Consider the following 144179-nt stretch of genomic DNA (forward strand, 5'->3'; position numbering starts at 1 on the left):
CAGCCTGGTAGGCCCAGCGAGTATCGCTAACAGCGAGTCACAGTATGGCTCCAGTTTACCAGACTGACTCGGTGACCCCTTGTTTTTTTTTGCTTGGAAGTACACAGATGTAACAAGTTTGAATGCCCAGTTTGAAATTGTGTTCATAACTAAGTGCATGTCTCATATACACATGTGGGCATATAAAGTTCTCTTTTTTTTTTTTAGGACTCAAGCATTTGTACCAACATCGATTTACAACCCTTCATATCCATGCTTCCGATTTGGTGAGCCTATGAATACAAATGTAGCTTACAAGTAGGCATGCATATGCTCATATATGCAAATTTATATACTTAGGATCATACCAATAATTTTAATGGAGGGCATGAATAACCAAATCCTTTCAACTATATGAGATGCACGCATAGATTCACAGCATGAGCATGCATCTATTAAAGACAAATACATGCTGAAAACAGAAATATATTGCATGCATCCCATGATTCTATATGAATATTAAGCCATCATGAACAAGCACTTCATATACTCTTTATATCATGATAAGAAATATGTTTAAACATAAAAACATGTACAAAAATTTTACGTGAGAAAAGATTGAAAGAAATCATAAGTACATCCATGGAAAATGATATCCATCAAAAGAAACCTCTAAATAAGCACATCTACTACCAATAAAAATTCTGTTTTAGCATATACATAATTTTTATTGCACGAAAGAATGAAAATAATTAAGAACATAACCATGGAGGAAGATATACACATCCTCCTCCATGTGTTTTTACAAAAACATAGATTTAAACACTCTTTCCATAGATTTTCATCAAACTATTGCATGAAAATCCAATCGATATCAATTTCTCACTTGATTCAAGAGAGAAAACCCATACCATGAATGAAAACTTGAAGAAAAAAGATGATGAAAGTTGAAAAACGTGAGTAAATGGTTGGAGATGGCCCAAACTCTTCGTCTTCTTCCTCCATTTTCCTCATTTTATCTCTCATTCTCTTTTTTTTTTTCCTTCTCTTTCTCTTTTCTCTCTCTTTTTTGGGGTCTTTTTATAGGCTCCATAGGGGAGATCTCACCTACCTTTCTCTCAAGCCCTCTCGAAGAGAGTTTCCAAATGATGAAACTCTCTCTCTCTCTTCCTTTGTTTCCTGTTTTTTTTTTTTGAAACTCTTCCAAATGTTAACTTTTTCTAGTTTTATATTTTTAGAAGTCTTTCTTAAAAACACTAAGCCTAGACATAACTCTATAAAGAGTCCTAATCAACTATCAAAAATAGAATTTCGGAATTAAATTTAATTATTTAATATTAAATTATAAATAAATTCTTAAAAAATTTCAAAAATTATCAAATTAATATTGGAGGCTTCTTAACCTAAATAAGCCCCAAATCAAAGGTTTTGTATTGAATTTAAAGCTGGGATAACGTTGGGCTTGAATTTGAATCTGAATCTAGATCCAAGATCCAAACCCATACCCAAAACAAAATGGACCACGATCTTGATTAAATCCAAATTAGAGAATTAGAGTAGGACCTAAATAGAACCCAAATCCATAAAGATTCAGACCCTAGGTCTTGGATCCAGTCTGATCCAACTCCGAATCTATTTTGATAAACTGCTTCTTTTTTGAAAAATTATGATTTTCGGGCAAACCGTAGCCTGAATTTAGAAAAGTATAATAGCGTTGCGTTCAAAATTCTGAGATGCATCAAACGACATATTACACAAATATCAAATTATGAATTTCACCTCAAAATAACCTGAATTTTGCTTGAATTTAAATGTCAAAAATAAAACTTTTTTTCACGTTTAGATTGGCTCGTTTAGACCTAGTTGATGAGACCTGGGTCAAACCCAGACTCAAAAACATCAATCTAAAACCGAGGTTCAAATGATTTTTCTCTCAAACTTAGCTAAATTTTCGAAAATCTCAAATTAACTAAGTGTGAAAATACGTGACATTACACTCTTTGGATTGGTTTATAAAAGCCGGTTAGCGGTGGAACCTGATTTGCCTATCTGGGACAAGATTGTTAATTCGATTTCACGGGTCCGTTGCCTCATGATTGAGGCATCAAGTAAAGACCAAGTTGAAAGGGAGAATAACATAATGGAAGGTAGGGGTTCTTCTCTAGTGGCTTTGGACAATATGGTGGCCCATCTATTTTGTTTCCATAGAGTTATTATTCGCTCAGTTTGTAACTTGTATAATGGACTAGCTCGATCTCCTGATTGGGTCCCCCCATGAAATTGATGTTTAAATTTCAAACAGGTAAGGGTCTGCCTAATCCCAGCTTTCTCGGTCGAACAGTTATTTTTTGGAGATGTAGAATACACTGACAAGGATTTTTTGAATGGTCAATAATGTACATACTTGTCAAAAACATGTTACTGTCGTGTCACTCATGTTGTGAAGTGGCGTGTCACTGTAACATACTAGATTCCGGTAAAAAAAAAAAAGATTTTGGTTGAGATCCAAACTAGGTCCGACCAAAAATACCGATCCAAATTCTCATTCAAATCTTACTGTAGGGATCTGAGTCAAAAAACAATGTGTAAAAATCGGATCAAATATCCAATGTCCGATCCATTTTCAGCCCTACTTACAAAACTCAAGGAGCCAACAGCCAAGACAAAGACAGATGGTCAATTGTCTTTTTGATTTTTAAGGAAAACGTGGAGCAGTGTCCAATCGCTTTAGTGGCTGAAATCCCACCGCCGGCGTTCCCGCCACTTCCTCCTCTCCGGCCGCCCACGATCGCCCCCCCGACTCCTCTGTTATTTAAAGAAAGCCAAACAGGGAATTTCAGAAAACCCTTCTCATCGGCTTCCCTCTCTCTTTCTCTCTGATCCATCGAGATTCTGTCCGCCCACTCTCTCCAAGAGTTCCCCCCATCCCCATGGAATCGTTGGTCGTGAACTGGGACGCCCTGGACGCCCTCGTCATCGACTATGCGGAGTCCGAGAACCTCCTCTTCCATGGACCCTCCTCCCTCCCTCCTCCTTCCTGCTCCCCTTCCTCGTCCTCGTCTTCGTCTTCGTCCTTGTCTTCTATCTCGTCTTCTTACGGTTCGCGGCTGGTAATACACCGGGTCCGCAGGGCGATCGAGATCGGAGACATCGACGGGGCGCTCGATCTCTTGCGGATCCACGCCCCCGCCGTTCTCGACGATCACCGGATCCTCTTCCGTTTGCAGAAGCAGGTTTCATGATTTAATTCGTTCCTGTTTTTTTCTTCTTTTCTAGGGTTTTGATTTGATCAGGCTCTGGGTTTGTTTTATTTTGTTTATGAATGTTTGATTTTGAGCAGAAATTCATCGAGCTTCTGAGGAAGGGATCGGCAGAGGAGCGAGATTCGGCGATCAAATGCCTGCGGACGGCTCTGGCTCCCTGCGCACTCGATGCGTATCCGGTATTTCAACTGTTCCAAACATCGTTTTTTTTTTCTTTGTTCTGGGGTTGATTATGGTTTGACTGGGTTTTAGGGTTAGGAATCGTCATCTTTTCTTGGGATGAATGTGATGCCATTTTGATTGGGAACTTTTATGTTTGAGATTTTTGTATAGTTCTTATTTGGTCCATGAAATGAAGCAAGGGAGGAATGTGATTGTGATTGCGTGGGACTTGCATGGGACAAGATCCTGACTTTAGTGAAGGAGAAATTTTGGAGTGTACCTTTGAGGATTGATGCAACTTTTCGTGACAATTGGTTCCTAATAAATTATAGAAAACATATTAGAACAATTACTTTAAAAAATGCAATTTGGTTACGTGGTGTTTTGCTGCCTCGTATCCACTATTTTTTCTTGTGATTATGGTTGCACCTCATTTGGGGTGAGAGGCAAGGTGTACTCACTATGGTAGAATCTCAAATTTCATAGAGTTTGCACCACTCCTTAAGAGGCAATGTTAAAACTTTGTGCCTTGCCTCGAGGTATGGACATTTTTAAACAGTGACTATTGGTACCTTATTGTTAATGATGGATGCACCGTTTTAACGGTGTGAACTAGGGTTCTCAATAGGCTGGATTAGGGTTGATCCTAATCCACCTACTTAATCAATAACCAAGTCCAGGTTGAGTACAAATAGTTTTGGCTTAGTCATGAAAGAAACTAATATCTGGCCAGACATTCTTTTCAAAATTCTCAAATCCAAACTCGGGTTGCATATTAACGGGTTGGAAATTCGAGCTTAGAAAGTGTAGATATGTAATTTTTTTACACGTTAAACAAAATACATCTTGGTGCAATGACTTTCTATATGCCTCTTATGCAAGAGGGTGGGGGTTCAAGTCCCATCATCATCATTTATTTATTTTTTTAATGTATCACACCTACCTACATAATATTCGGGTCGGATCTTAATAGTCAAAATCTCGCTTAGGCTATCTTGGTACGTACCAACTAAGAACCTAAGTGCCTAGGCAAGTACTTAGGTGGGGGGCACCACGGCTGGTATTTTGTTTGTTTTTTTGTAATGTTTAAAACATTATAATCTTGTTTTGGCTATGTATTTTGAAGATTTAAGTTTTTTACAGGCTTCTATTTGTCAGACAGGAAGGCAAACCCGTGGAACCTTCCAGCCTCGTTATATTTTTATTTTTATTTTAAGTAATTATGTTTTTTGTGGTCTCTAGGCAATGTAGATAAACAAATATTTTTTTAGATGGATTTGAATGTTAGAAATGTAATTGTTTAGCTTCGTTCATGGATTATGTGTGTGCATTTTTTTTTTTAATTTTAGTTGTTTAGCTTCTTCATAAATTGGGTTAAATATGATTTTCTATGAATTTTAAAAATTATTATAAAATTTAATGTTTTGTTTTTTCTGTTTTTTGGTCCCAACAGGGCCAATTAGTCTTGCTTAGGCATTGACTAAGCCTTTTAGGAGACTCGTGCCTAGGTGCCGACTAAAACTTTTTGACTATTGAGGATCAGATATATGATTGGGTTATTCTTTAAATGGATCATGTATTAGACCCAATGATTTATGAACTCATATCCAAACTTGAGTTTAAATGTGCAGTCCCAAATCCATATATTATTCATTCAGGTATTTACATTTTGTGCCAAACCTAACATTTCGGATTTGGGTCACCTGAAACTGCATCCGACCTGTTACAACCCTAACATAAGTATTGTTTACATTTGAGTAGTGTTTTATTAGGGACTGCATACTATAATGCAAGGTTGTAAGTATCATATCATTACCCATATCCGTCGGGTCCAAAATAAGATACATATCATATCATAAAAAACATAATTTTTTAATAAAAAATTTCTAAATTTTTTAGAAAAATCATGAAAAATTAGCAAAAATTCTAAAAAAAATCATAAAGAACACATGAAGCAATGATTAATTGCAAAAAATACGACCATAAAATCACATATGAAGCATTTATGTATCTATGAGCTGCATAAGACATCATAACTAAGTTTTTTAAAAATAAAACATGAAACAATACACAGTTTTTTAAAAATATACCATTTCTGCCTCATTTATCTCTTTTTCTTGTCGTTTTTCTCTTAAACTAGTAAGTAATTGTTGGCATTGCCATTTCACGACATCTTGCAAATTCCTTGATGTGTAGGCTGTAACATTTAGATGTGTCCCGGCTAAATGATGCTTCAATCGAGAGATATCACTCGAAAAAATAGTATGACAATGGTCACACTCGATTTTCAATCGGTTTTTACTCATTATTCGAGTGCCCCATTGCCATGTTGGATGATTTGATGCCATCTCCCCTTAGAAATGCTCAATAAGAAGCAACAAATATGTGTTTTTACCTTATAACCTATTTCCTTGAGTGGAAAAATGGTGGAAATGTACTCTTACTTGAACAAAGCGCAAAAGCCCTCTCCCTTGTGCACAGATCGGCCTCCAAATCGCTCTCACAAGTCCTAGGGTGCATTTTTACCTCTCTAATGACTTCTACACAAATGATGGAGTCGACCCTTAAGAGGTTTTTAAAACCCAAAACTAAAAAATTACGATTCGGCCATTTTTTAAGTGCGTCGACCCCGTATCGTACGACACAATACAATATGTGTATGTATTGTACGACACATACAATACACACTCGTATTGCAATACGAGTCCGTCGTATCATTTTCTTCAGAGTAACAATAGGCATCGTACAATACTATACAATATGTACAACCTTGCTATAATGAGTTAGAAAAGTCAAAGTCTTCCCTTCCCAAAGTGAAGAATGCTTTGAAAAGGTTGATTAAGGGTTCTATTAATTATTATTAGAGAAAATAGTCCTAGCATAAATTGAATTCCTTTGCTTTTGCTGTATGCTACTTTGTATCCATTGGAAAGTGCTGTTAGGCCAAGGTTATCGAAAGCGCCATAGGACATAGGGAAGCGCTTTCCCAAAACGTGTTTCGGAAGCTTGAAACATGGTGTTTTTGAAACGTGTTGGGAAGCGCCAAAAAAAAACTGGGAAGCACACTTCCTATTTAGGGGAAGCTCGCTTTCCCTTCTTTTTTCATTTTTTTGTATTTTCATTTATGTTTTTCTTTCTTTTTTCTCTTTTTTCGCTTCCTATGTCGCTTCCTAGGTTTCTTCCGGTTCACTTCTCTTCTTTCTTCTGAGATGATTCTTGGTTCGCTTTTAAGTCGTCCAGCGCTTCTCGCTTCCTAAAATTTTGAAAGTGCCTCGCTTCCCGCTTCCGCTTCCCCGACTGACAACTCTGTGTTAGGCTACTTTTCACACTTTCTGGTTTCTTCTTTGAACCATCTAGATAGCCTCCGTAACCAAGTCCCTTCACAATTGTTCTTACATACTCAACTCAATATGCATAGTTAGTTCCATCCAGCATAATAAGAATAATATTAGTTGCCTCCTCCATACTACTACAATCCCCCAAACTACAAATAAGCTTGCATACAACTCAAATTCACAAGAGACAAAAACAAGTTATCTACAACAATATATACTATCAAGAATCACACTAGACACCCAAATATTACTTCTGTAGTATATAACCAACCAGCTGATACAAGCAATTACCACAAAAGGTCCACATAATGACCTCGAATCAATACTCCACACACCCAAAAGAGTATAACAACACTATTACTATGCTGTAACACAAATTCAACTGTCAAATATGCTCAGACTATTCAACACAATACAAGAACCATAAGAAATCAGGTTACCGCCCCTTACCACCTGTCACAATTCTTGATAAAACTTCACCAAAATCAAATGACAACCCCAAGAAAACTATACCAGCATGTGATGGGACCCCCTTAGGATCTGTGGGCAACATCTTGCCTTCGAGGGCTAGGGCCTCCCGAGAACGACTTCTCAACCAGGACAAGTCCAAAGCGCTGTAGGACTTCTCTACCTTCGTGTTTTCTTCTTGGTGCACAAGGTGCCCTCTCCAAGAAGTCCAACTTGCTCAAGCGCTCACAAACCACTGGTGCAAAACAAAGAACAAGGCCAAGCAAGTGGGTGCATCTAGCTCTAAAGCTAGGTTACAAGGCTACCTCAAATTTTCAGGCGTGCAAGCCCTACTTACACAAATCCACTCAAAGACAAATCTGGACACATAGGTCCTCAATATATCAACATACACCTCTCAAAAAATTAGTTCAAACACACGTGTGAACTGCCTTGGGCACGCTCGGCAAGTCTGCCAACTCGAAGCTGTTCACAGTCTGTCGATGCACAGGGGTGTTGTTGTTGTGACTGCACACGCAGGTGACGCACGACACTGCTTGTTGTTGCTCTTTGCAGTGTGCAAGGTTGCATACAATCCTCCAATCCGCGAGTCATTTCCCTTTATTGTGAGAAATCAGATGTGGGAGTCACCTTACTATCGTAGCAAGAGATAGAGAGAGAGGTAAGAGGGAAGAGAGAAAAAAAATGTTGGCGTAATGTCTTCTCCCCTTTCCATTGATATTTATATGTTGTACGAGTGGTACAATACAGTACAATAGTATAATACAGTACAGTATGCTGTACAATACAGTACAATACAGTACAATACAGTACAATAGTACAATACAGTACAGTATGCTGTATAATACAGTACAGTAGTACAATACAGTACAGTATGCTGTACAATACAGTACAGTAGTACAATACAATACAGTATGCTGTACAAGTGGTACAATACAGTACAGAAATATATTCATTTACATATACATATTTAACAGCCTTCCTCAAGTTGAGGATGATCTTCAATCATGCTCAACTTGCCCTTAAGTAACCAAAATTGATGACTAACCAATCCTTTGGTGAAGATGTCTGCTACTTGGTCTTCTGTTCTGACATACGAAGCCTCAATTTCTTCTGTTTCAATCTTTTGTCTAACAAAATGCTGATCAATCTCAATGTGCTTCGTGCGACAATGATGAATAGGGTTAAAAGAAATATTAATGGCACTTTGATTATCACATAAAAGCAGAGAGGAAGAGATAGGTTCATTCAACTCTTGAAGAAGATGCCGTACCCAAGTGACATCAGCTGTCCCTGCTGCCATTGCCCTGTACTCTGCCTCAGTGCTGGATTTAGCAATGGCCTTTTGTTTCTTACTACTCCAAGTGACAATATTTGGGCCAATAAAAACACAATATCCTGAAACCGACCTACGCTCATCAGGGTCCCCACCCCAATCTGCATCACAATATGTAAGTAAACGGTGTCCTGTAGTGAAGCTTTCATCTTTGTGATAGAGCAATCCATCTCCAATAGTCCCTTTCAGATATCTAAGAATACGCTTAATACATTCCATATGACAATCAGTGGGAGCATGCATAAACTGAGATGCTTGATTTACAGCATAAGCAATGTTAGGTCTTGTAAATGTAAGATATTGCAACATACCAACAATGCGGCGATATAAAGTGGAATCATGATATAATTGGCCTTCTTTTGCACTAAACTTATGATTTAAGACAGATGGGGTGCTGAGAGGTTTACAATTAATCATACCAGTGGTGTGAAGAATGTCAAGAGTATACTTGTGTTGACTTAGAGTGAGTCGATCATCTTGTCTATCGACTTCAACTCCCAAGAAGTATCGCAATGGGCCTAAGTCCTTCATCTTGAATTTGGCCATGAGTAAAGACTTGACCAAGGCAATATGTGCATAATCACTCCCAGTGATAATGATGTCATCAACATATATAAGAACCCAAGTAGTAACATGATCATTCTTATACATAAATAAAGAATGATCAAGTATACTCTTAGAAAAGCCATGCTGCTGAATTTCCATGGAGAAACTCTCAAACCAAGACCGAGATGCCTGTTTTAAACCATAAAGAGACCTTCTCAATTTACAAACCCATGTAGCCGCATCATGTTCACTATATCCAGGAGGTTGCTCCATATACACCTCTTCCTTCAAGTCCCCATGTAGGAACGCATTCTTGACATCCAACTGGCTAAGAGATCAACCATGCTGAAGTGCCAAAGTGAGGATCACACGAATGGTGCCAATTTTGACAACAGGGCTAAAAGTTTCCTCATAATCTTGCCCATATTGTTGTGTGAATCCGCGTGCAACAAGGTGAGCTTTATATCTTTCAATGCTACCATCTGGTTTACGCTTGATCTTGTAAACCCATTTGGAACCAACAACATTTCTATCAACAGGTCGAGGAACAATATCCCATGTATGACATTCATGAAGTGCTGCCATTTCTTCGTTCATAGCTTCAACCTAAGCTCGAGAATGGGCTGCCTGATGGAAAGTAGACGGCTCTTTCTCTTTGGCCACATTGGTTAGAAACAACTGAAAGTCAAGAGAAAAATTGTTGTAACTAACCCAACGATGGATAGGATGCCTTTCACGTGTGGATCGTCGAAGAGGGGGAGCCTCGTGAGATGGAGTTGAAGGGGCTCCTCGACGGGCATAAACCAAACCTGAAAACCGTGAAGGTGCATCCTGGATGATGGAGTTGTCTGCTTCAAACTGAATTGGTTCATCAACAACAGGATCTCTAATAGAGTCATATAGCAAAGTATCACAAAGCCATGGATCATAAGTAGTTTGCTCATATACCTGAGAAGTATCACAAGTGCTGAAATGGTCATCATCAAAAACAACATTTCTAGACACCTTAATCTTACCCAAAATAGGATCATAACATCTATATCCTTTATACCCATCGGCATATCCCAGAAATCTGCACTGAACTGCTCTGTCCTGAAACTTGTTACGTAAAGAATGATCCACATGGACATAACAAATGCATCCGAAAGCATGCAAATCATCATAAGAAGGGTGAGAACCGTGAAGCAAATAATAAGGAGACTGATCTCCTAATAATTCCATAGGCAACCTGTTAATGATATGCACTGCAGTGTGAAAGGCCTCAGTCCAAAGAGAGAAAGAAATATCAATATTGTGCATCATACTTAACGCGGTTTCAACAATATGCCGATGCTTACGTTCTGCTACTCCATTCTGTTGTGGAGTGTAAGGACAAGAGGAGTTACGTGTGATGCCATGGTCCTTTAAATATTCACTAAAATCATGAGATATGTATTCTCCACCACCATCACACTGGAAATAAGTGATATTTGAATTGAAAAGGTTCTGAACAAGAGCATGGAATTGTTTGAAAAGTTTGAACACTTCAGATTTAGATTTCATAAAGTAAATCCAAGTGTAACGAGTGAAAGAGTCAAGAAATAACACATAATAACGAGAGCCAGATAGAGATGAAACAGGAGCTGGGCCCCAAACATCAGAGTGAATAATTTCAAATGGCTTGGAAGCTCTTTTATTGATACTTTGAAAGGGAAGTACATGACTCTTGCAGGCATTACAACTAGGACACTTATGATCTAATTTGACTTTGGGAATAAAACCCTGAGAAGACAATTTGTCAAGGAACCCTTGACTACAATGACCTAACCGACGATGCCAAGAAACTGGCTTATTACATTGCATAACAGAAGAAGACTGACTCAAATAAGCAGGAAAAGATGGAGACACGGTAGATGACGTCTTCAAAGTCCCGGGGGCTGCTTCGAAGACGTACATGTTTCCGCGTCGTTCACCCTTAGTGAGCATCTTCTTGGTTCGAAGGTCCTTAAGACAAACAGAAGACGGAGTAAATTCCATGGATGAATTTGTTTCATCAACCAATTTAGAAACAAATAAAATGTTTTTCTCAATGGCAGGAGTGAGTAAGACATTTTTCAATGGTAGTGTAGATTGTGACAAAGAGAGAGATGCATTTCCAGTATGAGAAATAGGGTGGTGGGAACCATCTCCCGTGACAATAGTGCCAGTGCCAATATAAGGAACCATGTTGGAAAGTTTACCTGCATCAGAAGTAACATGTGCGGCTGCTCCAGAATCAATATACCAAACTCCATCATCATTCTGACGCAAATTCATGTTGTTAAATGCAGTCATCAGAATTTGTTGCACATCATGTGGCAACCCTGCACTCTGTCCCTGATCAGTACCCTGATGTGCTCGAAAATTTCCCTGCGGCTGCCCCTGAAACTGTCTAACATTCATCTGTCCAGCTCTTGGTCCTGGCCTCCCTGCCTTGTTGCGATTCTGTGGGTTGTGCCAACAATCTGCTTTCACATGGCCACGCTTGTTGCAATGGAAGCAAGTAGGGACACGGGTACCTCTAGTGGCAGGTGGAGCAGTAGGAGTAGGAAGGAGTCCTCCACGGCCCATATGAGCAGCAGGTGGACGAAATGAGGTAGACCCAGATGTAAACATGACAGGATGAGGATCATCAATAAGATGATCTTGAGTCAAACTAACTTCATACTGTAGGAGTTTGGCCTGTAAATCCTCAAAGCATGGAAGTGTAGAGGCAACCTGTAATGCAGTGCAAAACATACGATATTGGGGCCCAAGGCTTCCCAATACCTGCTGAACAACATCTCTGTCAGAAACAGGATATCCAATAGCGGCCAACTGATCAATGATAATTTTGATATCCCCTAGAAATTCAGTAATGGTCTTAGTTCCCTTTCGCATAGATTGGAACTGCCATTTCAGTTGAAGTGCACGTGATTCAGAAACCTGTGAATAAGAGTGAGCAAGATGTCTCCATAGTTCTGCAACAGTAAAATGGTCAGAGATAGTTTGTAATATACGATCAGATAACGTGGCAGTCAAATAGGCAACCACAGATTGGTCCTTCTGAAACCAAACATCATACGCAGGATTTGGAATAGCAATGCAACTCACCTTCCCATCATTACCAGTTACCTCTTGCGTAATAGTCATAGGTGGGGCGGGTGATCCCCCATCCAGATGCCCGGAAAGACCATGACTTCGGATAAACGGCAGAATTTGGCGTTTCCAAAGTAAGTAGTTATCATGAGTTAATTTGTGAGAAACAAGTTGAGAAAGAAATCCGGGGCTGATTTTAGAATCCATAAGGAAGAAGATCAAAGATGAATCAAACAGCACGACAGAAATTCGTAGGTTGTACGGACAGAACCGTACGGACAGAAATTTTTGAGTTTTGGAAATCACGATTTTTTTTTTAGTTAATCGTGCAGAATGTACGATTTATCAACTATATTGCAAGAAATAGATAAGAAATCACAAGAAGTTTGAGAAAAGAGGCACTTTTGAGAAATGAGGGTTCCCAAATTTGGGGAAAACAGAAATTAGGGTTGATAAAATTGGGGATAACAGAATATGTAAGAAGGAAAAGATGCACGATATGAGGAAATGAAGAAACGACGTCGAAATATAGTGATTCAACGGAGAAACAACAGAGAAAAGATGAAAAAAAAAAACACTTTCCTTGAGAACGCCCAAAAACGCACGTCAAGGTCCTTAGGGGCCTTCCAGATGATCGTGATTACCACGCCCTTGGCTTTGATACCATGTGAGAAATCAGATGTGGGAGTCACCTTACTATCGTAGCAAGAGATAGAGAGAGAGGTAAGAGGGAAGAGAGAAAAAAAAATGTTGGGCGTAATGTCTTCTCCCCTTTCCATTGATATTTATATGTTGTACGAGTGGTACAATACAGTACAATAGTACAATACAGTACAGTATGCTGTACAATACAGTACAATACAGTATAATAGTACAATACAGTACAGTATGCTGTACAATACAATACAGTAGTACAATACAGTACAGTATGCTGTACAATACAATACAATACAATACAGTACAGTAGTACAATACAGTACAGTATGCTGTACAAGTGGTACAATACAGTACAGAAATATATTCATTTACATATACATATTTAACATTTATTTGCCATTTTCGTCCTTAAAACAAAAAAATAATTTTTTTATTAAAATAAAATTCATAGATAAAAACTAGCCGAACTTAGAACTCGACCCAAGCTTGGCTTTAACTTTGGTGAACCCATGCATGGGTTCACTATAGCTGAACCCAGTCAGCCTGTGTTCAGTTCTGGTGAAACCAAGCCTGGGTTCACCAGAGCCGAACCCAACAGGCTTGATTCACCAGAGCCGAACCCAACAAGCATGGGTTCTGCCCTTGTGCCAACAAGGGGAGGAGGAGGAATGAGAAGGAAGAAGAAAGATAGGAGAAGAAGGAAAAAGAGAGGAGGGGAGGCGGAGGGAGGAAAAGGAAGAAGAAGAAAAATAGGAGAGAGAGAGAAGTACTTATGGCACCCACCTTCATCTACGCCAGAAGAGAGAGAGAGAGAGAGAGAGAGAGAGAGAGAGAGAGAGAGAGAGAGAGAGAGAGAGACCTGCAACACTCGCCTTCGTCGTTGTCATCGCCGTCGTCGGAAGAGGAGGGGTCAGGCGTGGGTGGGTGTGGCATGATTGTGCCCTAACAACCCCCACCCCATTTGAGCCCCTATTCGGGCGTGGGTGGGTAGGGAAAAGAGAGAGAGGAAAGAGAGGAAGGAAGGAGGAAGAAGAAGAGGAAGAGGGTTCCTCTTCTCCAATAGCCCTTGCTCCACCATCATTCTTCTCTATTTTTCGATTGTTATCAAACGTACGGGTGTCCTCTTTTGAAAATAAGTGAGAAATCGAACGCTGGTTTGATTTCATGTAATATCTTGGATACAATCTATGGGAAAAACATGTATGTGCATGTTTTCCTTTGAACGCATTGGAGGATGATCCATGGATCGTCCTCCATGGCTGAATTTTTGCGTATTTTTACCTCTTTTCATGAAGTAAAAAAATTCTGTCCATGTATAATAGAATTTTTATTCATGAAATGACTGGTCCTATGTTGGACCCCTATGCTAAATATCGATTTCCAATGGTGGATTTTGATATGGGCCGTGTATATGCATACATATAGCTGTGGAAATAATTTTATATGCATATATTTTTCAGAAAACATATATGTAATGGCATGCTTATTGAAAACATGCATTGTTGAATAGGTATGTACAAATAGGTTTAAGGTTCACGTTAGATTTTTGATCATGCACATATAGCTTGATTGGTTGACAGTCATACGTAAATATAAACATATGTTTAAACCTGCATATTTGAGCCCCTAATCTGTAACTACATGTACGCGTAATCCTGGAAATATTTACTATATGTTTCTTTAATGGAGGCTTGCCTAGTCATGTGATTATTTTTCAGAATTTTTACTAAGTATGGTGGACTTAATCTGATGAATGAAGTTCGTCTTATGCTTTAGTTTGAATTTAGCATGTTGGATATGAATGCATGTCTCTTAACGTGTTATTGCAAAGTTTGTTTTGGTACAGGTGCATATGATATGAATGTGTGCAACCCTGAAATCCAATTTCTAGATCCGGGTTATGTTCATGTGTGTGGATGTTAATACATGTTATGAATGAAAAGTTTCATATGCCTATATTTATGGGACATGTTTAATTATCGTGCATTTATGGATTGGTTTCAAGTGCATGTGTATACATGAAATCGATGTGTGTTTAGCATGTACAATCCTGCATAAATGTTCTTATGTACTTATGAATCATGAATGAATGTATGTATGCTAAGTGATTACAAGAAAGCAATTGCATATAGATGGTGAACACATGCATATGACTGTGGTAGATCATGCACATTGTTAAATTGGTATGAATGAATGTGCATTTGAAATCATGTTGGTATCATTGCATAAATTGCATATTGTTATGATTTTTGCATACGATGCATCGATGTTTGAAATGAATCATCGTGAGCCTGGTGGGGCTCGAGCTTTGGTTTGCTCTTCCTTTATGTATTTTAAATGCATCACACAAATCATATTTATTTTTATTGCACTATATTGCACTGTTCTATGTGTTTTCACGGGCGGAAGTCCCGTGATGGTTCTCGCAAGAGTAGATGCGAGTTTTTGCCTTTGCTTTTGCATGTTGATTTGCAAAACTCAATAATTGGCTTTTAATAAAAAGATAATGAATAAGAACAGTGTAATATACGTTCTGAGATCTGTTATCGGAAAAATGAGAATCTTAAACATTCGGTTTTGGGGGACCACGAGGATACAAAAACTCTGTGTGCTTTATTTTAACCACTGAACCCGATATTGAGGTTTTTTCTCCTGGCCACGGTTTTAAGGAGAGTCCGCCACTTTACCTGGGGGTGGTGTGTTCGACACAATTGTTGTTTTGGTATACCAAGAAAGTGACATTTGTGGGCGTGTAGGGTCCCTCGTGTCCCCGACATTAGATGTGGAGGTCTAATGTTTCGAAGGTGATTCGGTCGAAGACTAAGTTTGAAACTCAGTAATAAAATACAACTTGTGCGTTAAGCAGTGGCGGAGCCAAGGGTGGGCGGTCGCCCACCCCAGAATTAAAAACCGAGGCAAGGGGGGTGGGCATGGGTGAGCCAAGCATTTCTTCAATTCCTTGTTTACCACGACATCCTAGACTTGATTCTCGTCCTTATTATAATTTGCCTAATTTACAATGACAATCTTCTCATTTGCATAAACCAACATTGAGAAAGGTCAATATCTTAAGAAAGACTTTGTGTGTGTGCTCGCACGTGTTCTAAATTGTCAGACACCATTCACCAATATTGCTTTCAGCAACATTAAAAACCACACACAAAATAGATACATTATACAAACTAATAAATATGCAATTTTGGGTAAAAACTGGATATTTCCTATACTACTTTCACAAATCTGACCGCACATATGTGTTCCACATAGCACATTTGCTAGGAACCAACACATTCCAGACGAAAAAATATAACTTGAATATTAATGAAAGTTCTAGGCCATTGATTTTCAAATGGTAAAAAAACTTGCTCGCATGTTGTAATTATACGATCCAAGTGCTGATTTCTAAAAAATCAAACATGGGTGCCCCCCCCCCCCCCCCGAATTAGAAACCTTGGCATGGGTGCCTGCCCCCCTTGCCTCTGCGAGCCCTTCTCGACTGGGGTCTTTGCCCCCCTGTCCCTCGATTGTCGGCAGGAGCTCTGCTTCCCCTGACTCCTCTGATTGCCGGCCTTGTCCCTCAAATAAATGGATCGTCCTTCAAGACCATAACATTGTCCTCGAGACCTGAAGTCTGCCCACCCAACGAAAAACTTCTGGCTCCGTCACTGGTGTTAAGCTACCCTAGGAACCTAACTTGACCTTGGGAAAATTGTACCCGCTTGGTGTATCCGCGTGCAACGGTAATTAAAAAGAGGAACTTAAATTGTATGCATCAAATAGGGCATGCATTGGAAAGGAAAACTTTAAGTAAAGATAATAAAATGTTTATGCATTATACATAAATCATGCATATTCCTGCTATACATTAGAACATGCATATTCTACCTGTTTTCTTAATTGTTACATATTGGTGGATGCATGATGTTTAATTTCTAATGCATGTTAAATGTCTTGCCTACTTAAATGGTGATTTCTGATGTTGATTAATGTTCTTTCATGCTTAATAAATGTTTCATGTTGCATGAATGCTTAAATTGAATTATGAAATTGTCAACTGCTTTTCTCTAAATTATTGCATAAAATCTTATCTGTATTTTTTATACTCGGTTATTTCATTAGAGGGATTCGTACGCAATTTTTTTTGGATTTCTAACACCCTTTATCTGTGTTTTTTCGTAGCCGTAGGAGACCAGTGAAGCGACTAGCTTCTGAGAGAGCTACGGGTGTCATGTTTTTGCTGGGCAGTTCACAGAAGGACAACGTGACTCAGTCTTTTTTTCTTTATTTACCTTTATGCCATTAAAATAACTCTGATATGTCTTTTGTAATTATTGTTAGATACTCTTTCTTTCATGATTAATAAGTAATGAGTTGCTATGGTTTGGGATGATAAGTGTAGCTCTATTGTGATTGGTTGTTTTATCTAATTGGGAGTGAAATTGTAAAGGCTTCGGGTTTCTGGAAAGATTTTTGCAATGGTTTAAAAAAAAAAATTCTGCATTTTCAAGGGGTATGAGTTGGGGTCGTTACAATACTTGTCAAGTCTGATGAGTCCTTTTTTATCCATTTAGAGGAGGTGGGGTGGGGGGTGCGGGATTAGGCAGCTTGCATGTTTGGTTTTTTTATTTCGAGACACGCCCAGTCGGGACAATAGTCTAGTTGGCCTGTCCAAATTGCAGGCTAGGCTGGCCGCTTGCTGACCTCTATTATTATATAAACTGGACAACAGGCCGCAGCCTGCTTTGTTGCCGACCCCTAGTTAGGGATTAGGGCACCGCTTGATGCCCTTCCTCCGTCACCCACTTACCTTTTGGCTATACAACCTCTTCTGGCAACAATCAACCTATCTTCAGCAATCTGTCTCTAGCAACCTATCTGCCGACCCATCTTTGTGCGGTACACATTCTCTCTCACCTATCTTTTTATCTCTCTTGCTAACACCTGGTCCTGACCAGGTGTTAGCAATCAGATGATTCGGACCTGGGTTTGTTGGACCCAGCACTGAATGCTTGACCAAATCACCCAGAACTGGTTCCATTTCCAATCAGATTGACAAAGAACTGATTTCAGTTCTGGATCTGAACATGTAAATCCAGAATTGAATCTCAGTTTTGGCTCCAATACGACCAGGTTTGATCAGACCAAGTTTGCTAATTCTGGCTCTGTTCAGAGTCCAGACCTGGTTCTAATTGGATCTAGAGCATGCTTTTTTCTTTTAGCGTTTTTTGGGTCCAATTATACCATGTCTGATCAGACCCAGCTCTGCAACAAGTTATGGATCTGTTCAGACCTGATCCTGTTTTTTCTTTGAGACTTGTATCCAAAAAAATTGGACCCATGTTTGAAACATGTGCACAAACCAACATAGGTATGAACTGACCATTTCGGCAATTCTTTCAATGATTTTTTGAAATCTGACCCTGCAAATGTGATGTACATGATTGGTTTTATAGGAACCAGCTGTTGGGTTGTCCGATTACAACACATGAGCAAGTTTTTACGAGGCTTAAAAAATCAATGGCCTAGAATTTTTATGAATTTTAACCCTGAAAAAAATCATATTTTTCATCTAAAAGACATGATCCAAGTGTCACTTCCTAGCATATGGACAATGTCGAAGACATCTACATGGTCGGATTTGTGAAAGAAGTGCCATGTTTGTATTCAGTTTTTACTTATATTGTTCTTTACCTACCAATTTCCTATATATATATATATATACATGTATTAGTTTTTGGAATTGCTGTATCGTTCTCACCGCACCTTCACCTGCAACCATGTGACATATGTCTCAACCAGTGTTATGAAAAGCGTTGAGGCGTAGTGAGGCGCTCCACCAAAATCTGAGGCGAGGCGTAAGCCTCGAGGCGCAAAGCGTAAGCCTCAAACGGAAAAAATATGAGATTAACATGTAAAATTAACATTAATGCAACAACTTGATCTATGTAAGTATCTAAGAAATAAAGTATGAGCATTCTTTCAATAAAAAATTAACATTAACAACAAAATGCATATTAACACTAAAAATATCATGTCATTAATTAGAAAATACATGTTAACATTAACAACCAAATGTTAATATATTTGTCCAAAACTCTTCAAAATGAGAGTGTTAGCATTCATAATTACAACTCAAAGACCCCAAAAACATATAAATGGCCATAGCTCTGTGATATGAATTACGACCTAGGCTCTTCTTGTGTCTCGTCATCATCAATATCTAAGTCTTCAATGTCATCATCTGAGGAATCCATATAAATAAGTTCTCCTTCATCTTCGTTCTCTGACTTTTCATCATTTGCACTTTCTTCCTTCATGTTCTCGGTAACTTCTTTTGCTTTTTTTTTTCTTTCAATAAAAAGTCATGTATTAAATACTTATGTTATGTAATTAAAAAAATACATTTATATTCATAGCAAGGTAAAAGGAATATAGCTTTACCTCGATCTCTTGAAGATCTGACTTGCCTAGAACCATTTTGTGAATCATGCGGTGAAGTGACTTTTTCAATAGGCACATGCTCAATGACATTTATGTCAAAGTTCGGATCCAACCATGAATCCTCCAACCAATTGGGATCACTAGGCAACACTGGATTTTCCTGCTCCGCAATCCACTCATCGTCTGAGTCTATATGATCTAGAAATATAGGGTCTTTGGTAGCCCTCTTCCTCATATTTCTCTCTTAATTTCATATTGTACATTACAAAAACCAATGTATTCATCTTCTCTTGTTCAAGTCTATTCCTTCGTTTTGTATATACCTATAATTTCAAATCATTGATAATCAATTATAAGATAATTAAACTTATAAAAATATATTTCAAAAATAAAATACAAAGTCACAGACCAATGAGAAAATACTCCAATTCCTCTCACAACCCGATGCACTGCACGTCCAACTTATAATTCGAATTGCAAAATTCATCAACTCAGGATTTTCGTGCCCGAATGAACTCCAATAATCAGCTACATTCAAATAAAACAATAAAAAATTGATAAAACCATTAAGAATGTTATAATTAACAAAAACATAAAAAAATATTGACAAATAACAACATAATTGCAAACTTACCAGGACTTTTTAATTTTCTTGTTATAACAACTGCCTCTCTACCAAACAACCCCTTTGCCTTTTTAAATGCATCGATTTGTGTTATAATTTTCAACCAAATATTTGCATCAGAAACCAATTTTTCAACACAATCATAAAAGCCACTCATCACTTCTCCGTCCGGGTTGAAGTTGTCAGCATAATAAAAATGTGGATTTAAATAATAGGCAGCTGCATGCAAAAGCTTATGAAGTTGCAAGTCCCATCGTCTATCAATGATATCCCAAATAGGTTTATATTTTCTTTCAACCTTGTCAAGGTTTGAAGCAATTTCTTCCTTTGCTCTATCCATTAGCTCATACAAAAATCCCATAGCAGGTTCATCTGCATCAACTAATCGTAACACTTTCACGAGAGACAGTGTAGCTTTAATTGCATATGATATGGCAGCCCAAAACTTATGATCATTAAGAACAATATAAGAAATGTTTTTAGCATCAGATTTCTTATAGTAATTAGATGATCGAAAATTTGAAGATAAGAACATCGACTTTAACTCTTTCTTATAACATCCAATATTATGAAGTGTGAGATATATTATAGCAAAACGAGTGATGGCTGGACGTAGAAGTTCTTTCTTCTTTGTGAACTTTCTCATTAAATTTAATACCCATGCATGACTATAAATGTATCTTGTAATTTTGTTTGCCTTTTCCACTGTATTTTTAAAAATTGATATCTTTCTAATATCTTCTAACATAAGATTCAAGCAATGCGCTGCACATGGTGTCCAAAAACATGTTTTTTCTGCTGTTATCATATTATCAGCTGCCACATAATTTGATGCATTATATGTAATGAATTGCAACACATTACTTTCACCAACTTCTTTAACAACTTCTTCAAACAACTTACACAAATTTGCACAAGTTTTTTCCATGTCGCTGATGTCAACGGACTTCAAAAATACTGTCTCAGATGAACTGTTCACAAGAAAATTAATTTTCTTTCTTTTCCATCTGTCCAACCATCTACCATAATACTGCAACCAACCTTTGGCCATTCTTTTTTGAACTCTTTCAAAATTTCATGAGTACAATCTACCTCGTCCTTTAAAATCCACATTCTGATGTCATGATAAGAAGGCTGTTTGAACCTTCGCCCATAATTTGCAATAGCTTCTACCATTGCACCAAAATATGGACTGTTGCAAAGATTAAATAATAAGGCATTTACATAAAAAAATCTACCAATGGCACGACATACATTTTTTCTTTCATCCTTTTTGAAAGCAGTGTTTATTGTGGTTTGTCGTGCTTCTTTGTTCACAAAAAGGTTCATAGGACCACCTGTACTTGTTTTTGCATGATCCATTAGTTTCTTTATTCACATTATCGCCTGTTGATGATCCAAAATAGACACTTCTCCCGATATCCAACTTGTTTTGTTCTAACTCTTCTTTCTTTTGCTTCTGATCCTTTAGATGATTCTGAAAAAATCTTTTCACATCGGGTGGAACCGCTTCGCACATGCTTACACCATGCTTTGTGCCATCTAAGTGATGTTTTAGCCTATAGATGCCTCCTGTAGTTTGTTTATGGCAGTAATTGTAAATTACATGTCCTACGAGTTTGAGATCTTTAGTGAGATTTGAAACTTTAACTCCATGATCTCATCCTACATTTTTTCTATTGTTCAACTGCAAAAATACATATAACAAAATGTATATTGACACAAAACATTAGATTTATATTCAATAAGAATCAATATATATAAATTGAAAACTAATGAAAACACAAACACATGAAGTCAGTGAGAACTAGAAAATTTTTAGTTTATTTATTTTTATTTAGGAACCAATTTGAATTACTTGCCACTAAAGGGAGAGTATAAAAAAAACTAACAATGTATTCAATGTGAATGATAACAGATCATGGGCGAAGCTAAGTAAATGGGAAAAGATTCAATGTGAATGATAACCGATCATGGGTTGACTTGCAAAGATTCAATGTGAATGATACAGATCATGTGCAAAGCTAAGTAAACCCTACCAGATTACACATGTAGTAAGCATTGAAGTTGCAACTCCGACCTCAATGAATGTGAATACATAAGGTCAATTCAAATATAAACAAATTTTATGAAATAAAAGACATAGTTACAATGCAAAAATATGTAGATCTTATGATTACACCGCCCAACCACAATGGGCATTCACAGAAGTTGACAACCTGCTTAAAACACTGCAGGGGCCAAGGGCCCTGCCTGCGGGAATAAATCGCACGGCAGGGGTCGTGCCCCTGCCTGCTGGAGAGATTGAAGAGAGGGAGGCAGGTGATGAGTTGTGGAGCCTGATTCAGAGTTTTTCCCCTTGCAGTAAGGGGGTCCGGGGGCTCCCCCTGGCGCGTGTCCCGCTGCGCGGTCAACGGGCTGGGGTCCAGGGGGGCCACCCTTGGCAGGGGGTCGTAGGGGGCTAGTGCCCCTCGAAAGAAATTTTTTTTGGGGCTGCCGACGTTGTGTTGGGACATTGCAAGTTCGAACCCCAAATGGTTTCATTAATTTATAGAACGATCAGGTCATACTTATAAGATCCATTACAATAGTTAAAAACAGAATAAGATAAAAAAAGACCATGACCATATGCAACGGTAAGTAAGTACATTACAAAAGACAAACAAACTCTCTTAAAAGAATGTAATTACAATAAAAATAAAAAGAATAATACCTATGATAAGAAAAAAATGGCTAAAATACCTCTATACGACTGCAATATGTAAAATAAATATAATTTAATTTGTAAAGAAATCTACAAGTTGGCATTTTCAGAAAGTGTACACTATACAATAAAGAGATAATACCTTGTGTGAGAGACAAGAGGGAGGTAGGGCAGGGGTCGTGCCCTTGCCTGCTGGAGAGATTGAAGAGAGGGAGGCAGGGGGTCGGGGTTACCTGGGATCTGGCAAAGGCTTCCGGCGTCGCGGCTGCTTCCGGCGAGGAGGAGGTTGAGAGGGGAGAGACTATGGGAGACGAGAGAGAGAGGAGCTGCGAGAGACGAGAGAGCGAGGGAGAGACTGTGAGAGAGAGGGAGAGATGAGAGAGGGAGAGATAAGAGAGTGAGAGGGAGAGAGAGGCGATAGATAAATTAGGGCCCCCGACCTTCATTAGGGTCGGGGGTAACATTTTTATTTTGGTCAAATGAGGGCTTTGACCCTCACATGAGGCGTGCGCGCCTCACCCTGAGGCGCGCCTCAGAGCATAGGAGGCGCACGCCTCGATGGTTTTACATTTTATGCTTGCGCCTCAAGGCACAAAAGCACTCGCCTTGAGGCGATGCACACTTTTTGCGCCTTGAGGTGCGTTTTTAATAACACTGGTCTCGACTAAGTCCTCCTTATTAAGTGTCGTGTAGTGCTGGACCCAGTTTGGGTCTGACCCAGACCCAAACTGGGAAATCCTATTGACATGTTTACTGGGGCACAAATGTAATATTGTAACTTGTTAAGTTGTAACCTAATACCTAATGCTTAAATACATTAAACCTGACCACGATAATTGTATGGAAAAGTCGTGAGCTTGTGTGCAGTAAAAACGACTCAGCGTCTCCTATTTCTTCTATCTTTTTCTTCTCACTTTTCCCTCTTTTGCAGATCAGCCCAGGTGGAAACTGATGTTCTAACATGGTATCAGAGCGTGGTTGGACCTAGGGCTCGATATTGATTCCAAAAGGTATGACCTTAGAGATCATCTGATTTCTGCCAGGAAACTTTCCCTCTTCTACAATCTGTGTTATCGTATTTTCTCTCAAACCAACGATCTCTTCTTCTCATCCAGATTTTCTTTTCTTGAAAGAACTTTCGTGTTTTCATCTGAAACCATTTCTTGAAACTCGTGATTTCCTCTTTCTTTCTTTATCTGAAAACACGATTTCTTCTTTCTTACTTCTCTAAAATTTGTTTTCTCATTCCTTTATTGCTGATTAATCTGAAAATACGATTAATCAACATCTCTTGAATCGTCGCTCGTGCTTTCTTTTCTTTTCTTTCTGTTGGATCTGTTCTCTCATTCCTTTATCTGAATATTCATCGTTGATTAATCTGAAAACTCGGTTAATCAACGTGATCTGACACTTGTTCACGTGATCCGATAACTTGAATATTCACAACGTTGATTAATTGTGCTTTGGCTTGATTCATAAATATTGAATTGATAATTTGAGTACTCTCGTGATCTGATATCCAAAAAAAAAGAAAAGAAAAGGCAGATCCGAGTTTTGTTATAGCGAGTTATCTTCTGGACTGATTTTAAACAGTCACACTATCTTGAGTTTTAAGTAGTCATTTGATTGTTTTTTTCTTAGAGTGCTTTCCATTTTATATTCTCGTGTCTCGTAACCATGGATTCTTTTCCAACCCAGTCCGGTTTGTCATCAAACTTCCTTAGTCAACTCGTTTCTGAAAAATTAACTCCAATTTTCTGGCTTGGAAGAGACAAATAGTTCCTTTTATCACAAGCCAAGATCTCTTTGGTCATCTGGATGGATCAATTCCAGTCCCAGCAGAGTTCATTGCAAAGGAGGAAACAGACACTCATGAGGCTGCATCTACTCACCTTGTTCGCAACCCGGATTATGTCTCTTGAATGAGAAAAGATCAGGCATTAATTGCCTACATCACGTCTACCTTGTCTCAGGAAGTACTAGTTGCTATCCCCGACGACTGCACAACGATGAAATTGTGGAACAGGTTGACATAAACATACTCTCAGATATCTGAAGCAAGAGTTTTATTCCTCAAGTGAGAATTCCAGCTTCTTAAGAAAGGTGGTCTATCTATCATGGATTACTTGAATAAGATGGAGACTATTACAGATCAACTAGCCATTATTGGATGTGAAGTGCCGGACAAGGATAAAGTGCAACAGACATTGAATGGTTTAGGCCCAGATTATCATGTATTGGTGACATCATTATTGTGCTTGCCCGTGCTTCCCGCATTTAAAGACCTCTGAGCAAAACTTCTACAATACGAAATGTCATTGAAAGGCATCGCTGAAGATTCTGGTGCTCAATCTGACTCCCAAGATGTCTTAGCCACTGGGTTCTCCTTTGGTCGTGGTCGTGGAGGAAATGACTTCAGAGGAGGAAGAGGTCATGGTAGATTTGCAGGTCCAGGTTTGCTTCCCACACCCAATATGTCGTTCAACTCTAATGTGAAGAACCAAACTCAAAGAGTTGTCTCGACATGTTACCTGTGCAATAAAAAGGGACATATTAAGGCAAATTGTTGGTTTAATCCTCAAAATAAAGGCAAATTGCAAAACACTAAGAGCAAGAAGGAAGATAATGTTACCAAGTCTGATGGGGAGGTGAAACAACTTTTGCTGGCAACACTGTCTGGGTTACACTTGAAACAGAATGATCAAGGATCATGGTATGTTGATTCAGGAGCAGCGACCCATGTTACAGGCGATGTTGGTAAGCTCTCGAACTCGGTTTCTTACTTTGGTAAAAATAGTATTGTTACTGGAGATGGATCTCACCATCACATTTCTCACATTGATAATGCAATCATTCCTCTGTCAAAATCATCTCTCAATTTGTCAAATGGTGTTCATGCTCCTAACATAAAAAAAAACATCATCTCTGTGTCTAAACTTGTTGATGATACACATTCTTATGTTGAATTCACTCCCTCTTCTGTGTATGTTAAGGATCTTCAAACGAGGGAGACATTCGCTGAAGAGGAGCGAAAAGGAAATATGTACATCTTTAAGGAAGATCCATTTGCGCGTACCAGTCCCGTCTTGAAGCCCTTATTGAAGTCTAGGTCTTTTCAGTCTGAGTTATCTAAGTCAGGTCTTGAGTCTGTTTTTAGTCTTTCCAAATGTAATAAGCCAAGTCTTTGGCATGATCGTCTTGGTCATTGCATTTATTCTTTTCTTGAGAAACTTGTATCAAGCAAATTAATTCCTAAATCAAGCTTAGCTCTTGCGATCAGTAATAAAAAGTGTCCCAGTTATCAGATGTGTAAGAGTCATGTACTTCTTTTTGATTCTATAAATAAAAGAGCTTCAAAAATCCTTTGAAATTGTTTATTCAGATGTTTGGAGTCCTGCGCCTTTATGCTCTTCTTCTGGCAGCAGATATTATCTCATCTTTATTGACAACTACTCTCGTTATACTTGGATATTCTTTATGAAGCATAAGTCTGAAACCTTTTCCATATTTCGCAACTTTCATGCCTTTGTTCGAAACCATTTCTCTACCAATATTTTGCATTTTCATTGTGATGGAGGTGGTGAGTATACATCGAAGGATTTTACTGATTTTCTCCAAAGTAATGGAATAAAGCGCAGAGTGTCTTGTCCACATACGCCACAACAAAATGGGGTCGCAGAGAGAAAACATAGGCATATTGTTGAAACGGCTATGAGCATGATGCACGACAGTAATCTTCCCATTAGTCTGTGGACAGAAGCATTCCATTCAGCTGTCTATATTATAAATCGTCTGTCTATGACAATTTTGCAAAATAGTTCACCATTCTGTTATCTTTTCGGCATTCAACCCGATTATAATGCTATGCGTGTGTTTGAATGCATTTGTTATGTTCATATTGATGATTCTCTCAGGAACAAATTCCAACCAAAGGCTTCCAAGTGTAGATTTGTGAGATATGCTGATGATTATAAAGGTTATCAGTGCTATGACCCCATGACTAAGCGTATTAAGATTTCCAGGAATGTTGTGTTTGACGAGAATAATTTTGGAGATGTATAATTTAATACTTGTTAAAGGATTCCCAGAGAAGAAGTTTATCATCCGTGGATGAATGCAGAATTATTTGCAGATGCTTATGGTGATTGCTCACTTCAGTGTACTCAAGAAACAAACTCGGCTGACCAAAGTAATATTGACTCAGGCCAAGCATGCTTACCTCAATCTGGTGATCAGGTCGGTGGAGCTTCACACACTGAAGAAGGGGCATACCCACAATCACATCCTATTGACAAATTTAAAGGGTATGTGTATGTGCGAAGAGAAAAAGGTACTCCCCCTGCTCCTCACATTGGATCAGATACTTATATGCCTGTTGGAAACCTGAGGAGTTCGAATAGAATCATACATCCTATTGACAGATGGGTTAACTACAATAAATTTTCTATGGATCTTCAACTTTTTCTGTCTTAGGTTGATAAGCATGATGAACCTATAGGGTTTCATCATGCTGTGAAATCAAACAAATGGATTGAGGCCATGAATGAAGAAGTGGAGGCGCTTCATGAATGTCAGACATGGGAAATTGTTGCCAGACCTCCTAACAGAAATGTTGTTAATTTCAAGTGGGTTTATAAAATCAAATACAAACCCGATGGCACTATAGAACGATTCAAAGCAAGACTTGTTGCAAAGGGGTTTACACAGGAATATGGTCAGGATTATGATGAGACTTTCAGTTCCGTGGTCAAAATGGGACAATAAGAATTATACTGTCTTTAGCCGTCAAACATGGATGGACATTGAGTCAGTTAGATGTCAAAAATGCGTTTCTTCGTGGAGACTTGAAGGAAGAAGTTTACATGGAACAACCTCAAGGATATGCCGAGGGAGACCCGAGCACATATGTATGCAGACTAAAAAGAGCCATATATGGTTTGAAGCAGGCCTCACGCTCGTGGTTTGAGAGTTTCTCCTTAGAAATACAGAGGCATGGGTTCTGTAGATCTCTCTTAGACCACTCCTTATTCATCTTTAAGGATAAAGGCATAACCACCTTGTTGTTGATATATGTTGATGATATTATAGTTACAGGGAATTCCATGAATCACATTGAAGAAATAAAAGGACTATTAAGTCAAAGGTTTAAGATGAAAGATTTGGGAGATTTGCGTAATTTCCTTGGGGTCGAGGTAGACAGGAAGGATGGTTACCTGACCTTGACACAACATAAATACACACTAGATTTATTGAAGAAATTTGGTATGCAAGACTGCAAGCCTTTGTCTACACCAAGTGTCTTACATCAAAAGCTCAATTCACAGGATGGAGATTTGTACCCGGATCCTACAAGATATCGAAGTGTAGTTGGCATGCTTCAATATCTTACCTTTACTCGCTCTGACATTGTTTATTATGTCAATCAGGTGTCGCAGTTCATGCATGAGCCACGAACAGGGCATATGGATGCAGTCAAGAGGGTGTTGAGATACTTAAAAGGTACTATTAGAGATGAGTTGGTGTATCAGAAAAGTTGGAAAAGTGGAAGCATGCATGATGTCATGGTCTATAGTGATGCGGACTGGGCAGGAGATCCTGATGAAAGGAGGTCGGTTTCCGGATATTGCATCTTTTTTGGGGAAAACCTAGTATCCTGGAGCAGTAGAAAACAAAAAGCAGTAGCTAGATCAAGTACTGAGGCTGAATATCGATCAATGGCTGCTGCAACTGCTGAAGCTACTTGGACAAGGCATTTGTTGAATGAATTGGAGGAACAAATTTCCAAGTCTATTTTATTGTGTGACAATCAAAGTGCCATTAACATATCCTTTAATCCTATTTACCACAGTAAGACAAAATACATTGTGATAGATCAGTATTTCATTCGACAGAAGGTTGAAGACAAAGAGATTGAGCCTCATTTCATTCCTACAAAAGACCAGGTGGCGGATTTGTTTACAAAGGGTTTGACGAAAAACAGATTTTGGTTCCTGAAGAACAAGTTGTCCATGGTTCAAGATCATGCACAACTTGAGGGAGAGTATTAAGTGTCGTGTAGTGCTGGACCCAGTTTGGGTTTGGACCCATCCTATTGACGTGTTTATTGGGGCACGGATGTAATATTGCAACTTGTTAAGTTGTAACCTAATACCTAATGCTTAAATACATTAAACCAGGCCACGATAATTGTATGGAAAAGTTGTGAGCCCGTGTGCAGTAAAAACGACTCAGCGTCTCCTCTTTCTTCTATCTTTTTCTTCTCACTTTTCCCTCTTTTGCATATCAGCCCAGTGGAAACTGATGTTCTAACACTCCTATCTAGTATAGTGCCAACAATCTTGGTGTGCTTTTTTGCTCATAAAATTTTACATTCTTGATCAATAATGCTTGCATTGTTGCAATTCATGGGAGTTGCAAATGAAAAAAGATTTAGTTGCTTTTGATAGGTCTCATGAAGTCTTGCTGATCTTTTTCTTTGCGGCCTAGCTCTGCTCCAAAGGAAATGATTCAAGATTTGGCTATGGTCTGCCCTTTATTTTGTGGCTACAACAAAACTAGCAAATCATTCATTATCATGCCCCTTTTCTATTGTGCTTGCTCTTTCGTCTTTGTTTTTTCTGTGTTTTCTTTTTCTAGCTTTGGGGAAAAAGGGACAATTTTAGATGTATTTGTTGCTTGTAATGGTTTGCTTCTTACATATTCCGTCCTTTGATTCTTTGACCTTTTAACATTCAACAAGTGATATAACAATCTTTTCTTTTTCCTCATGGCTATGATAACACAAACAAATAATGGTGCTTCATGTTGCTGAAAGATTGGTTATTTATTGCATATCATAGAAGGCACTTTAGTGGAGTGATGCCATCATATTGCTGAAATATTTGGTTATTCTTATTTCATAGTATAAAAAGCATTTTTGTGGACTGATGTTCCTTTTAACGTGTTTCAGCAGTATTTTTCCCTATTTTTTCCAGTGCAGATAATTTATCTATGCTTTTGCTTTTGGGCTTGAATCTCTTAGATTTGCAGTTATTTCTAGTTTTCCTGTTTTTCTTATGATTGGTGCCTATATATGCTTATTTTTAGGAAGCATATGAGGAGTTCAAGCATGTCCTTCTTGCCTTTATATATGATAAAGATGACCGTAACTCTCCTGTTGCAAATGAGGTGGGTCATCATTACTGCTACCTGTGATTTATCATATTTTAGTTGTTATATCCAATTGTTTTTCAAGTGTTTGATGCAGGCCTACACTTGTTTCAGAACTCAGAAGTACATTTTGTGCTTATGTAATTGTGCTAGTTCTTGGTGCTTCAGGAAATGTGCTGATCATTTAGTATAATTTCCAACATTTTTTAGATGTGTTTATTGTTCATGAATGGACAAAGTCCCAACTGTCATGGTGGTATATCTATCTTTTATCTTTGCAATGCAAATATACATATGCACATGCGTGCATGAATCATGACTATCACTGTTTCATTATTGTTGGTTGGAAGCTAGGTTATCCAGCTGGACAGTGAAGTAATCTTGCTTTTGATGAATTTGTAAATAAATGATGTAGCATTTTGTTTACATTTCTGTTTTTTTTTTTCAAGTAAAGATCACTTGTCTCTCTCTCTCACCCAAAAAAGGGTAAAAATGACTACTCTGTAATTCTAACATTTTGCTTGTCTGCCCTTGTTTAGCTAATAAGTACTATGCTTTATGCAAATAACATAGGCCATCTGATGTTTCTTTGTGTAAACAATGTCATTTCATCATTAACTAATGCAGAAAAGTATAGGTCTAAAGCAGACCTAAATGTATGCCCAACCTGTACGGGAATTTCTAATAGGTCTTGAATAACTTTAAAACTCCTTTTGGAACAGGAAAGGTAACTTATGTGAAGTCATTATTATGCTTGTCATCTTTGTTGTACCTTATTTGTGGTTTTGATTGTTTATTTCATTTTTCTTGCAAAACCCATCCATGCCATGATTATCCACAAATATCCAAGCTTGGATATTCACCTGCATGAACATGCACACACATGTACACATGCATGGGCACATATGCATGTTCTTACAGACCCTTTCCTGCTTTGGGTCCGATCAACCAGATCCGCCCCAGCCTTGACCCTTTCAACTGGAGTCTCGCCCAACTGGGACTGTGCAGAGGGAGTTTCCCTTTCTCCCAGGACTCCTAGAGAAACCCGTCCAGCCTGGAGTCCTACCCAGGCTGGGACTCTGGTGGAACGCCCCCTAGAGTCATCTCTAGCGTGGGAATTGTGTATATTTTTACCCTTTTGCCCTCTTGTAAATAAATAGATGTACCTAGCTTAAGTTAAATTAATAATGAAGTTTATTTAGAGATTTCTCTAAACTTTGATTTTAGTTCATGTTCTTGTTCTCTAAGGGAATATATTTCTCCCTTGCATCTCTCCCACGCCCGTCATTGACCAGAGGAATGCCTTTTCTCCCTCTCTTGCTGTCGAGCTACTCGTCCACCTCACGCTTCTCAGTGTAGCCGACCATGAGAGACGTCTCTCTCTCTCTTTGTACGCCCTTCTTGCTTGTGCTGCGTGCCTCTCTCTGGAGCCGTGCCTCACACCCAGCTCGCTGGAATTCGTAGGACCGTCCTCCCCTAAGTTCAGATCCTAACACATGCACATGATCTCACAGTCATTGCATAGCATTTTTTTGGCCCTTCTATTTGTCTAGAGTAAGTTGGCTTCTATTTCCTATGCTCTCCCAATTCATGCACCCAGGATTATGGTCTATGTTTCTGGAGTATATTATTCAGTTGTCCTATCTTTTTATCTTCAGCTTCAGTCCATAATTTGTATCATTTGATTGTTTCTCAATATGTATTGATAGCTTGCTCGTTAATGAACTTCTGTCGGAAAAGGAAGGCCATATGTCTAATTAATATCATAGTCACAAATATCGGTCAATATAGGTTTAGTTGATAAATCTTGGGGAAACTCGATGCTTTAAAAAATTTTAAAATATAAAAACAGTAAAAATAGGTAAGAAAAATAACATGTTTAGATAAAAAATACACATGTAATAAAAGAAATAAGTAAAAAATCATAAAAGAAAGAAAAAAAAACATAGTTAAGATATAGAAAAGTAAAAGAGTAAAAGGTAACTCAAAATTTTCTAAGATTTTCAAAATATCATGATATTTTGCCTTTAATATCGTTTTATGAATTTACAGCTATATTATCATTTTATTTTTAAAATATCGCTTATATCTGTGACTATGATTAATAGCTGTATAGATATACCTTTTTTTGTTTGTCTGCAATTACTTGGCTTATTATGGTTGTACAGTGTAGGTGTTATCAACTTATCATAATAGTATCTACATGTCAATTCTTTGAAGATCATATATCCTTTAGTTTATTATTTGAGTCGATGAGATGCATTTTGTTGCCTGCCATAGTGTAATACCTTCTGGCTGATCTTTAAGTATTGCTTCTGATAGTGCCGGCAATGACTGCATTCTATCATTGTGGTTGCTTTCCTGTTTGTTTCAGTGGTCTGAGAAGAGGAGACTTGACCTAGCTGCTGCACTGTCTTCTGTTCTGAGAGATCAATTACAGGCCTATGATCCACTCTTCTCAATGACTCTGAGGTACTTGGTAAGGTATGCAGCAGCTTTGCTTCAAATTTCGAAGCATATTTCATCTGTACTGTCTAACACTAAGATTCTATTTTATTGCTTGCATGTACAGCATACATAAAGAGTTCTGCTATAGACAAGGTGTGTTATCACCAATATCGGATATCATTGAACGCTTGCTGATTAAGGAGTGTGATCCACCGGCAACTCCCCAAGAGAGCTTGTATGAGGCTCCCCCATATGATGAGGCATGAGTTACAGGTTTAGAACATTCTTTGTTTATTTGTCTTTGGTAATGCAGGATTACATCTTTGTGTGTTTATATTCTATCAGGTAGACATACAAGCCCTTGCTCATGCTGTGCAGCTCACAAGACAAGGGGCAGTTGATAGCTTAAGATATGCGAAAGGAGATCTATTCCGAGCTTTTCAGGTGCTATTTTAAATTTCTATGTTTCATGTACCAACCTTTTTCTACCAGTAGTTTTTTACTTTTTATCGGCATGCCGCTGCTCATGTGCACTGTGCAACTGTTGACATCATTGGAATATCGCCAAGCCATGCACATGCTTATCCATCATTATACGAACAATTATATATATATATATATATATATATATATATATATATATATATATATATATATAGAGAGAGAGAGAGAGAGAGAGAGAGAGAGAGAGAGAGAGAGAGAGAGAGAGAGAGAGAGAGAGTTTCCGAGTTTTTCCCAAATCTGACCATGCAGATGAATTGGCATGGTCAATTTGCTAGGAAACAACACTTGGATCATGTTTTTTCGATAAAAAACATGATTTTTTAAGTCTTGAATATTTATGATACCGAATCCCTTGGTACTATATAGATACCGAATATACCCAAATCCCCTGATCACGGTTCACATAAACTCTGACCAATATGCTAAATTAGTGCCCTCAAATTTTACAGGTATAATATGAATATTCTCTTTCTCCGTATTCATCAAAACCCCAAATTACAAAGAAACCTAATAGCTGCACAGAAAGGATCCACCACAACCAAATAATAGGTATCCAGTATGTTGTTCCTGTTAAAATGTGTATATATACATATACATATATATAAGTATATATATACATATATACTCTTTATTTCTCATTGTATATTCAAATACCTGATAGGGGTATTTTTGTAATTATTCTGTACATTTTTTACTTTTAGGTTTTTCTTTTTTATTTTATTTTTATCTTTTTTTATTTAAACCTTGTAATAGGACCACTAGGGCCCCTGCCATCTAGTCGTTGGGGCCCCCAACGATCATTAATATAACCGTTGGGGCTCCCAACGACTAGAAGGGAGCCCCAAGTCGTCCCTTTCTCTCCTACTTTTCTCATCTATAAAAAGAGGGCTCTCCCTCTTGTGATGTAAGGCTTTTCAGCCCACTTTATCTCTCTCTTCAATATATTTTTGCCTTTTAGGCACTTTACCCCTTAGTGGGTTATTTGTGCACTTTACCTGCTTGTGTTCTTGGCCCTTTGTTTAACTCTTTTAAAGAGTTCTTTGGATTATTGGTGCTTCCGCTATTTTTATTACTGTAATGAAGTGCCGGATGAAGTCTCCAAGAGCAAAACAAGAGAGCACGCACATACACAAATAGCCACTAATGGGCAAAAGAACAACACAACCACTTAAAGTGGTAAGGCACCCAAAAGAAGAGGAAAAATATATATTCCACTTAAAAGGCTTCAAAGAAGCATGCTTTACAATGGGGAGAAACCCCTTTATTTATAGACAAAAGAGGAGGCCTTGGAAGGGCTCCTAGAGGGACGTTGGAGCCCTTCCAACGGTCATAAATATGACCGTTGGATGCTCCAACGTCCCCCTAGGTGGGGCCCATTCCAAGGTGGAAAAAGAAAAGAATAAAGAAAATAAAAAAGAAAGAAAAAAAAGGAAATAAAAGAAAAGGAGAAAAAATACAATATGCGATAAGAAGTAAAAAGACTGTTTTACCCCTATATGGGTCTATTTACAAAAGATATAAATATATATATATTTATATATGTAGATAGACACATAGACATATATATAATTAATATATATATGTGTATGTGTCGTGATCTATATATATAAATATATATATGTACAACATATTTTAACACCCCCCCTCAAACACATGGTGAGATCACCGAGAGTTTGCTAAGGAGAAATAAGAAACGAGGCGATGGCAAAGCTTTGGTGAAGAAGTCCGCCAACTGGTACTCGGTTGGAACATAAGGCAATTGAATGGTGCCTCGTAGGAACTCATCACGAACATAATGGCAATCCATCTCAATGTGCTTTGTTCTTTCATGAAAGGTGTGATTGCTGGCAATGTAGATAGAGCTCTTGTTGTCGCAGCACAGCTTTGAGGGAGTTGAGAATGAGACCCCCATATCTTTAAGCAAACTTCTTAACCATACGATCTCCGTGGTGGTAGTGGCCATCGCACGATACTCTGCTTCAGTAGAAGAGAGTGAAACTTTCTGTTGCTTCTTACACCTCCAAGAGATAAGTGACTCTCGAAGAAACACACAATACCCTGTGGTAGAAATACGATCATCGGGGTTACCACCCCAATCAGAGTCAGTATAAGCAAGTAAAGTAAGAGGTGAAGAAGAGGGTAAGAATAATCCTTTTGTTATGGTGCCTTTCAGATATCTGATAATTCTCATGACAGCAGCCATGTGAATGGTGGAGGGAGCAGTCTGAAATTGACTTGCACTATGAACTGCATGAGAAATATCGGGCCTAGTGATGGATAAGTATGTGAGCGACCCAATCAATTGACGATAAGGTGTGGGATCAGCTAAAGGAGTGCCATCACTAGCTCTCATCTTGGCATTGATTATTTCTGGCGTCTCCACCTTCTTGTCATCAGTCAGTCCAGATCTGTCAATAATGTCGGAGGCAAGCTTCATCTGAGAGAGGACATACCCTTTGGGAGAGTATGCAACTTCAATACCTAAAAAATATCTTAGATAACCAAGATCAGACATATCAAAATTTTCTTTGAGAATATTCTTAATAAGGTTAATACCTCTCTTATCATTACCTGTGATAATCATGTCATCAACATATAATAACAGAATTGTAATGTGATCATTAGAATTTTTAACAAACAAAGCAGTATCAGTATAACATGAGGAGAAACCATTATCAAGAACTACTTTGCTAAAAAGATCATACCAAGCTTTAGGTGCTTGTTTAAGACCATAGAGAGCTTTATTTAACTTTAGAATATTTCCTTTACCAATATCAAGACCTGGTGGAGGATCTATAAGCACTTCTTCATATAAATTTCCATTTAAAAAAGCGTTTTTAACGTCAAGTTGATATATAGGCCATTGTTTAATGGAGGCTAAGGCAATTAAAGTTCTCACACTAGTCATCCTAGCTACGGGAGCAAAGGTTTCCTCATAATCAATTCCATATTCTTGGGCATAGCCTTTTGCAACCAAACGAGCTTTGTATCTCTCAAGAGATCCATCACACTTAGTTTTAACTTTATATACCCATCTACACCCAATTGCCTTTTTTCCTAATGGTTGGGGAATAATACTCCAAGTTTGAGCTTTGTTAAGAGCCTCTAATTCAACTTTCATTGCTTCAATCCAATGTGGATGATCTTTAGCTTCTTTAAAGGAAGTAGGCTCATGATATGAATGAATTAACATGAGACAAGCCCTATAATTAGGTGAGAAAGATTCATAAGATACAAATTTTTGTGGAGGTCTACTATTACGAGAAGATCTCCTAGGTGCATTAATAGGTTCTTCTAATGAGAGATCTTGAGAATATCTTTCAAGAGCAGGTTGATGTTCAATTCCTGACCGCCGGGTATATACATTCATTTCATTAAGATTCTCAACTTGAGAATCATTACCATGCTGAAGTATATCATTATGATGGGAGATGCCATCACAAGTATTATCGCAAGTACTTGCATCTGGTGTTTCAATTCTAGGAGCAAGATCAAATAGGAAGGAATAGTCAAGGTTTTCTCTAGATGTGTGAACATCAAATCCATTTTGTTCTTCAAGAAAATTTACATTTCTTGATATATAGAGTTTATTATTTCGAGTGTCATAGCATCTATAACCTTTTTGATTTTCACCATATCCAATGAATGCACATTCAATAGCTTTAGGTGATAGTTTATCTTGTCCTTGAACAAGCACAAAACATTTACATCCAAATATCCTTAATCTATTAAAATCTGGAGTAATTTTGAATAATTTTTCAAAAGGTGATACATTTTTTAAAGAAGCAGAGGGCATACGATTGATTAAATATGTTGCGGTAAGAAGAGCTTCGGCCCAAAAGTTTTTAGGAACATTTTTAGAAACAAGAAGTGTTCTTGTAGTTTCAATTAAATGTCTATGTTTTCTTTCCGCAAGACCATTTTGTTGTGGGGTTTTAGGACAAGATCGTTGATGTAAAATTCTATTTGTTTTGAAATAATTTTGAAAATCTTTAGACATGTATTCTCCTCCAGAGTCGGATCTAAATATAGCTATATTGTTTTGAAATTGGTTTTGAATAAGAATATGAAATTCTTTAAAATTATTAAAGACATCAGATTTATTTTTAATAATGTATACCCATGTATATCTAGTAAAGTCAAACGAGTCTCTTCTTGACATAAGTCGGCCAAAATATCACTTAGAGGAGTAGAGGCCCTATGGAGAAGGGATCCTCTAAGTTGCTCAAATTCGGGGTGAAGCCCATGAATAAATTGGAAAAATCTTTCTTTTTCCATTTGCTCTTGCCTCATAGCAATAGCACTACCTTCCCATTGGGGTTCGAGAAGGACAAGTTCATCCCATAAAGAAGATAGGGCACTATCAAAGTCCCAACTCATATCACCTTGTTTAGTAGCTCTTACCTTTTCTTGTAGGAAGAAATGCCTAGCAAGGTCTCTTTGAGTGTACATGCCTTTCATAAAGAACCAAGCTTCATTAGCCTTCTTGAATTTGGCGAGATTTGCACAAATCTTTAATTCAACATTGTTCATGAACCATGCTAAAATTTTAGCATGCTCACTTTCCCAATCTTCTAATTTAGAAGAGTAATCAAGAATAGCCTTCTCTTTTTCCTCTTCGTTCAAAGCTTTTTCCTCATTACCTTCAAGCTTAGTCAACTTCAATTGTGGTTCCGGAATGGTTCCACATACATAACCCCAAAGTTTTTTACCTTTGAGATTGTTTTCCATGGCGGCCGCCCACATGCGATAATTGGTCCCATCCAATTTGAATGAGAGGTCGATTTTTGCATCCTTGTTTGCCATTTGTAGAAGAGGAATATAAATGCACGAAAGAGAAGGATATTACTTGTCAAAAGAAGATCCGATGAAGCTTTATCAACCAAGGCTCTGATACCATGTAATGAAGTGCCGGATGAAGTCTCCAAGAGCAAAACAAGAGAGCACGCACATACACAAATAGCCACAAATGGGCAAAAGAACAACACAACCACTTAAAGTGGTAAGGCACCCAAAAGAAGAGGAAAAATATATATTCCACTCAAAAGGCTTCAAAGAAGCATGCTTTACAATGGGGAGAAACCCCTTTATTTATAGACAAAAGAGGAGGCCTTGGAAGGGCTCCTAGAGGGACGTTGGAGCCCTTCCAACGGTCATAAATATGACCGTTGGATGCTCCAACGTCCCCCTAGGTGGGGCCCATTCCAAGGTGGAAAAAGAAAAGAATAAAGAAAATAAAAAAGAAAGAAAAAAAAGGAAATAAAAGAAAAGGAGAAAAAATACAATATGCGATAAGAAGTAAAAAGACTGTTTTACCCCTATATGGGTCTATTTACAAAAGATATAAATATATATATATTTATATATGTAGATAGACACATAGACATATATATAATTAATATATATATGTGTATGTGTCGTGATCTATATATATAAATATATATATGTACAACATATTTTAACAATTACATGGTATCAGAGCCATTGGATTTTCAATATTCTTGAAAGATCTTTGGAGCTCTTCATATTCTATCTTTCCTGTCATCAATGAAGCATGAATCAAGAGTTGAGCTCTCCTTCAAACTCAATGGCACAAACTATCTTATGTGGGCATCGACTATGGAAAATCATCTAAGAAGTAAGAAGTTGTGGGGCTTTGTGATGGGCACCACTCTTGAACCCACCTTAAAGCTCACCAAAATTGAAGGAGGTGTTGAGAGAGCTCTAGATGGAGATGACCGCATCAAAGCCATTGATGAACACCAATCCAAGGTAGAAGATTGAAAAAGTAACCATGCCAAAATTTTGGCATAGTTCATGAACAATATTGATATTGAAAAATGTACCAACATTGTAAAATTTAGGAGAGCCAATGAGAAATCTAAGTAAGAGTCGTGATAATGAGAATTTGGAGAAGTATATGATAGCAAAGAAGGAAGCTAAAAAAGTTGTTCGAAACGCGAGGGCTAAGGTATATAAGGAGGTTTATGACAAGTTGGATACCAAAGAAGGCGAGAAGGATATTTATAGGCTTGCAAAGATGAGAGATAGGAAATCGAAGGATTTGGGTATGGTTAGATGTATCAAAGATGAAACGCAAAGGGTTTTAGTCAAAGATGAGGAGATTAAGGAGAGATGGAAAGATTATTTTGATAAGCTATTTAATGATAGTCATGCTCAAGATCTTGGAGACTTTTCCATTCCTTTTCATGAGATAAATCGTGACTTCATGCGCAAGATTCAAAAGAAAGAAATTGCAGAGGCTTTGAAGAAAATGAAATCAAGAAGGGCAATTGGCCCAGATGGTATACCTATCGAGGCTTGGAAATGCTTGGGAGAGAAAGGTTTAAAATGGTTGACAAATCTTTTTAACTTGATTTGGCGAACAAATAAGATGCCTAATGAGTGGAGGAAGAGTACTTTGGTGCCTTTATATAAGAATAAGGGTGATATACAAGATTGCACAAACTATCGTGGTATAAAACTCATGAGTCATACTATGAAACTTTGGGAGAGGGTGATTGAGTCTAGGTTGAGGAAGGTTGTCATGATATCGGAGAATCAATTTGGTTTTATGCCTGGAAGATCAACTATGGAAGCTATACATCTTCATAGACAACTTATTGAAAGATATAGAGAGAGGAACAAAGATTTGCATATGGTTTTTATTGATTTAGAGAAGGCATACGATAGAGTACCTAGGGACGTTCTCTGGTGGACAATGATGAAGAAAGGTGTTTCTCTCAAGTACATTAGTATAATTAAAGATATGTATGAAGGAGTAGTAACCAATGTCCGCACTTGTGGAGGGGTGACAACCAATTTCCCGATAACGGTTGGGTTACATCAAGGATCTGCTTTAAGCCCTTTCCTATTTGCGATAGTGATGGATGAGCTTACGAGATCAATTCAAGAAAATGTACCGTGGTGTATGTTGTTTGCTGATGATATTGTTTTGATTGATGAGTCTAGAGCTGGGGTTAATGCTAAGTTAGAATTATGGAGACAGACATTGGAAGCTAGAGGTTTTAAGTTGAGTAAGAGTAAGACTGAATATATGGAATGTCGGTTTAGTAAGCAACGAAGTAGTGATGGGAGTGTAGTGAAGCTTGGTGAGCAAGATATACCGGTGAATGATTATTTCAAATATTTGGGATCCATCATTCAAAAGTATGGAGAAATTGATGGAGATGTAAATCATAGGATAAAGGTTGGGTGGATGAAATGGAAAAGTGCTATTGGAGTGCTGTGCGATCGTAGAATGCCATTGCGGTTGAAGGGAAAGTTTTATAGGACGACTATTAGACCCGCTTTACTATATGGTACGGAATGTTGGGCTGCCAAGAGACATCATATTCAAAAAATGAGTGTAGCTGAGATGCGGATGCTTAGATGGATGTGTGAAAATACAATAAAAGATAAGATTCGGAACGAAGAGATACGTAAGAAGGTAGGTGTTGCACCCATTGAAAATAAGATGCGAGAGAATCGTTTACGGTGGTTTGGACATATTCGGCGAAGGCCTAATGATGCTCCAGTTAGAAGGTTGGAGAAATGGGAAAATATATTAGTTAAAAGAGGTCGGGGTAGGCCTAGGAAGACTTGGATGGAGATGATAGGAAAGGATATGAATGCTTTGAACCTCACCGAGGACATGGCGTTGGATAGAAATGATTGGAGGAAAAGGATTCATGTGGAAGACCCAAAATGAATTTCTTTTTTGGTTCATATCGCTGACCCCAATTGTTTTGGGATGAAGGCGTAGTTGTTGTTGTTGTTGTAATGAAGCATGGTTCTTCCTTAAGGGTATGTATACCCAAAAAGATCTAGCTAGACAATTTTTTTGTTAAGAAAAGATTAGATCTACTAGACAAGTGGACATGAGTGTCCATGATTATTTTAGTGCTTTAACCCCTCTTTGGGATGAACTCACTCTTCTTGAGCCCAAGTAGGTGGCTTTGGAAGATATTGAGCTTAGAAGAGAACAAATTGAAAAAGAGCATTTCTTTCAATTTCTTCATGGGCTTAGGCCCGAATCATTTCTTTCAATTTCTTCATGGGCTTAGGCTCGAATTTGAACAAGTTTGGGCATCTCTTCTTCATAGAAGTAAAGCCTTACCTATTTAAGATGCTCTTGCCGAAGTATGCCAAGCGAAAACTCGTCTTGGCATAAGTCTTAAGAATGATGAAATTTTGACCGTTATTAGGCCGAGAACTAATGTAAAAGCATATAGACCGCTCAATTTTTTCGAAAATAATAAGTATAGAAAAGGAGTGATTTGTCACTATTGTAATGAACCGGGGAATATTAAGCCGGTTTGTCCAAAGCTTAAAGGAAAGGTGGCCGCGGTTGGAGAAAACACTCCATAGAAGGAAGAAGAAAATATCAATGGAGGAGATATCAAAGAAACTCTTTGCCAAATTTTTGAAGTTCTCCCACATCTTCTCAAGAATTTTTCAACATCAACTTCTAGAGCCGCCATAGCCTATTCATCATCACCTCCAGGTATGTGGATACTAGACTCCGATGCTTCTTTTCATATGACATCTTATAAAAATTCTCTTTCGAATGTTTTTTCCTACCCTATATTTTCGTATGTTTCAACGACTGATGGGACATCTTTAAAAATTGAAAGTATTGGAACACTTGACTTGAAATCCTCTCAAAACATTTTTGTCCCTAAAGTAAGAGTTGTTCCAAAAGTTAACGTAAATCTTTTTTGGGTCGCAAATTATCGATCATTGTTGCCAAGTCTCTTTCTCACTTAAAGATTGCATCGTGAAGGATCTCCAGTCAGGGAAGCTGATTGGGCAAGGCCATAGGAGGGGGTTATCTTTATTTTATTGATTTTTTGACTCTTCCATCCAAGTCATTTTGTAATTTTGTAAATGTCAAAAGTATTGAAGTTTGACATAAGTGACTTAGGCATCCGAACTTTTTAAAGATGTCTCTTTTTCCTTTTTTGGACAATACTTGTAAAGACAAACACATGACTTGTAAAGATTGCATTTTTGGAAAATCTAAAGCTATTCCATTTCCTCAAAGAAATTATGTTCCAATACGGCCGTTCGAACTTGTTCATTCCGATGAATGAGGTTCCTCTCCTGTTGTATCTAAAGGAGGTTTCTCATATTATGTTGTCTTTGTTGACAATTTTACTCGATTTACTTCATAAATTGTAAATATGAGGTTTTCTCTTTTTTCAAAGAATTTCATGCAATGGTTAAAAATCAATTTTTAGGAAACCTGTCCATTCTTAGATCTGACTTGGGAAGTGAATACATGTCCAATGTTTTTCAAAGCTATTTGAAAGAAAATGAAATTTTTCATCAACATTTTTGTCCAAACTGTAAGAACTCAAAAAAAAAATTTTATGGGCTTGGATTCGGGTCGGATCCGGACCCAGACCCAATTGAGGCACCGCCTCTCTCGGGCCTTCTTTAGAAAACAAGGCAGGGGGTTTCAAATACGACCCCCCCCTCGCTGTCTCTCCCCCTGACCGCCTCTCGGTCTCTCTCGCCTCCTCCGACTCCCATCTCGTGTCTGTGTTGCCGAGCACAGCCACCTGCGAGCCTCCTCGTCGGCCTCTGCGTTGCCGAGCAACCCCATCGAGGACCCCCTCCTTCCGGCAGCCTCAGGTACGCCTCTTCTCCCCTATTTTCCCCCTTTTTCCCCTCTCGTTTTTCTCGCCTCTCATCGGCAGGGGGGTTACCCACCTGCTTTTCTCTTGGGGTCGACTGACAGGGGGGGGGGGGCTGAGCCCCTGTCGTCTCCCCTCGTTGGCAGGGGGATTTCTCTGAGCCCCTGTCGTCGCCCCTCGTTGGCAGGGGGATTTCCCCCTTGCCTCTCTCTTTTTGGGGTCGACTGACAGGGAGGCTGAGCCCTTGTCGTCGCCCCTCGTTGGCAGGGGAATTTCCCCCTTGCCTCTCTCTTTTGGGGTCGACCGATAGGGGGACTGACCCCCTGTCGTCGACACCCGTCGGCAGGGGGACTCCCCCCCTTGCCTCTCGCTCTGGGTCTCCCCAGAGGGTGGTGCCGAGCACCCCTCGCTGCCTCCTCTTCCAATAGCAGCAGGGGGGCTCCTGCGTCTCTCTCTCTCTCTGCTGATTTTCCTAGCAGGGGCCATCGGCCCCTGCCCTTTTTATTGTTCCAGCAGGGGCTGAAGGCCCCTGCCCCTTTTTCGGTTTCCCTATTTAGGTGCGCAGGGGAGGGTTCGACCCTCCTTGCCTCTGTCTATCGTAGGGAGGGGATCGAGCCCTCCCTGCCTTAGATCATCGTAGGGGAGGGCTCAACCTTCACTGCCTTCGTAGCATGCAGGAGGGGCCGAGCCCCTCCCTGCTTACTGTTACGGTAGGGGAGGGGGCCGAGCCCCTCCCTGCTCCCTCTTCTCGGGCGTCAGGCAGGGGCGAAGCCCCTGCTTGTTTACGTGTTCGACTGGCAGGGGCCAAGCGCCTGCCTCTTTGTGTTTTCGGCAGGCAGGGATGCAACCCTGCCTACCCTTGCTTTCGGAGGGCAGGGGAGCAACTCCCTTGCCTCTCCGTTGTTTGCTGACAGCATGTCAGCAGGGGCTCGTGGCCTTGCCCTGCTCCTTGTGCTTATAGCAGGTGCGCATGAGCACGATGTCCCTGCCTCTGCTTCCCTTACGTCAGGACGGCGATAGTGCCCCTGACTTTCTATTTTGGTATTAGCTTGCTAAGGTCGTTACTTTTGCAGTTCGTACGACGGGTCCTGCTCGCGCTCCGCGACCCGAGCTGCCAATCGCGTATATCCGCGGAGGACAACAAGCTTGCAACTCTCAAAGATAGGGGAAGATTGCACAGAAGACTTGGACAATTGAATTGAGTTCAATTAACTAAAAAGGATAATTAAATAAATATATATGCACATATATATATATATATCATATATATTTATACGAGTACGCATTTAACTCAAGGACGCAGTTTCGCGATCCTTGTCCTTTACTTTGCCGTCGTGCATCACGCAAAGGTTCATCGTTGCACTTCTGCTTACATTTCCTTTACTTTGCCATTGCGCATCGCGCAAAGGTTTTTCGTTGCACTCCTGCTTACCGTTCCTTTACTTTGCCATTGCGCATCGCGCAAAGGTTTTGCGTTGCACTCCCGCTTACAGTTCTTTTACCTTGCCGTTGCGCTTTGCGCAAGGCTCTTGCTTTGGCATATGTGTTGTTACTGCCTTGCTATTTCAGATGACGCTTAGGTTCTCGCTCATTGCATACGCGTTTGAGGCATCCTCGTGGAGGATGCAAGAGACATCTATCACTCACTCTTGCGACAAGAGTTCAGTTGGGAGCTGACGATACACCTCCGTTTAAGGAGAGGGATACCTCGCAAGGATCCTGGCTCTTCGTGTGCGCAGTCCTGCAAAGTCGACTTGAGATTTTAGGGAGCTGCGCAAAGGCATCAAAGACTGCTCCAAATCGAAGCATTTGGAAGGATATGACTGGCTGGTTCTGCTCGCCTTTTTGGCATATCTCGGGTGATCCCGAATTGGGGGTTCGAGCGAACTTCTTAACGGGTATTCTGTTGAGAAACCCGTATCCCGTCTATCAAGGCCGATATCGAGTCATGCAAGACATGTAGATACCCCGATAGCGGATGTGATTCGAGATAATCACATGCATAATGATGGCACAATGTACTGCTGTTTCAAAAGATAAAGTTAATAAACTTTATATCTTTGTGAAACACTCCTGTTGAGGCTTCTATTGAGGAGCTATACCCCCTTCATCCTAGAGTACTTGTAGTCGTGCACGACACGTCTAGTACTGCGATGATCGGATTAGACGGTCGTGCGACCTCGAACAATGCTAAATGCACAATGCTGTAATCACATAAATGACCTCACATTCGCCTTCACAAGCAAGATGCTCGAGTGGTTTAAAGACCACAACATAGAATGGGTCGTTAGTTAAGCAACTCCTAACGCACCCATTCGCTTCTGGTTGTCTGTCAAGGGAGAGGACCGATCGGTACAAAAACTCCAATGGACAGGTTGTTAACAACCACCCCACGAGCAAAGATCCGGCCTCTCCAATCATTGGAGTTAGGGGATAGGGGTTACACAAGTTAGCTCAACACTTCTGCAGAAGTTGGATACATCCGTGACACTGCTTTTCAGCTTCTGGGGAATTCTCTCTCGGCTAAAGCCGTCCCCTTTGGAACAGACTCAACTAGCTATTCGGGTTATTGAAAATACATTTGTTTCTACGTTTTGCCTGCGCGTACCCGCAAGTCAGTAATTAACGAAACATAAGGTCTGTTCATACTGGTCGTTGGGTCGTGAGATTCGCTTGCACTACGGATTCGCTTTAACTACTAATTCGCTTGCACTACTAATTCGCTTGCTTGCTCGGTAGTTCAGTATGCTACTCGTCGAGCTGTGCACGCCTGTCAAGGCGTTACTCTAGTTGATTAAACTGCTTACGCAGTTCTTTGCGGAGTAATAAGGAGCTTCTCATATTAGTTAAATGCTTGTAATAATAGCATTATGCCAGTTGCTACATATTAGCATGTGACCTGCTTTATCCCTTGGACGAACTGTTTGGTGCTTATTGTAGCGTAACACTTGTTATCTTACATCTCTTGTGATTGATGTGATTGCATACAGCTCGTACTCTACGAACTGGTGGCAACTAGGATTGATGTGGCCGCTTATCTTATAAGCTGCTTACATATTGTGATATAACTGTTGTCGTATGATTGCTTATGAATGGCTTGTGATGCAATGGTTTATGCCTTACGATGAATTTAATTACTTGTTGATGGAATGCGCCATTTTATGGTAATTGTATGTTTTACGAGTGCTTGTCTTATTCAGTTGTTTTGTTTGGCTGACGGGTAGAGTTAGTTACTCTTCGCCCATAGAATCAACTGAATTACCATATCTGCGTGTTCTCATGTGTCGTTTACACATGCTTTGAGGTCCTATTTGAGGATTATAATGTTCCTCGTGGCAATAACACGATGCGTAGGATAATATGCTTCTATGTGAAGTGATACGATGCATATTGCTGATATACATGCTTGTGCCCATATTGTGGCTACTGACCCTGAGGCGGTCAATGGTTCAGAGCAGTCGATTATTGATGCATGTATCACTGAGTGGGGTGTCTGTCGAGCACCTGATATCCAAAGGATTATCTGCGAGGGCGTGTATGATCAAGACCAGGTACCCGGCTAGAGTGGTAGATTCTCTGTGAAGATGTATACTGTCCACGAACGGGTAGCCGCAAAGGCGGTGAACTCCTGTGAGGAAGTGTATGGTCTAAGACCAGGTATACCATCTAGGGCGAAATTCCTTGTGAGGTTATACATTTCCCAGACCAGGTGATCCGGGCGTTGATCTTGTTGTTTGTATTTGTGGCTATCGACCCTGAGAACGGTCATTTGTGTTCATGCGTGTATCGCAATGATTTTCATTGGATATAGCATTTGTTGGGGACCCGCTTTCCAAAGGGTTCGTTGTGGGGGTATGTATGATCAAGATCAGGTGACCCTGCTAGAGCGGTAGAATCTCTGTGAGGATGTACACTGTCCACGAACGGGTAATCGCGAAGTCGGTGGACTCCTGTGAGGAAGTGTATGGTCCAAGATCAGATATACCCTCTAGGGCGGTAATTCCTTGTCCGGTTGTATATCTCTCGGACCATAACAGGTGGTAGTTAGCCGCGTAAGGTTTTGAGAGATGAGATTAGATTAAGGTTGTTCAGGACAAAGCGTTTGTTAGAAGTAGTGAGTGACAAACGATGTCCTGATGGTGATTAGATGCAGAGACCTCATTCTAGGAACGAGGACAAACTTGTTGCGTAGTAGTTCACAGCTTACGATTATATGAATCGTATGCTGCGTTGGTCAGTTGCACTGCTTACTTGCTTTGAACTGCTTACTGTTTGCCCTACTTACGCATTTGCACTGCTTACGCGCTTGCACTGCTGACTCGCTTGTACTACTTACTCGCTCGTACTACTTATTCGCTTGTACTACTTACGCGTTTGCACTATTCACCTGCTTGCATTGCTTACCTGTTTAACTGCATATCTGCTTTAAACTGCGTAGCCTACTGAATTAAATGTACTTAATTCAGTTTCCTGTTAGTCTCTCTTGTGCACCTATTAGTTTTTCGCGAAACTAAACCATTCTATGGGTACAGGTGATGTTTAGGTACTCTACGGGCGATGGCGCGATTGTAAGATGGCTTCAAGACTTCTTCTTCCTTCTCTTAGCTTGCGTCTGGACGCTATGGGTTTGTATCAGATTTTCCTTGGGATATCCGAATCTTGTGAGTTTTGGTTCTTTTAGCTAACGTGCCCAAAGTTGTCAGCTTGCCTTATGATTTATCAAAGAAAAATCTTCCGCTGATTTCATAAACAAACTCTGAAGGAAAGAGATATATCTAGTCTCTTGCCTGTTTTTCTGAAAAGGTTCGCAAGTTTGAAATTTGGGGCGTGAATACATGTCCAATGTTTTTCAAAGTTATTTGAAAGAAAATGATATTTTTCATCAACGTTTTTGTCCAAACACTCTGCAACAAAATGGTCTTGCGGAAAGAAAGAATAAACACATAATAGAGACAACAAATACTCTATTAGTTTCAAAAAATATTCCAAAATCCTTTTGGGCCGAAGCTGTTCTGACTTTAATATATTTAATTAATAGAACACCCTTATCTTCTTTGAAAAATCCTTCTTCGTTTGAAAAACTTTACAATATGTCTCTCAAGTATAAAAGACTAAGAGTTTTTGGATGTAAGTGTTTTGTTCTGACTCACAAAAATGATAAACTTTCTTCAAGGGCAATTGAATGTATTTTCTTAGGATATGGCGAAAAACAAAAAGGTTACCGCTGTTTTGACATATTAAATAACAAACTTTATGTCTCAAAAGACATCACTTTTCTAGAAGAAGAAAATGTTTTTTAGCATAACCTAAATGAAAATGTTGATTATTCTTTTTTTTTTTGACTTGTTACGTCAAGAAAAATGTATAGACAATCATGTTGAATCTATTGAACCTCCTGAAGTTGTTATTGAGGATCATATTGAACCTCAAAATGAATAGCAACGTGATCTACATGAAAACCTAAATGAAAATATAACAAGTCACACACAAGTTTATACTAGAAGCAATGAAAATAATCTTCCTTTTGCCCTTGAAAAATTCTCTCAAAATGAATCGTTAGAAGAATCCTCTCAAAGAAGATCAAATCGTATTTCTAAAATACCTAATATATTTGTATCTTATGATTCTTTTTCTCCAAATTTTTGAGCTTTTTTGTTAGCTCTTCATTCTTTCCATGAACCATCCCATTATAATGATGCCAAACATTATGCCCATTTGAATGAAGCAATGAAACTTGAATTTAATGCACTTAATAAAGCACAAACTTGGGAAATCATTTATCCCCCTAATGGTAAGAAACCCATTGGATGTAGATGGGTTTTCAAAGTAAACACTAAAAGTGATGGTTCTTTACAAAGAATTAAGGCTCGATTAGTAGCCAAAGGATATGCCCAAGAATATGGGGTGGATTACGATGAGACTTTTGCCCTTGTTGTTCGAATGACTAGTGTTCGAGCCCTTATTGCAATAGCCTCTATTAAAAAATGACCCATTTTCAACTTGATGTCAAGAATGCCTTTTTAAATGGAGATCTGTGCCACAGTCAATGTATTTGTTACAAGTAATATTCATATGTCTTGAGGTGGTCATACGTAATTAAGCATAATTACGTATGCCTACTTGTAATTGTGTTACACCTAATCACCTCTTTAAATAGGTGATTAGGGTTAATGGATCGATAACTCTCTCTCGTCTCCTTGAAATCGAACCTAGGGCTGAAAGAAATCAACATGGTATCAGAGTGGGTCTCCCTTCTGGGATGACGCTGCTGCCGCTGAACGTGAAGAAGGACTGGATGCCGTAGATGGGGCGACACAGTTAAAAAACAAAAAAAAAACAAAAGCAAAAACTGTGCTGCCGTGATCGTGTTTTTTTTTGAGGTCACTTACCTATCGTGATCGTGTGCTGGTGTTGATCGTGGAGAAGCTGCAGAAACTGTGATCGTGTTTTTTTGCTGGCGTGGAGGTCACTTACTGATCGTGATCGTGTGTTGGTGTTGATCGTGCAGAAGCTACTGCAATCATGAACTGATTGTGGGTTGAAGACGCTGCAACTGCTGATTGTAGATTGTGTCTGAAGACATCGACTGGACCAAAAACATTTTATAGATCAAGGTTAAATCGTTTTGATATCGTCTTGGGTTTAGAATTATTTTTAATGGATGCAGTTGAAATATTGCAGTCGGCGATCAGATTTGAAAATAAGGATCAGTCACTGTTGCATGTCTGGGAACAGATCTTTGCTTTGAAAGATTAAATGGTAGTTGTTTTCAATCTCAAGTTGATAGTCGTTGTGTAACCTTTGGTGTCGTGGTAGTGATCTGATCACTATTCTGATTTGAAACAAAGTATGCAGGAGATTATTGTTTCACATAAATAGTTGGTTGGCTAAATTTTTTTTGGTTGCCCCGGGTAAAAAATTTTACATGGCTGAGTCACGTGCTTTAGATAATCATCAAAAAGGAGAGGCCATTGGTGAATATAAGGCCTTTGCAAATCCATTTTCATATGGATGTTCAGTTAAGCTAGATGATTCGAATTATGCGAGGTGGTCTCGCACCTTCATAATGTCTGTTTCCGGTCATCGAAAAAAGCATGTCTTGTTGGAATTGGAGCCCACTGAAAGAATAGGAAAATATGCCACCTGGGATGAAGACAATGACATCGTGATGTCATGGATAATGAACAGTGTACAACCACATATAGCTGATGGACTGATTTATTACACCTCAACTAAACAAATGTGGGACAATCTCCGTGATACATATTCTCATGAAACTAATGTGAGCAGGAGATTTATCAGTTGCAACAAGGAGATCGGACTTTAGCAGAATACTATGCCTCAGTTAAATCTGCTTTTGAGAGGCTAAATGCACACTGATCCTTATGCTGCACCAAACAGAAGATCCATCAGGAGCAGACTATGGTTGCTCGTTTTCTTACAGGGTTGTCATCGGAATTCTCAGTTGCCAAAGTCCAAATGCTAACGAGTTCTGATGTTCCTACTCTAGCAGAGTCCTATAATCGTCTGAGTAGGCTTGCCATCACTCTTCCTCAAACTCATTCTGAATCACAGGCATCTGCCCTAGCAATCACCTCAAGTCGTGGAAGAGGTACTTTCTTGAGTTTTTGAGGAAGAGGTCGAGGTCGTAGCACTGGAGGTAGAGGAAGACCTCAATGTACATATTGTGGTAAAATTGGACATCTTGAAGATAGGTGCTGGGATAAGATTGGTTGACCTCCTATTCCATCACCTAAACCGAATGCATCCAAGGCTCAAGTTGTTAATCACGAGGCAGAGAACCACACTACCTCCTCCAGTGATTCGGTTATTCTCAGTCGTGCAGAGTATAATGAACTGATGTCTCACCAGCTTCCCAGTTTGAGTGCCCCTATGCCTGTTGCGGATGTGGCATGCTCTACAGGTGATAGCCTGAGTTATCAAGGTAGTAGATGGATTATTGATTCTGGTGCCTCTAGACATTTGTGTGGGATTTCCCATAATTTTTCTAAGCTACATCCTATTGCAGAACCTCGCAATGTTATACTTGCTGATGGGAGATCTTCTCCTGTTGTAGGCCAAGGAAACATTCCTATATCCCCCACACTTCAATTGACTAATGTCTTTCATGCTCCATCATTTCCTCAGAACTTACTATATGTTAGTCGTATTGCTAAGGAGAATAATTGTAGGGTGATATTTGATCATGTGTGTTGCATTTTTCAGGACTTGCTGACGGGGAAGCAGATTGGTGGAGGCCATGAGGAGGGTGGTGTCTATTATCTACATCAGCCGGTTGGATCCATGAATTCTGTGTCTGAGCCATCTTCCAGTACCTATCAATGGCATCTCCGTCTTGGTCATGTTCCTTTGCCAAAGCTTCGTATACTTATTCCTCAGATTTCTCCATCTGATTCATTCCAGTGTGACGCCTGTCAATTGGGTAAACATCACAGAAGCTCCTTTCCTTCTCGTCAGAGTCCATCGAGTCAAACAATGTTTGAGATTTTGCATGTTGATGTATGGGGACCTAGTAGAGTTCCTAGTCGGTCTCAGTGTCGTTATTACTTAGTTATTGTTGATGATTTTTTCAGATTGTCGAGTTTTCTTAATAAAAGAAAGGTCTGAGGTTGCCTCCATTCTTATATCTTTAATTATTGAAATAAAGACTCAATTTCAGTCTCTCGTCAAGATTATCCGCACAGATAATGCTCTTGAGTTCAAATCCAATGAATTGTTACAATTTTATCGAAGCCGTGGCATCCGTCCTCAAACTACTTGTGCCCATACATCTCAGCAAAATGGCATTGCTGAAAGAAAACATAGGCATCTTCTAGATGTAGCTCGCACCCTTATGTTGCAATCAAATATGCCACCCTCATACTGGGGGACGCTGTTCTCACCGCTTGTTATCTCATTAATCGTATGCCATCTTCATCTTTGGAAGAACAAATTCCCTTGCACATTCTCTATCCTAATGCTCCTTTGTTCCCAATTGCTCCCAAAGTATTTGGATGTGTTTCCTTTGTTCATAAACTTGGACCTAACCGTGATAAATTGTCTGCCCAAGCTATCAAGTGTGTATTTCTTGGATATCCGAAAAATCAAAAAGGCTACCGGTGCTATGATCCCATCTCCCGGCGAGAGTATGTTAGTGCAGATGTATCTTTCTTTGAATCTGTTCCTTATTTTTCTACCACTGCATCCAGACTGCATCTTGAACAGGGTGATACCCTGCCTCTTCCCATTCCTCCTTTTCCTTTGGAGTCATTTTCTAAGTCTATCTCTCATTCTCAGTCTTCCACATTTGCTCGGTACCAGGATCCTCCTCTGGTGTACACTCGCAGATCACCACCTGAATCAGCACCTACACCACCGCCTTCTTCAGAAGTGAGTTCTCCTGAAAATATTACGATGTCTAATGTTGATGATGACAGACCTATTGCTCTCAGAAAAGGTAAAAGGCAATGCACATTACATCCTATCTCCAAGTTTGTTACTGAGGCACGACTTGGGGTTCACATGAGGAATTTTATCTCTGCTTTATCTGCCACTTCTGTCCCACTTAATCATCAACAAGCATTATTAGATCCTAAGTGGAAGCAAGCAATGCAGGTCGAGATGGATGCCTTGCTCTCATGTGACACATGGGATTTGATTGTTCCTCCCACTGATGCATATATCGTTGGATGTATGTGGGTCTACACCATTAAGAACAACTCAGATGGCTCAATTGAAAGGTACAAGGCCCGGTTGGTCGCTAAAGGGTATACTCAAACATATGGAGTTGACTTTTTTGAGACTTTTTTTCCAGTAGCCCGTCTTGGGACTATTCGGTTGGTCATATCTGTAGCTGTCCATTATGGATGGAGTTTATGTTAGTTAGATGTCAAAAACGCCTTCTTATATGGAGATCTATATCAGACGGTGTACATGCAGCAACCTCCCGGGTTTGAGGTTCAGGGGGAGTGTAGCAAGGTGTACAAACTAAAGAAAGCTATATACGGTCTCAAACAAAGTCCACGTGCATGGTTTCAGAATGTTAAAATGTATCATTCAACATTTGTAATATTATATATATTTTATATATATAAAGTATAATACATATTCATATATGGTATATATGCATATGTATTATCCTAATTATATATATAAAATATATATTTCTCTATTTATAGGCATAGGGGTAGTTTAGACATTTCCAGTTTTACGCATATTCCATTTGGAATATGTTTGTAATTTTATCTTTTATTTTATTTTTTATTTTTTCCTTTTTTTTCGTGGTTTGCGCAACCTAGGGTGGCTCCCCAAAGAGTCGTTACCGTTGGGGGCTCCCAACGACTCCTTTGGGAGCCCCCTAAGTGGCTCCTTTCTTGTGTTATAAATAGGGGTCTCCCCCTTTGTATTTTCTAATTCTTGAGGGAGCTTATGCTCCATTGTAATGGGGTTTTTACCCCTTCTCCATTATTCTTCAATGATATGCAACTTATGACTTTATGTCATATTTTTCCCTTTTTATGGGTTTTATGTGTTAGCACATTATGTGCTTATGTTGTTTTCCTTTAATGGGTATATTTGCACTCCACGTGCATAAGTATGGGTTCATTATTGAACCCAATGTATTCCAAGTCACTTTCTAACATGGTATCAGAGCCAGGTTGAGATCGAGTTGCTCTTTGGTGCATCGGGAAGCATGGTATTCAAGAATTTGTTAAAGAAAAATGGTGAAGTATTCATTTCTCTCTATTGTCTTTCTTATAGTTATTCGGTATGCATTCTATTTCTTTGAGTATTGTATGAAGAATGGAATATGTTCTTTTCTTTATGTGTGATTTTTGTCATTATGTCTTTTTTGAGTTTCTTGCTACTCCATTGAATCGTTTTCGTATGTTTTTCTTTGAAAAACTTTAAATGATAACTTGTTTGGCGAAAAATTAGATATATGATTGCTCAAAACTTGCTTTAATGGGTCGGTAAAAATTTATGACCGTTGGAACTTTGAATTTACATTTTAAACCTAACCTTGTTTATGAAAATACCTTTATATGAATGTTTAGTCTTTAAAGAAAGGTATGTTAAGATTAAAATGCTTGTGAAATATAGTTTTTTGAAAAATGTTTGGCATATATGAAAAATTCCATATTATGTGTCCGTTTTATATGAGCAACATTTAATTAAGAAAGTTTTTTTTTAATACCGGTTGAATTAAGTTTTAAAATGGTCTTATGGAATATGGTGATTTTCTTTCCATCTTTACACTCTTAAGGATGTTTTCAACATTTAGAGAGTTCTCTCTCTTTTAAATAAGAGACATTTATATTTTTATGTTGTGATTGTCTCTTGTGGGTTTTGGTGTTTGCCCTTTTGTTTGTTCATTAGTGAATGTTGTAAGTGCTTAATGCACTCTTTTGCTTTTCCGCATATTTCATTACAAAAGTTATGGTCTTCACTAATGTTTATTGTGTACTTATTTCATTAGGAGTAGGTAATAATCTATTAAGTCATGTTTTTCGATAAAACTTAAGAGTGTTAAATTTTTCCTCAATAAATGTTTACTTTTTATTTAAGCCATAGTACAATCTTATTTATCATAAGGTTTTGTTAATGAATCTATTTTGTTGGGATTTCTTCCACTTTAATGGAGTTTTCTCCTTCTTTGGGAGTTGTATATGTTTGTTTGTTCAAACTCTCCTTAAGGAGCCTTTCGGTCCTTATAATCTTCTTGTGAGTATATACTCTTTTATGAAGATTTCATGATTGTTTATCATTTTTAAGTTGAAATAGTAGATTTCATAAGTTTTTCGAAATTCACCATCTTTATGAATGCCTATATTGGCCTAAGTTTGTTATTTTTGAACTTCACCAACTTCACCGTTTAATTGCACCTTATGTCTTTCATAGTTAAGGCTTGTTTGTTCCAAATCGGTTCATACACATGATGTTGCTTAATATTTCATGTTATGTTGCATAGTAAGCCTTTTTTGGTGTACAAGACTTCTTTTGAAGATTAAGCATAATTCGTGGTTATGCAAAATTGTTTTGATGGATTATATTGGACCTTTGATTCAATTTGTTAATCGGTCCTCTTTGTAAAATTTTTTTATTTGGAAAATGATTCCTTATGTGTTTATTGCCCTTTTGTGGCATTTATGTTTGTCCATCACATGTTATTTAATGCATCATTGTTTTGGCCTTATTATTGTTTTATTAGAGATGTTTGTTGAGGTGAGTTATGGGCACCTCGTGTTATATCATTTTAGATTGTCCAAATTGCCGTGGTTGAGGTGAGTTATGGGCACCTTGGGACTCTAGAATGATTTGGTATATGATCTCTAATTATGAGTGTGACACTCGTTGTTATGTCTTTTTAGATTGTCCACTTACCATATTATAGATGGTGGTTGAGGTGAGTTATGGGCACCTTGGGACTCTAGAATGATTTGATATATGAGTGTGTCACTAGTTTGTTCTTGTGCCATTGATATTATGGATGCTTCTAAGTAAATGTGATGGACATATGGTATTTGAAACCTTAAATGTTTTAAGGTACATTTAAAATCAAGATGTTTTGGGATTATAGCCCAACCTTTTATTTGTTTATGAATCTTATGAGTGCATTTGCACATTTGTGATTCTGTATGTTGTGCTCGTTGTGCACATGTGTTCTTGTGATTTTACCCAAGTATTCTAAGTGTTCTTGGTGTGTGTATGTTCACACATTTGTTCTCAAGAATTTTACTTTATCGATTATAGTATCTTGTTGAAGATATTTTTTACATGCATGTTATTGTTATGAGAATTCATTTTAAAAGGAGTATTGTTTTATTCGAGGTTTATTTTCATTACAAGTTTATTGCCTCAAAAGTCTTTTCCTTTTATGCCCATTATCTAAGTGTCATCATATGTAGACAAGAATTTTATTACACCTTCGTGTGTTTTTAGCCCTTTGTTGGCTTTTGCTCTCTTGGTCTAGTAGCTGAACACACTTGTCTTGAGTGTTTTTATATGTAGACAAGACACGTTGATTCACACCATGGTGTGTGATTTTTAGCCTATGTTGGCGTTTGTGTCCTTGTTCTAGTCGCTTAAGATGTATGCCCATGGTTGACTTATTTCATTCATTTCAAGTGCTATCATATGTAGACAAGAGATGTATTATGTTTTAGCCCATGGTTGGCTTATTACTCTTGTTCTAGTAGCTGAACATACTTGGTTTTAAGTGTATTTTTTACGTAGACAAGAGATACTTTTTAGTCCATGTTGGCATGTATTCTCTTGTTCTTGTCGTAGATGCACTTATTTCAAGTATTATTATATGTAGACAAGAGGTTCTTTTACACACCTTTGTGTGTGTCCTTGGCCTTTAATGACTTTATATTCTTGATCTAGTAGCTTATACACTTGATTTATGGGTTTTGGAGGACTAATGAGGAAGATGTTTGTAATGGATAAACTATTGTTGAAATTGGCAAAATTTCATTCATGACTTGTGTTTTTCAAGCAAATCATATTTTTGATATGCATATCAAGTTGATTTCTTAGCTTTTAATCTATATATTAAGTGCTTATGGTTTTTGCCACCCTTATATGCAAAATGTGTATTAAGTATGTCTTTCATAAATGATTTTAAAACCTTGTGAACTCTTGGGTTTATTTTGCCTAAAGTATGCTTGGAGACTTTGTTTCTCTTGTTTGACACTTCATTACATGTTTGAAGCATGTTCATTAATGAGTTCTTTGAGTATTAATTCATTTCATGATAAGTATATGCATATGCTCTTTATGACCTTTTTGGGCCCTCATTCAATAATGTTTATGTATATCATGCTTCTTCGTAGGCTTATTGTGGTGTCCCTTAGTGGACCATTTTGTTATTCCCTATTATGGGGTTATATTTGTCCAACGTTGGACCTTATGAATGCATTATGCATTCTTGTAATTTATTTCTGCATAATTTGCTTCCGCTCATTTTGTTTTAAACATGATATATGATTTTGAAACTTTGGTGTCATTTTTGCATAATTTGCATCTCTTCTAACCTGTGCTAGTTAGAAATGTTCCATTTGAATAAAAGTACAAAGATTTGTTTTACTTGTTTCTTTGTTGTTTTCTTTTCTCAGGATCTTGAAGATAAGAGAAAAGGAAGTCCCTTGGATAGAAGGTGCTCATCGATAAAGACATTGGAGGAAGATATTTACAATGGCATTCGTTCTGAAGGCTCTTGAAGCTTTGAGATTCTTCTTCTTGCCATCTTCAACCTTTTCGTTCCCCCACGCAAAGCTTGAGGGGGGGTGTTAAAATGTATCGTTCAACATTTGTAATATTATATATATTTTATATATATAAAGTATAATACATATTCATATATGGTATATATGCATATGTATTATCCTAATTATATATATAAAATATATATTTCTCTATTTATAGGCATAGGGGTAGTTTAGACATTTCCAGTTTTACGCATATTCCATTTGGAATATGTTTGTAATTTTATCTTTTATTTTATTTTTTATTTTTTCCTTTTTTTTCGTGGTTTGCGCAACCTAGGGTGGCTCCCCAAAGAGTCGTTGGGGAGCCCCCAACGGTCACAAATGTGACCGTTGGGGGCTCCCAACGACTCCTTTGGGAGCCCCCTAAGTGGCTCCTTTCTTGTGTTATAAATAGGGTCTCCCCCTTTGTATTTTCTAATTCTTGAGGGAGCTTATGCTCCATTGTAATGGGGTTTTTACCCCTTCTCCATTATTCTTCAATGATATGCAACTTATGACTTTATGTCATATTTTTCCCTTTTTATGGGTTTTATGTGTTAGCACATTATGTGCTTATGTTGTTTCCCTTTAATGGGTATATTTGCACTCCACGTGCATAAGTATGGGTTCATTATTGAACCCAATGTATTCCAAGTCACTTTCTAACACAGAAGTTATTTGAAATTATGTCTGCATTTCGCTTCAACAAGTCATCTTCAGATCACTCCTTGTTTATCAAGAAAACCTCCGCTGGTATTGTGGTTATGGTTGTATATGTAGATGATATTATTCTTACAGGGAGTAGTGCAAATGATATCTCAGACACAAAGATTCATCTTCAGAAGCATTTTGTCACAAAAGATCTCGGTTCTCTTAGATATTTCTTGGGCATAGAAGTGGCCAGAAACAGTGAGGGGTTAGTCCTATCACAAAGAAAGTATGTACTTGATCTACTGCAGGAAACAGGGATGTTAGGCGCCAAACCAGCCAATATACCAATGGATCCTAAACTGCATATGTATGATGATGAAGCAAAACCTATTGACAGTGGAAGTTTTAGATCCCTGGTTCGCAAACTTTTATATGTCACTGCAACACGGCCAGATATCTCCTTAGCAGTGAGTAAGATAAGCCAATTCATGGACAAACCTACTCGAGTGCATTGGCAGGCAGCTATGATGATTCTCAGGTATTTGAAATCCTCTCCTGGAAAGGGATTGCTATATGAACAAGGCTCTAACCTTGATATAATTGCATACTCAGATGCAGACTATGCAGGGGCCATCGATGATAGAAAGTCCACCACAGGGTTCTGCGTGTTTGTCGGAGGAAACTTAATTACTTGGAGAAGTAAGAAACAAACTGTGGTAGCTCGTTCCAGTGCTGAATCGGAATATAGAGCTATGACTCAAACTGCTGCTGAAATGATGTGGGTTAGGTCCATTCTAAAAGATCTACAAGTGTTGATTCCATCCCCAATGTTGATGATGTGTGATAATCGAGCAACTACCCATATAGCTAACAATCCTGTTTTTCATGAGAGAACGAAACACATTGAAGTTGATTGTCACTATATACGTGACTTAGTGCAGGCGAGGCATATTTCTACTAGTCATGTGACGTCTGAAGATCAAGTTGCAGACGTCTTCACCAAGCCTCTCGCAAGTGCAGGTTTCTCAAGATGTTGCAGCAAGCTGAGCATGATAGATATATATGCTCCAGCTTGAGGGGGAGTGTTAAAAGTAATATTCATATGTCTTGAGGTGGTCATACGTAATTAAGCATAATTACGTATGCCTACTTGTAATTGTGTTACACATAATCACCTCTTTAAATAGGTGATTAGGGTTAATGGATCGATAACTCTCTCTCTCTCTCTCGTCTCCTTGAAATCGAACCTAGGGCTGAAAGAAATCAACAATATTAACATGTACACTTTCAGATAACAATTTAATTACCTCGTATTCACCAAGTTAAGAATTTTACTAATTTACAAGTTAATAGTAAAAAGCATCTGAAATACAACTTACATATATCTCTCTAGTGTCTCCACTAGTCTTGACACCTAACTCTTCTAAATGATGTTTAATTATCTTATCCCGTGGGTACACACGGGCACATGTGACCATCTCAGAAGAGAACGTTCGGGGGTATATTATTATTGGTAATTTATTAACCCGAACATTCTAACGGAGACTGAATCCCAAGGGAGCGACCAATAGCCGAGAGAATCTCCCAAGGGGCTCAACTCAAATCAGGATGCATCTCTAACTTCTGCAGAAGATGTGGAACTACCACCTATGACACATAGGTAGTCCTGGTCCCTAACTCCGAGAACGGAGACCCACGAGCCGCTTCACGTTCGACACCAAACACAAGTCCTCGAAGTCTTGTACCACCCACCCTCTCCAAGGTAGGTCTCAACTGAGTAATTGGGTTTTATTAATTTATTTATTTTCCCGAAGTTTAGAGCATTTCCACAACTGCCATAACATTAAACCCCATTCTTAGTAATACACACACACACTCAAACATTGAGACCCAATTTCCTTGTCATGTGATATGTTCATTGTTCACCATATATTAGACATGAGTACTCATCATAGGTAGCTATCCGATAAGTATGACCCAATTGCTCTGTTAACAGAAATATCATGTACCTTGAGAGTTTGTTAACAAGAAATAACATGTACCTTGAGAGTTTGTTAACAAAAATATCAATTAAGCTACTCTGAAATTTTGTGGTAAACTGCATTGTGCTGACACTTGTTCAATATAGAATGCAGTTGAACACTGAATTAGTTCAGAAATATAACATTTCATACATAGGGGTGCAGTAGCTTATCGAACAAATTTTCAAAGAAAACAGATAGCACAATTAGCAAGGGTTACTTCTTCAGCCAGATTTAATAATCAGTCATAAACCATTTAAGATGAGAGGTAATAATGACTCCAAATGTACCAATATTCAGGTCACTCATGGACTGACATAATTCACTACATACGGCTAAGATAAACTGACGGAATTAGTCACTAATAGATAGGAAAAGAAACTCATTCTGAAGCTACCCTTGCATGTCAACAGGAAATCAACATCTTCAGCAAATCAAAATTAAAAGATTCGATACAATCAAGCATAGTACAAAAATGCTATAACGGTATCAAACAGTCTGTGTTGACATGATGCCCATACAACTAGTCAATCAAGAAAGGGTGCTGGCGCAATTTATATTATATATAAATATATATATATATTTCACACAGCCCTGCCGATATTTGAAACTATCATTACTTTTGGATTCTCAAGAACAACAGATGAACCGAAAGGAAAAATGTATATAGTGGCTTATCAATACCACTGGTTAATCATCTGAAGTTAGATGAACAATGAAACTTAACAATTACAGATTAGGATCGGATGCACGGTCAAGAAATGTTATTTACCACAATTCAACCATGAGCAAGAAAATCAGTCTGACAGATAAAAGAAAGCAAATCCTATCAAGAAAGTGAATAGGATCCAACCGATTGCCCAAAATGTTATAATTTAAAGATTTAGAGCGTAGTCAGTCAGACCTTTTTTTTTTAATTTTTTCCTTTGATCGCACCAAGAAAGTAAACAAGAATCAGCACCCCTCATCAAATTTGATTTGGGGATTAAGTATTGCCGTGTTAGGGTTAATCAAGAAGACCCCCAAATCGATGTGATTTGGGGATTTCTTGTTTAGGGTTAGGCAAGAAAACATATCCCCCTCCGACTACTATCTTTACCCTTACCGGTAAACCCCAAGTCACAGCGTTGGATTTTCCAACAACCAAGAACAGCTTGGAAAGCTCGTACGTGCGCCAATAATCGGGGTTTTCCGGAACCGACCCAACGCCAACTCGATTCAGTCCATACCCAACAAAATCAGAGACAAAAATCCTACCGTTTCTTTTCATGCAATGGATGAAGAAGAACAAGGCTGACGACCGAGCTCAGGTACCTCCAAGATCGTGCTTCTTGCTGCACTCTGATGCTGTAAAGGAAAAAGGAATGAGAGGCGAGAGGTGGAAAAAAAATACGGAAGGAGAGGTGCATGAGAGCCCAACCCTCTCCACCTACCTCCTTTATAGCGGCGACCCTCCCCTCGTATCCGATGAACTGGGAGAGTCAGTTACCATGCTGTTGTTAAAACATATGTAATAATACCATAATACCCGATAGGGGTATTATGGTCATTTCACAAAGTACCCCATAGGGGTACTTATTTTGTTTCTCATATTTTACTGTTTTTTATTTTTCTTTTTATTTTTTAATATGTATTTTTTGGATACCGAAAAGGGGCCCCACAATGGAGTCGTTGGGGCCCCCAACGGTCACATATGTGACTGTTGGGGGCTCCCAACGACTCTATTGGGAGCCCCTTTGGTCTCCTTTTCTTATAAATAGGGGGAACCCCCCATGTATGTGGTATTGCTCTTGAGAGCTCCTCTTCAATAATAGTGATATTATTTTTCATGTGTGTAGCCTTTTTATAAGGCCCTTTGTATATCCCTTAGTGGATTTCCTCTCTTGTGCTTGTTGCACTTGTCCGTGTGGGACATAGTGAATGCTTTAACATTCTTGGCTTCTTCCGCTTATTTCATTACATGGTATCAAAGCCATACGATCTTCTAAAGGTAAAATCTTGTCTCTCTCTACTTCCTTTCTTTCTCACATCTTCATTGTGTAGCAATGGAAGTCAAGATCGATCTATCATTCAAACTCAATGGAAAAAATTACATGATGTGGGCATCCGCAATGGAGAATAATCTCAAAGGCAAGAAGCTTTGGGGTTATGTAATGGGAACCGTTCCGGAACCCCAACTTAAGCTCACAAAGATGGAAGGAGATCAAGAAAAAGCACTTGAAGGCGATGCTCGTCTCAAGGCCATTGAAGATTATAATCATCAAATGGAAGATTGGGAGAGCAACCATGCAAAAATCCTAGCATGGTTTATGAATAATGTCGAACTCAAGGTATGTGCAAATATTGCAAAATTCCGCCGGGCAAATGAAGCTTGGTTTTTTATGAAGGGTATGTTTACCCAAAAGGATCTTGCAAGAGCTTATTTCTTGCAAGAAAAAGTAAGAACCACAAAACAAGGTGACATGAGCATACAAGATTACTATAGTGCTCTAAATCCTTTGTGGGATGAATTGGCTCTTTTAGAGCCTAAATGGGTATCCATGGAGGATGTGGTTCTAAGACAAAAACAAATGGAACAAGATAGATTGTTTCAATTTTTATTTGGGCTTCGTCCCGAATTTGAACAAGTGAGATCCTCACTTCTTCATAGATCCACGTTTCCTCCCTTAGAAGAGGCTATTGCCGAGATTACTCAAGAAAAGACTAGGCATAGCATGGGTAAAAGCATAGAGGAAGTTCTTGCCGTATCTAAACCCGGCAATCATGTTAAAACATACAAACCACCACATTTTGGTAAGCAAGGGAGTGGTGGAAGAAAAATGATTATATGTCACCATTGTTATGAGCCGGGACATATTAAACCCGTTTGCCCAAAGCTAAATGGGGCATTCAAGCCAAAGGTGGCTTCCGTTGAAGAATCCACCACCAAAGAAGATGACGGCAAGATCGGGGATCTCAAAGATACTCTTGGACAAATCTCCTTGGCTCTTCAACAAATCCTAAAGGTCACTTCTTCCACCTCCGGTGCCGCCATTGCCTCATCATCACCTCCCGGTACGTACTCTTGGATTTTAGATTCCGGAGCCTCTTTTCACATGACTCCTCATGAAAATGCATTAATCAATGTGCACGCCAATTCAAAATTATCTTGTGTCTCTACGGCCGATGGAACTTTTCTCAAAATAAATGGTATTGGAACTCTTGATTCTAAAAATATTCAAAATTTTCTTGTTCCAAAAGTTAGAATAGTTCCTAAATTAAATCTTAACCTCTTTTCCGTTTCTCAAATAGCCGACCATGGATGTGAAATATCTTTCTCATCCCACGGGTGTTTTGTGCAGGATCTCCGGTCCGGGAAGCGGATTGGGCAAGGCCATAGGAAGGGAGACCTTTATTTTATGGATAACTTAACACTTCCAAATACCTCATTTTGTACTTATGTCCAAGACAAAAATATTGAAACTTGGCATAAAAGACTTGGACATCCAAGTTACTCTAAAATGTCTTTTTCCTTTTGGAAACAAGTTTTGTAAAGAAAAAGATATCAATTGCAAAGATTGCATTTTTGGAAAAATGAAGTCTACTCCTTTTCCTATTAGAACTTTTGTGACAACAAGACCTTTTGAATTGGTGCATTCCGATGTATGGGGCCATCTCCGGTTTTATCCAAAGGTGGTTATTCGTATTATGTTACGTTTATTGATGATTATACTAGATACGTATGGATTTATTTTCTTAATGCTAAATCGGAAGTTTTTAACTTCTTCAAAGAATTTCATGCAAAAGTTCAAAATCAATTTCAAAGTCAAATATCCATTCTTAGATCCGATTCGGGTGGAGAGTACTTATCAAATGATTTTCAATCATATCTAAAACAACATGGCATTTGTCATCAAAAATCTTGCCCAAGGACTCCTCAACAAAACGGTCTAGCGGAAAGAAAACATAGACATATTTTAGAAACCACTAGATCCTTACTCATTTCTAAAAATATTCTTAAAAATTTTTGGGCCGAAGCCGTGTTGACCTCCACCTATTTAATCAATAGGATGCCATCTTCAAAATTGAATAATATCTCTCCTTATGAAAAACTTTTCAATATGACACCCGACTACAATCGTCTTCGTATTTTCGGGTGTAAATGCTTTGTTCTTTTGCATAAAAGAGATAAATTGTCACCTAAAGCAATAGAATGCGTATTTTTAGGATATGGTGAAAATCAAAAGGGCTATAGATGCTTTGACTATAAGAACAATAAATTATTTGTTTCCAAAGATGTAACGTTTTTAGAAGATGAAAATGGATTTGAAATTTTGGAAAAACCAAATGAAATTGATTATATGTTTATCAATGATCTTTTAGAAGACTCAAATGATGATCTTTTGAGTCATCAAGAAAATACTCATGATAATGATGTATCACCAACTAATGGTGACAATCTCCAAGTATACACTCGGCGTGAGGAAGCACAACCTATTAGTGCTTTAGAAAAATTCTTGCGGCTTAATGAACCCCTAGAAGAAACCTCTCTTAGGCGTTCTTCTAGAGAATCCATTCCACCAAATAGGTTTGTCTCATATGAAACTCTCTCACCTAAATATAGAGATTGTCTAATTGCCTTGCATTCTTACTATGAACCTTCCCACTATAATCAAGCAAAAAATATTCCTCATTGGGTTGAAGCAATGAAAGTTGAACTAGATGCTTTAAATAAGGCTAAAACTTGGGAAATAGTTCATCTTCCTCCAAATAAAAAAGCTATAGGATGTCGATGGGTCTACAAAGTCAAAACAAAAAGTGATGGTTCCCTAGAACGTTATAAAGCTAGATTAGTTGCTAAGGGATATTCACAAGAATATGGCATCGATTATGAGAAGACTTTTGCCCCCGTGGCTCGCATGACAAGTGTTAGAACTCTAATAGCAGTAGCATCATCTAAGAAATGGCCTATATTTCAATTAGATGTTAAAAATGCCTTTCTTAATGGTCAGTTGAATGAAGAAGTATATATGGACCCTCCGTCGGGAATTAATGTTAACCAAGGTCAAACTCTTCGGTTATTAAAAGCTTTATATGGTCTTAAACAAGCCCCTAAGGCTTGGTATGATAGATTTAGTGCTATCATGTTAAAATTGGGATTTCGTTCATGTTATACTGACACTGCTCTCTTTGTTAAACGTGCAGGTAATAGTATCATCATCCTTCTGCTTTATGTTGATGATATGATCATCACTGGCAATGATGAAAGCGGTATTCTTAAAGTTAAAAATATGTTAAAACATAATTTTGATATGTCTGATCTGGGTTTTCTCAGGTACTTTCTTGGTATAGAAGTTGCATACTCTCCTCGAGGGTATATACTGTCACAGATGAAGCTTGCTGCCGACATATGTTCCAAATCTGGGATTTCAGATGATAAAAAGGTGGAGACTCCCGAGGTTATCAATGCTAAACTACGACTGGAGGATGGAGTTCTGCTGGACGATCCTACGCCCTACAGGCAACTCATAGGCTCCCTCACCTATCTGACTATCACCAGGCCCGATATTGCTCATGCTGTGCACTCTGCAAGCCAATTTCAGCATGCTCCTACATCTGTGCATATGAGTGCTGTGCTCCGGATCATTCGATATATTAAAAATACTTTGACTAAAGGGCTATTCCTATCCTCAATCTCTTCCTTAGATTTACTAGCTTATACTGATGTTGACTGGGGAGGAAACCCAAATGATCGAATCTCAACTACTGGCTTTTGTGTGTTCCTAGGAGATTCGCTAATTGCTTGGAGGTGCAAGAAACAGCAGAAAGTCTCATTGTCTTCTACTGAAGCAGAATACAGGGCTATGGCAACCACTACAATGGAGCTGGTGTGGCTTCGAAGTCTTCTTCAAGATATGGGAGTCGAAATTACCGGGGTTTCGAAGCTTTGTTGCGACAACAAAAGTGCTATCTACATTGCTAGCAACCACACTTTCCATGAGAGGACTAAACATATTGAGATGGACTGTCATTATGTACGTGATGAATATCTTCGTGGGACAGTTACACTGCCATATGTCACTTCAGAATATCAACTTGCAGATTTCTTTACCAAAGCCCTGCCTGCTCCTCGCTTTTTGTTCCTTCTTGGCAAACTTTCGATCATTCCCCCGTAAAGTTTGAGGGGGGGTGTTAAAACATATGTAATAATACCATAATACCCGATAGGGGTATTATGGTTATTTCACAAAGTACCCCATAGGGGTACTTATTTTGTTTCTCATATTTTACTGTTTTTTATTTTTCTTTTTATTTTTTAATATGTATTTTTTGGATACCGAAAAGGGGCCCCACAATGGAGTCGTTGGGGCCCCCAACGATCACATATGTGACCGTTGGGGGCTCCCAACGACTCTATTGGGAGCCCCTTTGGTCTCCTTTTCTTATAAATAGGGGGAACCTCCCATGTATGTGGTATTGCTCTTGAGAGCTCCTCTTCAATAATAGTGATATTATTTTTCATGTGTGTAGCCTTTTTATAAGGCCCTTTGTATATCCCTTAGTGGATTTCCTCTCTTGTGCTTGTTGCACTTGTCCGTGTGGGACATAGTGAATGCTTTAGCATTCTTGGCTTCTTCCGCTTATTTCATTACAGCTGTAACCCCTCCCCTCCCCCGATCTCTGCTATATGCACCCTTAGGCAAGAATCGTGCCCTAGGCACGATTCTTATGTTCGAATTTTATATAAAAGGGGAACGGGTCCGGGTCCGGGTCCGGGTCCGGGTCCGGGTTCGAACCCGATAACCCACAATACCGGATCTACTCTAAAGTGGATCCGGGTCTGTAATAGGTTATGAACCCATTCAAACCGGTGAATTCTTAAGTGGATCCATTGACGTGGGTTCGAAATGGCCCCACTTGGGCAAATTCTTAAGCGGATCCATTTGGGTCCATGGTGAATTCGTCCCAACTCATACGATTCGTACCTTATTGCCTACTCCATTTGGATCCAGTGAAGGAATCCAAGACCCAAATCTCCCTATTTTTTGTAGTTATTACAAAAAAAAAATGGAATGCAATTATTTCAATGGTCATTTAATGCATATGAAATAAACAAATAGCAAGGTTTTTCTCACCTCTTCAGAACTTTTGAGAGAGCTGAGCCTCTTTTCAAACCAGTAAATATTATGCTGAAGGCTACGAACAACAAATACTTTCCCAACTATCGGACCCAGAGATGCATAAAATATTGACACAGGAAAGATTTTCCTCGTTAGGCCAGACCGATAACCTTTTAGAGGAATCCAGCAAATAAGAACTTTCAGGACAATCATTATAACTGCATCACAGTCAAAGTGGTTGAGGGTGGTAGATATGAAATGCTTATGAAGGAAGTGCCAAATGAAGTTCCATATCATAAATATAAAACTACATTCAAACACTATGGTAATTTCCATTATTTACTGATTTCATGGTAGGCCGATTAGATGGCTCAGCGAGTGAAGCTCCATATATTTCATCTTGAATCTGATTAGTTTCTTGAAGTCATTATTGGGATCAAACAGTATGGACCCCTGCGTCAATACCATGGACAACCTTGACATGCACATATAGCTGCTAGCTGATCTGAAGGAATGTGGTTGCCGAGATAAGGAATTATCTTCACCTTTCAGTTTGAGGACATCAACAAGGGAATCTGATAAGGCACTTGTGGATATTTCAATTCACAGCCTGAGATTTCTCTGAAACCTCTATTTTGCCTTTGAACTACTTCCATGACCCAGCCAGGAACCAGCAAATAATACTGATCACAAGTATGATCTGTTCCAGAGGTGAGGGAAATGAAGTTTTCTTGAAGAGCGGATCCACGGCAGTAGTTGAAGCTACTGTCAACTACACTTTACATTGTTGCTCAGATGCAAGAAAAACCACCTGATACTATTTCCTCATTTTTTTCTTTTTTTTTGAAAGTACACATGCAAATACCATCAGATGTCATCAAATATCATCAAAGTTTAACATACGCCTTTGCAATCATCAGTCCATATTGCAGGAAAACAGGTTACGATATACTGAGTGTAAATATGAGCAATATACTGGGTCAGCATGTACAGAGGGATTTGCAAAAAATGCTGAAACGAGAAGGAACACACTAAACCTAAAAAGGAAAGAGCATGAATCTCTCTAGATAACATCACAACCCAAATCAGGAAAACTCAAATTATGATACAGAAGAAAATCACAAATAATCCAACAGGACAATGGTTGAGTCTTATTAAACAAGGTAACCAAGGCATAATGGTGAACGCTCTTCTTTGCTCTTGCAAGCAAAGTCCTGTGACAACACAAAAAAATGGTCAGATCTAATGTTTAAATCCCATCTCCATGATAAGAAACCAGAAATTGAATGCAGTGATGTTGGAATAAAGTGAACGATCTAAGGCTATTGAATGTGAATAATCAAAATAAAACCAGAAATCAGACATAACAGAGGAAAGACTTAATAAACGCAGGAAAAGGCAAGATAACGAAAGCGTGATCCAATACTCGTAATAATAAAAAAAAGGAAAATAAAATAAAACAGAATTCGTAAGAGAACAAAACCATAGTAAGAATAAAACCGGAATCAAGACTGAAGTTCGAAAATAAACGAAAATTCAAAGTGGATTAATACTAAAATCAGATCAAAACAGAAAATAACGATGTAAACGAGAGATTAGGATGTCGGAATCGAACTATTCCTGTTAATGTCGCACAATGGTAGGTTGATTTGTTATAAACATATCCATGTTACCATGAGTGCTTCGATGGGGCCGAACCAGGGAGTTTAAAAGAAATCAGAAATGAAGAGGAAAGGTAGAGAGAAAATAAGAGGAAAAAAAACCCAGAAAAAGATAAACAATACTATGAAACACTATTGCCGAGAAAGAGGAAAAAAAAACGACCAGAGAGGATTGCTTACCGTGCTTTGAAGGCAACCTTGAAGAAGGGGAAGAATGGATGGCCACGGAAATCGATCGATGGCGTTGTAATTATGCTGACGCTCGGCTGACCTTCCGTTGGTTGAAGAGGAAAAACACCAGAGGGAGGAAGGGAGAGAAGGAGAGGGGAAAGTGAAGAAGAGAAATCGGGAGTGCAAGTGGGGAGGTGAAGATGGATCGTAGAGAGGAAGGAGAAGAAACGAGGGGTGCGGGGGTGAAGACGATGCCCAACCCTCTTCCCCCTGTATCTTTTTATAAAGAAGGGGAAGAAGCCTCGAGAAGATTTTTTTTTTCGAAAATCTTGAGAAATTTTTAATAAAAATCAAAGGGACGACTCTTTTAAGAAAATTTGCTAAAAGGGGTTTTTACTAAAAAACAATTTTTATAAAAAGAAGCTTACTCGACCAATTTTTGTATTTTTCTTTTCTATTTTGATTGTTTTGCTCTTTTTCTTTGCATTTCCTATTTTTTTTGGTGTTTTTGAAATAAAAATTCTAAAACTAAGGGATTTTTAAACTAAATTTTCAAATATTTACAAAAGAAGGGTTTTCTGAGAATTCGGGGTTATCTTTTTGGAATTTTCTTCAGAAAACAGGTTTAGATCCGGGATTTGAGAAAATATTCGAGTTTTAAACCTCGAATCGAGAAATACAGAGCAGTGGATTCAAACGGATGCCGGATGGACTGCCCGAGCTATTCAAAACTATTTTTTGGTATTTTTGTAATTTTAGTTTGAAAATTGGATAACGAGGCTCAGATTTGGTTTTTAATGTCGGATCCGGATCCGAAATCGAGTTAGTTATATAAAATGAATTTAATTTCAGTAAAATCTGAGAAATAATTGGAATTTAGATTGAAATTGACTCAATTTACTCAGAAAATGGAGGTCGGGCAAAAAAGGAATATTTACAAAATTTTGAAAAATTTGGGGTGTTCACAGGTTCCGAATTAGACCCATACACTAATCTTCACAACCCTTTCTCCCATATAAGGCGCTTCATGATTGAAACCCGTGTTATATATTTTGTGTCATTGAGCTTGATGAGTTTTATGGTGACATTTTCATTGTCATCCATGTTTACAAGGGCTAAAGAGAATAGAATGAAGATAGAGAGAAGGGAGAAAAATAAGAGAGATAAAAAACAAAGAAGATCACAAGCACTCCAACACCAAAAGAGCACCTCCAACGAAGAGCATGAACACTCTACAAACTTTTTTCTTGAAGTACAATGACGATCTCATAATCACTTAAATGGATTTTGCAAAAGTGGCTTTAACTTTTCCAAATCTTGAGTAGTACGCTTCCCAATGCACCGAAAAATCAGCTTGATCTCCAAGCTCTGATACCATATAAGGAAATGGGTTCCTCCGAAGATGTTCACTAAATCACCAAAAGTAAACACTCAAAAGAGTTTCACCAAAATACCAAAAAGAACACACAAAAGCCACAAATGGGCTCACACACAAAACCTACCAAAGGTGGCCAACACGAGGAATAAAAAATAATATTTTTATTGAAGTGAACTCATGCAAGAAGCATTAAATTTGAGAGGGGTTTCAACCCATATATATGAAAAGAAGTCATCACGGTGTATATGTCTGACCCGATCCATTTATATATTGGATCGGGTCCAGACCCAATTGGTGTATATGTATATTAACATGTTCAAAGGGGTATTTTCGTACCCTAGTTTTTACTTTACTTAATACATTAAATAGAATGATAGGGTCAACCGATTATTGACTGAACCCCTTTCTCTAAAACCTCTCTCTCTTCTCTCTCTCTCTCTCCTCTCTTTCTCTGTGACAGGCAAGGTGGAGATCGAAGGCTCCTTTCTTTCATGGTATCAGAGCAGCGTGACGACTGTGCCTGAAGAACTACTTTCGTTTCACGGTGGCTCGATTTCACGGTAAAAGATAGATACTTTTCACGGTGACTGTTTCACGGTGACAGTCGATCCTTTCTGAAAGCTTTTCACGGTGAGTTCGTGATTTTAAATCGACCCTCTCTGGAAATATTCACGGTGAGTTCGTGATTCTGAAATATATATATCTGAGTTCGTGATTCTGAAACTGCTGCTTCGTGGGTTCTGGAAATCGACCCTTTCTGGAAGTATTCACGGTGAGTTCGTGATTCTGAAAAAGATATTTCTGAGTTCGTGATTCTGAAACTGCTGTTTCTTGGGTTCTGGAAGTATTTTTGTTGTGTAAAAATTTTTTCTGAGTTCGTGATTCTGAAATTGCTGCTTTGTGGGTTCTGGAAATCGGCCCTTTCTGGAAGTATTCACGGTGAGTTCGTGATTCTAAAAAAAAAAGAGATATTTCTGAGTTCGTGATTCTAAAACTGTTGTTTTCATGGGTTCTGGAACTGCTGTGTGTCAGCCGAGACCTCGGCTGTGATATACCTAAAACTCTGTTCGTGATTCTAAAACTGGTGTTTTCGTGGGTTCTGGAACTGCTGTATCTCCCATCTCTGCTAATCTATACCTAAGTGTCAGCCGAGACCTCGGCTGTGATATACCTAAAACTCTGTTAGCCGAGTCCTCTGCTGTGATATACCTAAGTGTCAGTCCAGGTTTCCATGGATTCCTCTTATGGACAGTCATGTCTGTCCTCAAGCTTTCTCGGTCAGCTAGTCTCTGAAAAATTGAATAACTCCAATTTCTTAACCTGGAAAAGACAGATCATTCCATTTATAAAGAGTCAGGACCTCTCTGGTCATCTGGATGGATTTGTTCCACCGCCTCCAGAATTCCTCTCACAGGAAAAGGCGGACGATAAAGGAGAACAATCTGTTGTTCTTCTTAAGAACCCAGAATATGTTACTTGGATGAAGAGGGATCAATCGTTAGTGGCCTACATCACTTCAACTCTCTCACAGGAAGTCCTCATTGCTCTTCCTGATGATTGTTCGGCCAAGGAACTGTGGGATGAGTTAGTTCAGACGTATTCACAAATTTCTGAGGCAAGAATTATGTATCTTAAGCGAGAGTTTCAAATGCTGAAGAAAGATTCCATGTCTGTTATGGAATACTTGAATAAAATGAAAGGCATCACGGACCAGCTGGCTGTTGTTGGGTGTCTTGTCAGTGAAAAGGATAAAGTACAACAAACTTTGAGTGGATTGGGGTCAGACTATCATGTTATGACGACTACCTTATTATGTTTACCAGAACTTCCAAAGTTTGAAGATCTTCGTGCAAAATTATTGCAATATGAGATGACTCTGAAAGGATCTTCTGAAGATTCTCATGGGAATTCAGGAACACAAGATGTGCTGGCTATGGGAATGAATTATGGCTGAGGACGAGGAAGTTCTTTTCGAGGAAAAGGAGGTCAAGGGAGAAACACCTATGGAGGTCGTGGCATACTTCCGACACCCAATATACAAGGACAAAGACCCATTCCCACTTGTTTTCTATGCAACAAGAAAGGACACATTAAAGCAAATTGTTGGTTTAATCCTCAAAACAAAGGGAAAACTCCACAAGCAGAGTCTAGGAAGGATGGAGAAGTAAAAGAGTTGTTGTTGGCAGCCTTGGCAGGATTGAATATGAAGGAAAATGATAAAGAAATTTGGTATGTCGACTCTGGAGCAGCTACTCATGTCACAGGTGATGTAGGTAAACTCTTGACTCTTACTCCTTATGTTGGTAAGAATAGCATAGTCATAGGAGATGGATCTCATCACTCAATCTCACATACTGGAAATGCCATTATACCAATGTCAAAGTCCTCTCTTAAACTTCCAAGTGTCATCCATGCACCTAATATTCAAAAGAACATTGTTTCTGTCTCAAAACTTGTTGATGATGCCAATGCTTCAGTTGAATTTACTCCCTCTTCTGTTTATGTCAAGGATCTTCGCACGAGGAAGACATTCGCTGAAGGAAAACGATGGGGCAACATGTATATCTTTCAAGAAGATCCTTCCTCCATTCATTCCGACTATTCATCCTTGAAGCCTCACCAACGTCAATTTTTTGATTCTGATTTTATATTTAATATTTCTGAATGTAATAAGCCAAGATTTTGGCATAGTCGTCTTGGCCATTGTGGTCGTCATTTTATTGAAAAACTTGTCTTGAATAATTTTATTCCTAAGTCCAGTCTGAGTTCAGAGGTCGTTGATACAAAGTGTTCTAGTTGTCTTTTATGTAAGAGTCATGTCTTACCATTTGCTTCCATCAATAAAAGAGCTTCAAGGCCATTTGAGGTCATTTGTTCAGATGTCTGGGGTCCTGCCCCAATTACTTCCCTTTCTAGCAGTAAATACTATCTTATTTTCATTGATAGTTACTCACGTTATACTTGGATATTTTTTATGAAGCACAAATCAGAAGTTTTTGGATTGTTCCAAAGATTTCATTCTTTTGTTCAAAATCATTTCTCTACCAACATTCTCAATTTCCAGTGTGATGGAGGAGGTGAATTCTCCTCGAATGACTTTGTTGGTTTCCTTCAACATAATGGGATAAAGAGAAGAGTGTCTTGCCCGCATACACCTCAACAAAATGGGATTGCTGAGAGGAAGCATCGACATATTATAGAGACTGCAATGAGCATGATGCACGTGAGCAATCTTCCTGTATCATTATGGACTGAGGCCTTTCACTCCACAGTCCATGTGATAAATCGATTGCTTATGAGTATCTTAGAAAATAAGTCACCATATTTCTCTCTATTTGGCATACAACCTGATTACCATGCATTACGTGTGTTTGGGTCTGTTTGCTATGTTCACATTGACAGCTCACTCAGACACAAGTTCCAAGATAAAGCCTTAAAATGCAGGTTTATAGGATATGCAGAAGACTACAAAGGGCACAGGTGCTATGATCCTCTGAGTAGGCGTGTCAAGGTATCAAGGAATGTAATTTTCGATGAGATGAACTTTGATGCTCAGGATGCTAATTCAACCCTTCATGCTGATAACTCAAGCTCAAACATTGAGGTATACTACCCATGGTTAAATTCAGAACTTTTTTCAAATGGTAAAGTAGACTGTCCAGAAAATTGCAGTCAGAAGGAAACACATGAGGAATCAACAAATGGAACTCAAACGGAAGAAACTGTTCCACATGTCTTGGAACCAACAAGGTATAAATGTATTGTGTACACCCGGTGAGAGAAAGAGCCCTCATTCGTCTCTTGTACGAGTACAGATCCATCTTCACAGACAATGGATATCAGAAGATCCTCACGGATTCGACATCCACTTGACAGGTGGATAAGTTATAAAAATTTTTCATTGGATTTTCAGTTGTTCTTGACATCCATAAGTAAAGAGGAAGAGCCCCTCATGTTCTATCAAGCTGCGAGTTCTAGAAGATGGGTAGAAGCCATGAATGAAGAAATGGAAGCTCTACATGAATGTGGAACATGGGAGATTGTACCCAGGCCACAAAACAGAAATGTTGTTGGGTCAAAATGGATGTACAAGATAAAGTATAAACCAGACAGGAGCATTGAAAGGTACAAGGCTAGACTTGTAGCCAAGGGATTTACACAAGAGGAAGGCCAAGACTTTGATGAAACTTTCAGTCCTGTAGTTAAAATGGGGACCATTCGCATTGTGTTGGGTCTAGCCATTAAATATGGATGGACATTGAGCCAACTGGATGTAAAAAATGCTTTTCTGCACGGGGATTTAAAAGAAGAAGTTTACATGGAACAACCCACTAGATATGCAGAACGAGAAGCCAAAGAATATGTATGCAAGTTAAAGAGAGCACTCTATGGTTTGAAACAAGCCTCTCGTTCCTGGTTCGACAGTTTTTCTCTAGAGATACAACGGCATGGCTTCTCTCGGTCCCTTCTGGATCACTCATTATTTATTCACAATGAACAAGGAGTCACTACTTTACTATTAATATATGTAGATGACATCATCATCACAGGGAACTGTAAAAGTCACATTGAGCAGGTGAAGAGGTTATTAAATCAGAGATTTAAGATGAAAGATTTGGGAGAGCTGCGATATTTTCTTGGGGTAGAAGTTGATAAAAGAAATGATACACTTACCCTTACTCAGCACAAATACACGTTGGACATTCTCAGCAGAGCAGGCATGACGGATTGTAAGCCGTTGACAACTCCAAGTGTCATTAATCAGAAAGTGAGTTCAAAAGAAGGGGACATATATGAAGATCCCACTAAGTATCACAACTTAGTTGGCATGTTGCAATATCTGACTTTTACTAGACCTGATATAGTATATTTGGTTAATCAGGTATCTCAGTTTATGCATGAACCTCATATGTCACATATGGAGGCAGTCAAACGTATACTTCGTTACCTGAAGGGTACAATTGGTGATGGGCTGGTATACAAGAAAAGAGAATTAGATCCAGGCGGGGGCCATGAGGGCCATGAGATCGTCACTTATGCTGATGCTGATTGGGCGGGTGATCCAGACGAACGACGATCAATATCCGATTATTGCAGCTTCATTGGGCCAAACTTGATATCCTGGAGCAGTAGAAAACAAAAGGCGGTTGCTAGATCGAGCACTGAGGCTGAATGCAGATCCATGGCCACTGCCACGGTCGAGGCTACATGGATAAGACATCTCCTGACAGAAATGAGAGAACTGATTGCTCGGTCACTGTTGTTGTGTGACAATCAAAGTGCCATCAACATGTCCTTCAATCCCATCCACCATAGTCGAGCAAAGTACATTGAAATAGATCAACATTTTATTAGAAAAAAAGTTGAAGATAAAGAGAATGAGCCTATGTATGTGCCAACTGAAAAACAAGTTGCTGACATTCTCACTAAAGGGTTGATGAAAGATAGATTTTGGTTTCTGAAAAGCAAGTTGTACATGGTTCAGCACCATGCACAACTTGAGGGAGGCTGAAAAGAAGTCATCACGGTGTATATGTCTGACCCGATCCATTTATATATTGGATCAGGTCCAGACCCAATTGGTGTATATGAATATTAACATGTTCAAAGGGGTATTTTCGTACCCTAGTTTTTACTTTACTTAATACATTAAATAGAATGATAGGGTCAGCCGATTATTGACTGAACCCCTTTCTCTAAAACCTCTCTCTCTTCTCTCTCTCTCTCTCTCTCCTCTCTCTCTTTCTCTGTGACAGGCAAGGTGGAGATCAAAGGCTCCTTTCTTTCAATATATACACAACATGAGAGACTACAAGAGAGTCGTTTGGAGTGTCCAGCCACCCTAAATAGAGCCATTGGACCTCCCAAAGTCTCTCTTGTTGACTCAGTCAACAGATGTTGACCAGTCCAAATAAGACAAAAACATCAAAAAAAGTTAAAAAAGAACTGACTATTCTAACCTACTTACACACATATGTGTATATATATATATTTATACTATATATATATTTACATTTTTAACAATTGCAACATATCTCACATATTTAGCCTTTTACAGAATGAACTGTGCCGGATGAAACTGGATGTTCCAATGCTTGACAAACTTGTTTATGAGTATTGTGTCTACAGAGGACTGCTGGATATTGGAGTTACATCTGCATCAGGTAAAGTGTAAATTATAGTATTGGAAACTCTTGCTTATGAGCATGGAAAGTGTGAATTCTTTTAACTGGAAACATGCTTACTTCTCACTTCCAGGCTTGAATATGCATGGCTGTTATCAAGCCATGAAAGCATGTTCACCGGAGCTTGATTATAGTTCTTTGAGAGAAAATTCTTCATTAAACATGGACTGTGGAATGGGTCATTTTGATGGGGAAAGCTCTGTTGATGGTGTTAATAAGGAAGATATGCCAGAAATAAATTTCTCTCTGAGTACAAGAGATGCTGATGCTGAATTGAGGTCAGTAGATGAGATAATGGATGATCAGGAAGATTGCAGCACCAGTGAATCACACCAAGCTGAAAACCATCCCAGAAAAGTTTCTGGTGGATGGCATGGATCGAGAGAGAGGGCCAGACACAAGAGATGGAGAGGTAGAGTTGAGAGGCCAGAAGGAATTGTTCCTGAGGTTTTATTCTCTGAGGACAGTAAAAATTATATTTTACCTGCCAGTATAAAAAGCTCCGAGGATGAAGAGGTATGTAAACTTCTACACCTGAAAGAATGACTTTTTTTTCCTTTTTTTATTGAGATTTTCTTATTGTACAGGTTGGTGCAAAAGATGCTGGCATTGACAATTTGAAAAACAAAGATCTAAACAAGTATGACATAATCTTAAGGATCAAGGAACTTGCTAGAATGGGAATGACTACACAGGTGGTTGAAGAAGTTAATTCGTTGGATTCCAACTTTTTTGAGCAAAACCCAGTTCTACTGTTTCAGTTGAAGCAGGTAAAAATGTGAAAGATTGCATGTGAATGATTTGCATGAAATGGAACTTATGCATTGTATTGAAACTGAGCAAGTTGTGGCTGTTAACAGGTCGAATTTCTGAAGCTGGTTGAACGTGGGGATCATGCTAATGCTCTCAGAGTAGCATCCTCTTACTTGGGTCCAATTGCTGCAAATAATACAGCTCTGCTGAAGCCGCTGAAAGAGACTCTGTTGACATTGCTCAGACCAAAGGAAGAAATTCGTGCAAAACCTATCACTCTGTCCAACCTTGCAACATCGCTTCAGGTCTCTCTCTCTAACATACACACAGATGCGCTTGTATGCATATGCATGAGATATAATGCAGCATGGTTTGGTTATTTATCTTCTCATTATATCCATTATGTTTGCTCATGTCCAGGGAGTGCATATTTGTTTTAAAAAATGAAATGTTATTTTTTCCCATTTTGCAGTTTTCTTTCAGCTGTATTTTGTTGGCCATTTACTGCTTATACACACAGTTTGATTGCATAGTAACATTTACTGGATGTAACCTGAGATAACTTTCGGGTAAAAGTCAAGGGTTAAGTTTTCATTTTACTTAATCTGATAGTTTGTGCCTTTGTGGGTACCTGAATTTTAGTTCAATGATTTGATGTAGGATGCAATTGGTAGGAGCCTTGGTATTGAAGAACCACAGCTTATGGAGATAGTGAGGGCAACACTTTTCACACACGATGAGTGGTTTAAGCTTCAAATGTGCAACGACCGCTTCGAGGGGCTCCTAAAGATAGATCACTTGAAAGAAATTGATTCTCCTTTGCTTGTTGATGCTAATTCAAAAGGCACTCCTACCACTAGCAGTTATGGGTCTTCTCAAGTTACCATCTCGTTAAGCAACAAAAGGCAAACAAACATTAGAGATCAAACTCGAGGGTTATCCAGAGATGTCATATGTGAGGAAACTGCTATACTTAAAGTCATGGTAAGTATTATTTTTTCCCGAATACATGTTTTTCATTTTTCTGCTTAGTTTCGCATTTCATTTGCGGCAAATAATGTATGCTTAAGTGGATTTAACATGCATATAATATGATATCTTGATCCAAAGTATCAATGACTTTTTATAAACTTGTAGAACTCTTGAATATGATTCATATAATCTGAAATAAAAATAAACCAATGGTCCAATGGGTGGAGGTAAAAAATGGATTAAAAACATGGTGAATCTTTGGGGTAATCGAACATGGACTATGTTAAGATTTCTGCAAGCTTGTGATAATTGGAGAACGGTACTATGGATCTTAATGGCAGATGACATATGCAGGGCAACACCAATGGTCTTGATAAAGGATGAAATGAATGATATAATAGAAAGATATTCTAATGTGTAAAATGAAGAATCAAAGAATGAAGGAGACCAAGAAGGAGAACATAATTAAGTAACAAATGATCAAAGCAAAATTGAAGAAGTTACTAACGATGAAAATAACGAGAATCAGATTCTCATCACATTTATATGGAGGCATAGTCTAAATGGGGAAACATATGGCTTGCATGTCTAGTTGGACTATTCAAGGAGATCCTCAACAAGCACATTTCTAACTGGTGGACAAAGACCATCTTAGGCGCCATAAATGGAGATACTCGGGATTTCACTAAACACTGAATGTTAATTTAAATTGCATGGTATAAGGTTTTATGAGACAATAGTAGTGTCATCCAAGAAGAAATTCATATATTTTTGAGAACCAATTTGGCTTTATGTTAAGGAGGTCAACAAGATGTGTCATTTTGCTATTGAAGTTATTTGTTGAAATTTTTGAAAGGAAAAGGGAAAATTTTCATATGGTTTTTGTCATTAGATAATGGCCAGGACATTGTTAAAGGAATTGATGTAGTAAACATGCAGTAAAGGCTTCTAAAATGGGCACATTGAGGTGGTCTTATATATATATGGAAGAAATACAAAGTTCTGCTTGTGGCAATATTTTTTGCTGCATGCGCAAGTGATGGAAAACAAATATCTTTCACATATCCACCATGGGTTATTTGTTTATTAATATTAGTATTAGAATCCATAGAAAAAATTCCTTGATTCTTGCATGTCAATTAAATAGGTAACAATCTTGTTCATTGGTATGCTACTAAATTGGAATTGAAAATCCAACCATATTCAAATAGTTCCTTATTGATCCGTTCCCAAAAGGATTGAGTAAAAGATCCACATTTTTTGATTTGATAATTAGTTATTAGTCTTTTTATGTCATTTCATATCGTACAATTCCTTTGTTATGGGATCATTTACCCGCGAGGGGTAATGAGAAGAAGTAGAAAACAGATTGCAAACTATGCCTAGATCTCGGATAAAAGGAAATGTTATTGATAAAACCTCTTCAATTGTAGCCAATATCTTTTTACGAATAATTCTGACAACTTTGGGAGAAAAGGGGCATTTACCTATTACAGTGATGGTGTGATTTGATTCCGTTTTTCTTACTTACCACTATTTATTCTTACAAAAAAGTGACACGATTCAGTATGGAAAGAAAAAGATTGGTAAAAAATCTACACTTGGTGAAGATGAAGTTTGGAGATAGAGCAATCCTTTCTATCTTGTATCCTCGATTGATGCAACCTCATATGCTTCATATTGAAAATTAAGAATACTAAAAGATAACTGATTTTGAATGAAAATATAGAATTTACGAAACAAGTCAAACACTTCAGATTTTTATTTCATAAAGAAATTTCATATCTAACTAAAATAATCATCAATAAAGGTAACATAGTATTGATTACCAGAAAAATATAAAATAGGGGCAGGTCCCTAGACATCAGAATGAATGATCTCAAAAGGTTTTAAAGCTCTTTTATTATATGAATTGAAAGGAAGTACATGACTCTTAAACACCTGACAGCTTGGACAAACATGACTATCTGACTCTTGACTTGAACTAGACTTGTATAAAAAACCATTGGAGACAAACCTATCAATAAAAACACGACTATAATGATTCAGACAACTATGCCACACATTTGGCTTATTAGACTTGTATAAACTAAAGACACATACATAGAAGGAACAAACTTGAGCTTCGAATTCAACTGAGGACGAAAAGCTGAAGGATCTTCTTTGAAGACATACATATTTCCACATCGTTCCCCCTCAGCGAACATCTTCTTCGTTCGGAGCTCCTTGATATAGACAAAAGAGAGTAAATTCGATGTAAGAATTTGTATCATCCACAAGCTTAGATACAAACACAATATTCTTTTTAATATTAGAACAAAAAACATTAGACAATTTAACTAGACACAATATTAACGACACTTCTAGTGTGAGTAATTGGATGGTAATTTCCATCTCCAATAACTATGCTACTTTTATTAGAATAAGGAACTAATTTAGAAAATTTACCAGTGTCCCCGATAACATGGTTGGCTGCCCCCTGAGTCAATGTACCAAACCCCTTGATTATTCTGTTTTAATCTCAATCCCGGCAAAGCTGCCAATAGTAATTCTTTAACTGGTGCATTCTGAGATCCACTACTCTGCCCCTTATTCTGACCTTGATTGCTGCTTTGCCTTTTATTTTGTGCCTTTGGGTTGTATCTTGGATCATCCTTGAACCAACACTTTTCTCCCATATGCCTGACTTCTTGCATATGTAACATGTCGGAATTATGTTAAAGTTATTCTCTAAAGCAGGCATGTTTGGAGTGGGGATTAAACCTCGTCCGTCTTGGTAACCCCCTCGCCCACGGCCTTGACCTCCTCAGTAACCTCCTAGTCCACAACCTGTATTCCCTGAAAAGGTACCAGTAACCAAACACATCGTGAGAGCTTGTATTCCCTTGTTCTGTCTTTGTAGGGGTCCCTTTCATTAACATAATGCAGCAGTTTGGACTTCAATTCATCAAAAGTGGGAAGCTGAGAAAGATATTGCAGTGTAGTAGATAACATGTGAAACTCAGGACCCAATCCGGATAACGCCTGCTGAACTTTATCCTTGTCTTCAACCACATACCCAACAAGTGCTAGCTGATTTGTGATACTTTTGATCTTAAAGTAATCTAGGATTGACTGAGAAGAGCTGATACTCTCTCTTTAAGTACATCACCTTTGCCTTTGAAAGCTGAGAGTACGTTTGGTTCATAAATCTAAAGCTGTGCAATCATCTGGGATACCGATCGATACCTCTTGAGAAAGTGTAGAGGTAATATATGCTGCCAATGCTTGTTCTCGCTTCATCCAACTCACAAATTCTGTATTTCTAACAGTCTTGGTAGAGAGGACAACCTCTTTGTCATCCTTTTCTTCATGTAGAATAAATTCTTGTGGGATGGGAATAGAACCATCCAGATGACCACCAAGATCTTGACTTCTAATGAAAGAAGCTATGGAGTTGGTGAGTTTTTCAGAAACAAGCTGATTTAGGAAGTTGGATGAGATGGAAGAGTGCAAGGAATTTGGATCCATTGAAAATAACTGATGAAGACAAAACCACACGAATACAAGACAGAAAAGACAGGCACAATATGTAACTGCAGAAACTGAATCCAGAAAACCTGGGCACGGGCATATATGAATCCGGAAATCTTGGGCATGGGCAAATAAAGAAACATTCAAATGAAAATAATGTCAAATATGACAAAAATAAAAGAAGCTGAAACTGATCTGCGTTTTTTTTTTTGCAGATCACTAGTAGTCCTCAAATAAAGGCAGCAAAGCAAATGATGTTGACAAACCAAATCTGAACAATAATCTTCCAATGTTTTGCAACCTGTGAAGCCTAAAGAATCAAGATCATGTGAAGGGATAAAGGAGAAGATAATATTCAAAGGTATCGTCCAAATAATTTCCCAAATAAGCAATAGAACAAGAAAGAGTATTGCCGAGTCAATATAAAAGAAACCCAATGCAGAACAACAAGGAAAATGATTGAGAAAGGGGATATGAAGTGACTTTTTCAAAAGGAGAAACTATAAGGAAGATGATTGGGAATGGCAGCCTTGGCAAAAACACAAACTTGAATAAAGTAAAGGAGTATAGAAGAAAACATGAACAGGATAGGTGAAGAAGAAAGAGGAGTAAAAAAATGAGATGATTACCTTAGAGAAAGACAGAAATATGAATCTTGATGGTCATAAAGATGTCACGGTCACCAAACCCTAGATCTCCTGCTCTGATACCATGAGAAAATAGCAGATTAACCGGAAGATATATGCAGAAAATAGAGGACAACACAGCAAGGAATATGGGGCTGTAACTTGCATGATTTCCCAATGAGGAAGGTCGTGCCCTATATCTCTTCTTTATATATTGAAAACAAATATTTTACATGCCAATAATACCCCTGTTTAATATACAAACAAAACAGTAGGAGCATTTAGTGAAAACAAATAACACAAATATAGGTCTCGGTGGGCTGGATATGGACCCAAACCCAAATCACTCCAGATCATGTCACATCCCAATAATCGATGTACAATTTACAGGAGTGTTAAGGATAGTCAGTTCGGTTCCTATAAAAAGGCATTTTGGTTGTTTGATCTAAAACATGAATCATATGATGCTTATTAATAGGGGTATTTTCATACATGTTTCCTGTATCTATATATATGGGTTTATATTTGGTACAATTAATTATACCTACAATCTAGTTTGAATCTCATGATGCTATTTTGACACAGTCTAACCTCATAAATGTGTTCAGCATACTCGATTTAGTAGGAATAAACTCTTGGATCATGTTTTTTTCGACAAAAAAACATGTTTTTATGAGTTGAAAAAAATTGATGCCTTCATAACCATTGATTTTTTATTGTTTTTATGAGTACTTTGTGTCTTTTACAGTCTCTCCTTAATGATCAACTTTCCTGCATGCTTTCGGTTAATACTGTATTGTAAAGTTTTTTCTTTATAAATTGTTTTCATTTGCTATTTTGTGGAATGGTTTCAGGAGTTTCTTGCTTTGCCACGGTCTGATGCAATTCAGCTTCTAGCACAGTACAATGGAAATGCGGAAAGCGTCATCCAGCAAATTTTTGCCTAATCCATTACTTGTATAATGTTGTTTGCAGTACATTTATTTGTACATTATTTATTTAAATTGTATCATAGCCTCTGTACAGTTGAATGAGTATGCCACCTGGACTGTATCATATCATATTTTACTCATTTTTTGTGTTCTATTAAATAAAAAAACAGTTGGTTGAATCAGGTTTTACACTATGTGCTTAAGTGGAGAGAGAGAGAGAGAGAGAGAGAGAGAGAGAGAGAGAGAGAGAGAGAGATGCACTTTAGCTCGTCTATGGTCTAGAGTGATAGTAACAACTAATAAGTGTTAAGGAATGTAATGTTGCATTTTAGCTCATCTATGGTCTAGAGTGATAGTAACAACTAATAAGTGTTAAGGAATGTAATGCTCATTTTACTAGGCTTGTGTAATACCTTACCCCTAGCTGTACATATGTTTATTCTTAAAGGGTATTCCTGTAAAACAACTTTGGGGGGGGGGTGTGGGTGGGTATGGTCAACCAATTTTGTCCCTCGTTTTTTCTTCCTAATGAATCTAACTTTTCTTCTTCTTCTTGCTTTCTTCCTTGGCAATCCGATTTACTATATGGTATTGGAGCCAAATCAACACAAGGATGAGGCACCTGGTTACCATAGAGGGAAGAGCTGGCTTCACTGCTGTTCATGGGATTGTTGCTGAACTGATGTCAGCCATTGGAGGAAAGAGTTGTATGGTGACTTGAGCTGATTTGGGTATTCATTGAGGTTTGATTTTAGAAGATTTTTCAACCAAACTTCATTGGGTTTGGTGGAGTATTAGATTTGTTCTTGAATTTTCAAGATTTTTCCTGTTTGACGTGATTTTCAGACCAGAGATTTTAAAATCTGATTTGATTCAGATCGTTTTTGTATTGGAAATGATCGGCAACCATCCCTTGGTTGAGATTTGGGATTTTGAGGTGGGTTTTATCAAGTTTTAAGGTGATTTTTATTAGCGATAAGTAGTTTTGAACTGTTTTTGGGATTATCTTGATATTAGGCAGTGGTATTCTTCATGATTTTCATTCAGATTGATGTCTCACTAATCTGTATGAGGATTTTGACTGGTTACACATCTGATTTCCTGTGTGGGGTTGATATCTGTGCTTGGTAGTTGGAGCCGATAGCCTCATTTTGATTGTAGTTATATAGTTTTCTGTTTTGAGTGATTGGTGTGAGTGTTGGCAGTTGAGTTTGTGCATATTCTCCTTCTATTTGGCTCTTGTTTTGCTGTACTTGAGTCAATATTGTAGTTTGAGGGTTGTGGAGAATATGGGAGAGCCTATTCAACTCACATCAGTGAAACTTGATAGGACCAACTGTGTATTGGTCCGATTTCATGGTCGCTGTTATTGATGGAGAAGGCTTGGGAAGGTATCTTGATGGTGTTAGTACAAGGCTTAAGGAGGGTGATCTAAATTTTGAGACATGAGAGAATGAAAAATAAACAATATCAACAGTCGAAGGTTAAGTCGTGGATACTTGGTTCTATATAGCAGAAAATAACAGTGAATATATCCAAGTTCCAAAAATCAAAGGTTGCATGAGGATACCTTAAACATGTTTATATGCAGAAAAACTGGGCGAGATAATATCAACTTATGGTCTCTGAGGTAGGGAAATAAGTCTCTTCAGTCTTATCATGCAGGAGACTCAAATTTGATATGAATGGAGGTAGATGTCATTATTGTAAGGAGGTGAGGCACATGAAAAGAATTGCCCAGTACTGAAAAGGAAAGAATGCTAGGATTGGTGGCAATGCTTCTATATCTATGTCGTGAATAGTGAGAAAAGTACTAGAAAGGATGATGGAGTGATAGGAACCTCTGACACTGACACTCAGCCACCTGTTCACTCATGGTTGGATCAGCTGCAACAATAAATTTAGAAGCTTTTCTCTTTATCCACACCTTTAGTTTCTTTTGTTTCTTTGGGTACCTTTGAATGTGTTTTCGTAGGTATCTTTGGTATAGGTACTGGTTGGTTAATAGATTCAAGAGCATCGTGTCATATGATTGCTAATGAATCCATATTGACCAATTATAAACCATGTCTGCAGATGACTCTTATTAATGTTTTTAAAGTTGGATCAATTACTTTTGCTTTTAATTGTTAAGTTTTCTTATTTCCTTATCTTGTCATGAATTTAATGTCTCTTGGCCAAATTACCCAGTACAATTGTGATATCATTTTCATTCTTGACCATTGTTTTGTGCATGATTGGTCATCAGAAAAGAAGATTGAGACTGGGCATAGGCCTGTTCTTGGACCTGGAAGTGTTGATAAGCATAAAATTGGTGCTGCAGATCTGTCTTGTGGCATCGTTGACTTAGTCATATGTTTGGCTTTAGGATAAGTATTTATCTTTTGGTGTTCTATGTAGTGATTGTACATGTGAGTAGGGATGTACAATGAATTGAGCTGGCTCGGCTCATCTCGTAAATGAGCTGAGCATGAACTAAGCTATGAGGCTTGGCCGAGCAAACAAGCCGAACTTGATCGGTCTATCGAGCTTGATAATGCTTGACTCATATTTATATTTTATAATATATATATATATATATATATATATATTAATTATAAAAAAAATCGAGCCCTTTCTCGGGTCTCGCCCTTTCACAAGCCCTATCCATGCTTGACGTTCCTTCTTGAGCCTCATGCCCTTTCTCTCTCACATCGAGAAACCCTGTCCCCACCCCTCGCCCCTTGTCGGCATCGTTGCCCCTCGCACTCCCCGCCGGTGTGTCCTATTCGGCTGATGCCTTCTCACTTGCAGCAGAGGAGACAAGAAGAAAAAGGAAGAATGAAGAGAGTGAGGCCGTGTCTAATAGCCATGGGCCTCTCTCTCTTCCCCTTTCCACATGAGGACTCCCAATGCGAGGCACTCTCTCGACCGCCCCCGCCATCTCAGGTCCCTCCGCTTCATATTGTTTGCCTTCGTACTCAACTTCCTCCTTATAAGCAAGAAAAAGGGAGCTCTCTTCTTTCCATCTCTCTTGTTCTTCTTGATTGAGGGGAGAGAGGAGAAGACTCTCTCTCTTCCCCTCTCGTTCTTCTTTCTCTTTCTTGTTCTTTCTGATTGAGGGGAGAAAGCACAAAGAAGGGATGACTCTGTGTGTGTGTGCATGCTGAGCCCGGACCGAGCCCAGGCTAGCTCGATCCGTTGTGTAGCAGCAGTGCGAAACACTGACCTGGGCTAGGCCCAGTTAACGCTCACCTCGATCCAGGCTCAGGACAAACTCGAGCCGAGCCTGTAGATATATATTTTTGGGCGATCCAAGCTTGTACATACAAGCTCGGCTTGAGCTCAACTCGTGTGAACCTTGTGAGGTGTTTGATGAGGTTCAGTGTTGTGAGCACCTTAGGTAGTTTAAGAATCATGCTCTCCCTAAGGCTGATATCTTCTGGTGTTCTATGCAGTGATTGTACCCATGAGGTGTCTAATGAGATTCAATATTGTGAGATTTGTAGGTGGTCTTAGAATCATGCTGTCTCTAAGGCTGATATCTTCTGGTGTTCTAGATAGTGATTGTACTTATGAGGTTCTGTATTGTGAGAGCTGTAGGTAGTCTAAGAGTCATGCTCTTCTACTTAACCTTAGGGAAGTTGAGTCTACTTGTTCTGTTCACCTGATTCACTCTGTCGTTCACCTGGGTTCATCTCCTGTTATGTCTAAAGAAGGGTGCATATACTTTGTGACTTTTATTGATGACTTTACTAGATATATATGAATATATTTTATAAAAATAGAACCGAAGTTTTTGAAATCTTTAAGAAATTTTATGTGTATGAAACTCAATTTGTAGCAAAGGTGATAGTTCTTCGTTTAGATTCAGGAAAAGAATATGTGAGACATAATTTGCATGAGTTTTTGTTAGAGAAACAGGTGATTCATCAGAAATCGTGTTCATATACACTAGAACAAAATAGTGGCAGAAAGAAAGAACACACATATACTTGAAAGCACTAGAATTCTTTTATTCAAAATGGCATACCCAAAGAGTTTTGGACAGAAGCCATAGGAACTGCAATTTACTTGATAAATTGGATGCTTTCAAGGATAATTAGAAAGATCTCTCCATATAAGAAGTTATTTGGAAGAGAGCCTTATTATGAGTTAAGAGTTTTTGACAATACTAGCTTTCTTCGTATCCCTTCTCAATTTGGAAATAAGCTGTCTACACAGTCTGTTAAGACTTGCTTCATCGAGTATCCCAAAGGATAAAAAGGATATAGATGCTTTTATCCTGTAGGAAAGAATGTTCGGACTTCAAGGCATGTGAAGTTCATGAAGCATAAAGCATATATCGTACTATATCGATAAACACCCAGTGAAAAAAATTGATTCTACCTTCTCATTTCTTGTCCCTTTCCGAGAAGATCCTACAAAAGATAAAGAAAATGAGTGGATTACCTATGGTAGAAGACCTTCAAGGGTTCCTATGTAGTCTTTCATAGAATAACACTAAGGAAAGTGAAGCCTCATTTGAGCCAAATCCTAATACTTCTTAGGCCGATCTTGACCCTGAAGCATTTGAGCTTCTTTTTATTCCTCAGGTGCATAGGAGTTCTCGTCATGATCCCCTACTTGTTTTATTTTATATGAATATTTTTTTGTTACTCACTATACATTCTTAGATATAATCCAATCTTATCATGAACCTAAATCTTATGCTGATGCTATGCTAGATCCTAAGTGGCAGAAAATTATGTGGGAGGAATTGAAAATGCTGGAAAGAATGAAAGCTTAAGCTTGGGAGCTGTTAAAGCTGCCAGATGAAAACAGTGTAGTAGATTGCAAGTGGGCATTGAGAATCAAGACAAGAGTTGATGGATCCATAGAGAGGTATAAAGCTTGATTAATGACAAAAGGTTACAGTCACAGTACGTGATCAACTTTATTGAGACTTTTGCTCCTATTGCACATATAACTACTATCAAAACCTTGCTAGTTGGGACAACTGTTAAGATATGAGACTTGTGGCAATTAGATTTTAATAATGCCTTTTTAAATAGTGACTTGGAGGGAGAAAACATACAAATTGAAGAGAGTGTATGGTTTGAAGAAAACTCCAAGAGGCTAGTTTGATAAATTTAGTAATGCAGTTGTAAAGTTGGGCTGCAAGGAAAGTTTTTGTGATCTTTCATTGTTTGTAGCATCCTCTACTCAAGGGCAATGTATACTTCTATTGTATGTTGATGCTATGATAATTATGATAGACGACAAGGCTATGATTGAGAATGTGCAGCCTCCATTGGCAAATGGTTTTGAGATGAAGGATTTTGGTAAACTAAAGTAATTTTTGGGACTTGAGGTTGCATATTTCTAGAGAGGCTACTTCTTGACTGAATAGAAGTATACAACTGAACTTATTAACAAAACAAGATTATCAAATGACAAGAAGAAAGTTGACACATCTATAGAAGCCAATTGCAAATTAAAGCTCTCAGAAGTTGAACTTAATGATTCTACTGTATATAGTCGGTAGAGAACATGACATTACTTTTGTTGTATATGTGATGAGCCAATTCATGAGTGCTTTTCAATCTCTTCACTTGGCAACTATGTTGAGGATCATTAGATATATTAAGAATACACTACATTATGATTTATTCTTTTTTGCGTCGTCTACACTAGAATTAAAAGCTTATTGCAACACAGATTTTGAGAGTGTGTCACAAAAAAGACACTACTTTTAGGTTGTGTATTTTTGAAACTCTTTGATACCATGGAAGAGTAAAAAGCAACAGAGGGGGAGGGTTGCTTTATTTACAACATATAAAGAGTATTGTGTTATGACCCAGGTCACAATAGAGATTACATGGTTCAAATGGTTGTTGCACGATATGGGTTTGGCTGTTAATGTAACACCCCAAAATTTTATCGAAAATTTTCAAGTTTTTTTGGACTTATCTTTTACAAACACAACAAAATAATATATTTGAAATCGATTCAAACTTTGGGCATGTTACAATAACACATCAACACATACACAACTGGATTTAAAGAACCTAATTAAAGAAATTAATTCAAACCAGTACTCAAATAAATTCAGAGTTTACATGTCTCAACAAAAATCCAACTTAATATAAAAATATCCAAAACGAATCTGGATCCCCCAAGAAAGAGAACGATGATGATCCGTCTAATGCCGTCAAGCAACCCATCACACCAGCTCATGCATTATCTGAAAAATGTTAAAGTAGGGGGCATTAATCCACAACCCCGGTAGGATGCACAAAATGACATAAACATAGATAAAATCTAAACACAAGAGTTATATATAGGTCCATGTTCAGATACAGGTTTCAATCATGCAATCATAATGGATAGGCATACACATTTCACAAATTCATAACCTAATCATGATTACAAGAAACATTTAAGATAAGTATCATACTATGCACAATTTCAAAGGTAAACAAATCATTCATGATGAACCCTGCATTCATGTGCAGATTGAAGTAATGCCACTGGGTTTATATTTTAGTTTTAGTTTTTTTTTTCTTACCCTGAAGGGTATACACTCAGGGATTTTAACTTCAATTCAACCAAGTCAATGAGATGTCTGTTATGCCATATGATTTATTAGCCTCATTGATTAGAAGAATCTGCCAACTCCCTTCAGAGTTTTTCACTGGAGCTATTCGTGATCGAGATAACTCTTAGTGGTCCATACAAAATTGCTTCCTACTTTGAAGAGATTCGTGTCATATCACCTAAGCCACATGATAGTCCAACCCCCCTACGATTGACGACTGGGGACCAATGGAAACACCTAGCTCTCCAAAGCAACAAATGATTGACTGGTAGAGTGTACCACCACCCTCTCCATGGGGGTCTTGGGTTTGAATGGGTCTTTAGATGTTATTTATCATTAAACTCATATCTTAATTTTGAGTGCTCTTGGCACATGAACACTCTAGCCCAAGCTCCACTCAGGGATGCTTTCAAATTGCTCATAGTACAAACCCCATCTCTAGGTTACTTTGTGTACGGCCTCTTTGAGGCAATTATGTGATTATATGCATGTCCTTCTAAATCTTTTCATTCCTTGGTGCTCCACAAGCACTCATGGGTCCCATCGAACCTAGGCTCACTCACGAGTAATGTTTATGCTCATACCACATATTCATTGTCATCATGCATACATTAATTTACATACTCACAAGCTTACATAAAGACTGCATGCATAATTTTATTTATAACTATGCTAATTGAACAAAATCACATGCACATTCCATTTTTTCTTATAATCATGCCTCATGATCCCTAATGCACATTTTCATATATGACATATGACTTCTTAACATACATGATTCAACATAAAGCACATTCTCTTAACATGCATAAAATATTGAAAATCATGTCATAACCATCACTCATCATGCTTAGCAATACAGAAAATTGATTAGGCATTAACATATGTAATTTGGATCCCTGTTTACCTGATTTTAAAAAAATTACCAAAAAATACAGAAAACCGTTTTGACCTTCAAACTTTAACTGTAGTTGCCCTAACATGTCAGAAACAAACCACCACAATTTCAGCCCCAAACTCATTCTCCATAAATCCATGAAAATTCTGTAACAGACCTCTGTCCAGCAAAATTATATGATAAATTCTTTAACCTGCAGATTTTTTTCCTAAATTAAAAAATTTTCTGGCATTTACTGTGAACTCTTTTAACAAAACCCTTTTTGTAGAGTTTTCTAATGTGTTTAAGATTCTACCCAATTTTTTTACAATTTATTTTGAGTAATTTTGGATAGGTTTCTAGATTTTGCAAAACAATTGGTCGAAATAGTCCTGCAAACAAGACAGAAAAATTGTGCTCTATTGTAGAGACCATTTTGCCCTCAAAATTGACTCAAACAGAATAAAAAAAGATTCTAAAATCAAGCCCCACTTGTGTAGATCATCTTAGTATTTTTTTTTTATTTTTATTTTTTTGATTTATATTGTAGAAGATACAAATTGTTTTCCAAAATAAATCAGGTTAAAAATGTGAACAAAATAACAAAGATTTGAAACACATAATGCATTCATTAACCAAGGTCAAAGATGATATCAAACCATGATTATAGATATTCTAAACATATTTATAGTGCATTACAACAAATATTTAGGTTTGTTTGTGCTAAACAACATTAAATTATTAACATCCATCATTCTTAAATCACATTTCATTCATTGATTTATTCAAACATATATACTTACCCATTAATCACATAGAATCAATCAAAGCAAATACATCATGAATTTACAGCTACATTATCATGCTAATTCTCATTACTAACTAATCATGCTCATGTTAATCTAACTTAATTATAAAACATAAAAACCCCGAACAGATTGTGCCTAAATCCCTCTACAAAATGGTTTTACATGAATTAACATAGATCTAGGCATAAATAAATTTCAGAATTTAGATCTCATGCTTGCATCATTCTAATCTAATAATCAAACATTAAATATGTTTAAATTAATCAAGATCTGCAAAAAGAAATAAAACCTAAGCCTCCCCAAACTGATTTTTGTTTAGATACTTAAAAATCCATTTTAAAAAAAAAATCCCATGGTGATATGGATTCACCAAAACAGTTTTTCAAAAGTGAAAATCCTCTTTTTAAAGATGTTCCAAGGTTGGACCTATATTAGCTCAGTTATGAAAATAAATCCTATGCATAACTCATGCATTTGGATTAATCTATGTCTACGCGATTGATGTACCTATCTCGTAAGTAGTTTCGAACTGGCAAAATCCTTTATCTCCCATTTTCGAATTCAAAAGTAACACCTCTAACCTTGGCTGCAACTCTAATGACTCTCTCAACCCAAGAAGAAGGAGAAGATGAAAAAGATAGAAGGAAGAGAGAGAAAAATATGAAATTAAAAAAGAGAGAGATGAATGAAATAAGAAGAGAGAGATAAGATTGAAAATAAGAAGAGAGAAAAAGAGGCAAGAGGGTGGGACGTCCTCCCTTGTTTCCTCTTTCTTGAGCTTCTAAAACCCTCTTCCAAAATTTCCTTTCCAAAATACTATTTTTTCCCTTCTTTCCTCTTGCTTTTTTTTCTCTTTTTCTTCTTTGACTTTCTTGCTTTCCTTTTTTCTATATATTTTTTTCTTATATGATTTCAAAAAATTAAAGTTTTGTAAAGAAATATCCAGCCAAGAGGGGTGTAGGCCCACCTAGGGGGCATCCCACCCACTTGGTTTGGTTTACTTAATTAAATTTTTAATTAAGTTTTATCTATTTAGCTAAAATCTCAAATTTCCAAATTAGTTTTTTGAACCAATTTGAACCTTGGATTTCATACCAAATCCAAATCCTGTAAATTTTCAAACCCAATATGGATCCAACCCCACTTTCTAAATCCAAAACCAAAACCAAATTCAAATTCAAATTCTATTTAAATTCTAATTTATATAAAATTAACCTTGAGTTAAATTCAAATTTTATTTTAACTTTTAGTTAAAATTCTAACTCACTTAGATTAAGCTTTGAGTTAATAAATACAATCAATTTTAATCCCAATGCATATTTGAATATCTAAAAATCCATAAATAAGACATAAAAATAATCTTTATTTATTAAATACTTGCCAAAAAATTACATGTATTACATCCCCCCTCCTAAAAAGGAATTTCATCCTCAAAATTCAGTACAAACACTACTAAAACAAGTGAGGATATTTTTCCCACATCACAACTTTCAGTTTCCAAGTATATTCCTCTATATCATAATGTTGCCAATGTACTTTCACCAGAGGAATGATCTTCTTCAACAACACCTCTTCTTTTCGATCCATGATCTCGATTGGGTGTTTCTCCATGGTCAAGTCTTCCTGTACCTTAACATCCTCATACTGGATCACGTGAGACGGGTTAAGTACATACTTTATCAGTATTTTCATATGAAATACATCATGAATCTTCACATACTAATATGGTAACGTCACTCGATAAGTCGTTGTGCCTATCCTAAATTCAGTGTATTTGGGATTGCATTTTCCTTTCTTTCCAAATTTGAATATACTCTTGGTAGGAGAAACTTGCACAAAAATGAAATCATCTACCTATGTGAGCTCTCGATAACGTCAGTCCGCATATCTCTTCTGCCTACTCTGAGCATTTAGTAGTCTGTCATGAATCTTGAGCACTTGCTCCGTGTAGTGCTCTATCACCACTGGTGTGTCTAAAGTTCGTGCACTAACCTCATCTCAGTAGACCGATGATATGCACAGTCATCCATATAAGGCCTCATAGGGTGCAATGCCAATACTCACATTATAACTATTGTTATAGGCAAAGTCTGCCAACACAATATAATTGTCTTAATCGCTCTTCCAGTCTAAGGTACACACTCTAAGCATGTCCTCTAGAGTGTGAATCACCCTCTCAGTCTGACCATCTGTCTAGGGATGAAACGCCATGCTAAACTTCATCTGAGTCTCCAAAGCTTTTTGCAACTGGCTCCAAAACTTTAATCTAAATCATAAATCTCGATCATAGATGATCGATAGAGGCATTCCACATAGTTGCACGATCTCCTTGAGGTACAAATCCACTAGACTTTCTAATGATCGACTAAATCTAATGGGTAACAAATGTGCTGATTTAGTAAGTTTGTCGGCAATCACCTATATATCATCATTACCTCTGTGAGTCCTGAGTAGGCAAACTATGAAATCCATCATGATTCCATCACATTTCTATTGCAGGATCTCAATTTGCTACAATAACCCGTCGAGCTTCTGATGTTCTATCTTAACTTGCTGGCACGTTAAGCATCTCGAAATATAATATGCTATATCTCGCTTCATCTCGCTCCACCAATAACTATAAAAATTTAATGGAGAATAGGGTAGTAATGAGAATAAACAAAAGTAGAGGTAAAAACAAGAAAAAATCTCAAAATATTACCTTATCTGCAAGTCTTTAAACATTTTAGTACTACCAAAGTATATGGTAAACTTGCTCTTATGTGCTTTGCTGAGCAACTCTTTCCTAATCTGAGGGTCACTAGGCACCCATAACCTTTTCCAGTACCAGATACTTCCATCTTCTTGCAGGTGTAAAGCTGACTCGTCCTCCTGACATGAAGCTACCATCTGAGTGAACTTGGGATCATCCTTCTGCTTTTCTATGATTCTCTCCATGATCTCAATCATTACTGCCATATTGGGTAATCTGATTTTGCCATCTTCAGATCCAAATAGTCTATACTCGATGAGATCCTCTGTTAAACCCCACAGACTCACCAAAACTCCTCCTACCTTATGGCTAAGAGCGTATGCTACGACGTTTGCCTTTCAAGCAATCTTCTTTGCCTCATGTTTAACTCTTCTGCACAAACATGTACTTGAGGCTCTTATGGTCTGTAAAACCTTGAATTGCTCACTATATAAGTAATGCCTTCAAATCTTCAAGGCAAAGACCACTGCTACTAATTCTAGCTCATTAGTAGCATAGTTTCTTTCATGAACCTTCAACTGATGAGATGCATAAGCAATGACTTTTTCGTGTTGCATCAAAACACACCCCAGACCAGTATTTGAGGCATCTGTGTACACGAAAAGATAACCTTATCGAGATGGCAAGGTCAACACTAGAACAGTCATAAGCTTCTCTTTTAATGTTTGAAAGATCCCCTCACAGTTGGTATCCCATACGAACTTCACTCCCTTACGGAGAAGCTTTGTCATCGATAGGGCGATCCGTGAGAAATCCTGGATAAAGTGTCTGTAATACCCTGTTAATCTGAGAAAACTCTTAATGTCACTAATATTCTTGGGTTGTTCCCACTCTAGAACTGCATCCACCTATTAGAATACCCACAATATACTTATTAGTATCCAAAAAATTTCAGTAATTCAACCTAAGATTCATAGGAAAAATACTCACCTTAGAAGGTTCCACTGAAACCCCATCCTTAGAGATGACATGGCCCAAAAACATCACCTGATTGAGCCAAAACTCATACTCAGAGTGCTTCACATATAACTGATGTTCGCTAAAGATTCTCAAAATGATCCTTAAGTGCTCTTCGTGGACCTCCTCACTCTCCAAATAGATCAGGATATCATCGATACAAACAATTATGAACATGTCCAAATACAGTTTGAATATCCTATTCATGAGATTGATGAATGTTGTTCAGGAATTTATGAACTTGTAATGCCCATATCGGGTCCTGAATGCTGTCTTAGGGATGTCCTCACCCCTAATCTTGAGCTGGTGATAGCCCGATCTCAGATCAATCTTGGAAAACATCTATAAACAACCAACAAATTGTGTTAAAAATCTCTCTTAGTGATTCTTTCCTTCCTTCAAAGTATAAATTTGGAAGGTTAAATTCCAAAATTACAAGTCAAGATTTACCTTAGCCTTTTGTAGTTGATCAAATAAATCCTCGATCTGCGGCAAATGATATTTATTATGATCGTGGCTTAGTTTAACATCTTGTAATCAATGCTTAATCGCATGAAACCCTGATTCTTTTGGACAAACAACATCGGTGCTCCTCATGGTAACATACTTGGTCGAATGAAACCTTTGTCTGTCAATTCTGATAACTGCTTATTGAGCTTCTCAAGCTCAACTGACGCCATCCTATATAGAGCTTTTAAGATCGAGGCTGTTTCACACACCAATTCTATAGTAAAGTCCATTTCTTGCACAGGGGGTAATCCATGTAGCTCCTCAAGAAAAATATCCGCAAACTCGTTCATGACCTCTATATTCTCTAACGAGGTCGGTTTGGGGTCGACCAAATAAATACTAACAAAAAGCTATTAAAACTACATCCAACCAGATGTTGAGCTTTTATTGCTAAAAGCAACTTCACCTTCTCTATCGGTTTACCCACTTTATATTCGAAGACAGACAATTCCTGTAAAACCCGTAATTTTTAAGGATTATTAATAAATAAAGAACTCATTTTTTTTATCTTCAAATTAGAAATATGTTTCTAGCTTTTGAATTTTATTTATTTATTTATTACATATTCATTTGTTCATTCAAGCTAATCAGGGTATAATTTGTATTTATAGAACTATTTTGCGCTATAAATTACTATATATATTATATTTAAATATATTTTTGATGGAGTTTATAAATTATTGGAGTGTATTTATGTGTTATTTGGCTCTTGGTAATGATTTATAGGCTAATTTGCTATTTTTGGCTAATCTTGTTATAATTGGCATTTTTTGAGTTTTTGGCATTTACGACACGAAGGGTTCGTTGTATTGCTTGGGTAGCGGTCTTTGCGAACTTTGAAACTCCTCGGTCTTTTGAGTTTTGATTCATTGTTCTTCACATTATTAAGGTAAGATACCTTAACTGAACTTGTAGAGAGCATGTTTAGGCACTAATTATGTAAGCATGATGTCGTTGCACTGGATATTTAAATGAATTACAAATATAAGTTATGCTCACACACTTCACTTAGCTATGGATCTCTAGGACTCTTGTGATTGTAATTCAGAGATCATGTTTGTCATGATTGTAGTTTTATGCCCGTATTGATGACTATCGACCCTCAGAGTGGTCAATTGTATTGATGCATGTATCACAATAGTTTTCACTGGATATGGTACCCGTTGAGGAACTGTTCTCAAAGGATTCTCTGTGAGGGTGTGCATGACCAGATCAGGTAATCGGGCTAGAGCGGTAAGTCTCTGTGAGGAAGTGCATTGTCTAAGAGCGGGTAGCTCGCGAAGACGGTATATTCCTGTGAGAAAGTGTATTGTTTAAGACCAGGTAGACCATCCGTCTAGGGCGGTAACTCCTTGTGAGGTTGTACATTTCTCAGACCAGGTGATCCAGTGTGGATTTTGTAAATCTTTATTAGGAATAAATGAAATGTTATGATGAATTGTGATGATCTTCTGAGTTGATTGAGATAGCCAGTTATGAATCTATAGATTTGGCTTTTCTATTATAGCATGATTATATATTGAACTCAAATATGATAATCAGATCCTTATTGATTTTAGATCTTGATATGAGGTTATGATTGTGACACTTATATTAGCGTATAGGTGAATGACATATCACACCTACAAATGACTAGTTTTGACTTATTAGGTGAATGATACATCACGCCTACAGTGTTTCATTGCAAATGATTGCATTATGATTGTCTAAGTAAATATATCACACCTATATATCATGATTGATGTGTATAATGAATATCTAACTAAATTACTTATAAGGTATGTGCATGTGTTTTACATTGGAATGGTCAAATGTGATTTGACTTATTGTTTATAAGAATTATAAATGCATATGAAAATGATGCAATGATCTGAATGTCTTAGATGCATATATATATATTTCTGCGATGACTTGTATGACTTGAATGGATATAGATATTGCTTTATTACGTGAGTTAAGGTTGAATAAAATATTAAGTGATGAAATGCTTTTAAACGCTTTATGTTCGAATGCTTGAAATGAATGACTCATAGGACGTCGTTCCCTTGTCTATCACTTGACGATGGATGAATAATATATCTTTACCTTTAAATGCTTGATATGTTTTCTTTAAGTTTGAGTTTGGGTTGCTTTACCAGACTTTAGCGAGTCTGACCCCGTTTTATGGGAAATAGGTAATGCATGTAAAGTATGATGAGTAGTTGGAGTGAAGGGTTGGTCTAGCTGCATCCTTGAGGGTTCACTCTTACCTTGCGATCTTGGTATTCATGATCTTTTCCTTTTAAGTACTTGATCATATAGAGACTGAAGTATTTTTTCATACTTTGATTTAAAATGAAATTAAAACTCTTTATATTTCATTCCTATATTGTATGTGGTTTGAAATATGTATATCTCGTATATTTTGATTTGATTGTTATCTTTAGTGTAACCGCGCCTAAAGTCTTAACCATTTTTAAAAATCGTTTCTGCATTATAAGATCTGATTTACTTATACTTATAAAAAAAATGGTCTCGAAATTTCAATATTTAAACTATAATTAAGGTTAAAATTTTTGGGGCGTTACAGATCCGGGCGAACAAAATGTATTTGCCTCCCTCAACACTCTGTACAAGAGTATTGCTCATATAACCTATCCATCCCCAAAATCACAACATAACCGATCATATCTAGAATGATCAGGTTGGTAGATAGGTTATGCTCTACAATCAATATCTCTACTTCAGACTAGTAATTACGAGCGATGGTCCTATAGCTTGAAGGTGCAATTATCTCTAAAGTATAACCCAAAGTAACAGAAGGTAGATTTAATATAGAAGCAAAATGTGTGGCAATAAAAGAATATGTTGCTCCTGTGTCAAACAATATTCTAGCACTATGGACAGCGATAGGGATGATACCTTCAATGATGCTCACATACTGCTCCAACTCAACTGCTATGGTGGCATAGACACGACTAGTAACCTTCTTTTGTCCTTACTGCTGGCGCTGCTGCTGTTGAAGCCGACCTCTTGCTGCCTGATTATCTCCATTGGGCTTCTTCTGAGGTTATTCCTTGACAAAGTGACCCATTTGTCTGCACCGAAGGCATGCACCCGTGTCAGGAGGACACATTTTTCCCTGATGGAAACAATGACACTTAGAGCACGATGCTCCTTGATTATGATGTTTCTGCTTGCCTTTCTTGATGGGTGGTATGAACCTCTTTCCACCAAACTACATCTTCAAGCCACCCGAGGCCTACCCAACCAACTTTTCTTAGGACTTTTGTCCCTCTACCCAATCATCATCTAGGAGAGTGGCCACTTCAATGGCCTCGTCTAGTGATCTCGATCCATGTATGTAGACCTTGGTCTTCAAGCCCAGATTTAATCCACACGTGAACTTCATGACTCGATCCTGATCCTCTATATACAGATTGGGGCAAAATCACTCCAAACTGTAGAACCTCATGATATACTCTGCCAAAGTCTCAGTCTGCTTCAAATCAAAGAACTCCTGCATCTTCTTGTCCGCCCTGTGCTTTGGGAAGTATGCAACATTGAATACCTCTAGAAACTATGCCATGTCACTAGTCTGTCCTAAAATCAGACTGTATGAGTGGTCTCCCACCACTTTTTTGCATGCCCCGTAACCCGATATATTCCAAAGTCAACCTTTCAATTTTTTGGGACCTTGAGAACATGAAAGATCCACTAGTTCTCCTTGATCTAGTTCTCGGCCACCTCAGGGTCTATCTTCTCTGAGAAAGTAGGTAGAGCTATGTCTATAAACTTTTTATAAGACATGCTGCCACTCCCAACGACCTGCCTGTCCTGAGCCACCTACTGCAGGTTGGCTCCCATGGCTTGCATAGCTTTAGCCTGCTGTCCCGCAACCTCGAAGAGGTTGTTCAAGGTATCCATAATATCATTGATCTGTTTGCCCAGGCCATCTAAACAAGACAAGAAAAACTACGGTGAGTCTCTAACCAAAATCCATCATGAAATGTCCCTAGTCATGTTTCTAGGTTATCGATTACACACAAAGGTTTTCTAAACCCTACTTCAAAACAATTCAGAAATTACTAATATAAGGCTGAAACATACTCACAGTGATGTCAGATAACCGAACGTGTCAGAAATCATCAAGTTCTTTCTCATTCTCTAATACCAAAGCTGTAACGCCCCAAAATTTTTCTTAAAAATTTTTGATAAAATTTTGAGGCATTACAGTTAAAGGAGCTACTACATTGTATTGTGACAAATCAGAGTGTTAATCATATAACTAAGAATCTAGAGTTTCATGAAAGAACTAAGCATATATAGATTGATTGTCACTTCACCCGTACAACATACTTGAAAAGAATCATATCTTTACCTACATTGAGATTGCTAGTCAAATAGTTGATTGCTTTATTAAAAGTTTGCTTTTGAAGACATTTCAACCTTTGCTTTTCAAACTTAAAATAATTGTGCTTCCATCATCCTAAGTTTGAGGGGGGAGTATTCAGGAATGTAATGCTCATTTTACAAGGCTTGTACCCTAATTGTACATATGTTTATTCTTAAAGCGTATTCTTGTAACATAACTTATAGGGTATAGTCAACCAATTTTGTCTTAATGTAGCTCAAGGGGTCAACTCTCATAACTGCCCATGAATGTGGACCTCCCACTACCTAATCTCCCGCTATAAGTAGGCCACCATATGAGCTTGATGAGATCTACATGGGTGATAGCACTTTCTCATTCTCTTTGGGGTTCAAGGGTCCTGGTCACCTCTCGACATAATGGCCTGGGCTCATTGAGGGCGTCGATTGGCTGAGGAGAACGTCGACAACCCACCTCCACCGAAGCTTCATTCAAATATGCCATGGTCGGTTTTGGTGAGTGGTGTTCTCCCCGACCATTTATGCTAAAATTGGGTTGTGGGCCTGCGTTTCCGCAACACATGTTACGATTGTGGGTGCACTGGCGTCCATGCCATGCTCACCAGATCCGTTGGCTGTATCTTCTCCCTCGCTGGACTCCCTTTAATTTTTGGAAGTCAATTGGCAAAGGGGGAAATATCGATAGGTGACCCACCGCCATGTAAGCTCTGTTGAGACCGATGGTGGTCGCCACCGGAAAGCAGGAATGCCAGTAGTCAGGATAAATCTGGCTCATCCCCCAACATTTTTTTCTATTTTCGTAGTTGAGATCACCGGCTGGCTGGCCATGGGGGGGGGGGGAGCTGGCTGCTGGCGATGGCAGTCACGTGGTTGGTGGCAGAGGCAGTGGATGGTTTGCCCACTTCCCTCCATTTTTTTTCTTTCATTCTTCGTCACTGCAGTCACTAATGGATGGCTGAGGCTGACGATGGCTTGCCGCCAAAGGCCAGCCATCACCTACAACAGCTATGGCCGGTAACCGGTGGTGGTTGATGGTGGCAGAGGTGGTAAAGAAAGTGAGAGGGGGTGTAACCCTTAAAAAAAATGTTCGACTGGGAAGTGGGGGACTGTGTTTCACTATAACACTGTAGCTATAATGAATACCCGATCTGGTTGGACTTGGTCCCGAATCTGGACTCTGTAAAGGGGTTTCGGGTGGACGGGGGTCTGAGCCCAACCAAGTGGGATTTAGTCTAGGACCCAAACCCTGTACAGGGTTTTTGGGTGGATCGGATGTGTGTCTGAATTGATCAGACCTGATCCTGGACCCGAACCCATTTTGAGGTCCCGGGTGGACCTGATCTAACTTTGACCTGGACCCATTTTCAGGGTCTTGGGTGGTCTGGGTTTGACCCTGACCTGGTTCAGAACCAGTCTTGTACCCAAACATGTTTCAGGGGTTTCAAGTGGATTGGGACTATCCTTGACCCGATCTTGGACCTATACCCAATTTTGGGGTTGTGGGTGGACTAGGTATATGCCTGCCATGATTGGACTCGGTCAAGGACCCAAACCTAGTATTTGGCTTTTTCGGGTGGACTGGGTTTGTCCTTGACCCGGTGCGACCCGATCTAGAACTCAAACCTATTACAGGATTCCTGGTGGACCAGGTTTGTGCCCGACCTACCTAGGCCCCACCAAGGACCCAGACTCAGGGCCCGGTATATCGTAGGGTATGTCATGGTCCGATATAGAATCCGATCCTGGTGCTTGATTTCTTGGTGGACTGTGTTTGGATCCTTGGATCTGGCTCAGGTCTGGGGTCCGATTTGGTGCACCAGGCCAGAATCCATGGGTTGGATCAGGTCCAAAATTGGATCCTGTTAACTCATTATGGAACAAAACCAGTTCAGGAACTGTTTCAATCCTTTTGGGACCGATTTGAGCATCCCAAGACTAGTTTTGAGACTTTGAGGATCGATTTTAAGTTTTTTGAGATCGATTCTGGGCTTTCAATGGCCGGTTCAGGGTATTGGAAGACCTGTTTGAGGTTGTTTTCATGCCTATTTTGGTTATTACCTGTAATAACATGCTTTTCTCGTAACTCTCATACTTTTATATGGTATTTTTATCATGGATATGTGACTTTGGCATGCTATTATGTGTTCCTCATGTTGTTTTAAGTTATCCATGATATTTAAGTATGAGATTATAACTGAATTCAAAGTATATGAATTGTGGCATGCTTTGCAATAAGAATATATTTATAGTAAAAGATTTTGATCAACTTACTCTTGCAATCACCAAAGTGATTCGAGTTGTGTTGATTGAGGGTTCCTTGAACCGTGTTGAGATTAAAATCCGATATTGTGATTGTGGGTGACTTTAGAAAGCAATTATTCTACCCAATGGCAATGTTCTAAATTCACACAAGGTGTAATGATAGGTATGTATATTAGCCCATGAAATATGTTTGTACCTAAAAATGTAGTGCCAAATTAACTCTAGTTACATGATCTACTAGTTTTACCAATTAAGTGTAAATTCTTTGAGAATTGAGGAGGCAAAACAACTTTGAGTATTATTATTTTCTCCAAAGTGGAATGATAATGACTCTATTATGCTAGCTTTAGAAAAGATAAATATTAAAGGTTCTCATGTTTGCATTTTCAATGTAAATCTCATATAGGGCAATTAACCCACTCCTATAAAGAATAACACAGTCAATCAGGAGGCCGATTATGAGAAGTTAGAGCGTACAAATAGGCTTAGCCTATTGCTTTTTCAATCATGAGTGACTAAGAATATTTGAGGCACCATCCTTTACTACAGGACAGTAAAGGATTTTCTGAAAGCCATTGAAACAAACATTATTGCTATATACGAGACTTCATCTCAGGCTATATGGATTAAATTTTTTATTTTGGGTCTTGTTATTATGAACTCTATTAAGAGGTCACTAAAGATCTTTTATGATAATGAAACTGCTATGCCTTTTTCTAATTATAACAAGAGCTCCACTTCGTGTAAACACATGGAGTTAAAATACTTTGTTATTAAAAAAATAACTGAGAATCATTTAGTATGTATTAATATAATCATCACAAAGAAAATGAGTGCGGATCCTCTTACTAAAGGCCTAACACTGAGATTATATTTTCTAACATGTAATGAGGATAAGTCTACTTGATTTCTTGTGATGTATGCCAATACATTATAGTTTTATTTGATCATATTTATGAAACTAAATTGATTCTCTATGATTTTATACATTGTTGATTCTGTATAAAGTGCCTCTCATTTTAAAGAGAGAATAATAGTATAACAATATTAAAATAACCAAATAAAATGTGTTAGAGTTTATAAAGGTATTCTTGACATGGTAAACACTTAAAATGAATAATATTATAGTACATGAAAATATAACATCTCATACAGAGATGTTAATCTTTATAACTCATATGATTCATTCTTGTTATTCAGTATAGTATGTGAACTAACATAAAAATTGAATCAAGATAAATAATAAAAAACCTCGATAATGTGCTTTTTCGTGTTAATGGGTCAAGTAGGAGAATGTTGGATTTTTGGATCAGATCTAACCTAGATGTGACCCATATTGACCCCGACACATCAAGGGACCAAGTCGTCGGGGCTTTTCAGTTTTGGAGGTTACAGTTACAAGGCAATTATGAGAATGTGAAGAGCTCTCATAACTGTATGTGAATGTAGACCATAAATGTGGACCTCCCACTATAAGTAGGCCACCATGGGAGCTCGATGAGAGCTACATGGGTGATACCAAATTTTCACTCTCTCTAGCGTTCAAGGATCCTGCTCAGCTCTCAACATAATGGTTTGGGTTCATTGAGGGCATCAATTGATTGAGAAAAATATGGACAACTCACCTCCACCGAAGCTTTGTTTGAATCAGCCATGGCCGCTTCCAATAAGTAGTGTTCTCCCAAGACATTTATGCTAACGGGTTAGTGTAAACACCCAAAATTTTCCACATCCATTCTCAAACAACCCCCCTCATGCAGTGCCAACCTTGTTAGGTCAATGTAGGAGTCAAACCCCGAGTCAGTTTCAAAAAATCACCATTTTACCCATTTTCATTAGGAAAATTACCATTTTACCCCTAGGTCATCCCGGACCCCAGTCAGTCGGAGTCAACTAAGCTCATTGGTTAGTTCAGAACATTTAGAATATCAGTCATTTCGAATTCATTTGAGTTCACAGTGAGAAAATCATTTCCATTTCTGACGATTCCTGCCAAAATGGGATCATTTCTTCAGAAATGAGCTCATTTCTCACTCAAATCCAAGCCAATTGTCTCTGAGTCAGTCATTCATAGTCAGTCATACTCCCCAAAGTCTAACTTGAGCTCACCAGGAGTTTGAGTGCTTCCATTTAAGTTCAAAACCATTTCTAAGTGTTCAGGAGCCCATTTTAGTCCATTTCAGCTCTTTCAGCTGAAATTGAGCCGACTTCAGTCAGTTGAGCTAGTGTTCAAGCCTCGATTTTAGTTCATCTCAGTATTACTGACCTTTGTTTCAACTCAAACCCAGTTCAGGTTCGTAATTCACTTCATTCCAAAGACCATTCCGTACCATTTCTCTAAAAATGGTAGCTTTTCTTGAAAATTCAGTCAGAAAGGTCAGTTGAGTCAGTGCCTGGTCAGTTTATTTGAGTTCTGAAACTCTAAAACCCAGCTCAATCTAGCTCATCTCAGTTCAATCCAGCTCGAACCCCAATTTTCAGTGTCACTCTAACCCAATAGAGTCCCGAAAACCATTTCTTGAGTTATTTTACAAATTTTATCAATTTTAATACTCTTTGAACTGTTACAAGTGTCAATCGGGGTCTAACATCCAAAACTCTTTATTCAAGGTTACCATTCCGCATAGCATTTCATATAATTTCTCATCATTTCATATAATTTCTTAGCATTTCATAACATTTCATCACCTTTCATTTCATTTTCGAAGTCCAGAACTCCAGTTTTATAAATTTCAATCCAGATTGAGTTTTAAAAGTTTTCAGAAATCAATTTCAAACCTCGGGTTTCCAAAATTGACATTTTCACCCCAGGAGTCTAAATTTGGAAATATTTTCTCAAGAAAAATAATCTGGATTTCTTTCAAAATCAAAATTTTAAATTTTACACTGGATTAGCTTCGCAATGAGCTATTGAACTTCAAAATCTGAACTCGTTTCAAAAACTGCCAAAAATAGCTCGTTTCGTTTTAAAAATATTTTTTTTCTTGAGAAAAACAATCTGGATTTATTTCAAACACAACTTTTTGAATTCTACATTGGATTTGCTTCGCAACGGGGTATTGAACTTCAGAATCCGAGCTCATTTCAAAAATTGCCAAAAATAGCTCGTTTCGGTTAAAAATAAATTTCGAAGTATTTTCGCGAGAAAAACAATATGGATTTCTTCCAAAATTAAATTTTTAAATTCTACATTGGATTTGCTTCGCAACAAGGTATTGAACTTCAAAATCCGAGCTCATTTCAAAAACTGCAAAAAATAGCTCGTTTCGTGTGGAAATTTTCTGAAAAGACTATTTTACCCCTTTAATCGTCAAAATGAATTTCAAAAGTGGAATTTGGACCCACTCTGAGATGGCCCATCCATTTGTATTTTCTATTTTAATTTATAAAAAGAAAAGAAAAAAAATTATTTACCTTTTTATTTATTTTTTTTTGTTTGTTTTATTTATTTTTATTTTATTTTCCTAAGGTGGGACCCACAAGGTGGTCACCCAAACCTCCAGCCCTCTCTCCTTTCCTTCCTTTCCTTTTTCTTTTTCCCTTTCTCTTTCTCTTTCTTCTTCCTTTCTTTCCTTTTCTTTTTCTTCTTTCTTTCTTTTTTCCTTTTCCTTCTTTCATTCTTCCCTTCCTTCCTCCCTTCTTTTCCCTCTTCTCCAGCCATTCACGTAAACTCATTCCCGTCTCTTTCATTATCTCCTCTAAAACCCTAAGTCCACTCTCATTAAAGACCTAAGTTTAAAACCAAAAAAAGAAAAGAGAGGAAAAGACTCATACGGCTGCCTACCTAGGCCTCTCTCTCTCTCTCTCTCTCTTTCTCTCTCTTTTGAGTTGCAGCCTCCATGGCTGCATTTTCAACCTTTCTTCAAACAGTCCAGCCACTCCCTCTTGCAGCCCTTTGAAGTCCAGCATCTACTTCCTTGAAGCCCCCACGTCAAGGTGCAGCCATCTTCAGCCTTCAACAAGGCAGCCAGTGCCATCACCACCAAAATCAGCAACCTCCTTCATGCCCAGCTGCTGCCCATCTCTTCATCACCATCAGCTGCAGCTCCATTAGCTCCAGCAACAACACTGCAGCCAACAAACAACAGCATGCCACCACCTGCAGCCGGTCCATCCTTTCAACCAAACTATCCAGTCCTCCAATAGTGCAGCCACATCGCCATCTTCAAAGCAGCCATCATCTTCAATCTTCCTCAATTCTCAGCAACTTGCAGCAACATCTCCAACCGTGCACCAAGATCCCAAGGTAAAGCATCCTTTTATCCCTATTTTTTTTAGTTAAATCCATAGGTTAATTTCTGGTTGTATTATGTCATGAGGCTACATTGAGGAAAAGGATCCGTCCGATCTATGGATCGGATCCTTTCTCACCAATGGTCAACAAAAAAAAAAAATCAAACATACCTCTTTGATTTCATTGTTTCTCATCATCATCATATAGGTTTTTGTGTTTATAGGTTCTGCATTTAGTTAATTTCATAGGTTCATAATCGTTTTGTTCAGTTAATTTTAACTCGTATTGATATTCGTAGTTTTCTAAATCATGCACAATCGTATCTTTATTTCATGCAATTTGCTTTATCAATAAAATCCTAAAAAAATTGTTATGAATACCTTGCTTGTTTATGATATCCTGCCAAAAATTGGAGTCGATTTGAGTTCTGCAATCCTATTGATTAAATAAAAACAAAACTCGAGTTTTGAACCCTCCAGAAATTCCAGTTTATGCTTTAGCAGACAAGAACCTCCGACACCACCCTTGTGGGAGATTCGGATTGCTCTACAAAAATCACAGTAGATTTATAATTGAATCTACTAATGATCTGGAAATTTTGAAGTTTTTCCAAGCAGTTTTGACCTCTGTAAAAAATCTGATTTCTCAGACCTTTGGAAAAATATCGATTTTCTTTTGTCAGGGTATAGACAGACCCTAATGCACTGAGTCCATCCAATCTGTAGCCCTTCTGCAAAAACTTTCAACACAAAAGTTGTTCCTAACATAATTTCCTTTCATTTCCCAAAATTTGGGAATTTTTGGATCTGTTTCATTATTTTTCCCGGATTTTCTCTTTCTGTCTAACAGATTCCAATGTCCAGAAATTCCAGAGATTTAGATTTCTGATAACAGTATGACCTTTTCCAAACCATAACCCGAATCCCAATGGTGTCAAAAGATCAAATTTCCCTCTGTTTGTCAGGAACAGTTTTCCATAATTTCAGCTTTTTCTCCATATGTCTTACATTTTTCCCATGTTTTCTACCGAAACCTGTCTGTTTCCCCTAAATCCTAGAGTCGCCGGATTCCGATCCGACTTGCCGGAGTGGTAAAGCTCCGACCATAGGTCAAAAATAGAAAGTGTTAAAGGCAAAAATCCTTGCCTTACTGTCCTCTGTCACCCCATAAAATTTGGGAAATTTTTATGGAAATTTGATATCCTAAATCCCCTTTAGAATCAACATTTTAGGCAAAAATCATAAAATTTAAGGTTTTTATTTGAATTTATATACTTAAAAATACAAAAAAAAAAGATTTTCGAGTTCCATTCTGTTATTAGGGTTATTTTAGGTGTCCATGCCAAATTTGGTTTAATTCCAAGTTCATTTGCTCCATGTGTTAGTTTATCTTTAAATTCAGAACCGAAAATTAGGCGAAAATCAGGTTAAATTCGATATTTTATGATATTTTCGCCATTTTAAGGTTTTTATCATGTACATAAGCATGTAGAATCATATTAGGGTTAATTTCAATCTCCTTTGCATTTCATATTTTTCAATTTTGCAAAATTTATTTCAGAAAACCCTGGTTTCAAGGCCATAGTCTTGTTATTGCGGATATTTTGGTCATTTTGACCTAAATTTCGAAATTTCAATTTCTAATTCCATAAATTTTCATTCATATCATCATATTTTATTATATTATGTTTGATTTTTTTCATTTGATTTTTAAATTTCCAAAATTTCCAAAATTTCTTTCAAAAAACCTTGATTTTAAGGTCATCAGGGGTATTTTGGTCATTTTGACCCCAATTTCAGATTTTCAAATTTATTTTAGAAATTTATTCATTATTTATCATGTTTATATCAAAGGGGGTATGAATTTGGGTTTATATCTGAATAATATCCGATAATTTCCCATATTTTCGGATAAATTCAGAAAAACCTACATTTTTGTGCTAACCTTGTTTTCTAGTTTTGCAGGAACATTCAAGAAGAAGACTTAGCTTTTATTTTTTTTTATTTCAATTCAATGTAACCTCAAATGTAATAATTTGGAATAAGAGTTACTTTTCTGCTTAGAATAGGGTTGCATTGCATATAGTTTAATTTATGCAAATTTCAATATGTGATGTATGATTCATGCACATTATTTCAAATTCACTATGGTTTACACGAATGACACGTGCACAAGCTCTTATGGAGTTTATGAACTCGGTGGGATTTGTATTTATGGTCATAGTCAGAATACGAAGAAAACCAAGATTTATGATCTTCATATTAGCCACATTCAGCCTACACACTTAGGCTAACTTCAAAAATGCACTGCATTTCTCAAAGTTTCAAAAGAATTTCTCAATTCCTCAATGAAATTCCCTTTTCAAATTCATATTCATTCATTCATATTATTCAAATTGCATTGTTTTCAAATTCATTTTCCAATTTCAATTTAAAAAAAAATCAGTTTTCTCAAGAATTTCCAAGTCTTTCTCAGGATCTGATTTTCTCAAAATCCTAAGTTTTCAAATGACATTTCAAAGCATTTCCCAAGTTCAAATCAAGATTTTCCTATGTTTTCAAATTCTCAAATTTCAAAATCCCAAGTTTTCAGAAATCAATTTTCTCATATTTTCCAGTTTTCCTGAGAATTCATTTTCCATTTCAAAAGTCATTTTCCAATGAATTTCTTAGATTTTCTCATAATTCTCAAATCCATTTTCTCAGAAAAGCAATTCCAAATTTCAAAATCGATTTTCTAAAGTTCAAATTTTCCTGAGAAATCACTTTCCAATGCAAATTTCTGATTTCCAATAAAATTCAATGATTTTCCCAGGAATTCCATTTTCAAGCATTTTCCAGTCCTTGTCTAAATGCATTTCAATTTTCCAAAGCAAACATCATATTTTCTCAAACTTGCATTATTTTCAAAATTTCATAGCACAAGCCTGATTCTTTGTGCATTCTAAAAAAAATAGAGCATAATTTAGATATTTGAGTCAAGTTAAAGCACGTAATTGATCCTTGGTTCAATTACCCCTGGTAAAGGCGCCATGAACGGTTGAACCTCGTACCGACAGGCGGATCCCATTCCATGAAATTTTCTCGCAAATTTTCAAAACGGAGGCAAGTAAATTTTCAAAACTTTGGTCGAGTTTGACTCGCGAAATTCGTTTCTCTCTCGCAAGGGAGGAGAAAAATTTTGCGATGATAACAGTTAGCCATTGATCTAGTAACACAATGTGTAAATCATTGCAACTGTGTGATGATCACGTAGTTTTTCTTGCCAACATGAACCAAGCCATAACCTGTATGTTTGGGTTTTGGACGGGGTTTAGGCCTGCCAATATAAATAATGATTTATATGGTACCGGGAGCTAAATTTCAGTTGCGGCTTAGAGAAGTCTGCCTATCATGTTCTGGTCATTGCTTTCAAGTTTACATATTTTTCTTTGGATTATTTTACAAAATTTGCTCGGTTTATTCTAATAATTTAAATTTATATTTGAAAAAGAGGGGTAAGACCTGACATGTGGCATGAGGGATAAAATATCATTTAAAAAATAAAAGTAAATAAGCCAAAAAAAATGTGCTAATAAACGACAAGGATCAGTTTATAAAGTGATCCAAACAGGGAGCTTGTAGTTTTTTAGAAAATCTTGAATTACCAAGCTGGTGCAGATTCTAATTTCAACGGCTCCATGCAAGTTCTGGTGCGAGCTGACATAGTTGGACCACTTACCGAATTGGAGGTGACACATCCTGTTAGTATGGATTCTAAGGGAGATCCATTGTCAACATATGTAGATAAGAAGAGTGGGTCTCGGATTGTTAGAAGGAGGAGATACACACAACCTAATGTGGGCTGACTGGTTCAGGTCTTGAAAACTAGGATCCAAGACCCAGGACATAGTGGGACGTCCAATGTAGGAGATGCAAACAAGTTTGCTGGGCCAGTTCTTGGATGAGCTTCTAAAGAAAGGAGCTAACATGATTCAGTTTTTAGTCCTGAAGCTATGCGTGGAACATTCAAGGATTAGGAAGGTCCGGGGTTCGAAAGGAGATTGCTAGATTTCTGAGAAACATGCATGAAGTTGGATATAGCAAATATGCTGTTGGCTTTCTATCAGATCAAGTGTGTGCAAGTTGGCAAATATTGAGAATCTCTTTCTCTCTCAATAGTAAACTAATGAGAATCTCTTTTCCTCCTCTTCCTTAAGTATCATCATAAATGACTCATCTTTGCCTTCTCAATGGCCATCAAAGAAATAAAAAAAACTTATGCATGGGGTTGGCCAGCCCCATGCTTAACGTTCTCATTGAAATGCATACATTTTTATATGTTTACTTATTTTATTTATGAAAAAAAGACTAACATAAGCTAAGCCCATCTATATGGATGATATATGAAGCTATATAAAAGGTATTTATTTCCTTTAGTTATTTAGTTGTATACGTTAAAAATAAATTATAATGTCTTTATTTATTTATTTGTCAGAAAATTATTAATATAAACATAATTTATATAGTCCCGGCCAGATGGACAGGTTAAATATCTAGTGATTGATAAGTTCAAAAAGCAAGCGCTTAGGTTTGTCATTCAAAATGACTTCGTATTACGAGGCCTTGACCACTAGCGGTTGGGACGGGGTGGCTGAAAGTGGAGGAGGCCGAGGGGGAGAACCACGCCTTCCATCTCTTCAACCCGGGGTCGGAGAAGGCGAAGCTGCAGCTCAAGAGATTTGTTTCGTTTATCAACGGTGATTGACGTCTTTTTTTCGAAAGAAGACGTAGAAAAAAGGATTACAGCTCAGCAACAAGTGAGATATCACTTGTTGCAGTAAAACAGAGAACCAAAATACGGATATAATCCATCCTATGCAAATCCGCCGCTAAAGAAAAGCAGGTGCAAATAAAGCAGAGGATTGCCACAGAAAAACAGAGTGAGACAATAGATGTTGCGGATGGATTATCAGGACCTCAATTTCATCGCCCAACATACTGCAGGTCATCCACCTGCATATAAGCTTCATACAACGTCATCTATGCAAATCCGTTACTGCATAAGAAAAAACAGATTGATAGGCACAGTAGACATTGTTGCAGATCAATTTTGGTCCTCAATCCTGCCGGCCACCATGTTGCAGGTCAGCCACCTGCATATGTTCTTCAAACAATTTCGCATAACTACGAGAGAGGGGCCGTTGAACACGACCAATACGTCTGTCGCCACTCCATAACAATTCAGCACACAACCATTTAAGCCGACCTCTTTCCAGCAACATTTACTTTATTTGCTGTAGCAGACCATCTAAAGAGACATGCGAAACCCTAAATACACTGTTATTTCTCTCCAACCATATAGACCTCGATAAAATCAGAACCCAACATCTCCAGAGGAAGACCCATTTCGAACCCATACCCCAGATCTCATGTGTCACAATGAGGGATCTCAAGTCGACATTAGGCCCCCAAGGAAGGTCCTTATCCCCCATGAAAAGTTAACCAAAAATTGAACCAAAGAACACCCCCAAAACAGATGTGTAATGTCTTCCTCTCCAGCAAAGCATAAATAACATTTGAATCCTCTCTTCTTTAAGTTTGCATTCATTAAAACCTTGTACAAGAGTACCAACCACCCTGTGTAAGAAGCCTCGACCTGATGACCACCACCCCATAAGGCAAGAGATGAGAGCCATTAGGCCATGGGGGCAAAAATATATCAAGGCCACAACTTATCTGGTGCCTTGTTCAACACCATAGGAGCAAGAAGGCCCATGAGTTGGATGCATTTATGGGCAACCTGTGGGGATGGGTTGGCACATAAAACCACATCCCACCCCCTTGAAGTGACCAGCACCCTGCAACCAAACTCTCTTTATGTCTAGCTGCCCACTAGCATAAGCAATAAATCCAAAAGCCAAGGGTCCTTTCAAAAAGAAGGGTACCTCCCATTGCCAACCTTCACCATGCACCGGTCTGCCAAAATATCTCTCTTTACACCGTGCTTTTCAAATACGGAAACCTGACCTCCATTTGGAGTTGAAGGACCAACTCCAAGGCCACCCTGAAGCCCGTATTTAGTCCTCATGACAATGGTTCATTCTTTCTCCTCTACACACAAGGACCATAGCTTCAATATCTTGAAGTCATTGATGCCCAAACTCCCATGATAGAAGGGTTTGTCAATGAGATCCCATGAAACAAGGTGAGGGGCCTTCCTTGCCTTAGATTCACCCCCAAATGATTTTTTTAAACACCTTTCTGATTCTTTATTTCACACTAACAGGCATATTAATAATCTGTATTACATGAGACAGAATAGTCACTAAAACATGTCGCACCAGAATAAGTCTTCTCGAGGCCACAAGTGGACATGCTGACCAACTATCCATCCTTTTAGTGTCCCGATTCTCCAATGTGAGTCCCTGGTAATACCAATATGAACTAGGATCCCCAAATTATACAGTGATAAGTAGCCTCGTGCACACCCAAGTATAATAGGTACAGAAAAGCATGCCCCACCATCAGTATAAAAAATAAGAACCTGACTCTTGCTCTGGTTAATCTTTAACCAAAAATTGTCCAAGAAACACTGCAACACCAACAAGTACCACATATTTTGCATCGTTGCCTCTCCAAAAATAAGAAAATCATATGACTAATTGAAGGACTACCAGGCAGAGGAATCTCTTTGAAAAAACCTGTAGAAACAACTGCATCTAGCATGGAGGTGAGACCTTCCATACAAATATAAAAAAGTAGCGGGGACAGGTCCCCTGCTTAAGACCTCGCTGTGGAGTAAAGAAATCCCCCTGGCACCCATTCACACATATGGAAGTAGAAGAAGAAGAAATAAGACATTTAATCTAGGCAGTTTATCACCAAAGCCCATTTTCCCCAAGCATGGCACAAGGTATTCCTAATTTACTGAATCAAAGGCCTTCGATAAATCGACCTAAAAGATGAAGGCAGAATTCTTCGTGAGATTAGTATGGTGTAAGGTTTCATGAGCCAACACCACACTTTCATCAATATGCCTCTTTTAGAATAAAGGCACATTGTACAGGGTAGATAATTTTATGAATGATCACTTTCAACCAGTGGCGTAGCTAGGATTCATGTGAGGGGTGGGGGGCGGGGCAAACAGGGGTGTAGCAAAAAAAAAGAAAATGGTGTGATAGTCGGGGGGTTCGGGGACAGCGGCCCCGAATTTTTTGTTTTTTAGATAAAAAAAATGGCTACAGTTATTAATAAAAATCTATTTTATATGGATAAATCAAACAATTTTCTGCAGTCAGGGCTGGGCTACAAAAATGGATAAAAATCTATTTCATATGGAATCAGGGCTGGGCTTTTAAATTTTTTTTTAACTGTTTCGGGAGGCAGGACTGGGCTACAGCCCCAACCCCCCCCCCCAACCCCCCCTCCCCCTCCGCCTCTACTTTCAACCTCTCAGCTAAAGCTTTGGATATAACCTTATATATACAGCCAAACAAGGAAATGGGACTCAACTGAACAATGTCATCAACCTCCATCTTTAAGAATGAGGACCATCAAGGTTTTGCAAAGCACCCTGAGAATTCGAAGCAGGTTATATGTTCCCTCTCAAAACACGCAGGTGTGTGTTCTCGGGTCTGAATGAGCACCACATATGTAAGCATGTGGGGCTCGTTTTCCCGTGTGTGTTGGCATCACTTAGCATCGGAGTCCGGTTTGTTTGCAAAGACCTAAGTACCCTTCCCCGCCATTAATGCCATGAAACGACGTTTTGAGTAAAGGACAAAAATGTTCTCCCACCAGAAAAAAGAAATGGTTAAAATCGTCATCATTTTCGCCCTAAGGAGTAAACGATTCTGCTTTAACAGAAGCTCCTCGCAATATGTCGCCCTAAACGTTCTGTCTCACTTTTTGACGATGCACCATCTGCTGTAACAGGAGCTCCCTTTGACGACGCAGCCTTTGACGTCGTCTGCTGCCGCGAGATCACCTTTTGCCGTCGCCTGCTGCCGCTAGAGCACCCATTTTCGTCATCTACTACCGCTAGAGCGTAGTTGGAGCATCATTGCCACCATCGGCTGCATCTACTTTCTAGATGTTTCTCCTCCACTGTCGCATTAGCAAAACTTGTGTTCTTTCGATAAGTTTTGTGTAAGATTTGGTTATGTAAACAAATCGATTTTTATTATGTAAATCTGAATGCTAAATCTTACAACTAGTTATACTATTCATGCTAAATAACACCTATTTTTATACTGAAACAAAGCGACTTGTATCTATCCACCTTCTGGGCATCGAAAAATAGTTAGCACGATTTGTTCTTATGAAGGCCAAACATTACAATGATATGTACTTATGAATGCTACATTTAAAGCAACAATGATTTATACATTTAATGCAGTAGCGATTTATGATTTACAACGATATGTACTTATGAAGGGTTCGATTTCTACAACAATTTGTATGTTTGAAGAAGCGATTTGTACGTTCGAGGCAACAATGATTTATATGTTTGAAGCAATAGTCGTGTGTATTTATGATTTATAAAGTTACCATGATTTGTACTTAAGTTTGCTAAATCATACTACGATGTTTACTTATGAAGCCAAAACGTTACAACGATATGTACTTATGAAGGGTGCGATTTATACAACGATTTATATGTTTGAAGCAGCAACGATTTATACGTTTGATGCAGTAGCAATGTGTAATTATGAAGTTACCTCGCTTCGTACTTAATTTTGCTAAATCGTACTACGATGTTTACTTATGAAGCCAAATAATTAGATGACTTATAATGTTGGTGATTGTGTAACGAATGTGATAATTTGTAATAATGTATACTTGGGGAGGTGGTTGTAACTTACAATGATGTGGTTAAATTTATGTGTTGTGCATGTTAGCAATGACTAATTCCTAAGTCAAGAAAGCCTTCGCCGTTGGAGGGGATGACTCTTGAAGAAATCATCCACCAATCCGATATATATGAGGGTTATGTAAAGTACCAAAATACAATGAACATTAAGAATGAAAAAGACAAGAACAAATTGTTAGATATTTATTATGCGGAGCCTGATCCATCAGATATTGAAGATGAAAAGCAAATGAAGAAAGATGAGGAAGAACTAAAGATGAAGAAGAAGAAGAAGAAGGATGACGAAGAGAAGGAAAAACAAAAAAAGGAGGAGGAGAATGAAAACTACGTGCACTTATGAGGCAAAAGGATTTCTTCTTGCCGACTATGCAAAATTAAATCCAGATGCACATCACTCTTCATGTTATCTGTCATGATCGTCAGTTGCATTGTACTATACTATGCATCGAGTTGTTATTTACTGTGCCAATAAAAGAAACGACTTATCATATATGTTTCTTTTATAAATGAATGACACATATTTTCGTAACAAAGGCAAATCGTTGTGGCGATTTATGAGTTATGATTTATGATTTACACATTTAAAGCAGCAACAATTTATACATTTAATGCAATAGTGATTTATAATTTATAAAGTTACCAAGATTTGTAAACAAGTTTGCTAAATCGTACAATGATGTTTACTGTTGAAGCCTAAACGTTACAACAATATGTAGTTTTGAAGGGTGCAATTTCTACATCAATTTGTACGTTTCAAGCAGCGATTTATATGTTTAAAGAAGGAACAATTTATAAGTTTGATGCAATAGCGATTTATACTTGTTAACGATAGCGATTCACGTGACAACTATTTAATTACAGGTATGACGCTTTGAAGCAATTTCTATAGAAATCGCTAAATGAGCAACGATTTGAACACGCAAATGACTACCTCATATATCTACAATGTAAATACCTCACGCACAGGTTTCAATTACATACTACAAATATCTAACAAATCAACACTAGAAAGCACTTATTATTTTACAAATCAGTACACATATTGCATAATATATTACTATACCTAATCCTATAACCTAAACCCTAAACCCTTAATATCTTACTAAACCCTATACCCTAAACCCTTAATATCATACTAAACCCTAACGCTAAACCCTAAACCCTAAACCCATAATATATTACTAAATCCTAAACCGTAAACCTAAACCCTGAAACCCGAAACCCTAAACCTCAACTGTTAACCCTAAACCCTTAACCTAAACCTAAACCTAAACTCAAACCTAAACCCTAACCCTAAACCCTTAATATCTTACTAAACCGTAATGCTAAACCATAAACCCTTAATATATTACTAAACCCTAAACCCTAACCTTAAACCTAAAACCTAAACACTAAACCCTCTACCTAAACCCTCGATTAATATGTTGATTCTGTATATCGATTTATAAGCATCAACAAGAATTTTCATATTGATTTGTATGATATTTGTATTATACTATGACAATATTTTTGTAACAAAGGCAAATCGACTAAACATTACAATGATTTTTAAGATATCAATAGGAAATTCCATATTGATTTAAGATATTGTTTTGATTCTTAATATCGATTTAAGATATTGTTTTGATTCTAAATATCAATTTTTAAGATATCAAAACGAATTTCCAAATCGATTTATGATATTGTTCTGAATCTTAATATCGATTTGTGTGCTGATTCTTGATATCGATTTAAGATATTGTTTTGATTATTAATATCGATTTATATGCTATTATTTTGATTGTAAATATCGATTTTTAAGATATCAATAGGACTTTTCATATCAATTTAAGATATTGTTTTGATTCTAAATATCAATTTTTAAGATATCAATACGAATTTTCAAATCGATTTAAGATATTATTTTAAATCTTAATACTGATTTCTATGTTGATTCTTGATATCCATTTAAGATATTGTTTTAATTCTTAATATCGATTTATATGCTATTGTTTTGATTCTAAATATCGAGTTATATGTTGATTCTGTATATCGATTTATAAGCTATGAACAAGAATTTTCATATTGATTTGTATGATGTTTGATCATCGAATTGCGTTATACTAAGACAATATTTTTGTAACAAAGGGAAATCGACTAAACCGTTGTCACTGAACAAATCGTTGTAATGATTGACGTTCGTAAATAAAAATCAAACAAGCGTTTAGCGTTGTGTACAGTGAAAATGCCACTGATTTGCTTTTATAAGCTGCGTTACTATCACGATTTACATAATGATTGATAAATGTCTGAAACGATGAATTCTGAAACGTAAAAGCAATATACTAGTAATGAATCTCTTTGTATAAATTTTGACAAACGGTTCAAACGATTTGCACAAACGCGATTTGTACACATGCACTACGGTTTTTATCCAGATGTCTATGTGAATGGCACGTACCATCACGATTTACACAATGACGTATGAAGGCCATGTGTTATCGTGATTTGCTTTTACTGGCTATGTCTATGTCAACGATATTTCCTAATCGCTTTTACAGGCGATTGGGGTTTAGGGTTTAGGTTTAAGGATTTTGGGTTTTACTTCAACAATACAAATCGAGTCAACTTCTTATATACAAATTGATTTCGTTCATAAAGACATCGTTCTCGCCAGAACCTCGTAACTACAGATCCACATGATTTAAAACCACATTCATAAACAAAAAATATTAGTATTTAGTTACAATACATCATGACCAATGGTTTGGCTTAGATACAATACATGACCATCATTAAGAAAGAAAATAGATATCATCACTAGTATGAAACCCACGTCCAAAATAGTGATGTGCTTCTAATGAAATCCAGGTGCGGGAATGTGGACAACTATTTATGGGAGGACATTTCTGTCAAATGCATATCTATCTTTTAGAGATTCTCATTTTTATATAATAGGTACTCGAAACATCTGTATCGTTCATCATCAAGTTCATTTCCTGCTGCAAAGCGATTCTATGTGCAGTTGCGGATACATCCTCTCCAAGAAAATGAGCTCATTAGTAATGGCAGGCCACTGTACTATTTTCGTCGGGCTGAGGCTGATAGAGACTCTAGCAATGGTTCACCTTGAGAATATGATTCACAAACTTCAGCTCAGGCACTATCCCCTTGAAGAGCCGATGGGCTACATCATAAATCGCTTTTACGTATTTGTTATAAATTATATCGAAGACAAATACGTAAAAGCGATTTATGATGTAGCCCATCAGCTCCTTCAAGGGGACAGTGCCTGAGCTGAAGTTTGTGAAGCATATTCTCAAGAGTGCGCAAATGCTAGAGTCTCTATCAGCCTCAGTCTGAGGGAAATGGTGCAGTGGCCTGCCATTACTAATGAGTTCATTTTCTTGGAGAGGATGTATCCGCAGCTCCACATAGAATTGTTTTGCAACAGGAAATGAACTCGATGATGAACGATATGGATGTTTTGAGTACCTCTTTTGTAAAAATGAGAGTCTCTAAAAGATAGATATGCGTTTGACGAAAATATCGAAGAAGGAGAAGACGAAGGCAGAGGAGAAAAAAGAAAAAGAAGAAGCTGCGCTGCTGCATAAAAGATGAAGAGATGTTAAATAGACTAGGGTTTTACACTTGCACAATGGGTCGGGTCGGGTAGGGTTTTATATATATCTATATTAGGGTTTGTGATCATCGCAAAATTTTCCTCTCGTAATATTCTCTCTCTTCCTTCTCTTTTCCTTTCCAACCTCTATTTCCTCCTTTTTAAAGGGAGAAAATAAAAGACATAAAGAAAGAGAGAAGAGAAAAGAAAAGAAAATGAGAGAAGAGGAACTCTTTTGCGGGGTCTCACTTGACCTTAATTTCGAAAATATTTAAGAAAACAACTCGCATTCGTTTTGAAATTTTTGCGGGAAAACTGGGAGACGGGATTCGCTCGTCGGTACGAGGTTCGACCGTTCCTGACGCCTTTACCAAGGGTAATCGAACCAAGGGTCGAATTCATGCCTTTTGCTTTGCCTTAATATTATCTAAGAATTTATCCTAAGACTAAATGCACAAAGAATCATGCGTGTGCAATGCAAAGATGTATGCTCTTTTTGAAAATGATTTGAAAATCTCCAAGTGCTTCTGAGATGAATTTGATAATAGAGTGAAGAAATGGTTTTTAACTTTAGAACTTAAGATTTAAAGTTCTAAGTTTTTGGAATAATCAGAGTTTGGAAAAATGAATCTGGATTTTGAAAGAGATGATTTTGAAGTTTGAGATAAAAGGAGAAGAAAGGAAATTTCAAAGTCATAAATGGACTTTGAATCAGAATAGAGATGAAATGAAATTGAATTCTAACTTTGAAGTTTGAAATCAGAATGAAATGTGAGAAATCTAAATAGAATTGAGAAATAGAATTGGTTTTTGGAATTTTTGGGAATCAAGATAAACTTGGATTTTGAAATCTTAAATAAAATGGAATTGGATTTGAGAAGTTGGAATTGAGAATAGAAGTTGATTTAAAATCTGGAATTTAAGATGGAATTCGAATCCAAAGTCTGGATTCTAAATAGAGTTGAGATTTAAAATTGAATTCTGGATTCAGAATCCGAAAATGGGAATTGGATCTGCAATCTGGGATCCAAGATGAAATTGGATTCTGAATCCTAAATGGAATTAGATCTGAAGTCTGAGATCTAAAGTAGAATTGGCTTCTGGATCCTAAAATAGATTTGGATCTGAAGTCTGATATCCAAAGTGGAAATTGAATTCTGGATCCTAAATGAAATTTGGATATGAAATCTAAGATCCAAAAATGGATATTGTACTTGGAAATCTGGATCCAAGTTGGGATTAAGATCTAACTTTGAATTTGGATTCTAAAAAGTCCAAATAAAACCTTTAAAGATGGATCTGAGTTTTGAAAACCCAGATTGAATTTAAAACTTTAGGAGGATTTAGATTTTGAGATTCAGAATCAATCTCAAACTTTGTTTTTGAATTTTGAGATCAAAAGATGAATCAGAAACTTCAAAGTTAAATTGAACTTTGAATTTGAATTTTGAATTGAATTGGAAATTTGAAGTTTGAATACAAAATGAATCAAGTTGAATTAAACTTTGAGTTTGATTTCAAAGTCAAAATTTTGGACTTTGAAAATGAGATAGAATTGATAAATTGAAATACAAATTGAAGAAGAGATATTTACAATTACTTGGATTTTGAAAAAGGAATATGATGCAATTCTATCCTAAATGATGAATGGATTTAAAAGATTTGAAATTGGACTTTAAAAAAACTATTCCATTCTTTAAATGAATTAAGAATGAGATTGAAGATATAATATATCCCTGACTATGGCCATTGAATATATTATATAACAACCACATTTAAATTCAAGTGAAGAATAGAATACATTTTGGTGCTTTTATAGAATTTAAAATGAAATTAACTCTCAATATACCTTGACTATGGCCATTGGTATATATATTGAATTAATTTTAAATTAAATTCTGATAAAAGAGGAAAATATTTAAGGAAAATATGATGAATTTTGAAAAGGATCCAGTGTGGATCCCGTGTTATTTTATAAAAGATAAAAATCTTAAGTTTTGTTTACATCCTCACTATGTGATGTAAATCATCAACTTAGGATTAATTACCTTTTACAAAATAGTGTACGTGCCATTCGTGGTTCACCATTGTGAGAATTTGAAAAATAAAGGCAAAAGCATGAAAATAAACAATTTATGATGTTCACCATGCTCATTCATTCTATTTAATACAGGAAATATAAATTCTCATTAAGATCTAGCTATTACAATACATGAAATCAAATTTACAACTCCAAATAATGTTTCCTGCAAAACAACTGGGTTAATATGAAAATAGAGGAAAAATTGTACATATCACATGGAAGTCAATGGTAAAATGTTCATATGCCAAGATATATATGATGGAATGATATATATAGATATCTATGTATATGCATATATATATATATATGTATATAAACATATATATATGTATATGTATCTGTATATATGTACAGAACATCTAAAATCCATGAGAAAAGACATTCAGAATTTTGCTTTTGAGTGAAATAAAAAAATGTGCATTTACACAATTTTCATAGAGATTCAGCAAATATGTAAAATAACAAGTGTGTAAATATTGGAGAAGAGACCAGTGCATTGATGGTGGATGAGGATGAGCATGTAAATGAACATACGGCTGTGATGGATGCTGGATATGCAGGTTTTTGCAGAGATAAGACTGGGAGATGGGTGCTTGTAAGATAGTGGATGCATGGTATAGCCTAGGTGAAAGGGGTATGGAGCTGGAGCAGTGATGACTAATGAAACTGGCAGGTGAGAACTTGCTGGTGCAACATGGTATATGACCACAAACTAATGGGCGCAACTTTGTAGTAACAGAGTACATGTACATTACTGCAAATGAAGCTGTGACAAGTGAGTGGTTGTGTATAAGGTGTGGAGGATTAATGCTACAGGAGTGCAATGAAAGGACATATCATGCTCGGGTCACTGCAAGCAACCCTTTAGAAGCAAAGATGGTTTGTGATGGGTAAAGGTGAGGTGCTGCCAGTGGCTGCAACGATAGTGAATACTTCAAATAATGTAGGTATGGAATAGACACAATGAAGTTAACATGGCTAACAGTGGGTGACTAATGAGGGTAATAGTGTTGTGGGGTGTCTATGGTATAGTGGACACACACAGGTGCGGTGGGAAATACAGGTGACTATGGACATTATGTTGTGCACAACAAGTGACACCCAGGTCGCGGCTGAGTGCTGCAATAATAAAAGCAAAGGTTGAAATGGGTGTCACTAGATGAGCCGGCTAATGATAGGTGTAATGGGTAGGGTTTGTGCTGATGTGAACATTGAGTGTGCTACAAGTGCTAAGCACAAGTGCAGCAGGATGCTGTGTGAGCAGCATAATAGGGCTGATGTGCTACAAATGGCAGCAGAGGTACTGCGAATGTCAGCGGAAACTTTGGTCGAATCTTGGTGCTGAGTGGGAGTTATTACTGAAAGAAGTGTACCAGATGCAGAGGGACCATAACCATTGCCAAGACATAGAAAAGATGGGTGTGTGATGGACATGTAAGACTATGTGAAAGGGATGAATGGTGGATAGAATGTCACTCTTTAGATAAATATACAGAGGCATGTCTTTAGTGAAGATATGTTGAACCATAAAATACTGATGAAGCAACAGATAATTCCCCAAAAAATTATATACATATATTAGATCAAAAAAAAAGAAGAAGAGTAAAACCAGGCATATCCAGACTCAATCCTCAAGCTCATGAAATGATGTGAAACCAATTAAAAGAAGAACCTGTAATGATGTGTGTTCCCATTCGTTGTAGAACCAATCACCTTTGTTATTGGTAAATGTTTAGTCATTGACCAGACTGATTGCAGTAATAATGGAATTGAAAGAGAAAAAAATAAAGATATTCCAGCCACCATCCATCAGAACTTGATATATAACAACCATTGGTCCACTTCTAGCAGATATCTGTATGAGAGAAACTGTGGCCATAGTGCCAGCTCTTATCAAAAGATATTAAAAAACTGTTGGGGCAGTCAATTTAGACTGGCAGAGGCAATGGTCATATCGTCTCTTGTGAAACGAAATCAACATTTCATTAATAAGATTTTATGGGATATCTGAGGTCAGTGAGATGACATTTTTGCAATTTATTCTATCTAGAACTTTTTCAGCAGCACACTAAACAAAACAGAAAAGTAAGAGAGAAGAAAAAGGAAGTGTCTATTGAGTTTTTTTTTTAGACATATTCCCATCTGCAAATGTTGTTTCCTGCGCACGCTCGGAGCAGAGCTTGTTGAAAGCAATAATGTATATCTCAATGGGCGATGAACTCTCTTTATCGATCAACTGAAGCAGTGGTATTAATGGCTCTATAAGGCAACAGAAAACAGGGAAACTTCTGGGCAGCAGAACCCATCAACGACCCAAGAATTGATACTTCTGACAGAGTTGCTTAGAACCAATTTATCAGGCAACAATTTCTCCATCACCATTTTCTCAAACGTGGTGAAGTATCACCTTTTCTGTCCTTGAAGCAGTCTAAATTATTACACTTGCTTCATCAAAGCTTTAAAAGCCATTCCCATCTATTCGCATGTATATTCAACAAAGGAATAACCGATGAACACCCCAAAACCTAAGCTAAGCTATAGTATAGTGATATGAACACACAAGATGATGGTGGTGGCTTACGGGTGGGTGGAAGGTTTTGAGGTAGAAACGAAGGACTAGATGGATCTCGTCCTTATTGCTGTGCTGCTAAATTGCTTTCTGTAGGTCGACCAGGAGGCAAGAGTGGTCCAAATTGAGATACAGAATGGGAAAATAAGGGTGCGACTTCAACATAGCGCCAGATGCCACAAAGGGTGCGGCTCATGCATCAGCCAGGGGCACGGGCGTAGGTGGTGGAACAAGGTTCTGATATGAATCTGAAGCCACAGGACTTGCAGACTCAATGTCAAATGAGACGCAATGGGGAAGGGATGTGTCATTGATCCAGTCACGCATGGTTGCAGTGAATCAGGATAGCAATGCGATGAAATAGACGAGGCTAGAACTGAAGGGATTATAAATGCAATAAAATGAAGATAAAATGCTGAATGAAATCCAATTGGACCACGCAGATGGAGATGCAGAAAATGACGAAGTATAAACCTTGAATATTCTACACATAAAGAAAACAAAGACATAGCTTAAAAAAAAATTTAACAAGGGGATGACAGAACTATCCAATTAAACACGAAAAGAAAAAAAATAACAAGCAAGGTAAGAAAAAGAAATCAAATGTTAGGAGACAATCATTCATCATAAAAAAAATGTAGGAATGAGGAGGCATTCCCTTGGTTGTAGCAAGCAGAGGGTCCGCTCCTGCTATATGCAGGATGATCCCCTCTTTAATGTTCTTAAATGAAAGAAAATGAAGCAGAAAAAAAGAAAAGAAAAGAGAGTTAAAACAAAGTGGTACTGAAGATAAAGGGGAAAACGATGTTTTAGCTAAAAGAAAAAAAGAAAGAAAAAAAGGAGGAATGTGATTTCTTACCTGTAGTGGGTTTCAATTTATTAGTTGCTTAAAGGGGGATCATTGTGTGAGAGTTGGTGATGTGGTTTCTTGCAAAGGAGAGGTTGTTCTTCAGTGTCTTATTTGCAAAGGAGTGGATTATATCCTTTGCTACTGGATTTTTAACTCAGGAGAGCTGGAATCGGCTGAGCTCCTTCAGTTGAGGCAGACGGGAACCAGGAAACGAGGGAGGGGAGAATTGCTTCGTGAAGGAAAAGAAATGGATGATTTGTTAAAGAGATGGATGTCAGCCAAGGGTTTGCAGAGAAGCTCTGTTGGCAGAGAGCGCGATGATGATGGATTTCATGGATGCCCAACCTTTCTCCTTCACGCCCTTTTTAAGGAAAGGGAGGAAGCTTCAGGAATTCGTTCGTTGAAGATGGATGGTGTGAAGAAGATGGGTTTGTTTGAGATTAACGATGGAGAGAGGAGAAGGAAACGCACAGGAGGAGTCCGTTGGAATTTTTTCTCTTTTCCAAAAAGAGGATTCCCCTTTTAAGAAAATTTTTGGCAAATGGTTAAAAAGTGAGGTTTTTAGAAAAATCAAATTAAAAAGTTTCAAAACCTATTTGTTTTCTTCATAATTTTTCCAATTTTTTGTTTTTGTGTTATTTTTTCATTTTTTGTATTTTTAGGATAAAATCCTAAAGTTTCACGAGAAGACAAAGATTAAAAATATTTTTTGGTATTTTTGCCAAATATTTACATAAAGGGAGTTTTTCTGAGAACTCAAGGCGATTTTTGAGAAAATTTCTTCAGAAAATGGGTTTATATCCGGATTTTTAGGAAATACTCGAGGTTTACAACCTCACACTGAGAAATATAGAGTTGGGGATCCAAGAGGATGCCGGATGAACTGCCCGAGCCTTCAAAACCATTTTTTTGGTATTTTTGTAATTTTAATTTGGAATTTGGACAACGAGGCTCAGATTTGGATTTAAAACATTGGGTTTGGATCCGAAATTGAATTTTGAGTATATCAATATGGAATTCAATCCATAAAATCTGAAGAACGATTGAAATTTAGCTTTGGTCTTCTTAGAAAATGGAACCAGAGGCAAAAAAGTCTTTTTACAAACCTTTAAAAAATTTGGGGTGTTCACAGATGCCCCTTTTTGCTACTAAGCCGGTTGAGAGCCGAGTTTAGTGGCAAAGATAACACTCCAAATTTTGAAAATGCCCCAGTCAGCAGATCTGAACTGGGTGTGGAAGAATTATTTTGAAAAATATGGCTCTTCAGGCTTAAAACCTTATCCTGAATGGTTTTTAGGGGGACAAAATCCTTGAAGATGATGTGATCGAATAATATAAATGAGGAAATCGTGATGAGATTTTGTGTGAACATCCCGAAATGGTGGAATGAGAATTTTGATCAAGTCTCATGGGTGAGACAAGATATGCTTTTTGGAATGATTCAGGTTTAGCCCTTAACCTGGATGGAACGAAGATATATCAAAACGAATTGAAGGAGGAAGGAATACATGAGAACCTTGATGGGACATTTTTGAAAAATGCCTCGTGAAACGAAGCTCAAGTAAAATCCTTTCTTGGATGGATATGTGAAGCATGAATTTCTTGATGGGAAGAGCCATGATGGGACTAAAAGAAAAACACCTCGTCACGACAAGTGATCTTGTTGGAACGAGACTCAGGTTTAACCCAAACCTGAAAGGAAGATACCTCACGAAGCGAGGTTCAGGCTTAACCCTTAACCTGAAAGGGGAAATCTACCATATGGATTTCTTAAATGGAGATGCCATAATGGGGCCTTCGGAGTTTGGATGAACAAATCCGAAAGGGGTTTTGCGAAAGGAGGAAAATGGGGTTCCCTAAAGCTTTAAAAAGGGGACGAAATGGGACGTCTCATTGCTGAGACTGAAATAGCTTTTGAAATGAATGACCTCTCGCAGAAGGTTCAAGTTTGACCCTTAACCTGAGTGGGGACGACCACGCGGAATCTTAGGAGGAAGAAACCGTAATGGGACAGAAAAAAATACTTCTTCTGAAGGAGGCAACTCTTCTAGAAAATATAAACAACGCTAGGCTGCGTCAAAATGAATATTAAATATTTATTTCATTCTTGGAATAGCTAGAAAATTTTGTCAATAAGATAAAATCGTAGTTGATTCAAACGCTTGAAAATGTGCACGTGTGTGCGAAAAGATATTCCCTCTCTTACCTAGAGTATTTCCTCCATCAAGGTTAACTCCTTGGTTTTAAGAGTCAAATTCAAAATTTTAGCGCTGATGATTTTCTTCAAGGAAGCTATCCATTTCCTTGATATGAGAAGAGAAGAAATATTCTTAATTTCATAAAAATAAGTAGCGAAAAGATACTGATAAAAGAATTTTGCGTGAGAAAAGATGGCTTCTGGCAATTTCGACAGTTTGATATCTGGGTGTTTTCCCATGATGATCCTTTTGCCCTCTTTTTGAGTCACTGCACTTTTTCAGGTTTTTACATCATCCTTCATTTGGATGTGTCCTGACTTTTCTCTTTTTTTTTTTGAGGCAGGGTACGTCACAAACTCCTTCATCTTGGAGATGTTCTGATCCTTCTTTTATCTCAGGGATTCTATTGATGACATTGACTCAAAAGGTCTTTAGATGATAGCTGGAATCAAATATTTTTTAGGGCTTGTCAGTAGGTTCCTCGCACTCGCCTTCATCTCGACGGTGATCTGTACTTTTCCTGCAAGGATCCTTCACAAACTCCATCTCAAAGATGATCCAAATCTTCTTTGGCCCCGGGGGTCTAGCTCGCCTATTCGTCTTCATCTTGACAACAATTGAGAGATCCCTTTTGCAGATATTTGATCACAACTTTAAATGAATGTGAAGACATGGATTGAGTGAATTCTTTTTATAGCTCAAGATATTTCCACTGCCTGATTGCCAGAAAGTCATTTTTAAACATGCGTCATAGCCAAGATCAATATCAATTTGCTTCTGGCTTTTCAACATCATTGAAGATTTCTTTTACTGATCATATCGAGGATATTTCTTACATCCTTTTGGTTGATCAACAGGAAAAGATTTGAATTTTATCTCTTTTTCGCAAAAGGTTTCACCTTTTTGGAAAGAATACTAGAGGTAATTTGAGGAAATTCTTTTGTGTAATCAGATTTTTAGAATCAACAAGTGTTTTTAGCAAATTGGCATAATGTTCCAGATTTTTTTTGTGAAATAATCACTCAATATAGATTTTGATGAGTCTTTTAGCTGTAAAAAGAAATGGTGTAAGAATCAGACTTTAGAAAACTTGACTAATGAAATACATTAGGTTTTGGAAATCCCGACCAGTTATGAGAATCTGGATTTTGATAATCCCGACCAGTGAAAACACTGGATTTCAAATGCCGACCAGTTATGAAAATTGGATTTCAAATCCCGACCAGTGAAAAATACTGGATTTCGAATCCTGACCAGTTACGAAAACTGGATTTCAAATCCCGACCAGTGAAAAATACTGGATTTCAAATTCTGACCAGTGAAAAATACAGGATTTCAAATCCCGACCAGTTATGAAAATTGGATTTCAAATCCTAACCAGTTATGACAACTTGATTTCAAATCCCGACCAGTTATGAAAACTGGATTTCAAATCCCGACCAGTGAAAAATAATGGATTTCAAATCCCGGCCAGTTATGAAAAATGAATTTCAAATCCCGACCAGTTATGAAAACTGGATTTCAAATCCTGACCAGTTATGACAACTGGATTAGAAACTTAACTCCTCTAAATTAATTACAGTTAGTATATTAACTACTAATCTAATTAAACTACAAATTAGAAACTTCTAAACTAAACAAAAACATTGAAAAATGCAGGGAAAGTTTTGAAATATACGATTTTCCAATATTTTCAATTTCAATGGAGTTTATCAAAAATACTGATAAAAATGAGTTTTGAATGCAATTTTTCACTGGAGCATGCATAAAATAGTATGAATAGAGTGAAAAATATATGCATGATCAAATTTCCTTGTTCTTATCATTTGCTAGTCTTCGAGCACACTGACCTCGAATAAAAAGCAAAAGACAAACTAAACAAAGCAAAAACCTAACTCACTTTCGTAGGAATCACGGTTGCATTTAGCGTATGCAACAAGCCCTGTAAACCACTGAGTTACCTCAGTGGACGAATAAGGTCTTGTGAGGGTTTGCAGTAATGTTACTCACAAACATCCCTATCATGTATCCATAAAAATTCAAATTCAAAAAGCATTAGGCAATTGAAGAGTTTATTTTCACAAATATTTCATGTCATTATACTTTCAAAAGATAATTAGAGTGTATTACATACCACCATAGAGTAAAACCTTTTCTTTTACTTTTCTAAATATCATAATTATTTATGCTTTATTCTTACAAAATCAAATATATACATGTCATTGTTTACTTATCCTCACTCATATGTTTTTTGCATAGGTTTTCTCAATATTTATTCCTAAGCAGTGAACTTTTTCTTTCTTTTTTCCTCCAGATTTTCAATTTTTCTACATTTTTTCTTTCTTTTTGTTGAGCACTATATCAAATTTACAGTTTTCGAAACTCATGTAACGAGCTTTGGGTCAGTGACTCCCATGCCAGACGACCTTAGGGCACTAGATACAAAGTATTCCTCAAACTTAATTGCTCGAATCACTAGACCTTCCATTTTAATAGTTTTACGTATAGCTTGCTTCTTCTCATGTGCAATGTCAACATCTATTAGGCTCTCTTTAAAGTCCATGTAATGGGCTTTCAGGCCGATGGCTCCTAAATCAGATATCTTTAGGGCACTAGGTGTAAACACCCCTGAGGCTCTACTTGCTCGAACAAAATAGGCCACATATATTAACTTAGACAAAGAAGTAACTTTCTTTATTATCCTTTTCAACATGGAACTCAAACGCTTCAACTTGTGTCTGAGCCCAGCTACTGGAAAATACAAAAAGATCAAATAACTAAATATATGCTCTTTTTCACTTTTTGAGCTCTTCTTTTCAATTTTTGTTCATTTGCTTAGTTTTCATAAATAAACCGTGCATATTAATACTTGTGGTTCAAAATAAATTCTTACATGCATCTATTGCCATTTCTTTGAAATCCACATAAATAATCATATTTTTCTAGACTAGTGTCATAAAAATTTTTTGTGGGGCTTAAAATTTTTCTAAAATATTAGATTATGTAAAACATTTATATAAGGTCAAATTCATTCCTTAAAAGCCTAATTTGTTTGAGTTTTCATCAATGTGTAGATACGTAGACATAAAAAGATTTGAGTGTGCAAACTACACCCTCCCCCATGCTTGAATGACACTATCCTTAGTAGCACTTCCTCATGTTTGCATGAAACTATATGAATGCACATGAGAGACTGAAAAAATAGGAGGAAAGTAGTAGAAGTCACCTGATCCGCACTGTGGAATCTTACTTGATGTTGCCTTGTACTGGCTCTGCAGAGATTCCACCTGTCTCAATATTTAGAACTCATAAAAAAATGCACAAAATGCAATGCATATATGATCTAACATTCATGCTCATGAACAAAGAAAATGACAGAAAAATAACAAAACTACTAATATCACAACACAAATATGGGTTACCTCCCATAGAGCGTTAAGTTTTACGTTCTTAGTCAGACGGATCTTTGGTGACCCTTTATCGTCCATGAGATTAATGGGCGTGAAGTCATGCTCAATAGAATAGATCTCGAAGAACTCATTGAGATGACAGTAGGGGTATTCATTGCTAAGGCCATAAAAAGATGGCAATATTTGAATTATACTGACCTTGATCTTGAACTATGTTGCTCTTACAATGGGTCTAGGGATGCAGGACACATGAGTATATTCATTGGGAATGAAATACTCCCTCAGAAAATGGGTCCACTGCTGATCCTCAGCCATGGGGCCGGATCAATGGGCTCTCCTAATAATAGACTCGAGGTCCTCAACAGTCTCAACAAGCTCGGGGTCAAGCGAGCGTCGCACTTGCATACACATCAAGGTAGACCGGTGTTGCAACCATCCTAAAGGAGGGTCTTTCTATCTACCTAACACGCAATGTGATCAAAGCACAATAAACCATGACGTGGGTAAAATAAAATAAGGAAGAAAAACAGTAAACACACACCACACACTTGCACCCAAACATATATTTTGCGAAAAGCAAACTATGAGCACGGTACCAATCATGTAAAGTCCCCTCTTAGGGGTAGCCTAATAGATGGGCCGTGCAGAAATAATAAACTGGTCTCTAGGGCTCATAAGCACGTGGTTTTACAATTCTAAGTACTGAAATAAACTAACATATATATATATATGGATCAAGCCGAGCTGCAGCCCCGTCTATTTTGGCTGGGTTTGGATCAAACTTAGACTTAATTTATAAGCCTAAGCTTGGCCCGTGACAGGACTGGGCTTTGCCCAACTCATTGGCAACCTCTACTTACAACTATATTCACTTACAGCCAAACATACATGGTGAGGAATAAAAAAAAAATGAATTCTTGAAAATGTTACTTATGCTTTCAAACATTAATACAACTTCTTTGAAACCTCCAACACTGGTTCCCAAATAAAGCGTTAACTTAATTGGGTGCAAGCGGTAAGATGGGTACTCACCTAGACTGGGCCGTATAAAAAAATTCTATATTGTTCAAGTCTCCGCCGACTACCGCCTCGCCCAGGAGCACCCCGTCCCGACTTGCCACCTCGACTGCTGGGTTGCCCTCCAGTGGATGGCGCGCCAGACTGGTCCCGGCGCAGAGCGGTGGCTCGCAGAGCACGCTGACCTCAGCCAGATCTTCCTTGCAGGTGACAGCGCCGGCGGCAACCTTACCCACCACGTCGCCATGCTCGCCGGAGGGGTTTCCGAAGTTTTCGGGTCGGCTTCGGTCGCCAACGAGTCGGTCGAGGTAGAGGTGAAGGGGGCCATTCTGGTTCACCCGTATTTCTGGTCGACGATCCGGATCGGCCGCGAGACGCCGGAGATGTCCGCGATCGTGGAGTTGCTCTGGGCGGTGTCGTGCCCAGCAAGCCCCGTCGTCGACGACCCCATCTTGAACCCGCTGGTGGTCGGCTCGCCGTCGCTCTCCCGCTTGGGCTGCCGACGGGTGCTGGTCGCCGTCGCCGGGGAGGACATCCTGCGGGATCGCGGTTGCTGGTACTACGAGGCCTTGACCTCTAGCGGTTGGGACGGGGTGGCGGAGATCGAGGAGACGGAGGCGGAGAACCACGTGTTCCATCTCTTCAACCCTGAGTCGGAGAAGGCCAAGCTGCTGCTGAAGCGATTTGCTTCCTTCATCAACCGTGATTGACGCCATACTAGCCGTCCGTTAAAGGCCGGAGTGATAATGACGCATTTCTTGCCAAAAATTATACTTTTCTAAGTGGTTTGGTTTCTTTCGTCCACGTTCTGGAAGACGATTGATCATTATTTTGATAGAGACAAAATATTTGGTGTTGATTGTTGTTTTTTGTTTGGATACCACCAAAAGTCGACTTATTTTGAAAATTTTATGCTCACTGAAGGGGAGAAGATAAGATGGGGAAATTGCATTGGGCTCATCAATAGGTCATGCCGGCTCCCTGAAAAAGTTTTGTAGGGATGTAAATGGATTGGATTGGATTGGATTGGATTTGGTTTGGATTCAGACATTGTGAGATTCAATTAATAAGATATACTTTAGTCTGAGTCGGGTTCCAACTCAGACAAAGACCTAATCGAAGTCCGACTGCGAACATAAAACCTGAATCCCCACCAAATCCGATTAGCTGTACTGTTCGGATACGGTTGTATGGCTCGGCGTACCAAAGAAACTATGAAATTGTGCATGTTAATTTGATGCATGTTTTGTCTTAAAGTGCTATATGCGATACATTATGATCTATACCATATAACATGATTGTTTGTCTCGTATGGCTAAGTGAGATGAATCGTGTTACCGGATCTAGTATGATCATAGGGTCTCACAAATTGAACCCCAAAAGCTACAAGGATGGTGGGGTCATTAAGATAATTTATGTTATTTAATAGATGCATATAACCCACTTTGCATGAATTATAAATGGGGTTACAGAATTAAAAGATCATTATCTGCATGTTTAGGGTGGAGTTAATCCTAATCTTTGTATGGAGGCCTATATATAAGTTAAATCTCCAACCTTGTAACGATTCATTCCTTGATAATAGTCATCCAAACGACATCATCCTTGCTGCAAAGGTGTGTTGGCCAGATTCTGATTATTCTTGGATATCTTTCAGTAACTGTACCTCCCTCTCTTTGTAGTTGTGTTCCGTCCTCATCGTCATTTCTGCATCCTTCTTTTTAATAAAGCTTTTATTTTCTTTTAAAAAAGAGAGTTTAACATAGAAAATCATAATAAAATAATTAAAGCATAGATTTTTTTTTCCTTAGGTCTTCTATTTATGCGCGTAGTTCATGCATGAATTGGGAAACCTGGTTGACAGAACAGACTATATCAGGTCGAGTAAAAGTAAGGTACTGCAACATCCCAACTATACTGTGATACTTAGTTGAGTCCTCATATATATCTCCGTCTTGAGTGCTCAGCTTCTGATGGAGTATACTTGGAGTGGCTAGGGGATGACAATCCTGCATTCCCGCTTTAGCAAGAACATCCAACGTGTACTTATGTTGAATAAGAGTCAATGTATCTTCTTTTCTGTCAACTTCCACTCCAAGAAAATATCATAGTTCTCCAAGATCCTTCATTTTAAACTTTTGATGCAGAAACTTCTTGGTGACATCTATATGTAACTTGGAATTCCATGTGGCAATGATATCATCCACATATATAAATAGTAAGGTGATCGTCGTATCATCAATGTAAATAAATAGGGAGTGATGCAATAACGATCGCTGGAAACCATTCTTCTGAATCTGAAGCGAGAAACTCTTGAACCATGATCGAGATGCTTGTTTCAACCCGTAAATTGCTCTCTGTAACTTACAAACATACTCCTTCGGGTCCCCTTCTGTATACCCAGTGGGTTGCTCCATGTAAACTTCTTCCTTTAAAGTCCTATGCGAAAATGCATTTTTAACATCCAACTGATTTACTAACCATTCCTGCTCTACAATCAAGGATAACATTATTCGAATGGTTCCCATTTTCACAACCGGACTGAAGGTTCCATCATAGTCTTGCCCATACTCTTGTGTGAATCCCTTAGCCACAAGTCTTGCTTTATATCTTTCTACACTTTCATCAGGTTTATATTTTATTTTATAAACCCATTTCGAGCCCACCACATTTTTATCAATTGGCCTAGGAACAATCTCTCAAGTGTTGCACTCATGTAGTGCTTCTATTTCTTCGTCCATTGCCTCAATCCATTTTCTTGAATTTACCGCCTGGTAAAAACTGACAAGAGTATTTTCCTTTTCCAGAGACGATAAAAATAGTTGAAAATCCAAAGAAAAAATTTCATAACTAACCTATTTTTTAATAGGATGTCGAATTTTGTTTGATCTTTTGAGAACAACCTGCTCTGTGGGACCAGTTGACTCTTGACATATACTATCATGAGATTTTGCAGCTTCATCAATTTCATGACAAGTGTCAGATTTAGGGTCTTGTCCTCGTCTGGTGTAAACAACACCCTTGTATCTATCTGCCCCAATCTCTGAAACAGAAGGTACACAAATCTGACTTTATTGTGCTTATTCCTATCCATTGTTCATCCCCCATTGATGACAACTAGGAGAGCAAGTTCCATTACAACTCACAAAGAGATCTACACTCATCTTTAAATGATATATCTCAATATTCTTGTCCAATCTAGGAGTCATCTCAGACCTGCAATCAAAATTTAACTCATCGGACACGATATTTCTGAAAATTTTAATTCGCTTGGTTATGGAATCATAACATCTGTACCCCTTATGATCATCTGCATAGCCAACGAATTTGCATTTTAAAGCCTTTTCCTGAAAATTATTTCTCAAAGAACTATCATTATGCACATAACAAACACAACAAAAAATCCGCAGATTAGTATAATCTGGATGTTCACCAAACAGTGTAAAATGGGGGGATTTATTTTCTATTACAGTCATGGGCAGTCGATTTATAACATAGACTGCGGAGTGAAATGCTTTTGTCCATAAATCCATGAAAAGATTGTTGTCATGCAACATACTCATCCCACTTTCAACAATATGACAATGCTTCCTTTCAGCGATCCCATTTTGCTGAGGTATATGAGAACAAGACACTCTGCTCTTTATTCCATTACTTTAGAAAAAATTAATGAAGTCATTTGAGAAGAATTCTCCACCTCCATCACATTGGAAATACATGATGTTCTCAGAGAAATGATTTTTGACATAGGCATGAAAATTATAGAACAATTTAAAGACCTCAGATTTGCACTTCATAAAGAATATTCAGGTAAAACAAGAATAACTATCAACAAATATGAGATAATATCTACTTCCAGAACAATAAGCAATGGGAGCTGGTCCCCAAACATCTGAACATATGATTTCAAAAGGTTTTGAAGCTCTTTTATTGATTTGATGAAAAGGTAAGACATGACTCTTACATAGACAACAACTAGAACACTTAACATCATTCCCTCCTAAAATGAGACTAGACTGGGGAATTAGATCATCGATTACAAGTCTTTTAATAAAATGATGACTACAATGCCCAAGACGCTCATGCCAAAAATTTGGCTTATTATATTATTCAGATACACTAAGGGCAGACTAAGGACAAATTTGGATGAGAGCTTCAAAGTGGAATAACTATTAAAATCAGCACAAGTAGAAGGCTCTTCTCGAATGACATACATGTTTCCCTCTCTTTTTTCTTCAGCAAACGTTTCCCTCATGCCAAGATCCTTGACATAGACAAAAGAAGGAGTGAATTCAACAGAGGCATTTTCATCATCAACAAGTTTAGAAACATATATATTATTCTTTTTTATGTTGGAAGCAAAAACAATATTGGAAAGCTCAATGGAGGATTTTGACAAGAGAATAAAAGAATTTCCAAAATGAGAAATAAGGTGATGAGATTCATCCCCAGTGACTACTATTTTTACCAGAGTAAGAAATAGGATTCGAGAGCTTACCCCCATCATCTGTCACGTGAGTCACTGCCACAGAGTCTACGTACCAAGTTCCTTGTTCATTCTGCTTCAAATTCATTCTCGCCAAGGCTGACATTAAAAACTCTTTTACCTCTCCTCCGAGCCTTGTGGCATCTGCTACCTTCTTAGTTTCACTGCTCATACCTTTGCCTTTATTTTTTGGATCGAACCAACAATTTGCTTTGATGTGACCCTTCTTATTGCACAGAAAGCAAGTAGGAATGTTTCTTGACCCTTGTCCTCCAACATTAGGATATGGTGAAATACTGGGAGTGGGGAGTATTCCACGACCTCCTTGCCCATTCTTTCCTCCTCAAAAAACATTTTCATTTCCTCGTCCACGCCCATAATCCATTCTCGTTACCAAGACATCTGGTGCACCTGTTTTCATGGTTGTTTCTTCACCCAGAAATTTAGCACGTAATTCTGTAAACTTAAAAAGCTCAGACAAACACAATAGAGATGTTACCAGAATATGATATTCCTGCCCAAGCCCATTCAAAGTCTGCTACACTTTGTCTTTATCACTTACCTCATACCCAACAACAGCTAGTTGATCTGTAATGCTCTTAACTTTATTCAGATACTCCATAATTCTCATTGTATCATTCCTCAACAGCTGGAACTCACGTTTGAGGTACATAACACGAGCTTCTGATATTTGTGAGTATGTCTGCACCAACTTGTTCCACAACTTCATTGTTGTGCAGTCATCTGGAATTGATATGAGTACTTCTTGTGATAATGTAGATGTGATGTAGGCCATGAGCACTTGATATCTTTTCATCCAGGCTACATATTCAGAATTGTGCACAAAAGTGGTAGTGATGGCCCCTTTATCGTCCTTTTTCTCTTGCACGATGAATTCTGGGGGAGCAGGATCTGATCCATCTAGATGCCCAGAAAGATCTTGACTCCTAATAAAAGAAACTATCTGTCTCTTCTAGGTTAGGAAATTAGAGTTGGCTAGTTTTTTGGAGACAAGTTGACTGAGAAAGTTGGATGGAAAGCCAAGTGAAAAAAGGAGGACTCCATGTACGTACGTGTTTTTTTTTAATATAATCCAATACACACCTTTGAAACTGTTTTGGGGCTAGAATGTGTTGTTCCATACGTTAAACAATTCTGGCCAGGAACTTGGATGAATGTGGACTAAACTGGAATCCTTTAAAAAACTTGGTAACTTAAAATTTGAGGAGCAAGACAAAAAATGGAGAAGGATAGAATCTGATTTCAAAGAGAAGAACTTCACGTCTGATCATAAGAAGAAAATGCTGAGGATGTTTTTGACTTGAAACTTGATCAGATCTGAGAGAAGAAAATGGTCTGATCTAATCTGAACCGAGACTTGATCAGATATGAGAAACACGTGATCAGATCTGATCATGACTCATACACATATGCACTGGGTTTGTTAGAGAGAGAAACTCAGGGAAAAGCAAGTTGATAGGTAGAAAAGAGGAACAAACAAGCCAGAAAAAGGAATATTGAAAAAGAAAGGAAGAATCAGAGAGTACCAGGGAAGAAATACTGATTTAGGAAGAGGAGACGATCTGGATCTCTTTGAGCATGCCTTTTGGAACTAAAATCCGCTCTGATACCATGTTAGAAAATCACCCAGCATCACCTGCGTCAAGAAGAAAGAGATAGAGAGAGAGGGAGGAGCCACGACAGATGAAAAAACATGATGCCCAAAAGTGGGTCGTGTGAGACTTTTATTCATAATATATACTTTAAAATTAGGGTACAAAAATGCCCTTTTTAAATTACAGTTTAATACAATAGTGCCATTAATAAGTGGCACGACATATAGAATGGATGGATCGGATCAGATCCATTGGATCTGATCCAATCTACATAAACACGTCTTTTCATCCACTTCATGTCAATCCAATTTTAACCTCCTCTCAAAACTAAAATATTTAATTATAACTTCTTGCCTTTGAGTGATGCTTTAACATTGATGCAACACATTTGGATCCATATTCGGGGAAAATATGTCATCAGATCTGAACATGCGATCTGGCTCCATTTCAAACTCCAGATGAAAAATTTGATTTTTTTGTGATCTTTCAAAAAAAATTGAAATTAATTTTGATTTGAAATTAAATAATTAGATCCATAATCTAGATCTAATAGCCTGAAAGTGTTTGTTTGGGCTATTGGTGGGTGTATGTGAGATTTTAGAGTAGGTTTTTTTATTTTTATTTTGAACTTGTAATCGTTCGAGTTAAATCTTTCTTAAACAAGTTTGGATCCAACTGAGACCGAAGACCTGCCCATTGGGGGAGAGTCTCTCCTCCCTCCCTATAAAAACATTAAAACATGAAGGAGAAGGGGTCTTCTCTCCTTCAACATTCTTTGCTATTTCTATCCCTTTGAGAACTCAAAAGTGGTGTGGTGCTCCTTCAAATTCACAAGGAATTGACTTTAATTTGTGAAACTATCAGAGGTAATTTACCAATGTACTTTTGGGTATGAACATGCTTCCTGGGATGGTATACACGTCTACTATTAAACCTTCTGTGAATTTAGAACACATTTTTCACATTCGGGGAAAATGTCATCAGATCTGAACATGCAATCTCCCTCCATTTTAGACTTCAGATGGGCAATTTTGATATTTTTTGTGATCTTTCAAAAAAAATTAAAATTAATTTTGATTCAAAAATGCAATGTATTAGCATTTATAAAATTTTTTAATTTTTGATTTTTATAAATTTTTTAATCTGATTAAATAATTAGATCCAAAATCTAGATCTAATAGCCTGATTAATATTTGTTTGGGCTATTGTCGAGTGCATACAAGATTTTTGAGTAGTTTTTCTTTATTTTTATTTTAAACTTGTAAGCGATCAAAAGTTGAATCTTTCTTAAACGGGTTTGGATCCAATTGAAACCAAAGACCCACCCATTGAGGGGTGGGTCTTTGGGTGGTGATTGAAAACTCAGAGCGAGACTCTCCTCCTTCCCTTTCTGATAAAAATGAAGAAACATGAAGGAGAAGGGGTCCGCTTTCCTTCAACATTTTTGGCTATTTCTAAACCCCCCTTTGAGAACTCGAACATGCTGTGGTGCATTGCTCCTTCGGATTCACCTTATTAGAGCTCTTCAATTGTGCGAAGGTTGTTCGTGGGAAGAATGATTGGATGTCAATAACCAAACTGGTTTATCCGCGTGTTGTTGGGATTGAGGACGTGAGAACCATCTTGGCCAACGATGATCTCACCAGATTTAAGGTTGATTCAAACTTGTCTCTTGGATGCTTTTCTGTTACATTGGCTGTAATTTTTGTCCTTATTTTGGTGTTCTTATTATGACAATGGATTAATTTAAGGGACTGATATTTAATTCATTATCATTGTTGCGTGTGGATTTTAATTTCTTAAAAATATATGTTTACGACAGGTTATTTCAGTTTCATGATTTTTGGTGATTTTGATTCGTGTTTGACTGTTATGCATTATGAAAACTGAAACTGATTTTTTTTAATTTGAATCTGATTTTTATATCTTATGGATGTTAGTATATCTATTTAGGACATGATCTATCATTTTCATGTTGAAATTTTATGACCAACCATTGTTTATGTAATACCCATGATTTTTTGAGGAATTTTCAAGAATTTTTGCAATTCTCGGTTTGAGTAATAAACAAAAAATGACGATTCGAGTTAAGCATTATGCTATAGGTATGTAGGACTTAGAAAAAAATCATAAGTGTATAAGATGCACCCACACACCCCTAGGGTCTCATTGACCCTAGTGATTGTTTTTATTTAAGAAATCATTTCGGAAAAAATCAATAGAAAAATCCTTAGAAAATAATATATATATATATATATATATATATATATATATATATATATATATATATATATGTATAATTAATGTATATTCAAAATTTTAATAAATGACATGCAATTACATTTGAACCTAACTTAATTTCATTTAGTATCATTTCACTTAATTTTACATTTAGTTTTTATAAAGAAATGAATTTTAATTTCAAGTGAATTAATTAGGAATTTATTTAGTAGAATAGAACTTGTAATTTAATTGAATTTAATGAGAGCGTAGGAGTCTATAGGTGGGCCATCCCATCCTATGTGGCTCTCCATTTTAACTTTTAAAATAAGGTAAAATAAATCTTAGTTTAAAAAAAAAAGTTAAATTGAAAGTTTCTAAAAGTCTTAAAGTCAAGACTTTCCTTTTTTCAAAGCATAGAGGCTTTCTTTAGAGGGGGTTGGTTGGACCAAAAGAAAGAAATAGAAACACACAGGAAAAAAGAAAGAAAGAAGGAAAGAAAAAAAAAAGGGACAAACAAGCGACGACTTGGGAAGAGTCGTTCGACCCTCCCCCTTTCTTAATTCTGTGAGAGATCGGGGAGGACCATCTGATCCTCCCTCTCTCTCCTCTTACCCTGTGCAAGCACCCGACGATGCCTGCACATAGCCGAACGACGTTCGACAGTCTGCCTGACGTCGTTCGTTCGCTTGCGCCACCGAAGCGGTGTGCCACCCTTTTCTGTTGGTCACCGGTCTCATCAACTCTCCAAAGACGTTGTCGGCTGCAACAATAAATTTTTTTTTATTAACAATCCCTAATGCTGACGGTCAAAGAGGGAAAATTGAATTCGATGGGATTTTGATGACCCAAAAGAAAATATCAAGGCAAAATTAAATATTTCAATGATTCAAAAAGAACAAGAGGCTCTAATTTTAATTGTTTGATTGATTTAGGAAAATCATCTATCTTTACCTGTAGATATGTTCATGCTAAATCATTGAAAAAATAAAAAATAAATAAAGTATAATGCAGAAGCGTACTCAAATTCATCGTTGCATCGATAGATCTTGATGGGGTTTGATCTTCCAAAACCTGTATTGATGACATTTCCTTTTTCTTTAAACCTAACGAGAGAAGGACACTTTTTTTCTTGATGAGGAAGAAAAAAAGAACAACCACTGTATATGGTTTTGAGGAGCATAACTGTAACCACCCTATAATCTTCTTTTCAATTTAACCAATTATAAAATAAAATAATTGACATATTGGGGGCACATAAGGTTACTTTATAAGATGTCATGATCACTTTAAATGTGCTTTTACTTTAGATAGTTTATAATGAGTGATTAATTATATACATGTAGGCTCACATGAAATATCTAACGTATAAGTTATAAGAAATGAATCCAACAGTAACTTTGTAGTATTTCAACCACTGTTCAATTGATTTTTGTTTTGTAGCATGATCTGTATTTGACCAAAAAAACTACACATTATGACACAAATCTTATTTTAGAGCAATCACATTTTGTTGTTGCTCCCGTTGATATTAATGGAAGAAATTACCAAGTGCTCTTGTTTCTGTTTTGCAATGCTTTCGCATAATATTTATTGTGTTAAAAAAAGATTCTGAAATTAGCAACTAAAAGCTTCTGCAGGTTGTGGCTGGGCTTGTATTCAATTGCTGGTTGAAGCTAATGGATTTTGTATCAGACGCTGGATATATGTAGGTTAAGAGGATGCTGGTTGGATTAGAAGTTCATAAAATGGATGTACATTACATGTAACGGATATTGGGGCATAAGACAATCCCAAACAGTGCCTTTGAGCCAGCTCTATCTTTTGTTTTAATTGATTATGGAATGACAGGTTCAAATTCACTTGGCTCCGACTAGTGTAATATCAAAATGCAACCAATTTTAATATAGCGGGGTTGGCCTGAATATTTGTTAAGGATGTTTGAACTCTCAAAGTTTATCATATAGCTGTGAATATGTAATTTGATGTTGAGACATGATGTTTTAAAGTGTATAATGTAGAACGGCATGTGAAAGTGCTTATATTATTATTCTTTTCGTTCAAAAAAGAATAGAAGCGGTTTTGTTAGAGTGGTTAAAGGATACTATGGTTTCAGTGTGATGAAAGAGAGAAGAGAGAGAAGAAGGGGGGGGGGGGGAGAGAGGAAAGAGAGGTTGAGAAAGCATACTCGTACACTGACAGAAGTACAGGGAAGGAAAAAAGAAAGGGCGGACAGAGAGAGAGAGAGCGTACGCGTGTAAAGAGGTGTTTTAAGAAAGTCTTTGAGTGAGGGGGTGTTTAAAAAAAGGACCGTCCAATGAAGGAGATCAACGGTTAGTGGTTGCGCCGATCCAAAACAGGTGGCCAAACCAACGCATTTCTCTCTCTCTCTCTCTCTCTCTCTCTCTCTCTCTCTCTCTCTCTATATATATATATATATATATATATATATATATATATATATATATATATATAAACCAAGTGAGAGTGGATCTACGCATCTCCATCAGGGTGAGAATTGTGTTGAGAATTGTGTTGGTGATTCAACGCAGCCGATAATCAGTTACATAAGACATGACCTCATCCGGGTTCCTGTTCAACCCAACTCAGCATCTCTCAATTCGACCACCTTAGCATATCTGGGTTACGTCCATGAATCGACGAAGTTCGCCATCTCTGACTATAAAACCTACATACAGTTTTATATAATCGAATCACAACAGCACACACACACACACATCATAAGTTCAATAACGATGGAGGCGCTGATGCCCTTCCAAGAGATCGTCTTGGAGATCCCCGAATTCCTTAGCATCTACAGAGATGGACGTGTGGAGAGGCTTAGCGGGACGGAGAGGATCTCACCTTCCCTCGACCACCAAACAGGGGTGTCCTCCAAGGACGTCACCATAGACCCCGAGACGGGCCTCTGCGTCCGCCTCTACCTCCCCCCTCTCGCCCCTCCGAAGCGGCGGCCCCTCCTCGTCTACTTCCACGGCGGCGGGTTCATCATCCAGTCCTCGAAATCACCATTATACCACAATTACCTCAACTCCCTCGTGGCCGAATCCGGCGCCGTCGCCGTCTCCGTCGAGTACCGCCTCGCACCGGAGCACCCCGTCCCGACCCCCCACCTCGACTGCTGGGCCGCCCTCCAGTGGGTGGCGCGACAGACAGGTCCCGGAGCCGAGCCGTGGCTCGCTGAACACGCCGACCTCGGCCGCCTCTTCCTCGCCGGCGACAGCGCTGGCGGCAATCTCGTCCACCATGTCGCCATGCTCGCCAGCGGGAAGTCCGAAGTTTTCGGCTCAGCTTCAGTCACCAACGAGCCGGTGAAGGTCGAGGTGAAGGGGGCCATTCTGGTTCACCCTTTCTTCTGGTCGTCCGTCCGGATCGGCCGCGAGACACCGAAGGCAAACGCGACCATGAGAGTGTTCTGGGCGGTGTCGAGCCCCGCGAGCTCCGGCGTCGATGACCCCCTCATCAACCTGCTGGCGGTCGGCTCGCCGCCGCTCTCCGGCTTGGAGTGCCGGCGCGTGCTGGTCGCCGTCGCCGGGAAGGATCTCTTGCGGGATCGCGGCTGGTGGTACTCCGAGGCCTTGACAGCTAGCGGTTGGGACGGGGTGGTGGAAGTGGAGGAGGCGGAGGGGGAGAACCACGTCTTCCATCTCTTCAACCCGGGGTCGGAGAAGGCCAAGCTGCTGCTCAAGCGATTTGCTTCCTTCATCAACGGTGACTGACGTCATCTGGGCCGTCCATTCTGTGCCGGAGGGGGTTGATATGACGCTCTTCCTGCCAAAAAATTACTTTCCTACAATAAAGTAGCTTGGTTGCTTCAGTTGACGTTGTGGAAAATAATGCAATATTGTTTTGCTACTGCAAGATAAAAAATAAAATAAAACATTTGGTGTTTATAGTTATCCCCGTTATAGGCGAGAGCAGATCGTATAAAACAGGAGCGAAGCAGGGATCTAGAGAGACCAATCACATGACACCATTTCACGTGGGGCCTGCACTTTGTAGCTGTGGGCCCAATACGATGCTGTCATGCTATTGGCTATAGCACTTAGCCACTCCTTTGATCCCCAACTGCAGCTTTTGTAGTGTTTATGGTTGATGATTGACATTGCTAGTATTACTTACCGTTTTATGTCTGTATGTCACTAAAAGTCCGAAAACTTGTTTAAGTGCATCCACTTATCCAATAAAGCGTGATAAGCTGAAAATTAGTATTTTTGCCAAAAATTGTATTTTTGCAAAAAATTGCATTTTCTCTTATAATGGGACAAGATGGGAAATTGCATCAAGCTGCACAACAGAGCATACGGGCCACCTTGTCCCGTTTATCTCGAAAAGTGAGTGGTGTTTATGGAGATGTAAACTGCTCGGATTCGGTTCTGATGCAGGTATTATCAGATCCTATTATGCTCTGCTTGCCAGTCAGAGATGGGAGTGGAGATGGCAAAAAAAAAAAAAGCTTTCTATTTTATATAATTTTTAATGTTTTTATATTCTACATGCCACAATTTAAAAAAATTTAATTTGATCAAGATCTTTATATTTTTATATTTTTTTAATATTAAACTTTTTTTGAGATAATATTTTTTTAATATTATACAAACCAGTATTTTCCCTATATTTTGCAGCAGCTAAACATACCGGCAATTTTGAAAATTGCTAAACATGACAATGATTTTCTCTTAAAAAACATTAATCACAAAAACAATTTTCAAATATCGCTGGTATCACTAAACATAACAATTTCAATTGAAATTTTTTAAAAGTATTATCGATTTTGAAAGTCATTGGTATGTTCAGTAATTTGTAAAAATACATTGGTGACGCGTTCTGGTGCATGAGAAGTTGGGCAGCACGATAAATTTACTTTGCTACGTATGAACTTAGGTCCGATCACTGAGGCGTGGTTCTGTGTTCGGGACCGATCACTCTATAAGCGTTCGGCACTTCTAATAAGAATAGTACACTGGGACCCATTCTTAAACAACGGACCACGCTCTTTTTATCGGTGGCAGCTACTACTTGGCTCCTTCTAGTTGGCTTAAATTAGGGATGGCAGTAAACTCGACCCTTTATTATTTATCTTTTCTGAGACAAGTGGTGTAAGTTTTTATGAAATAGATTTTTAAAATAATATTTTTGAATAAAATAATTTATGCAAGCTAGATACCAAATAATAAAAACTGGCTCGCATGAGTGGTGGAGTTTGGGTCGATCTCAGGGAACGGGAGAAACACTTTGTATTCCACAGAAAACTAATCTACTCTTTATTGCCTTGAAAAATAAAAGAATTAATTAACTAAGAGTGTAGCCTTTTGTGGAGGGCTTAAACAAATACAAATAATTAAGTGGCCATAA

General features: G+C 37.9%; 3 protein-coding genes across 4 annotated transcripts; all 3 read left to right on the top strand.

Annotated features, from left to right (window-relative positions):
* The first annotated feature begins 2753 nt into the window (after positions 1 to 2753).
* On the top strand, positions 2754 to 82748 carry LOC149846806 (uncharacterized). Of its 2 annotated transcripts, XM_089996592.1 has the most exons (13): positions 3173 to 3212; positions 3320 to 3421; positions 17022 to 17103; positions 29699 to 29779; positions 32136 to 32245; positions 32334 to 32469; positions 32555 to 32653; positions 75647 to 75752; positions 75847 to 76289; positions 76361 to 76543; positions 76634 to 76831; positions 77187 to 77510; positions 82492 to 82748. In XM_089996592.1, the coding sequence occupies exons 2-13, from the start codon at positions 3411 to 3413 to the stop codon at positions 82582 to 82584; spliced, it is 1866 nt and encodes a 621-aa protein (XP_089852718.1). In that variant the 5' UTR covers positions 3173 to 3212; positions 3320 to 3410; the 3' UTR covers positions 82585 to 82748. The 2 variants fall into 2 exon arrangements, with proteins under 2 accessions (XP_089852716.1, XP_089852718.1); XM_089996590.1 differs by lacking the exon at positions 17022 to 17103 and having other exon boundaries at positions 2754 to 3212.
* A 38188-nt stretch (positions 82749 to 120936) lies between these two features.
* LOC149846807 (putative carboxylesterase 13) lies at positions 120937 to 131205 on the top strand. Its single transcript, XM_089992517.1, has 5 exons — positions 120937 to 121032; positions 121254 to 121316; positions 121733 to 121856; positions 124015 to 124284; positions 130485 to 131205. Exons 1-5 carry the CDS (start codon positions 120937 to 120939, stop codon positions 131189 to 131191), a joined length of 1260 nt encoding a protein of 419 aa, XP_089848643.1. The 3' UTR covers positions 131192 to 131205.
* Positions 131206 to 141531: 10326 nt separating this feature from the next.
* Positions 141532 to 142717, top strand: LOC149846808 (putative carboxylesterase 7). The gene has a single exon (XM_089998157.1). It carries the CDS (start codon positions 141560 to 141562, stop codon positions 142541 to 142543), a length of 984 nt encoding a protein of 327 aa, XP_089854283.1. The 5' UTR covers positions 141532 to 141559; the 3' UTR covers positions 142544 to 142717.
* Positions 142718 to 144179: the final 1462 nt, after the last annotated feature.

Source organism: Nuphar pumila, chromosome 2 (assembly GCF_984573655.1).
Source record: "Nuphar pumila chromosome 2, dmNupPumi1.hap1.1, whole genome shotgun sequence".
NCBI lineage: Eukaryota > Viridiplantae > Streptophyta > Magnoliopsida > Nymphaeales > Nymphaeaceae > Nuphar > Nuphar pumila.

Excerpts from the sequence above, each read along its gene's own strand:
- LOC149846806 (XM_089996590.1), top strand. The coding sequence starts at position 2,910 with ATGGAATCGTTGGTCGTGAACTGGGACGCCCTGGACGCCCTCGTCATC. Across the intron at positions 29,780-32,135 it reads ACTCTCCTGTTGCAAATGAG|TGGTCTGAGAAGAGGAGACT; the intron begins GTGGGTCATCAT and ends TGTTTGTTTCAG. Across the intron at positions 32,246-32,333 it reads ACTCTGAGGTACTTGGTAAG|CATACATAAAGAGTTCTGCT; the intron begins GTATGCAGCAGC and ends TTGCATGTACAG.
- LOC149846807 (XM_089992517.1), top strand. The coding sequence starts at position 120,937 with ATGGTGGATGAGGATGAGCATGTAAATGAACATACGGCTGTGATGGAT. Across the intron at positions 121,857-124,014 it reads CCAAGACATAGAAAAGATGG|GAGAGCTGGAATCGGCTGAG; the intron begins GTGTGTGATGGA and ends TTTTTAACTCAG. Across the intron at positions 124,285-130,484 it reads GGATGGTGTGAAGAAGATGG|ATGGGTACTCACCTAGACTG; the intron begins GTTTGTTTGAGA and ends GCAAGCGGTAAG.
- LOC149846808 (XM_089998157.1), top strand. The coding sequence starts at position 141,560 with ATGGAGGCGCTGATGCCCTTCCAAGAGATCGTCTTGGAGATCCCCGAA.